Genomic DNA, 144179 nt, shown 5'->3' with positions numbered 1-144179 from the left:
AATTTTGAATTCTGCATTCAGGTATTCTGTTTCTTCTCAACGTTCCCTTCCTGATTAGCATCTTGTCTGTAGCAATGAGCTTGGTGTTCTGCATTTTTTATTGGGAGGCCTTGTGAGGAAGACTTCCTCTCTCCTTACTTTGTTGTTTGTTTTTGAGATAGAGTCTCACATAGCCCTGGCTGGAACTTGCTTTACTTCCAAGTAACAAAAGTCTGCCCTCCTCTTATCTCCTAAATAACGGGATTAAAGTCATGTCACTAGCTGACTTGGCTATTATCGAAGTTTCTTAAAATATAATCAGTTTATATCAGTGTGAACTTCTGACCCCACTGCTTTGTTTTGAGACAGGGCCTTATTTATTATGTAGTCAGCCCAGGCTGGCCTTGAATTCCTTATCTTTCTGCCTCCACTTTCCAAGTGCTGAGATAATAGGCATCATCACCATGCCTGGCTTGCTTCAATTTTTGTTAAATTTAATTTACTATTACTGTGTGTGTGTCTGTGTGTCTCTGTCTGTGTGTATGTGTACAATGTACTAAAGTGGGCATAGAGTCAGTGTGTGTGTGTGTGTACACTAATGTCGGCATGGAGTCAGTTCTTTCCACTTTAATGTGGATTTTGGGGGTAGAACTCAGGTTGCTGGTGAGGTAAGTGCTTTTACCTCTCTGCCCCTGCTTAAGTATATAATTTTTGCCTTTCACTAATTTTCTGATACTGCAAAACACTTGTATTTTCTCTGTCTAGCATGGCATCTGCCACTTCTTCACAGAGCCCTGATTCTTTTATTGGAGATTGGTATTTAGAAAGCAAGTTGTGGACATTCTAGGCATCATCACTATAATCATTATCTCAGTCTAGGTTTACTTATCTGTATCTAAGTGAGTGTATGCAGACATGTATGTGTGTTTATGTATGTTTATACGTACATACAGAGTCCAGAAGAACAGTGATCCCTTAGAGCTGGAGTGTAACAGATTCTTGGCCTCTTATGTAGGTGCTAGAATCAGAACTTCAGTCCTTGTAATTACAAGTTCTTGTAACCACGGAGGCATTTCTACAGTCCCATATAGTCTTACTGCTTAATTGCTACATCAATTTCAATATTATTTTTAAAATTCTATCATGTAACTAAAGCAGACAGCTCTACCTCCTTCAGATTCTGTTTCTATATATGCTTTTCTTTAATCTATGTTTGTTCTCCACCAATACCACACTGGCTTGATTTCTGAAGCTATCTCTATGGCCATCAGTCTTGAAAATCAAGTAAGATGGCTAAATGTGTAAAGGCACCTGAGCTTGGTCCTTGAAACCCAGAGAATGACTCCTGTAAGTTGACCCCTGACCCCTCAGCATGCATGCTGTGATACATAGCACCCAGACACACAAAATAAAAAATTAACAAATTCAGGTATATCTATTTCTTCCTCTTTAGTGATCAAAGTAATTTTTAGCTAATCCCTTTTGCCTTTTAATATAAATTGTAGTATCATCTTTACATTGCTCTTCTCCTGCCAAGCATCTTTTCTCCTTTTCCCTGCAGTTCTGGGATTATCTCCAGGGACTTGAATGTGTTAGGTAATTGTTCTACCACTAAATTGCATTCCCAGCTTCCCTCCCATCCTCCTGAGATTCTGATAGGAAATAAACTAAACATCAACTTGATAAAAATTGATAGCTTTTCATACTATATCTCCCAATATGTGACTGTAGTATGGTGCGTCTGTCTGCATATTTAGATGCTCTTTGACCTTTTTTATCAGCCACTTGTGTTTTTTTTTTAATTTATTTTTTTATTAGGTATTTTCCTCGTTTACATTTTCAATGCTACCTCAAAAGTCCCCCATACCCACCCCCCCAATCCCCTACCCACCCACTCCCCCTTTTTGGCCTTGGAGTTCCCCTGTACTGGGGCATATAAAGTTTGCAAGTCCAATGGGCCTCTCTTTTGATACATATGCAGCTAGAGACAAGAGCTCCGGGGTACTGGTTAGTTCATATTGTTGTTCCACCTATAGGGTTGCAGTTCCCTTTAGCTCCTTAGGTACTTTCTCTAGCTCCTCCATTGGGGGCCGTGTGGTCCATCCAATAGCTGACTGTGAGCATCCACTTCTGTGTTTGCTAGGCCCCGCCACTTGTGTTTTCTAGCCCTATGAATGTCTTAACTATATTTCCACCCTAGGTCTCAGTCCGCAGGTGCTCATGCACATGTGTCTTCTCACACATCCTCGAGAACCTCGAGAACCTACCTCCATCATGTGTGTGAACATCATTTTCTTGTCTCTTCTAGGACTGAGCTCAATCGTGTGTGCAGATACCATTTTCTTGTCTCTTCTTTTCTGAACATCAGTGTTGGTTGTTCATTCTTTTACCAGTGACTTCTGATGACCTAGCAAATAATGCCACACACTGCAATACTGTGAAGATACTCACAAGGATACAGCAGTGATTTAGTGAAAGCAACAGATTTCTTTTGTGTTCATCTGGGTGACCCTGGATAGGAGTGATGCCTCCAGGCAGGTGGCATGCTGCCCGCTCAGCTCAGGTATCAAGGGAACAAGGCTGCCTTCGTATGGTAAAAGAAGAGGAGGAGGATGGCTATATTTCAGTGCAGACTGCCAGGCCACAGACACTTAACCGCCCTGGCCAGGAGCTATTCCGTCAGCTCTTTAGACAGCTTCGCTATCATGAATCTTCTGGGCCCCTAGAAACTCTGAGCCGGCTCCAGGAGCTCTGCCGCTGGTGGATGAGGCCTGATGTTCTTTCGAAAGCACAGATGTTAGAGTTGTTGGTGTTGGAGCAATTCCTGAGCATCTTGCCTGGAGAGCTCCGGACATGGGTCCAACTCCATTGCCCTGAGAGTGGCGCAGAGGTTGTGGCCCTGCTGGAAGAGCTGCAGAGGGATCTTGATGGAACCCCATTGAAGGTAGGTGGTACACAGTAAGTTCTGCCTGCCTTTTTGTAAATGAGATGGTTTTCTGAACTGTGAGCTTGGGAAATGTAGGGGAGCTTCCCCTTGTTAATTCTCTTGATACCTGAGTATCTGAGAACTAGACTGTGATCATGGACCCTTTAGCAAAGTGTTCCTTCCATTTTACAGATGAAGACCACCTTAAAGTAGGATCAGCAGGTATTGATACATCATAGAATTACTTTTTGGATATGTGTTTATGTCATAGAAGGTCCATCTCCACATAAGATCTGCAGGGAACTGAAGGGAGTCAGGAATCGTGATATCTGAGTGGAAGAATACAAAAGAACAGTCTGCATGAACTATGTTTCCTTTTCTTAAGGTTTTTGAGGATATAGGAGTGGGAGTGGGCACAAGGGTTTGGGGCATCTCTGGGCTGAAAGTTGGAAGGCCTCAACTTTTAGCTTTGTCCAACAGTCTTACTGTTCTTAGACATATTATTGTGGGGCTCCCACCAGTAAAGACCACTCAGATAGAGTCTGTGAGCCAATTGAAAATCTTTATTTTAGCTGGCTGGTGACTACATATGGGTATTTGGAGCACTAAGTGTACTCCTAGCCTTTCTTGGGTTTAGATTTAAGCAAGACAACCAAATCCTGGCTGGAAAGATCCCACGGTTTCCTTTTTGCAGCTGTAAACTAAGTAGATAGTTATGAAAGCCAAATTACCCAATTAGCAAAATTGAGGAAGTTAGGCTAATTTTTGCAAAGATCCTGTATTGTTGCTATTCTAGTGCTGTGAAGAAACGCCAATGACCATGCAGCTTGTGGCCATGGCGGCTTTTATAAAGAAAAGTATTTAACTGGAGCTTGGTTATACTTTCAGAGGTTTAGTCCATTATCATTTATGGTGGGTATCTTAGAGTTTTACTGCTATGAACAGACACCATGACCAAGGTAACTCTTATAAAAAGCAACATTTAATTGAGGCTGACTTACAGGTTCATAGGTTCAGTCCATTATCATCAAGGTGGTGAAAGACCTCCGAAGAGGAGAGATCCTCACTTAAGTTTCGGGATGACGCAACCCCCCAAGAACTCACAAGAGACTGTCCTTGCTGCAATCACACGAGGTTTATTGACAGGAACCAGCGTGCTGGGGCCGAGACTCGTATTCCACACGGGGTAGAGGAGTTCGACCCTGAGTAGCTGAGAGAAGGGAGTATTTTGGAGCACTAATACTCCAAAAGCTGTATTTAAAGGAAGAAACCACAACCCAAGGGGTAGGGAGGGCGCCATTGGAAAAATACCAAAAATACCAGTGAAAAATCACAAGGGGAAACTCCCTGTGAAAGACAAGAAAAAATTCAGACCCCTTAGCACTAAGAATGTAGGTTAGCCGATTCAGTGACCCTGTTCCAGGAACTGGCCGGCCACAAAAGTTAGATTAAAATCTTGAGAACAATCTTGAGGAGCAGGGAGTTTCTCCTTGTGATTTTTAGTACCCCCTTGTGATTTTTCACTGGTATTTTTGTCATTTTCCAATAACACCCTTCCTACTCCCTTGGGTTGTGTTTTTTTCCTTTAAATACCCCCTTTCCCAGCTTCATGGGGGTCCACGGTCCCCTGCGTGGTGTACGACTGTGGGCCCCAGAGCGAGCCTGGATTAAAAAGTCCTCTTGTGGTTTGCATTAAGGTCGTTTCTTGTGAGTGATTTGGGGTGTCGCCTCTCCTGAGTCAGAACGTGGGGGAGTCCTCACTTTGTGGGTCTTTCACTTGTTTCTCAAGAATGTTCTCGCTTTACTCCATTTCTCATCTTTAGACCTGGAGTCAAGTAGCACCTAGTGGAGAAGTTTCATTGTGGCATGTGAGGATTGCTATTATTGACTTGACCAGTGCGTCCTTCGGTTACCTGGTGCAGGGAGGCCGAGGGGTGAAGTTTCTCTATCACCTTTTTCTCTGGGTCCCTTCTGCCAAGAAGTGATTAAAGGGCCTGGTGGCCTAAACCTTTACAGATTGGCCCATGGGAGTGTTCTCTGAATTTGCTTTCTAATTCCTACAAGAATGTTCTCATAACATTTTCTTCTTGCCAGGATCCATGTCTTACTCAGAATCCAGATGTGCATTGGATAGGCACTGGTGCTCTGCAGCCCGCACAGATATGGTCCCCTGCGTCACATCTCAGGAACAGTTCTGCTCTAGAGGACCACTTGGAGACTCCACATGGAATAGGAATTTGTGACTTCCTGGCTGAACAAACTGGTACTTACTGCCTAGACCCTAACTTTATGTCATATCTCTTGTGTTTCCTATACTGTTGTCTTGTTATCATCTGCTCTCTCACAAGAATCTTTTGGTACCTAGCTCTGGGTTCTCTTGAAAGCTTCTGTGATTCATGTCTGGTTGGCTTCTTCCATTCCACTGTCCCTTTTCTGGTCCCTAGCAGACACTGAGGATGTCTGTGCATCTTGAATAGCAGTCTGCTTGCTTGTAGGTCCAAGGATCCTCTAGGAGTGAGGAGAGTGGGTTTCTGGGGTGTCCAGAGCTGGACCACTCTCTTATGGCTCTTTTTTCCTTCAGATTCTCCTGCTGTCTCGGTGCCTGACTATTTCCAGTTAGAAGAGGGCATAGAATACCAGGTAACAGCCAGCAAGCCTTTGGTAATCAAGCTGCAGGTGAGCCTCAAGACTTTGGGTCTTTTCTGGTGTCACATGCGTGGCTGCCCGATGGGTAGTGCAACTCTCTTCATCCTGTGTTGTCATTTAACTTTATAATCAAGAGCCCAGAGCTTTCTACTGGGTGATGACCTTTCACCTTTGCTAGATTTCTCCAGTGTTAACACTATGTCAAGCCCATAACCCTCTCACAGCTGAGAGCTGTGAATCAGCTCTAAGTCATAGTTCTTTATTTTTTCAGGAAGCTTTGACTTTCCAGGATGTGGAGGTGACCTTCTCTCAGGAAGAGTGGGGATGTTTGAACTCAGCTCAGCGCAATCTTTATCGGGATGTTATCCTGGAGAATTATGGGAATGTAGTTTCTGTGGGTAAGTCTTCAGTATCCCCAGCTACCTTCACTTTTGGTTTTTCTCCTTTTTTTTTTTTTAAAGATTTATTTATTTTTTATTTATATGAGTACACTGCAGCTGTCTTCAGACACAGACTAGAAGAATGCATTGGATCCCATTACAGATGGTTGTGAGCCACCATGTGGTTGCTGGGAATTGAACTCAAGACCTCTGGCAGAGCAGTCAGTGCTCTTACCGCTGAGATATCTCTCCAGCCTGGTTTTTCTCCTTTTTTTATCTTAAAAATAAAAATTCATTTATGTGCATGAATATGTATGCATGCAGGTGCTTGCATGCCATGGCTCATACTGTCAGAAGATAGCTAGTGAGAGTAGTTTCTGTCCTTTCTACCATGTGGATCCAATGAATCCTATTCCAGCTAAGCTTGGTGGCAGGTGCCTTTACCCTCTGAGCCATTTTCACTGGCCCTTGGTGAAACCCTTGGTTTTCTTTATTACAATGTGTAGAAAGGGGCCTTGTCTTAGATTGTGGTTCTGTAGCCACCAAGCTTATTACTCAGTCTATTACTAAACTGTCCTTGAATAATGGAGATGGTGATATCTGTCATATGAGATTATTGAGAAGACTGAGTCTGTCTTAAGTTCCCAGTCCATTTAGTCCCTCAAATATTGCTAACTGATGTAGCCAATTGAGTAGTTGTATGCTTCTCACCTCTAGAGAATATTATTATCATTGTTGTTAGATATTTTATGTGTATGGGTATTTTGCCTGCATGTGTGTTTGTGCACCACCTGCATATAATGCTCATGGAGGTCAGAAGAAGGCATCAGATCCCTTGGAACTTGAGTTACAGATGGTCGTTAGCCACATGTGGATGTTGGGAATTAAGCTAGATCCTTTGGAGGAGCAGCCAGTACTCTTTATCTGATGAGGCATCTTTCCAGTTCTACTCTGGAGAATTCTTGAAGCTCCTTTGCCTGTAACTTTTCTCAGCCTCTCTTCTCTACCTAGGGCAGCAGTTCTCAACATATGGGTCCAACCCCTCTGGCAAATGTGTATTTCCAAAAATATTTACATTATGATTTGTAACAGTAGTAAAATTAGTTATGAAGTAGTAGTGGAAGTAATTTTGTGGTTAGGGTCAGCACAACATGAGGAACTGTTTTAAAGGGTTTCAGCATTGGGAAGTTATTAGTGGGTTGAGAACCACTGCTTAGGGCTATCACAGATGGCTGGCCAGGCATTCTGTCCTAGCTTTTTGCATTTGTCTTTCTGGCCTTCTCTCCTCTCTGCCAGGACTGTAGGTCCTAGAAAGTAGCTCTGTGTGGCCTGTCTTACCTCACATCCCATTTCTTTTCTGCAGTGGGCTCCTCTCCCAAACCTGCTCTGATCTCCTGGCTAGAAGCAAGGAAGCCATGGGGTGTGAATATCTGCACAGTTCAGCTTAAGAGAGATCCTGATGCTGCTCCCGAAGGTGAGCTCTGTCAAGTGTACTGCATCGAGCCCCTCTTACATGTGCTTTTCTTTCATATGGTTAATTATATCACGAGGGACTTACTCCATTATTTGCTAGGACTTACTAAGGGGTTCTAGAACCCTGGGCCACTTCCTGCTTGACTTATAATCGGCCACTTCTTTTCAGCCTTGACCCTTCCCTAGCATCTCAGTATCAGTTCTTGCTCCTCACAGGGCTTCCCTGTTCTCTTTTCCACTGAGTTCTAATGCTCCTCATTTCTGTGTCTGCACTAACTCTGAATTACCTGTGTTCATCCATCCCATTCTGGCTCTTCCTTGTTTGATTTTTCTTTCTATGATGAGCTTAGATCTAGTTTTTTCAGCAAGGTCCTACGTGAAGCACCAGGTCTTGACTTTTGGGAACTTTTATGTGGTGTTCCTGTGGCATAACTTTTCTCTGTTGTCTTGCTATAATATTCTTTTTTTTAGATCTGTTTAATGCCCTGTTAGATTTGATTTCTGTCTCCCTCCCTCTGTCTGCTGTATCTAGCCCTTCTTCCTCCCTTTCCTGTTATTTGAGATACTTTTTCTTTGTCTTATCTTTGACTGTTTTGTATAAAGATAATGACAGGCAAGATTCTTGCTACTAAGGATCTATTAATAGTTTCTTGCCTTTTCCAGTTCCAAATATTGAAGAAAAATATTTTCTTTTTCTTCCTCCTTCCTTCCCCCCCCGCCAAACTAGGAGGTAAGCTTCAAATTAAGCCAAACAAGTTCATCTTGAAACAGAAACCTTCCGAATACATAGAAACCTGTGTAAAGACATCAATAAGTCCTGAGACAAGTGTTTCTGAGGAGACAGGGCTCAAAGAATCTTTTAAACAGAAGAGTAGGCTACAGACATCCTGTGGAGACTCCATACAAATGAAAGAGATGAAGGAAGGAGCCGACATTAGTCAAAGGACAAGAAGAGTATCTGAAGTATTGAGAAACAATGATATTCTTGAGTTAAAACATATTAAATGTGTGAGTGTTTCTAGAAAAAGGCTATCCTTTAAACATGGCTATGACAGAAACTTCAGAAAAAGTTCACACCATTATAATAAATATGGGGAAGGACTCAGAGGCACAGGTGAGGGGTTTGGTGTGTATCAGAATACTGGACTGAAAGAGAATGGAAAGGACAGATGTGGGGAGACCTCAAGGAAGAGCTGGCATGCCCATCCTGAGCATCATCAGCTATGCTACAGTGAAGGGGGCCTGTTTCAATGCAGGGTGTGTGGGAAAGCGTTCAAGTGGCGTTCAAACTGTATACGGCATGAGAAAATTCACACTGGAGTGAAACCTTACCAATGCAGCTTATGTGAGAAAGCTTTCCAACGTTTGTCAGCCTACCGTCTGCACCAAAAAACCCATAGTAAACAGAAACGTGGATCCAGTAAGTACAAAAATGGCCTCACCTGCAGCTTGGATGTCAGTCATCATTTGACAGACGGGGATGAGGGAAAACACTTACATTGTAACCAGTGTGGGAAAAACTTCTCCTGTAAGTCTTATGCTATTGAACACCAAAGGATTCACACACAGGAGAAACCTTATAAATGTACCAGATGTAGGAAAACCTTTCGGTGGAAGTCAAACTTTTCTCGTCATATGAAATTACATCACAAAGAGGTGTATAAACAAGAGAAACGTCAAGAAGACTTCAAGCAGAGTTACAGGCAGTCTCAGGTTATCTCTACTGTAGAGAAAACTTTTCCATGTCAGAATTGTGGGAAAACTTTTACTCAAAAGAAATCACTCATTGAGCACCAGAGGATTCATACAGGGGAGAAACCATACCAGTGTAGTGGGTGTGGAGAGACATTTACCTATAGGTCATCTTATATTATTCATATGAAGCGAAAGCAACATGCTATTAAAATAAAGCCTGAACATGGCTGCCTAACTGTTAGTCAGGGTGCAGTGTTTCCCATTCCTCAGGATAGTCATAATACAAAGGGGTCTAATAAGTGTAAATACTGTGGCAAAGCCTTTGATAACCGCTCATTTCTTCTCATTCACGAGAGAGTTCACACTAGAGAGAAGCCCTATCAGTGCAGGGAGTGTGAAAAAGCCTTCCGATGGAGTTCCAATCTCTACCGACATCAGAGAAAACACTTTTTGCACAAGCGGTATAAGTATCGTGAAAGTAAAGAGACTTCAAATCTACAGTCAAAAATTCTCATTGATCAGAAGCCCTTTTGGTGTCAAGAATGTGGGAAAACCTTTACACGTAAAAGAAGCCTTTTAGATCATAAGGGAATACACAGTGGAGAGAGACGCTTTAAGTGCAACTTGTGTGAAAAATCTTTTGATAGAAACTATCGACTTGTTAATCACCAGAGGATCCACACTACAGAGCAACCACAGTGGCGTGATAAAGATTTTGTTGGGATACATGCCCGTTCTGTTGACCAGAGAAAACACAGCAGCATGCTGCAGTCTGAATATGGCCTACATTCAGATAAGCCTGGCTTATCTTACTGTCAGGATGTAAGGTTAAATATTCAGGAACTAAGTGGAAAGCTCCGTAAAGAGTGTGATAACCCTTCTGATGAGAGTTCCAAGTCAATTGCATTCCAGAATATGCCCACCAAGAAGAAAGCCTGCCACAGATGCAGCACTTGCGGGAAAACATTTAAAAAGCATTCACATCTTATTAGCCACAAGAGATGTCACACAAAAGAGAGGCCCTTCAAATGCATAGTGTGTGGGAAGACCTTCAGGTGGTCTTCCAATTTGACTCGGCATATGAAAAACCATGTTAGAAATTAGCCTGGGGTCTTCGATGACGGTGGGGGTGGGGAATAATTCTTGGTCACATTCTAGAGAACTTTAGTGGTAGGCACTGGGGAAAACCTTTGTAAAGGTCCAGTCCTTTTTGGCTTGGATGTTCTTGGTGTGGAATCTTGATGATTTCAAAACTCAGGAACTTCTCAGTCTTCCTTCTGGAAAGAGATGTTGAAAAAGAACAGAATGTTCTCTGGGGTCTTTTAGAGATTCTGGCCCCTAGGTTTAGCCCAGGACTCTGACAGCCAGGTCTCCTTAGATAATTCTTGCTGTTTGTGATTATTGGAAAGCATGTCTGTAGCCTAGTAAGCGTTGTCTGTTGGGAAGGGGCCATTTAGATCCCCAGTTCTTCAGGGTCAGTTTGTGTTGGTGCTGTTCTGTTGACTTTAAAACCAAGAACTTGTATTCTACATCAGATGTCTCCTGGGGGCCCCTGGTTGGGGCTTCAGTTTATAATCGGTTTTTGGTTATTAACTATGGTCCTAAAGTAGTCTCAGTGGCAAGTGAAAAGGACAGGGTGCTAGGCTCCGTTGCTTGGTCTAGACAGGCAGCATTACTCCATCATTTCAGCTGAGATACAAGAGCACTCCTCATGTGCCAGTGACCAGAACAGACAAAAACCCTGCTGTTTGGGGATCTGTAAGTCACTAAATGAGTTAGATCCTATTTTGGATGGTGATATGTGTTGAGGACAAAGTCATCCAGAGATGAATGGCAAGGAATCTGGCTAGGATGTGGATTGTAATTTTAAACAAACTGTCCAGGAAATAGTATTACTGACAGTGAAACTAAGTGGGACCAGGTGTTAGGAGGCATTGACATCTCTAGGAGTTGCAAGACAGACAGACAGGGCTACATAGAGAAACCTTATTTCAAAAAAATAAAAAATAGGATAAATAAACAAGACACCCCTCCCCCCCAAACCTAACAAACAAAATACCTAATTGACTAAAAAGCTAAAGGAAGTTGGAATTGGGGGGGGGGGGGCGTGAGCTATGTTGCTCTATTGGGAAAGAGTATAAGATAGAGAAGGTAGGATCTTATCTGGTGACTTTAGGGTAGTATAGAGTCCCTTGGGTGGAGTAGATGAGGTATTGTTTGCACATTAGTTATAATGTCATCTCTGGTATAGCCCTTTGTTCATAGTCCTGATTATCCTGGAACTTTGTCCTTTAAGCTCTCCTGCTCCTATCTCTTTTGAGGACTATGCCTTAACTGCTAGTGTGACCTGGGTTCCCAGTTATGCTTGTCACTGCAGCCTGACCAAGCAAGCACTTGGGAAAGCTGTGCTAGGGTGCATATGTTGACAGATTGTGCAAAACAAGTGAAAAATGCTGCTTCTCCAATCTGAAAAAAAATGAGTCTGCACAGTGCTTGTGTTACCTTTGCCTGGGTTCAGTTCCTAGCATCTATGTGGCAGCTCACAACCATTGGCAGTCCCAGAGAATCCCGTGCTCTGTCCTGAATTTTGTGTGCTCCAGACATGCACATGGCTCACAGACATGCAAACAAAATACTCATACAAAATACATTTTAAAAATAGCATGGGTATGAAAACAAATCTGTACTTTCAAATTGCCTCTCAGAAAGAATCTAGTTCTGCCAAGTCAGGAGTAGAACTGTATTTTAAATGGGTCTTGATCAGATAGGTTGGGGGGTACTTTATAAAACAGGCCTTGAGTCTAGTATTGAATGGAAGTTGTACTCAAAAGTACACAGCTGCTAGGTACGAGCCCAATTACTGACGGGTTTGAGTAGTAGAGTGCCAGTTGACAGATTCTGATTGTCTTGGCAACCATGTCTAATCTTGAACTTGGCCTGGAAAGCACAGGCTTCTTTGAGCATGGCCTTTCCACTGCCTGAGGAACTGAAGTTGGGGGTGGGGGTAGGCATATGGGCTGAGACCATTATGGAGTAATGGGTATTGGATGGCCTCTTAACTCACCTGGTTAGTGTGGTCAGTTACATCCTTACTGAAGGATATCAAACCACAGTGTGCAGAGAAGAAACCATGTAGGCTTTTTTAGTAATCTCTTAGAGAAGTTAGTTTTTGAAAGCTCAAGTATAAAATGGGTGGAATAACGGGAGTTCAGATCCCCTTGTAAGTAGATTGCCAGGGGACTTGGAAAGGCTTATAGAAAATGTGTGTTCTATCTGTGTGTCCCTTCCTGGACCAATGTGAAGAATGATGAACACGAGTTCATCACTACAACAGTGTTTAGATGGTGGGACCTACAGAACCCTGTTTGCTGTTAGCAGAACACACCGTGCAGAAGATGTTTGGTACTTCAGAAAGAATATAAAGCTCAGTGTGGAGGAACACACTCTAATCCTAATGTGGGATGCCAAAGCAAGAGGACCAAAAGTCTAAAGCCACTTGGGGATAACGAATAATAAGATCCTGTTCAAGCAACTACCATCACAACAAAAACAGACAATTATAGCGAATGTGGAAGACATATCCTCAAGCTTAGGATGCTACATGAAGAGTTGCAGAAGCTGTATATAATATACCATTTATATGAATTTTAAGCACATTCAAAGTGCTCACATCACTTCCACTGGGATGGAGTTCTAACCTTATAGGGTGGTGGTGGGGACAGTAATGATATGCATGTGTGACGTTAAGACTAGTGTCTGTCATATAACCATTCCTGATGTATAGTAAATATTTTGTTCAATTTTCTGTGGATTCAAAAGGCGTGACATAAGAGTGTAAACTTAATGTATGCTATACCGCTCTATATTCTCTCAGTATGAGATGCTAGTGAAATCACAATGGAAACGTTCTTCACTTGTTTTTCTAATTATTGATGCAGATACAACCTAAGATTGCTACAATTTAACAGGATAATATAGTGACTTCTTTCAACTGTTAAAAGTAAATAAAAATAAACAAAAATTAATCATGGCCTCTGACATCTATATAATTATACAGAAGTTCCAGCTCTGCCACTCACAATGCTGCTACCTCCTCTTCCCTCATCCCCTCTGTGTTAGAAATCGCTCTGTAGGCCAGGCTGGCTTCAAAAACCATAGTGATCCTCCTGTCTTCCTACAGAGTGCTGGGATTAAAGGTGTGCACTACCACACCTGGCCTATTTTATCTCTTAAATTCTGAGCATTATCCTGCTAAATATGGAGTAACACAAAATGGCTGTCGGTGAAGAGACTGTTAAACAGCTGCAATATGACAATGAAATGTGTCTGTTTGAAGAAAGCAGTTTTCTGTGTCTCCTCACTCTCTCCAGGTTATGAGACTATAAGCTATTTTCAATACCTCTTGCCTATCCCCCTTTTAAAAAGTGAAACTAGAAAAGAGATGATTCCAATGATGGCATAGAATTTGGGACAGTGATGCATGTTAGCTATCCCACTTTCCTGGCAAATGGGAAAAACATGAGTATTTTATATGCCAAGTACCACATCTTTTAAGTTAATATTTATGGTGCTGTAAATGGCAAAATTGTGGCAGCTGGTACCTATTGAAAAGCCAAAAACCATATCAGTTATTTAAACAGCTTGTAACTATTGACTGTATATGTTGAAGAAAAGACAGAAAAAGAATGCCAGGGTATATTAGGGTAGAAACTGCTCTAGCAGTCTCTATCCAGGACCAGGAGAGCTGTGGTAGTGTCTGTCCCCATATTAGAGGTGAGGATGCTGACCAAGACCTTTTCTCACATCTGGGCAAGCTGATGGAGGAGGGAAGTTCAACCTGTCTAAACCCTAATTTTTGTTAATGCACCTAGGCCTTCATTCATTCTATAACCACCATAGACTGCCAGAGAGGTCCTGTAGGGCTTTCAGACCTATGATTTTGTGGAAGGGTGCCAGTACGAAGCAGGTATCTTGGGGAAGGAGATAACAATTCACAGTGAGACTGAACTTCCAATTGTTGGTCAGTCCCCTTTTGCCTGAAAAACATGTAATACATACAAGTATGTATTTTCAGTCTACCCCCACTGTTCTCTTCCACTTTTTTTTCATAGTTTATATCTTTTATTGATGAAATAACATTTTGGTTTCTAGATGATTGTGAACATTTGATATGATTAGTCTGTTAAAATATAACCATTCTGAAAGGTATGCAGTGGTGTATGTTCATGTGAATAATTCCTTTTTTTAAAAAATTGAATATTTTCTTTATATACATTTCAAATTTCAAATTCTATCCCGAAAGTTCCCTGTACCCTCTCCCCGCCCTGCTCTCCTACCCACCCACTCCCGCTTCTTGGCCCTGGCAATGCACTAAATAAAGATAGAATATTAAAAGCAGTAAGGAAAAAAGGTCTCTTCCACTTTTAAACCAGCATCCAGAGAACCAGAGAGTGCTTGCTTGCAGAGAACCTGAGTTAGGATCCTGGTACCCAAGTCAAGGTGATTCATATGACCTGCAACTAACTCCAGAATATTAATGCCCTATTCTGGCCTCTGTGGGTATCTGTGCTCAATGGTTTGTACATAATTCAGATACATACATTAAAACAATCTTAAATGAACACCAAATTCCTATCTTAATAGGTTACAAAGTGTGGCTGAACAGGTACAATATATTCCTGTAACAGCATCATCTTGTCAATTTTTACTGACAAATCCAGGGAACATTTAGGAGTGCACCTTAAGGCTATGGCTGAAGGGAGATTGGAGGGACTCAACTTTTGTCAGCACTGGGCAGGATTTAGGCACTGCTGCACATTGAGAACAGTTCAGTGCTGACATGAATATTTGTGTTAAGCTTTTAAATCTTTATTATAGGTTATCCTAGACTCCCTCCCCCCTCCATGTGAATAAGTGAAATTGCCAGAAACCAACAGTTCAGCTTTTCAATAGCAGTGAATAGACTTTTCCATCAAGTCTGGCAGCCTAAAGCTAAGAGCTGTCAGCCAGCCAAGCATCTCCTCAACCAGCTGGACTGTGCTCAACAACTCTAAGAACATTCTAGCTGCAAGGAGCAGAAGTATCTGGAAAGCCACAATGGTCTTAGGAGGCCTTGTCTCAGGCAACCACTGTTGCGCCCACCTTGTCCATCAAGGAAAACGCAACACGGTTGGATTCTTCTCAACAGCTTTATTGCAGGAACACCTCGATGCTACTGGAACCCCGGGAACCCAGGGAGGAATCCTTATATACACCCCAGCACAGGGAAAAGCTTTGTGTCCTCCTGGGATTGGTCAGTCTGCCGGCACCTTAATTTGCATGCACCTGCTCGGGAGGGGTTGGCACCAGATTCGGGCTAATGCCTGCGCAGTGGTGTTGTTTACAGCCACAGTGTACTGGAAACCGGCGCCATCTTTTAAGCATCGGCTGCCTACATCTCCCCCTTTTTTGTTTAATAATATGATGCTGGACTAGGTCTGGGCAAGTCTGTCCATCGGCCACGGCTCCTTTCTTAGGTCGATCCTTTCATGTCACAGCCTTACCCGTCATAGGGTTACCCTATCGCCTCTAGGCCCCGTTTCTTAGGTTGGTCTGTGAATAAGGAAAGTTGCCTGTCACTGGATACCGTGGATCTATGTGACTACAACTGCCAGACGACCTAGGGCGAATTCTTAATTTTTTAAAGAGGCCAGCTAAACATTGGGAGATACGCCATCTTTAATCGCCATCAATGCTTGGTACACCACTGCCTTATACTGAGCGTGCTCTCATTTGAGTCGACACAATAGCAAGATACAAAAGACACAACCCAGGAGGACCACTGCCCCCCAGGCCAACATTCCCGCCCATTCCTTAAAGAATGAGAAGGCATTGGTGATCCAGGAGGTGAAGTCCTCCAAGGTGACGGGGTCCAGTCGAGTGCTGTTGAGTTTGGCAATCTGGAGGAGCAGCTTTCTGGACAACTGCTCCGCTTTAGCTGACCAATTTCCTTTAAGGTACTCAGATAAGAGACGACTCTGTTCAAGAGACTGAGAGAAATTAGCTTGTACAACTTTATACAATTCTTCAACCTGTTCTTGAACTAAGTCTATTAAATAAGAGAGAGTCCCATCTGCTTTGATATGACTGAGGAGGCATACATGACAAAATGTGGCCTCAGCTTTTGCCACAAGTGTCTTCATCAGAGTTTGGAGGACAATAATAGATGTCCCAAGTGTAATTATGTTGTGGACAATATTGACCATCTCTATCCTAATTTCTTGGTGAATGAACTCATTCTCAAACAGAAGCAAAGATTTGAGGAAAAGAGGTTCAAATTGGACCACTCAGTGAGTAGCACCAATGGGCATAGGTGGCAAATATTTCAAAATCTACTATAGGCACAAAGGTGGGAACTTTCACAACCACAGCAGTATACCCTGCCAACATTCTGCTAAAAAACATGTCCTTCCAGAGCTATTACAATCTATATCTCTGTCGGGGGAAGCAATTTTCGCGTCAGACTCTCTGGTACCCAAATCTCTCTGGTACCCAAATCGGGTGTTCTTGACCCTGTGGAAAAACACAAACAGCTCCCCTGGATCTCAAAATAACGGGATCTGGGCCATACCATTTTCCAGTTAAGACATCTTCCCATTTGACATCCTGTTTAAGGATAGGCGAGGTCATGGCATGCCTATTTGCAGCCGAACGACCGTGTTCGTCCAAAATTTAAAAATTTAAAGTAAAGAGGGCTAAAGATAATTGTTCTTTGGGTGGCCGGCCATCAGCGATTCCCCCTTTTTGTTTTTGTAAGAGTTCTTTTAAGGTTCAATGTGTTCTTTCCACAATGCCTTGGCCCTGTGGATTGTAGGGAAGGCCAGCAGAGTGACTAACCTGCATTATTTTGCAAAAGGTTTGGAATGATTTTGATGTATATGCGGGGCCATTATCAGTTTTTAAACTATCTGGCTTTCCCCAAGCTGCCCAGGCTTCTAGGCAATGGCCAATCATGTGGGATTTCTCACTGGACATGGGGGAGGCAAAAATGGCACCTGAACAGGTGTCAATTGAAACATGAACATATTTTAATCTTCCAAATGCTGAGACATGAGTTACATCCATTTGCCACAGTTTTAAAGGGATCAACACAATTTTACATTCAGTAAGTTGTGGGGTGCCAGGATTGTATTGAAAAAGAACGGGTTTTTGAGAATTAACTACATAGGCACCAACACCTGTTTTAGAACCATCTGTATAAATATCCAATGCACCGGATATGGGTTTAGATGCTGTGACTTTGGGGGAAATCACTGGATGTTCACTAAAAAATTGTAGCAAAGGATCTTTGGGATAATGATTATCTAATTCCCCATCAAAACTACAGCGCAATAGGGCCCAATCATCTATCAAAGAACTTAGGATCTGTATTTGATTAGCATTATAAGGTGTAATGATTTTCTGAGGGGGTGCTCCAAAATGTTGAATACACGATTTAATGCCCAAAATCACTAATTGAGCTACAGCAATGGGATAATATTCAAGGGTTTTATTGGGAGACACATGAGGATAAATCCACGATAGAAGACCTGACTGCCACAACACTCCTGTTGGTTGATGGAATGTCTTCAAAACGCATAGGAGGATGTCCTCTCCTTCTTTCCATCTATACAGCTTGGCCTTTTCTAAACACCTTTCTACCTTTTCTAATGCTACTCGGGCCTCAGGAGTGAGAGCACGAGGTGACGAAAGCTGTGGATCACCCTTCAATATATCAAAAAGAGGGATTAATTCAAAATTTGATAGCCTCATATATGGACGAATCCAATTTATATCTCCCAACAACTTCTGGAAATCATTCAATGTTTTCAAATGATCTTTACGTAATTCTATCTTTTGAGGTGTAATAAAATGTGGAGTTATTCGAGCACCCAAGAACTCTCCTAAATTTCCCATTTGAACTTTATCAGGAGCTATAAATAATTGTTTCATTTCTAATTCTTTTACTAGCTTAATATAGGCTTCATCTAAACTTTCTTTATTCTTTGAGGCAAGAAGGACATCATCTATATAATGTACTATCCTTAATTTTTGGAATGCATTACAGACAGGTTGTAGGGCTTCTCCTACAAAAAGTTGACACATAGTAGGACTGTTTGTCATCCCTTGAGGTAAAACTATCCACTGATAGCGTTTATCAGGCTCTTCACTATTCACAGAAGGAAGAGTAAAGGCAAAGCACTCGCTATCACACAAAAGGGGAATAGAGAAAAAACAATCCTTAATATAAATGATTATAATAGGCCACTCTTTGGGCAAACTAGAAAGTAGGGGCAGACCCCTCTGTATGGGGCCCGTAATCTGCATTTGATTATTAATGGCTCGAAGATCATGCAGGAGCCTCCATTTGCCTGGTTTTTTCTTAATCACAAATATGGGTGTATTCCAAGGTGACTGGGAAGGTTTAATATGTCCTAATTTCAATTGTTCCTCTACTAATTCTCTGGCAGCTACTAATTTTTCAGAGGAAAGAGGCCATTGAGGAACCATACAGGCTCCTCTGTTTTCCAAGTAATGGGTATACCACCCTCAACGGCCCCTAGGAAAAACCCAATCCCTTTTTATCTTGTTTGAACTTTGCAGGCACTCACATAGTCATGCCTTGTAATGACTTTCCTAACCTTTTTTCCTGGAGTGTAGCCCATACTAGACATAATTTCTCAGGCTTGTGGGGAATACTCTTTAGTTAGTCTAAGATCCATTTTGGTTAAGACATCCCTACCCCATAGGGTCACGGGAATATCCACGATATAAGGAAAAAATTTCCTTGACTTACCTTTCTCATTTTTCCAACTCAATTCCTTAGCACTTATAAGGGGAGCAGTCTCATAACCTAGACCACGGAGGCTTTGAGATGATGTTTGCGAAGGCCATTTTGGCGGCCAATCATGAGTGGAGATGCTGCGATCTGCACCTGTGTCTAACAACCCCAGAAAGGATCGTCCTTCAACCTCCAAAGTTAACATGGGGCGATCTCCTAATTCCATTGATAAGAAAGTGAACCGAGAACCTGTAGAACCTAGTCCACTCTCTCCTCTTATTTTATTATTATTTTTTTAATATTTATTTATTACATGTAAGTACACTGTAGCTGTCTTCACACACTCCAGAAGAGGGAGTCAGATCTCCTTACAGATGGTTGTGAGCCACCATGTGGTTGCTGGGATTTGAACTCCAGACCTTTGGAAGAGCAGTCGGGTGCTCTTACCCACTGAGCCATCTCACCAGCCCCTCTTATTTTATTATTTGCTGGAAAATATTTATGTAAACTTGGCAACGGTAATAATTGAGCAATTCTATCTCCTGAGGAGATAGCTGAAATGCCACTGGGGGAGGCCACTAAGATTTTCACAACCCCCGTATAATCTGGATCAATCACTCCAGGGTTAATTTGTAATCCTTTTAAAGCAGAAGATGTGCGGCCAAGCAATAGTTCTACAGTATCTTTAGGAAGGGGGCCTTTAAAATCTGTATCTATGGGCTGTACCCCCATCTGTGGGGTTAATACGAGTCTGGTGGTGGAGTGGAGGCCCAATCCTGTGGAGCCAGTAGTGGCTCTCCGTGGTCTCTCGAATGACGGAGAGAAGGCCAAGGTTTCTACTTGTCTTTCTGAACAGCCCCATATATTTGAGGGCCCTGGGGACGTGGGCCCTGTTGTCCGTTTTTTGGCCTGGTGCCACCATATCCTGCTTGTAACGGTTGGCCTTCTATATCCTTTGTAGATCTGCATTCATTAGCCCAATGTTTTCCCTTCCTACACTTATGGCATAAGCCTGGCTGTCTAGGTTTATCTAATGCGCGTTTTTCATTTTCAGGGCAGTTTCTTCTAAAATGTCCTCTTTGGCCACACTTATAACAAGCATCATTGCTAAACTTGCTCAACTGTACTACCGCTGCCGCTAGGCCTGCATTGGTTAACGGGCCCCCTAGTTCTCTGCAAACCTTCATCCATACTTCTAAACCTTTATGTTTATAGGGTGTAATGGCTGCTCTGCATTCTTTAGTACATTGCTCATATACTAGCTGCTTCACCAAAGACATAGCTGTATCTGGGTCTCCAAAAATTCTAGCGGCTGCTTCAACAAGATGTGCTACAAAATCTGAAAATGGTTCTGTGGGACCCTGCAAGATTTTTGTAAGATTGCCTGAGACTGCACCTTTGTTCGGCAATGCCTTCCAGGCTTTGGTAGCTACCTCATTTATTTGGGCATAGACTGCTTCAGGATAATTTGTTTGATCTAAAGCAAAATGTCCTAAACCCAGAAGCATGTTTGCATCCCAATGTCTCTGAGGATCTTGTCCTGTGGCTAAATTTGCTGCTGCCTGACTGTTTGCATATTCATAGGACAAGGACTTCCAGTCTAAATACTGTCTGGACGACAAACAAGCCCGAGTAATATTATTCCAGATCCCTCGGGGTGAGGCAATATCTATCTAGCAAGCGCCTTGACCTGTGCAACTACAAAAGCTGCACTCACCCCTAGGTACGGACTGACTCAGCCAGTTGCTTAATAGTTTTAAAATCTATTGGCTCATGATACTGTCGTCCCTGGCCATCTAAGAAGACAGGGAAAGTCAGTTCAACTTCCTTCCAAACCTCTGGGCAAAATGAGGTACCTTGTTTATCAGCTTTTGTGGATTCCTTTTTTCCTGTATACTCAGGGTTAAAAGGTGGAGCGGTCGGCACTTTCGATTTTACTCTTTTGCCAGCTGACCCCCCCTTTTTTTTAAAGGATTGGTTTTGTATGACCAATCTGGATCATACCTATCCCTCTCATACCGAGCTGCCTCTTCTTCTAGGTCAACTTCCTCATCTTTATCAAGCTCTGAGTCACTGGAGTCAGAATTTGCTGAACTTATTGTTAAGTCTTTTAATGAGGGATATATTTTTGCTATTTCCTTTTCTTTCTCATTATTTCCTTTTCCTTTTGAATTTGCCTTTTCTCCCTTCTCCTTTTCTCTCTCTTTTTCACCCCTTTTCTTTCTTTTGCTTATGAGTTTCCTATCTTCCTCTGACATACTTTCTTGTTGTTCCATGAGAATTTTCTGACCTGCCTTAACTGCTTCTATCAAACAAAAGCAGAGGCCAGAAATTACAAAAAACAAAACAACAAGGATAAGAGCTACCCACACTGGGTCCACGGGTGAGAAAAACATATCCCCCCTTTTAACCGGGGATCAATTTGGGAGACTTACCGGTACTGCCGTTCCTGTGGTTGTTTACAGCCACAGTGTACTGGAAACCGGCACCATCTTTTAGGCATTGGCTGCCTACAAACCACTCTAAATAAAGGCAGCATCTCAGACTTGAAATTTAGATGGTCTTGAAGCTATTCTCAAAATGGATGGGGGTGGGGAGGGACCTCCTTTAGCTTAGCAAGAGCTGTGATGTAATTGGTACATGTACAGCCCTTCATTTTCAGTCCACTCTCAAATTCCCTCCTTGTATATAATCAATACTATTCAGCCAGGAGATAATCCCCTGTACTGCTCCATGGTGCTGTTGCATTAGGTCCAATTAAAGGCTGTTGTGACTTACGATGAAAATGTCTCTTACATTCTAAGAGGCTGGAACTTCTGCTGGACCTCATGGCCAAACAGATAATATACTCTAAGGTCACTTAAGACAGTTTTCCTACTGTGTGCCAAGTCTGTTTAACCTTCCTCTTCAGTGCTGTGATTAAAGGCATGGGCTACCACCATCCAACTATGTTTAACCTGCCCTTTAAGTTTAGATAACAATCTAACAACCAACTTTATTTGTCTTGGCAATCATCTTTTATAACCTTGAAAGATCCTGACAGAATGTAAAAGGTCAAAGAAGCCCTGAAATTGGCAAAATAGATTTCACTGTTAGTAGAAGTAGCTTCACTGATTTAGAAAAATAGAGGTGCACAATGCTCTGTCCGCTCCTTGAACCCGTGTGTCTGCCAATGTTCTGAGCATTCCTTGAACCCATGTGTGTGCCCACTGCTGCACCTCACTGCCAGGTGTTTGTGATATTAGTTGCTAAGTTAGAGTCAGAAAATCTCTCCAGCAACCACAGCCGGGACCAATCCGGAGTTACTACACCTGCATTAGACTCTTTCCTTGTTTCCCTCCCATACCCATTTCTTGAGAAATCAATCATTTTACATTGTTTAGATCTGGAAATCCCCTATTCCCCACTTCTGCTTTCCCTCCTGAGGGCCTATAAAAACTAGGACCCGGGCTGGTGAGATGGCTCAGCGGTTAAGAGCACTGATTGCTCTTCCAGAGGTCCTGAGTTCAAATCCCAGCAACCACATGGTGGCTCATAACCACCCATAATGAGATCTGAAGACAGCTACAGGGTACTTACATATAATAAATAAATAAAATCTTAAAAAAAACAAAACAAAAACAAAAAACTAGGACCCCTTTCCCCTTGGGGTCAACTCCTCTACCCCTGCATGGGATATGAGTCATCCCCAGAGCTCTGGCTTTCCCTGAATAAAGCCTCGTGTGGTTTGCATCAAGCTTGGTCTCTCATGAGTTCTTGGGGGTCTGCTATTATCCCTAGGCCTGAGGGAGGGGCTCCTCTCAGAGTATTTCAATTTAAGCTAACATATAGCTTTAATTTTAAATTATGTATTTGTCCTCTGACCCAGAGACTAATGCATATGCATATTTGTATGTGTGTTATGGTACTAAATGCTAATAGGTTGAAAGCAACCATGTACAATAAATGCCTGCCATAAATGCTAGAAACAGCATAGTTATTGTTAAGTGAATGTTTGCTTTTCTTAGTGTTTCTGGGTCAGATGAAGTCAGTAATGTTTAATCCTGTGTAAAACTGTAAAATCTCTCTCATTTTTTTTCTCCATGTGGTGTTGTATATGCTGCCCCATAAAAGAGAGAGCAAAGCCCTTAGAAACATACATGAAAGACAGACAGATTCACAAGACAGCATTCAAGCAGACTTTACAACAACAGACAGGAGGGAGATGGAAGACATAGGGAGAAGTAAAGAATTCTCACTCTTGGTTATACTTCTCCAAGGCTTTGATATTTTTTTTTTTCTTAATGTGACACTGATGCATTTGGGGTATTCAGAGGTTATTACTAATGTGTTTAAATTGACAAAAAATTTCTTTGAAATTCTCTTTTTGTTTTCTCCTAAGTAGAGCAGGTTGAGCATGTTTTCTGAAGAGGATTGGCAGTCTATACTGGACTCTCTATATGTGTCTGCCCCTGGTTATGCTGTCCCTTTTATCTACAATAAACTTTCTCCACCATATTTAAGAGCAGTCATGTTCTTTTCCCCTTTTTATTTTTATTTAAAAATTTTTTTCATTCAGCACCACTTGCCACATGACAGACATGAATGAGGCTTGAAGAGTTTGGGCTACCCCAGGTCAGAAGCAGCTTGCGTTGCACCTAGGCTCAAGTAGAGTCTAGACAGATGCTCGTAGGCAGGGTCTTGTTTTGATGACGACAAGGACACGAAGAGGTGTGCGGTAAGTGGTGACTGGGTCTGCGTTAAATATATACTAACCTGCCATGTTCCTGCCTGGTTACATGGTTATGTTCTGGAAGAGAAGCCATGTAGTAGACTGTCATAAAGCAGAAGCTATGGGAAGCAAAGGCAGTGCCAGGCTGACCTCCAGGTTGCAACCATCCTGCATAGAAACAAAGAGGCCCAGAGAAGTGGAGTGTGGTTCCCAGGAGGAATCAGGCCTGGCCAGATGGAATGCCTCTCATAACAAAGACCAGGTTGCTAGGACACCAGGACACCCAGCTTCTAACACAAGCTGTCCCTACAGACTCGCCACCCAAGAACCTCCCAGTATTCCTACAGGTCAGCCCCGTGGGCCTGAGAGGCTGGAGTGGAGTGTATGGCAAGAAGGAGGCTCCTTGGCCTGTGCAAACAGAGGCTCAGAGAATGCAGTCAAAATCTTGCTGGTTGGCCTGGGTGATACAAGTAGAGTACCTTGAAGCTACTCAAGGCAATAGCTGCTGTTTCCACTCTGAAGAAAGCAAAGCCATTGCCAAGCTCTCGGGAAAGTTTATAGCCCTTCTTGCACCTGCTCCAGGGCAGCATTCACATACTTCCTGAACCTCCTGTTGCTGTGAGAACAATTGCTGACTTATTTATTGTTATTATAAGTCTTGAACTCCTGATCCTCCTGCCTCCACCTCAAAGTGCTGAGACACAACTGTGCCATGTCTGGCTCTCCCTCACTTTTATTGATAGCTGTTTTTGTTGTAATGTTGGAGTCTCAGAGACAGCAATGTTGCAAGGCAAAAAAGCTCTATTACAGCCAGGCCAACTTGCTCTTCATGGGAGTAAGAGAAGAAAGTGGCCCTCAGCTGCAGCAGAGGGAATCTTTTATAGGGTTTTCATGACTTTTGTAAGCAAGCAAGGCCTAATACAAAAGTGGAACTTTGGTGGTTGGCATTTAACACAAACACATTGTCAAAAAATTGTGGTTTACCAGTTTCAAAAAGCTCTGCTTCTCAAATCACATTGACCTAGTTCTCAGAAGGTCTTTGTGGTCTGTTGATTTGAAAAACAGTTTGAGCAATAGAAACACAAATCTCATTTTACTTAAAAAATACAAATATCAAGATCATGGAAGCAAGACAAAAGGAAAAAGGAAGGCCCTCTTATTTTTAGTAGATGAAGTAAATTATTCAACTCATTATGAAAAACTCATACTGATGGCAGAAATGGAAGCTTTTAACACTTTCCTTCTCATGGCTTCTACTTAGCTCCTTACATGTTTAAGTTCGTAACAGTAAGTTAATCCTTCTCTTGTTTAGACGATTATGGGGAGCCAACAAGAGAAGACCACTCAGCCGTACTTTATAACCAAATGAATGTCTTGATTCCAGTTGCTGGGACGATACTCAGGTATTTGGGACCCAAATGTAGCCTGAGTGTTTAGAGCAAGGGGTTTTTAAAGGCGAAACTACATCTTGTAATCTTGTTTGGCAGCTTTTGCACAAGCAGGTAGTTTAATAGAAGCTAAGATAAATTAGCCTGGGCATCTTGAACTCAGATTCCTAGAATAGAGTTGGGTAATTTTCCAGAGAACTTTCCATCACAGATACAAAATTTTATTTAAACCTAAAATGACCTTACCAAGAACACAAGATGGAGGGAGGAACCTTTGCACTGCCTTCCCATCACACCTGCGTCTCCATCTCTGAATCAGAGCAAAATGGCACTTGTAGGGCTCAAGTGCTGAGACTGAGCCACCTAGAGAGTGCATGGAGAAAAGGCTCTGTAAGGTCCACAACACAATTATGCTTGGAACCTGTCTTAGGGTTTTACTACTGTGAAGAGACACCATGACCAAGGCAACTCTTATAAGGACAACATTTCATTGGGGCTGGCTTACACATTCAGAGGTTCAGTCCATTATCATCAAGGCAGGAAGCATGACAGCATCCAGGCAAGCATGGTGTAGGAGGAACTGAGAGTTCTATATCTTTATCTGAAGGCTGCTAGTAGAAGACTGACTTCCAGGCAGCTAGGATAAGGGTCTTAAAGCTCAAGCCCACAGTGACACACCTACTCCAACAAGGTCACACCTCCAAATAGTGCCACTTCCTGGGCCAAGAATGTTTAAATCATGACATTCTACTCCTTGGCCCCATAGGCTTGTTCAAACACATGAGTCTATGGGGACCATATCTAGCCATAGAATAATTGAAAAAGTACATTTAGTCCAACTTCCAAAGACCCCTTAGACTATAGCAGCATCAACAGTGTTAAAAAAGTCCAAAGTTCGAAGTTTCTTCTGAGATCCATCCAATCACTTAACTGTAATCCCTGAATCAAGACAGGAGACCAGCTGGGAAAACTCCAGACTTTGTATCTCCATGTCTGATGTCAAAGCAGTTTTCAGATCTTTGTTGACTGCAACAAACTTCTTTTCCTGGGCTGGTTCCACTCCCTGTTCATAGCTTTTCATAACCCACAGCTTTGGAATCTCAAACATCTTGGGCTCTCCAAGGCAACTTCAATTTCACAGCTTCTTGTTGCAATGTCTAGGATCCACACATGATCTTTTGGGTTTCTTCAAAGGGTTTTCATCACATCTCCAGCTCTGCTCTCAGTAGTACTCTAAGCTCAGGTTGATCTACTCCTCTGCTGCTGCTGTTCTTGGTGATCATCCCATGGTACTAGCATCTCCAATATGTGTGTGTGTGGGGGGGGGGGGTTGCTGTAACTAGGCTTCACCAATAACCTCTCATAGGCTCTCTTCATGGTGCCAAGCCTCAACTCTTTTGCATGACCCTTCAGTCCTAGGCTGTCAACTACAACTGAGTCTTCATCTTCCATGGCCTCTCACAGTGCCAGACCTCAGCTGCTCTTCATGACCTCTTTAGGCCTTCAAAACCAGTACCACCTGGGTTCTTGGCAGAACCAAGAACAGCTGTAGCACGAGGTACAACCTTGGCTATCTCTGGAACACAGCTTCTTTGTGCTCTCAGAAGATTTCACCTCAGTGATGCTCTGAGAATGCACTGAGATGCTCAGTGATGATCTCTTCTTAAACACCTCTAATTTCTTAGCTCTAGCTAACCAGCATCAGTTGTCCCAGTAGTATCTTCTATTCTGGTCCCTAAAGCCAGAGCCACATGGCCGAAGCTGATGACTTCTGCTGCTTGCAGGAGCTGGAGCATGGTCCCCTTGTTCTATTACATTGTCACTAGCTTTCTGTTTTCCAATTCCTTAACTGCCTAAGCTTGACTGTCCTAGATCTTCCTCTGTAGATTGACCTTGAATTTAGAGATCTGGATGCCTGTCTCCTGGGATTAAAGGTGCGTACCACCATGCCAGAATCTAAATTTAGATGGGTAGGATCTTGCCCTGAAGTCCCACTCCCTTAATCTGCTCTCTCCTAGAACACAGGATTCAGCTCCATTTCACTTCCTGGTGCCCCTTTGATACTCGAGCCATATATATTATATTTTTCCTTTCCAACCTTGCTATGCTTGTACAAAATGCTCTTCATGAGACTTAATCAGAGAACAAAGTCTGCTGGGCTTCTTTGAGACTTCCTTTGTCAATGTAATTAGCATAAATCCCTTTACCTTAGCCTCAGGTAGACTCTTCAGACAAGGGCAAAAAGCAGCCAAATTCTTCACCAAAATACCACAAAAACACTCTCTAGGCTGCATACTGAAATTCTTCTCCTCTGAAACCCCTTGGGCTAGGTCTGCAAGGTTCAAATTACTCATAGCAACAAAGTCTTCCATTTTCCTACTAGGTTAGCTCATTAAGCCACATTTAAAGCATTCCACTGCTTTCCAAATCCACATTGTTCCAAACAAAAGCATGGTCAGGCCTATCACAACAATATCCCAGTCTCTGGTACCAACATCTGTCTTAGTGTTTTACTGCTGTGAAAAAAACCATGACCAAGACAACTCTTATAAGGACAACTTAATTGGGGCTGGCTTACAGGTTCAGAGGTTCTGTCTATTATCATCAAGGCAGGAAAATGGCAGTATCCAAGCAGGTATGGGCAGGAGGAGCTGAGAGTTCTACATCTTCATCTGAAGGCTGCTAGTGGAAGACTGACTTCCAGGCAGCTAGGATAAGGGTCTTAAAGCTCACACCCACAATGACACACCTACTCCAACAAGGCCACACCTCCAAATAGTGCTACTCCCTAGGCAAAGCATATTCAAACTATGACAGAACCCCTTTTGCCATGTAAGGAACTTAGTTACAGGTTCCAAATGCATGGCCTTTTTTTTTTTTTTTTTATGTGCCACTTTGCTGATTATACATGAGCATGTCTTATAAAATTTAGCAAAAGCAATGTGGAGAGGGGTGTGATGGAAGGGTTTTCCTTGAACTCACTATGTAGTCCAGGCTGTTCTCAACTCCAAACTCAGCCCTTTGAATCCTGGGATTGTGGGCATGTCCATGACACGCTGTTTCTGTCTTCGCTCTGTGCCCTATTTTTCATGTTTTAAGCTACAGTCATTTAATCATTGTTGCTTTCCTTCTAAAAGGAACTTAAGGAATGGTGAACAACCTGTTCAAAGAATATAACAGTTTATTGTGTAAAAAATATTAGAAATTTAATCATTTACCTTCCATTTAAATTCCTAGCATACATACATAGATAACTGAATTGGGTCAGAAAAATAGGTAAAATATGCTTAGTATACAGTCTTCCTTCATTCTTGGGATCGGCACCAGAAAGTGCAGTGAACACTGAGTATATGCTTGGAGTCCTAGTATAAAATAGGATGGTATTTACATCCAGTGTGTTCTCATCTTCTTGAATACTTAAAGTCATCTCTAAAGCACAGTGTAATGTACAGTGTAAAGCACAGTGTAATGCTGTGGAGCCCAGGAAGTAACAAGAAAATGTCTGTATATTTTCAGTACATCCATACATCTTATTTAGGTTTCTATTGCTGTGATAAAACACAATAACCAAAAGTAACTTGGAAAGGAAAGGATTTATTTCAGCTTACAACTTTCAGGTCACACCCCATCACTAAGGGAAGTCAGTGCAGAAACTGAAAGACCCCCATTTCCAGGGAGACCCTCGCTCAAGTCCCGGGATGAGCCGATGCCCCAGTAACTCGAGAGAAAGTGTTCTTGATGCAATATCGCATGAGGTTTATTTGGGAATCAGCACGCTGAGGCCGAGCTCATAACTGCACAGGGACAGAGGAGATGGACCCCCAGCAGTTGCAGTTGAGGGTTTTAAAAGAATAAACTGCAAAGTGAGGGGAGGATAAGACCACAAAGAATGGGGAAGCTGAGTAAACATCATAAGAATGGGGATGACGAATTACAGCTCATCTCTCACGGAAAGGTTACAGGCTATCTTTGGCAAACATTCTTGGTCCCTTACACAATGAGTCAGGCGCCTGGGTGGGTCACCCAGTGGTCATCATTCTTTCAGGCTGAAGGCGAAAGAACAAAGAACTCCATGCTGGGCTTTGTTTCTAGGGGTCTAAGAAACACATTGAGTTGGGGGTCTTACAAAACTCAAGGCAGGAACCTCGAAGTAGAGGTCATGGAGGAATGTCAGTACCCCAGAACCCTTCTATATCATTAATTAAGGAAAAGAATCTGGGCATGGTGGCTCACACCTTTAATTCCAGCCCTTGGGAGGAAGAGGCACGTGGATCTGAGAGTTGGAGGCTAGTCTGATCTACACAGTGAGCTCCAGGACAGCCAGGGATAACACAGAGAGACCATGTCTCAGAAAAAAAAAATATCAGAAAAGACTATTCAAAAGTTAAGAGCAGCTTTCACCTGGGTCACATGATCCCGTTTTCTCCGTTTTAGATATGTCTAGGAGTCAGCTTGAACAGGAGAAGAAATCTCTAGATTCTTTTGTCTGGGTAAACGAGATCACTGGAGAAATCACCTTTCCTCCAGGGGAGGAGACCACACCTGCAACCTCTGGAGAGAAGCGTTGGGCAAGGTCGGGGTCTCTGCGAGTGAGCATGCCCTGCGCTGCAGCTGTTCACAGACCTGCTTCTCCAGTGAACCCCGAGGCTGCAGGCAGAGGCCCGGGGACAGGAAGCTTGCTTCTACCCAACCTGTCCCTGCCCCAAGCCCTGTCCCCATCAGGGGGCTCTCTGTCGACACAGCACCACTTGGGAGCGTCCCCTCCTCTGGCAGCCAGCCCTTCTCTGCCCTGGGCCCTGTCCTGCAAGCTAAGGAACATGCTGACAAGAAATAACCGGTTTTCCTTTTGAGCTAGGAAGTGCCAAGGGAGCGGTCGCCCGCCTACACCTGCAGAGTTCTATGAAGGTCCCAACAGCTCCACCCTCAGAAGCACAAGTTTACAGGAATCCGAAAAAAATCTGCTTTCAGATCCAATACAAACTTTTCTGAGATTTTTTTCAGATTGCCTTCTACGGCTTTCTTTACCTCCTCAGCTGTCTTGACACTTTGAGGGTGAATACCGCAGTTTTGGTGCTGGAGTCAAATCATCTGTGGGACAGAAGCAGGCCTTGGGTGGGATGAGAACAGGCCAGGGTGAGTGGGACCCACTCGCTGGACACTGGGCACACTTGGGAGTGGAAAGGGGCTGAAACCTGTTTTTCGGGTTAGCACTCCACAAGCTTCAGGCCTGTGCTTATATTGTCCCTACTTTCTTCCAGTTCAAGCCTAGGACAAGCCCTCCTGCTGTCAGAGTTCCTTGAAAGGTGGTCACCTCAGTCTTTCACGAACATTCTCACTATGTAGACCAGGCCACCTGACTCTGCCTCCCAGTGCCGGGATTTCCAGCTTTTAGTAATGTTTTAATTTAATGTGCATGCATGTTTTGACTGGATGTCTATCTGGATGCCATTGCTCTTAACCACTGAGCCATCTCTCCAGCCCGACCATGCGTTTTTTTGACCACACCTTCCTGTGCCTCTTGTGATGAAGACTCTGGACAAGGGAGCATTGTGGAGGCTGGCATCTGGCTTGGTTCGTTATTACCTGCTGCTTGCAGATGTCAGCTGTCATTGTTTGCTGCTAGAAATGGAGAGAGGCTGCCAGTGATCAGCACTGGAAGACCTCCTCCTACCAGAGCAGAAGGATCCCAGTCAACTATTGGCAGCATGCCCAGCCATCTGCCAATACCATCTGCCAACACCATAGCGCCCATTCCCACTCCCAGGGTGGCTTCAATTGGCCGCAAATACAACCTGTATAAAATTAGGAAAACTTCTGGGGAGGGTACCCAGCTAGGAAGAGCTTTAGGTTTTCTAACAAGCACACGAGACACATGCTCGGATCTGTGTATGGGTCTGTAGAGACATTAAAGGCTTTGGGGAGATATCAGACCCGTTACATTGCTTCTTGACTGGATGCTGCTGTGTTTTACAAGGTGTCCACACAGACTGAAAACTCTCCTCCAAAGGAAATAGGTAATTACATAGAGACAAAGGGCCAACAATGAAAGGAGGGTTCTTACCCTGTAACAATTGGGCTGCAACCACTTGGAGCTCCTAGTGACCCACAAAACTTTACATAAAAGGCCAGTCTCGAGGCAAACAATACTGTAATGTAACACTCTGGGCTAGAGACTGAGGCAGGTCTGCCTTTGATGCCTGTGATCAAGTGACTGCACACCAACCACAGTGTCAGGCTCCTTTGGAGGCCATTTGTACCAGAGACTTCACCTGCACCCTCTGTGGTGGAGACAGGACATACATCTGCAATGAAGTCCAAAGGATCACGTCTAATAACGTCCTACCACTACAGTCATGAAACTCAACGGCTGGAAATCCTGGAAAGCAGCTGTGTGGTGGCCAAGGCTTACTTTATTATGTAACAATTAGTTCTGAGACAAATCCAATACAACACACATTACAGCAGATTCCATGTTAGCTGATATTAGACACGGTACAATCCAAGCAATTTTCTAATAAATGTCATGTTTGACAGCCCCCACCCCCCAGACAGGGTTACTCTGTGTTTAACATCCCCGGTTGTCCTGAAACTCACTTTATAGACCAGGCTGGCCTTAAACCCACAGAGATCCACCTGCCTCTGCTTCCCAAGAGCTGGGATTAAAGATGTGTGCCACCAAATCTACTTAGGGACTGTTTCTTATAGAGTATTTACAGCAAGATTTGTCACATTAGCATGGGTCAAAAGCCACAATGGCACGTACAATCCTTTTATAAGCCATTTCTTATTTTGAACATACATTTGAACTGTTTAAATTGATGTTTCATAAAAATCCAAAACATGAAAAACTGATTTTAGCATCTCCTTTGTTCTAATGTACTGTGGGTCTACTCTGAACAGAGAGCAGGCCTCTCTGTGCAGGAGACAGCTGAGCACACAGGAGGCCATGCTTCACCTGAGAACGAGACATAGCACAGGGCTCTGCCTGGGCCAGAGCTGAAGAAGTGAAGAAAGCTTTTTAAGGAGCTTCAGGCTAAGTTATAATCCTACATCTTACTCATCGTGAGGATGCCTGTGTCCACCAAGTATATGCTCCACTGATACTTTAATTGGTAGAAGAAATCATGTATTTAAGTTCTCTGTTACTGATGCTTTAGTTAACTAGTATCAGACAATGTTAATAGTATATATTCAAGAGGGTTTTTAAAAAATTTTTTTCTCTTAAGCAAAATTTGGTTATTTAACTTTTAATTTGGTTATTTAACTTTTGCTACTTGCCAGTCATCTGTCTTGAATAACTGTCTATTACTGGCTACAAAGTGTGTGTGTCTATACCATGTAACTATGAAGGTGCACATTCAACTGTGTTGCGTGTAAAAATGGAGTCCCAGTCCTAAAGAGCTATACTGAGCAAGACCAACTTACATACACTCACGTTTATTCTATAAAAATATATGACTCTTACAGATCCTTCTATTGCATATCTTTAAAATAGTCTTTTTTTCTTCTAGTATCTTTTGCCTAGCCATCAGCGTCATAAGTCTAGGGGATAAAACCTTTTAAAAGCAAGTTTCTTAGCATAAAATCACTAAAAAGAAAACCCTCCCCACTTTTATAGCAGCAGTTAGACACTTTGTTCTAACATGTAAATACTAATGTTATATCAAACTGAATTTAAATAAATTCAACAGTTTTTCATTTCTTCAGAAAATAAAACAGATATCTGTGTTACTTCATGGCTTCTCCTTTCTTCCAGTTCCACGGGATGCACAGGTCTCCATCTTGCATAACCGAATAGAAATGTGAGACGCAGAGGTGCATCCCATGCAGATATGGCAGCGATTGTTCAAGAAGTCTCTTACAGCAATCCACCATCTGTCTGCTGGAAATGCTGGGCTCTTTATACAACTTCTCCAGAGAAAACTGCTTTGTTGAAGCCTGTATCAATTCATTTTCCATAACTTTTAACCTATTAAATAAAAAAGCTACCATAAGTTATTACTAAATAGAAGACAGAATATAAACACATTCTTAAGTGTTGGGGTGGGTGATGGTACACTCTATAAGACGGTCATGTGAAAAAGACATGTCAAGAGTTCCCCTGAGCCCAGTGCTGGATGGTTTATTTTTACTCTTCAAGTATTTAGTCAGTCTTTTTAGCAGCACAGAGGTAAAAATAATACACAACTTTTTCCTAATTTTCAAAAATTCATTATTTTTAATGTTTTGGGTGTTTTATCTACATGCATGTCTGTGGACCACCTATGTGCTTGGTACCCTCAGACAACAGAAGAAAGTAATGACATCCTGGAATGAGAGTTACAGACGGTTGTGAACCACCATTTGTGCACTAGAAATCAAAGGTGAGTCCTCTGGAAGAGCAGTCAGTGAGCACTAAGCCATCGTTCCAAACAAACAATATATAGCTTAAAAAGCTTTTATATACCTCCCTCAGCCACTGCTAGAGCCTAAATGAAAGAACTGACTGTCTGTCTATCCTTCCATCCCTCCATCCATCCCTCCCTCTATGCATCCCTCCATGCATCCATCCTCCCTCCCCTCCCTCCCTCCCTGGGATGCTGAAATCAGGCTGTGCTGCCCTAAGCTGCTCATCGCCTCTCACTCATTTGTCTGAACCTGCTGTCCATCTGTCTGCCCATTCTGTCATATGGACTCACTCCTACCCTTTCTCCTCTACACTGGACACAACTCTACAGCTTCAAACCTGTGAGAAGGAAACCACTGGCTGTCAAGTGGTTCAAAGTACAAACAACATGGAAACAGGACTACTTGTGAACTATAACCACTTAAACAGCACTAGAGAGATGGCTCAGTCCTTTTGAGCACTTGTGGCTCTTCCAGAGATGCTAGTTCAAACCCCAGCACCCACATGGTGGCTCACGACTGCCTGTAACTGCAGCTTCGGGGGTCCATTTGCCCTCTTTGGTCCCCACCGATACCAATAGACATGACACCTACACGTGAATAAAATAGCTAAAATGCAGGCAATGCTCTCTGTTGGCCTCGTGCATCAAGTGGGTCCTGAGCCTCCTGGAGGCGGGCAGCACTTACTTCTCCCTTCTTGTCATGTTTTCTCTTGCCTGCTGGGCTTTGGTTCTCATGAAGGACTGCAGGCTTGCTGGATCCGAGAGGGCTGGGATATCAAAATGCCCGAGTTCATGCAAGCTTGGTGCATACCTGTCACTGAAATGGAGCATGTATTAATGTATTAAGGGAAATAAAATATCACCACCTCCAAAGACAATACTTTTTTTTTTTTTTTTTGGTTTTTTGAGACAGGGTTTCTCTGTGTAGCCCTGGCTGTCCTGGAACTCACTTTGTAGACCAGGCTGTCCTGGAACTCAGAAATCCACCTGCCTCTACCTCTGAGTGCTGGGATTAAAGGCGTACACCACCACTGCCCAGCTTAATACTTTTTTAAAATTGCAAGTGACTGAAAAGTAATCATCAAAATACACCTTAAGCCGGGCGTGGTGGCTCACGCCTTTAACCCCAGCACTTGGGAGGCAGAGGCAGGTGGATCTCTTGAGTTTGAGACCAGCCTGATCTACAAAGCTAGGATCAGGTTCCAGGAAAGTCAGGGCTACACAGAGAACTCATGTCTCAGAAAAAACGAAAACAAAACAAGAGAGAGAGAGAGAGAGAAAGAGAGAGAGAGAGAGAGAGAGAGAGAGCGAGCACAATACTGATGATGAGGACCCAGAACACAGGCACACTGTTCTCTGTGACAAACAGCAGCATGCAGGTAAAGAGCACAAGAGTGCCGGGCGTGGTGGCGCACGCCTTTAATCCCAGCACTCGGGAGGCAGAGGCAGGCGGATTTCTGAGTTCGCGGCCAGCCTGGTCTACAAAGTGAGTGCCAGGACAGCCAGGGCTACACAGAGAAACCCTGTCTCGAAAAACCAAAAAAAAAAAAAAAGAGCACATGAGTGCGCGCGCTCGCTCGCTAACATCTCATGTTTCTATATGACTGACTTCACTGATGAGGGGGCATATCTTCAAAGAATGTTCTAGAGAGCCACTCTTCAGTCTGCTAGTTTGGTTTTTGATATATGCAGAACAGCACTATGAACACAATTCTTTTCACAAGTAGGTGACACACATTTGTTTTGTTTTTGAGATGCAGTTATATTGTTTAGCTCAGGCTGGCCTTGAATTTACAAGGTGATCCTCCTGCTTCTGCCTCTTGAGTACTGGGATTAAAGTTGTGCACTACATGCCAGGCCTCCATTTAAAAAAAGCCATATAAAATTATACATATTATATACAATACATATATAATATGTATAATTTCATATAAAGCCATACATAAAATTTGTTATATGTTAATATATAAATAGTATGTAACACATTATATAGTTTTATATACTTATATAAATAGCCAATATATATTATAAAATGATTGTATTTAAATAAATATTATATATTTATGTATAATTATAATATATAGCCATATTACATATAATTGTGTAAAATTATATAAAATCATATATAATCATATTTTATATGGCAGATATATAATTATATAAGGTTATATATTATTTATAGTCATATAACTAAATAATAACTATATAATATTACTAACTAAATAATATAGTATGTTATATATAAGTATACAAATTATCTAACATATATAATATATAATTTATATACTATATAAAAGTATACTCATAAAAATATACATTCTACATATAATAACGTATTATTATATGTTTGATATATAATATATATGTGTGTGTGTGTGTGTGTGTGTGTGTGTGTGTGTGTGTTTCAGTCTTTATATGCGAGTGTAGTGCCTGAGGGGGTCAAAGGCAGTGGATGTCTGGAGCTGGCATTATAGGTGGTTGTGAGCTGCCTGTTATCAGCGCTGGAAAACTGAACTTGAATCCCCTACAAAAGGAGTATCTACTCTTAACGACTCATTTATTTTATTTGATTAATTTACAAGAATCACACAATGAAACAAAAAACACCTCAAAGTACTGAACCGCACACATCCCATCCAGTTCAGATACTCACCTGCTAAGGACCATCTGCAAGCCCCTCAGACTCTGGGGGTGGGGGTGGGGCTGGGGCGGCACCCTGCTTCTCAGCAGCTGGTTGTAGAAGGTGTGGAGGAGGGAGTAGTACTGATCAAGTGTGAGCGCTGGCTGCAGCTCTTCCATATAAACCACTTGGACTCCCCCTAGAAGATTGCTTATTTGGGCTTCTAAGGCTGACATTCTCCTCTGAAGGTCAAAATAACTTGGCAAGCTTTCAAAAAGCTATAGTATTGAAAGAGAGGGGGGGGGGAAATATTCAGCTTTATATCACTATAACTTTAAGAGTCCAATAAATGAGAATTAAAAAAAAATTTATGTTAATGTTTTTCTTTTTTTGACAAGATTTCATTGTGTAGTCCTGTCCTCAAATTTGGAGGATCTCCTGCCTCTGCCTCCTGAGTGCTGTGATTAAAGGGACGTGCTACCACTGCCTGACTAAATGAGACAGTTTTAAAAATTATTTTTGTAGATGGAATGTTCAAGTAAAATACAGTAAAAAAAGACAATATAATCCTGGAAATACTGATATTGAAAACCAACTATCAGTCTGGGTGGTCTTGGACAGGAAGTGAGAGGAGGCTTCAGAGAAAGAGAAAGCCCAAGGAAAAGTCAGCCCTAGGCACTGGCAGCCATAGGCTTAGGTGTATCCACATCCTACGCATTCCGTAAACATTAAACTCATGTCAAATTCAACTGGCAAGCACAACAAGCATTACTGGGCACCTACTATGTGGTGCCAGACTGGGCACCCACTGTGTGGTGCCAGCCACAATCTGCACATGCAGGGTGTAAGAGCCTGTCCGTATTTGCTGAAGCTCACTCTAGAGTCAAGAAAACAAAGCAAGACTGCGTGCTCCAGTGCTGCCCAAGGTTGCCCAGTCAAAGCCAGGCTTACACAATGGCTGCCAAGACTTCACCAAAGTAGACTAGGATTTAGAGACATAGATGTAAGATGATTTGGGGCAGGGGGGAGAGGGGGAGAGATCATGTCCAAAAGCAACAAGTATGGCATGCTTCTCGGCGAGAGGAAAGGCTGAGGGGAGGGAGGAAGTCGGGTCAGAGGACCTTGTCCTGGGTTACTTATGCATATGTAGTAAGTACATCCAGGGGCTTTGAGAACTGTAGATTCAAACAGTGTGCACTGCATTTCTGTAACAGGAAGACAGTGCATGTCTCTGAATGTGAGTGCAGACACACTAGTGAGGCTATAAGCACTCTGTCAACTCTTGTGTGCTTTGTTTACACTGTCTTTTCACAAGTGCAGATCACCATTCGGCACTGAGCAGTGTTCCACCACAGCATCTGCCACATGACCTGTTAGTGGCCAGATAACATAAGGGGGCCTTGTCCTCATTTCTGAGCAGGCCTTACACTCGAGTACATGAGGACTTCCTCTGCTCTTGGACACTACGAATATTTATGGGTCAGTTTCTACATGACAGTTTTTCATTTTCCAGCATAAACGCCCAACAGTTGGGTCACATGCCAAGTTCATTTAAGTTCATTCAGTTCTTTTAGATGCTGTGTTTCTTGCAGAGTATCTGCCACTTGATTCATGTCAGCAGTGTAGGACAGCCTTCCTCGGCATCCTCATCATCACTGTGTGCTGCCATTTCCACTCAGCAGTTCTGGTCAGCATGGGGTTGGGTAACACTAACTTTTATTCGCCTGTAGAAACTGTTGTCTTGGAGGTGTACTGCTTCAGTCTCTAACCTAGGCTGAGGCCTGGAAACTTCTCACCTCTGTACAATCTAATCTAGGCCTAGAATGTCTTTAGCTTCTGAGACTTTCTCATCCTTTCTTCTATTTGAACTCTATCTGGCTGGCTCAACTCAGCTATTCTGGTTTAAATTCATCTCTGAGCAGACTAATTCAATTTGGCTTCTCTTGAATTGCTGTGCTTGGCCTCAAACTAACTCTTAACAATCTGTTCTAATCTTATGGCTGCTTCTTATTCTCTGGTTCTTTCTGTCTTCACTTGTGTCTAGCTTGTTCTCTCTTCAATCTGTCTCTGTAAAACTCCCTTCCTCTCCTCTCCCTCCTTCTCTCTCTCTCTATCTGCACTGCCCCTTAAATAGCTTTTCTTTCCTCTCTCTTATCATGAGAGTTGGGCTGATCCTATTCTATCAAATCTTTCTCTGATTCATCACTCTTTCTGCCACTCAATTAGACATCACTTTCAAACATGGGAGGTTCCTTCTATAAACTAACTTTACCTTCACAGTTTGGGATTAAAAGTGTATACTAAGAGCAAGTCTGTATTTCAGCCAGAGGGATTGATGGGGTGTGCAAAGGCTGAGCTACATCATAACTAGAAACAGCTTTTTTTTCAGTAAATACCACAGTCTCAGGGTTCCAGTGTGACTGACTATCCTGCAACAGCCCTCACGCATGCTGCAAGCACCCCAGCTCAGGCCACACCCCCGCTCTGCATGAGTTTGTCAGCTGCACACTCTCTTAGGTAACATGTCTTTGGCACATTTTCTTTCTTTCTTTTTTTTTTTTTTTAAACTCCTAGTGTTAAGAGTTCTTATACACTAATATTTTGGAAGGAGTTACAGAGACAAAGTTTAGACCTGAGATGAAAGGATGGACCATCTAGAGACTGCTGTATCCAGGGATCCACCCCATAATCAGCTTCCAAACGCTGACACCATTGCATTCACTAGCAAGATTTTGCTGAAAGGACCCAGATATAGCTGTCTCTTGTGAGACTATGCCGGGGCCTGGCAAACACAGAAGTGGATGCTCACAGTCAGCTAGTGGATGGATCACAGGGCCCCCAATGGAGGAAGCTGGAGAAAGTACCCAAGGAGCTGAAGGGATCCGAAACCCTATGGGTGGAACAACATTATGAACTAACCAGTACCCCGGAGCTCTTGACTCTAGCTGCATATGTATCAAAAGATGGCCTAGTCGGCCATCACTGGAAAGAGAGGCCCATTGGACATGCAAACTTTATATGCCCCAGTACAGGGGAACGCCAGGGACAAAATAATGGGAATGGGTGGGTAGGGAAGTGGGGGGGAGGGTATGGGGGACTTTTGGGATAGCAAAATGTAATTGAGGAAAAGATCTAATAAAAAATATTAAAAAAAAAGAGTTCTTAATACATTCTAGATACAAAATACCTATTTAATATGTGGTTTGAAATACAAAGGAAAAATTATTATCATTTGGTTTTTCAAGACAGGGTTTTTCTGTGTAGCCCTGGTTGTCCTAGAACTCCTCTTTTTAGACCAGGCTGGCCTTGAACTCAAGAGAGATCTGACTGCTTCTGTCTCCAGAGTGCTGGAATTCAAGGCATGTGTCACTAAGCTTGGTTAAAAATGTATTTTATTTTATTTTATGTTTATGAGTGTTTTGTTTGCATGTGTATCTCTATAACCCATTAGTGCCTAGTACCCTTGAGTCCCCTGGGACTAGAGTTACAGATGGTTGTAAACTGACATGTGGGTGCTGAGAATCAAACTTGGGTCCTCTGGAAGAGCACCCAGTGTTTTTAACTACTGAGCTATCTCTCCAGTTCCTTTACCAAGTATTTTATTTGAATAGATCACCAAAGATGACAGATATGGGCTGGTAAAATAGCTCAGTGGGTAAGAGCACTGACTGCTCTTCCAAAGGTCCTGAGTTCAAATCCCAGAAACCACATGGTGGCTTACATCCATCTGTAATGAGATATGACACCCTCTTCTGGTGCATCTGAAGACAGCTACAGTGTACTTATAAATAATAATAAATAAATTTTAAAAATATAAAAAGATTACAGATATGAAGATAGAAAATAAAAACAAAGATATTTGCCAGTGGTGGCACATGAATCTCCTAGCGCTCGGGAGGTGGGGGCAGGGGCAGGGGCAGGGGCAGGGGCAGAGGATTTCTGTATATTCAAGGTCAGTGTGGTCTACAGAGTGAGTTCCAAGGCAACCAGGACTACACAGAGAAATTCTGTCTTGCAAAACAAAAACAAAAACCAAAACAAACAAAAAAACCACTATAAAAACACTATCACCAACATTTTTCATTTAATGCAAATTAAACTTCACTCGTGACATCATCATACACCTATTAGGGTGTCATAATTAAGGCCCTTGGTCTTGCGAAGATTATATGCCCCAGTATAGGGGAATGCCAGGGCCAGGAAGCGGGAGTGGGTGGGTTGGGGAGCAGGGGGAGGGGGGAGGGTATAGGGGATTTTCTAAGAGGAAACTAGGAAAGGGGGTAGCATTTGAAATGTAAATGAAGAAATATCTAGTAAAAAATGAATAAATAAATATCCTTACAAAGAAAAATTTTTTTCATCAAAATTGAAAATATGACTATCTTTGAAATGATCAAATGATATGGTCCAACAATATTACTCCAGGAATTTATCCATGAGATGAAAACTGTATTTCCCATGTTTGTATATAGCAGGCATAGTGGCTTATACCTGTAATTCCAAGACATTGGAGGCTGAGGCAGGAGGATTGCCACAAATTTCAGTTGAGTTTAATTTATATAGTCCAGCCAGGGCTATATAATGAGACTCTTTCTAAACAAAACAGAACAACAAAAAACAAAAAAAGAAAACCAAACTAAACAAAAATGTTCACATCAGGGACCAGAGAGGCAGCACTTGTTCTTGTAGAGGAGGTGGGTTCGATTCCCAGCACACATAGTGGTTCACAACTGTCTGTAACACCAGCGTCAGAGGATCGATCCCACACCTTATTCTGTCCTCCTCATGCACGAGGCACATTCATGGTGCATAGACATACATACACATAAAATAAATCTAAATATAAAATTTAACAATGAAAAAAAAAATGTTCACATCAGCTTTATTTGAGGGCCTGTGAGGTGATCTAAGCAAAAGCACAGACTCAAGTGTGAGGATCTGAGCCCAATCCCAGGGGCCCAGGGCAGGGAAGAGAACAACTACTTCAGCCTGTCCTCTGACTGCTGTGTGTACACGTGTAGACATACACATGAGTTAAAAAATGGAAAAGAAAGCTTTCTTCACCTTCAAGTACTAGTTACATATTACTAGACTGGAAAACTGGAGCTATGCTTTCAAATGCTGCAGTCTGCTGACAACAGTGCTGTTTCGCATGAAAGTACACAAAGGCAAGTCACAAAGGTCTGCTTGCTTTTGGCTCTTCCTCACCCTTGTCCAGTGGTGGTGGACATCCATGGTTCCCAGCATCACGTGGCCCAGTGCACTCATACCGGAGCGGTCTGTGAATACAACCGTGCATCCTGATGATAAAACACAAACCCTTGGTTATAGCCAAGAGTATTCGACCTTATAACACTGTGCAAATAATTACTTAAACTTAGTGTAAACACTCAGGACTAAATCCAGTAGATCCTAGAGGCTTCTATTATGTTTCTGCTTCTTTAAAGGAACAGATTTGAGCTGGAGAGATGGCTCAGTGGTTAAAAGCACTGACTACTCTTCCAGAGGTCCTGAGTTCAATTCCCAGCAACCACATGGTAGCTCACAATGGGATCTGATGCCCTCTTCTGGTGAAGACTGTGACAGTATACACATATACAATCAATCAATCAATCTTAAAGGAACAGATTTAAACATTAAAATTTTTTTTTTCAAGACAGGGTTTTTCTGTGTAGCCCTGGTTGTTCATGAACGCAGAGATCTGCCTGCCTCTCTCGTCCTCCTGAATGCTGGGATTGAAGGTGTGTGAGTGCTATCCCTTTTAAGAATTTAACTCTGATAAAGTCAGTTAGCCACTACAATGTTACAGAGCATACATATGTGAAAGAGAGTGAACAACGGTTACCTTTCACATTCTGAAGTGGCTCCAGATTCTGCTGTGCTAGGCGGCTGAGACTGTGCAGCTGGCTGCAGCGATGGGCAACTCCCCAGCCTCTCTGCCACCTAAGTCAACAGACACAACTACATTAACAGCAGTGCCTTGGAGGATGAACAGGCTCTCACCCCAACTGCCTACTTCTTGAGAAGGTCAACAGCTGCTTCCTGAAGCAGACACGCATCATGCTTTAACTGATCTTACAGTTCCAAGATGGTCATTATCTCTTACATTTTTAAAAAAAAATCATTCATATTATTCTTATTGCTGTGTGTGTGGTGGTGGGGGCTTATACCACTGCAGTGTCAGAGGACACTGTCAGGAGTTGGTTCTCTCCTTCCACAGTAGGATCTAAGGACAGAACTCAAGTTGTTAAGCTTGCATAGTAAACACTTTTACCCACTAAACCATCTCTCCAGCTCCACCCACACCCTCCTTAAGCCTCCATGATCTCTTTATGTAGCTACCTGACCCTGAGGTGAGGTTCCTGGGTATTACAGATGTGTGCTACTGTACTATCCTTGGTATTAGGTGATTTTTAAACTTTTAAGATTTATTACTGTGTGAGCATGAGGTGTATATGTGTGCACATGTCTATGTTTACAGAGGCCAGAGGACAACTGTGTGGAATCAAGTCTTTCCTTCCCCCTTTATGTGGGACCTGGGAGGTGGAATTCAGGTCATCATGCTTGGTGACAGGTGCCTTCAACCACTGAGCCATCTTGCCAGCCCCAAGAAATACTGGATTTTTAAATAAAGCAACCAAAAAAAAAAAAAAAAAAAAGGAACATGAATTATCAGGTGTTGTGATTTGAATAAGACTGGCCCCACAGGTTCACAGATTTGAATCTCTATCCACCAGGGACTGGCACTATTTGAAAGGATTAGGTGTGGCCTTGTTGGAAGAAGTGGGGCACTGGGCATGGCTTTGAGTTTCAAGCCCATGCCAGGCTCAGTGTCTCTTTCTACGTGCCAATCATGGTGCAGAACTATCAGCTACTGTTTGAGAGTTTTCCTGCATGCTGCCATGCTTCCTTCCATGATAATAATGAACTAAACCTCTGAAACTGTAAGCAAGCCCCCAGTTAAATTCAAGAGTTGCCTTGGTCATGGTGTCTCTTCATAGCAATAGAACAGTGACTAAGACACAGGAGTAAAAGCATTGTTGCCATGTCAATGTACTGCAAAGACTTAAAAAAATATGTTGTTTATATTTTAAAATAAGAGGATGGGGTGTGGAGTAGAGCATGACGCTAGCGCATAGACTTTGAACATGTACCTGAGCTACATTCATTCCTGCATATTTGAATGTGTACACAAGTGTGGAGGTCTGAATGAGACTGGCCTCCACAGGCTCATGTGTTTAAATGGTTGTTCACTAATTGGTGGAACTATATGAGAAGGATTAGGAGATGTGGCCTTGTTGGAAAAAGTGTGTCACTGGGGATGAGCTTCCGGGTTTAAAAAGCCCAAGATCTCTCTCCCTCATGGTTGTTGTCTCAACATCTATGCTCTCAGCTATTGTTTTAATGACATACCTATCTGTCTCTTGACTTACCCTCTGAAACAGCTCCCAGTTAGATGCTTTCTTTTGTAAACTGCCTTGGTCATGGTGTCTCTTCATAGGAATAAGCCAGTGTCTGGGACAGATAGGGCATTTTCTTTAGTACCTGATGTCTGAAAGCTGCAGAAGCTCAGACAGCTCATTCTTCAGGCGATCCAGCTCCTTCCGAAGTGGCAGACTGTTCCTCAGCTTCTTCACAGCACCTTTCCCATTGCTACCTAACCAGGACCTAGACCCAAAACAGAAGACAGACCTTACCTTTCCACCAGTACCACACACACACACACACACACACACACACACACACACACACGGCCTTGGATAGGGATCCGAGGCAGAACACATGCCTACAACAAGTGAGGCCTTAGCTCTCTCCCCTGGACTGCAAACCAAACCAAACCAAACCAAACCAACCACCAGTCCCAAACACACACCTTAAAGTAATCCTCTGTTAAGCTGAATTTTCGGTCTTTTTTTTTTTTTTTGGACACAGGATTTCTCTATGCAACAGAGCCCTGGCTGTCCTAGAATTTGTTCTGTAGACCAGGCTATCCTCGAACTCAGAGATCTGCCTGCCTCTTCCTCTCAAGTGCTGATTAAAGGCGTGTGCCACCATTGCCTGACTCAGAACTTTACTTCTAACAATCCTACTTCAAGAGGCTGCCTACTCTTGTTGAATCATGTTACTGTTATGGCAACTTCTTTAAGTATTGCAAAAAATTAAATTTTAATCAGACCAAATTTATCACTAGGCTTTAGAGATGAAACAACTATGAAGAATGTGAAGATTCTTCACATTCCAGTCCAGTACCCAGCTGAGGTACTGATTCATCTTCATCAAACTCAATAAAATAGGCTCAGTAGAAAAGATGTTCTCTTATTCTTATTTCTTACAATATTTTCTTCAATAACACAAGGAGAAAAATGTTAAAGATTGTTTTAAGGATTAGAAAGGGGTAGCTGTCAGAAGATGTACTGAAGGCATCCAAAGCCCTTCCTTGATGATGTCACTTGCTGTGCTAAGAACAGCTAGACACAGGCACACTTTTTATTGCCTGCAGTCTTTGGAAGTCTAGAGAAAGAAGATACTTGGATGGACTCCTGGGGAGGGGAGCTGAAAAGGCAGTGTATTCATTGTCTGTCTCTGTCTCTGTCTCTCTCTCTCTCTCCCTCCCTCCTTTCCTCCCTCCCTCCCTCTGTGTTTGTTTGTGTGTTCACAGAATGAGAAGGTGGCTGAGCCAAGGGAAGCATCTCAGAGCAGAGTGGGAGGGACCCAAGCATGCCTGTGCAAGAGAAAGCCCCAGCAGCTGAAAGAGCTTAAAGAGTGAACAGAGCACTCACACAGTTCCTCACAGGGGATACCTGAAGAAGCATGGGACAGAGAGCTTAAATGTGCCTAACAAAGCCAGCTCTGACAGAAGAAGGTGCTTCCATCAATCATTTTGGATGTGAGCTAAAGCATTAAGATGCATTCAGTTTAAAACTTGCAAAACAATGAAATCATTATATATTTATCAAATAAATACTTATCCCAGATATCCAATATGTTGGAGTGCTGGGAATATAGGGGTGACAAAGTCTTCATGTAAAAGAAGACTTACTAAAAGGAGAACCAAGTGTCACAAAAAGATAGCAGGGGCTGGTGAGATGGCTCAGTGGGTAAGAGCACCTGACTGTTCTTCTAAAGGTTCTGAGTTCAAATCCCAGCAACCACATGGTGGCTCACAACCATCCGTAAGGAGATCTGACTCCCTCTTCTGGAGTGTCTGAAGACAGCTACAGTGTACTTACATATAGTAAATAAATACATTAAAAAAAAAAAGATAGCGAGGACTCATAAATGAATTTCGGCTGGACGGCTCTGTACAACGGGTAATGTGGACCTGAACCTGTGGTGTGTGGGTAAGAAGGGAGTGTGTGCTGACCACGCAAATTCACCTACAGAAGATCCAGAACATACAGCTCAGGTGGTTCTGCAGAGGGGAGGCCTAGGGTGTGATAAAAGAGAAGAGGGGAGACCATGAGGGCTCTGCAAGGCAGGATGGGGAAGTGAGGCCTTACTGCTAGGGAAATGTGCTCAGTATTGTTTGATTCACTACTTGGCATATCAATTAATCCTGCTCATATCCCCTTTTAAGAATTCTGAGTTCAAACTGAGCATAGTGGTGCACACCTTTAATTCCAGTACATGGGATACAGAAGCAGGCTGATCTCTGTGAGTTCAAGGCCAGCTTGGTCTACATAGTGAGTTTTGGAATTGGCACGCATTTTTAATTTCAATACTCTGCAGGGCAAGGCAGCTGGATCTCTGGAAGTTCAAGGCTGGCCTGGACTACACAATGAGTTTTAGCCTAGCCACTGATAATTAGTGAGACCGTGTCAAAACCAAAACAAAAGTACAGGGACCACAGACTTACTGTCGACTCTGAGGCCCAGTCTATACTGCGGTCCACTTTTAGGACTCTTTCTCTTACAGTACTACCCTCTCTCGTGAGTGGCCTGGACCTTCTGCCATAAAATTACACTTGCTTAAAGCTAAACTCAAACTCTATAAGGCCTTCTACTGGGTTCATGTAAGTCCCTGAGAGATCAGCGTTCAATCATCTAAAGGGCTCCTTGTAATGCTAAGCATCTATCACAATGCTAAGTCATTATTTATTTCATCCTTGAAGGTGGGAAAGATTCTATTTAGCTAATGACAAATTCACCATCATGACATGACAAATATCTACTGATAACTAGACTGATTAATAGTGATCAATTTCCCTGATGTTATTTCCTGAAACAGTAGTTTATAAAGCTGTTCTCCTTAGGGGTACAGGAGTCTGAATGGAAAACAAAGCAGGCGCTGAGGAGAGTGGGGATTCACAGCAAGGTGGCTCACAAGACAAAGGCAAACTCGGAAGTACATGCTAATGAAGCTAACAGGGGGGCTCTAAGGTGAGCAACTGTCACCTGCACCAGGAATCCCACCTGTCACCTGCCCTGCCCCCCACAGGTGTACTTCAACCAATGCTTGCTTTGTTTTCCTAGTGCTCTTGCACTGAGCTACACCTCGCACCTTCATATTTATTTCATAGTTTTAACTTCAGGTCATTTAAGGTATTGAATACTTTCTGTGAACACATGCAGGTTAGCACTCAGTGCTGACAGACACATGCCTTATTTTTGGGAACTCACTATCTAGGACAACGTAATATAATAAAGTCTATCATATTAAAGATGGGGTCTTATTGAATATTTAAATGAAGAATTATAAAAAATCAGCTTATACACGAAACCCTGAAGAATATTGCTGAATTACCTTTTTCTGGTTTCAGTCTGTTTTTATTATTTTGCCAGATAGCTAGCACTTAGTTCTGGGCCCTTGGTACAATCTTTAAATAATGGATGCTCACGAAGCTGAGACCAGAACTGTCCTCTACAAAATACTCCACGGAGCCACAGACGTAATGCTTGTCTGAAACTCTTTAATACTTAACCCTTAAACCCTTAGCTTGAGCAAGATCTAATGTCTTCATTTTTGTTTTTGTTTTTTGTCTTTTTGTCTTTACTTAAGCAATCTCACTTTTTCTATCTCATTTAGGTCAAACGTTCCCAGTACCATGTCCACGTTTACAGAGGTCAAAGAAAGCAAACAGCATCCTCTCAAGGTGTCTGCAGACTGTCTGCAGGCTGCAGCATCTTCTCAAGGTGTCTATGTCTACCTTTCCCTCTGCATTGCTAAGCTAGCACCTGAATGTGACAATTCCCACCCCACATGGCCGCCTGGCATCTGCCCTCACTTCCACCCCATCACTAATCATCTCCCACATCTCCATCCCCTCTAGCATGCTTGCAGAAGGAAATCTAGGTGATGGAATGTATACAAGAGGCGATGTGTTTACGAGTCATGAATATACACAGGGATCACAGCTAGGCTCTTGCCCACATACACTGGTGCCACAGCCACACACTTGTCTCCCCTTCTGCTAGCTTCCTCTTCACCTTGGGGGAATGTGGCCAGATGACAAGGGGTCCTGTGTTAGAGCAGTTAATACATGGGAGGTTCAGTGGCGGTGGACAGCAAAGGATAATGTTCTAAGTTAATAATGTTCTAAGTTATGGGCAGTCACTGGCTTCTTTGGATATAATTGCTGAAACAGAATGGAACTGGCTTTAAGGAGACTACTCTTAAAAAATTGAAAAGAAAAAGAAAAAAAAAAAGCATTAGTCTTGGCTGGGCATGGTTGGTTGGGCCTTGAATCCTAGAAGATAGAGACAGGCAGGCCTCTGTGAGTTCAAAGCCAGGCTGATCTACATAGGGAATTCCAGGTCAGCCAGGGCTATACAAGCTGTTAGCCTATCTCAGAAAACATAAAAATAAAACAAAAAAATTATAGGAGTATGCAAAATTACCAAATTGATAGATTGAAATATGTAATGCTAATATTTTGGTATATCATCTGTCCTTTTACTTTACAAAATATATTCCATAAAAATGGGCTCATATTGGGCATAGTGTTTTACAAACAGCTTTCTATACTTAACATACTGCTATGAAAATCTGTCCTAATCAAAAAATAAGTTCAAAACCACAAAGTTATCAAAACATTAATAGCCGTTTACTAAACAAAGTATGCCAAATATTTCATATGTATTTTTTTGTTGCTGTTTTTTGTTTTGTTTTGTTTGAGGCAGGGTCTCACTATGTAGCCCTGGCTGCCCTGGGAACTCAGTTATGGCCTCAAACCAAGCTGCGCTCAAAGTAACAGATCCTCCTGCCTCTGTATCCCAAATGTATCTAATTTTTATAATTTAAAAATATTCTTTTTCAATTACCTATTCAGGATGGTATTTTATCAAGGTATCTGTTTATCTTGAGACAGGGTTCATTATGTATCTCAGGCTGTCCTGCCTTCATCCCTGTAACTAATTCCTAACTACTCTCCAAAGGCTGGGGTTGCGGCCATGTGCTGCTACACCTGGCGTGTACTTCTGTAAGTGTGGATTATTAAGCTTAATTACCTCTGAACTCTCCACATAGACTGCAAGTGTACAATGTGTAAAGAGCTGATTTTAAAAACTTAAATCTTTTGCACTTATCTGGCATTAAATAATAATAAAAAAGGAAGTGTTTCTTCAACTTTAAGAAACAATGAAATATATTTCCTCAAATATATTACTAAAACTTCTTTTCCTGCAAAACCAGAGCTACATTTAAACAGAAACTACACGAGGCCACTTAAATAAACCCTTTTACTTACGTTAGGGTTGTTTCCACTCTTGAGACGTGTGCGAGGTCTTCATCAGGGTCCTTGAACCCAGTAAAGGAATAATAGGACCTATGCCATTTGATGGGTCTGTCAGGCATCCCTGTAGCTTCCTTGAGAGGCTGGGAATGCACATTAGTGTTCAAGCTTTGGACGTGTTCAACAGGCAAACTGCAGGAGTTGAGAATATACAATACTGTGCTTAGCAGATCGCTGCTGTGCAAAGTAAATCTGACTGCTCGGAATCCTAGAGAATATAATTCCCCCAGACAATTGATACAGATGATTACTTGTTTTAGCTTAGAATCGTTTTTCATGAAACAATTATAAAATTAGAATCTTTAAAAACATTTCATTATCCATTAAAATCTCCCCATTGTAAATCATCAAATGAAAAATCACTTCCTCCTTCAAACTCTACAGCAGGATTTTCATTTTCATGGATTTCTTTCTAGTTTGGCACCAGGAAGTAGGTGCCATCCCAGCCAAGAAGGGGATGGAGACTATTTTCAGTTCTGCCTGTGATGAATCTTGTCACTAAAGGGAGGGGGAGAGTGTCCCCACATTCATCACAAAGATTCTAGCAGAGAGCAGGGAACTGGGGACACCTGCATTGGCAGGGCATGCTAGGGGAGGCCCAGGCTATCTACCTAGTGTTGGTGTGCACAGCTCATCTTTAAAAAAATGTTTTAGATGTAGAGTGTGTGTGTGGGTGTATGTGTATGTGTGTGTGTGTGTGTGTGTGTGTGTGCACCACATATATGCCAGGTGTCCAGAAAGGCCAGAAGAGGGTGTAAGATCCCCTTGGAACTAGAGTTGCATAGGGTTGTGAATTGCCATATGGGTTCTTGGAATTGAACCCAGGTCCTCTGGAAGAACAGCTAGTGTTCTTAACCACTGAACCTTAGTCCAGGCCCAACACTCAACATTTAAAAGAAGCTTGAGAACTACACAAGGGAGCAGGAGATATAGTGCAGTGGCAGAGTTCTTGCCTAGAATGCACGAAGCCTTAGGCTTGATTCATAGCCTTGACAAAAAGTTAAATTCTGTTAAGTATTATTAGTTATAATTTAGACAAGTTCTCACTATATCACCCTGGTTGGCCTCAAACTCACATATATCTGCTGGCCTCTGCCTCCAGAGTGATGGGATTAAACTTTGCTACCATTTTGGGCTACAAAAACTTTATAAGCACACTTTCATTGTAAAGTTTCACACACATACACATGAGTAAAAGTCTGTTAACAGACATATAGTCACATACTTTACTAGATATAACCACTGTTAACTGTTGGTACATAGTCTTCCAAAAACATGTATTAATCATGTAGCTAAGCACACAATGTGGATATGCACAATTAAATTAATTAAAACTAAGCTGAGTATGGCGGTGTAGGCCTGTAGCTCCAGCTCTCGTGCGAGGGGGAGGAAGATAAATGGGATTTCAAGGTTATTCTCGGCTATATGGTGAGTTTGAGGCCAGTTCAGGCTAAGATTTTTTTTCTCAACACAATAACCACCTCTTAAACCCATCATCACCACCACCACAAGAAACATTTAAATAAAACTTAAAATCTATTCCTTGATCACATGAGCAACCTTTCAAGTACTCAGAGTCACAAGGCTCCCATTTATCACAAGGCTAGTACTTGCTATACCTGAAGGTTCATCTGTGGAATACTTACAAGCTCCCTCGTACAAGCTGTCCCTCTTAGATAGTGCTGGTCTAAATCTTTTCTATATTCTTCTTTGAACTGTATTATTGTTGGGAGCTATTAAGACAACTCTATTGACTTGATCTCCGAATTGGGCCTCTCCCCCCCCCCCCGAGAAGAAAAGGGGGTCAAAAGCAGGCCACCAATGCACCGTTCCGAGAACCACAGAATGTTCCAGCCCTAAGTCAGCGCCAGATGTCCTGACCACAAGATGTACCCTGATACCACCAAGTTCCTGCTTCCCCATGTAGTTGCCAAAAGAAAAATATCCGCTGCCCCATCCCTCCTGCTCAGAAGTACTTCCTCCTTTGCTTGTGCATTTCCGCTGCCCCATCCCTCCTGGACCCTTGTCCCGGGGAAATGATCTTGCTGACCAGGCCATTTGGCTTACATGCCTTACTATTAAGCCTGACCCACTGTCACAGGCTCAGACAGCCCATATTTTACATCATCTCAATGCACAGACACTCAGACTACGATTCAACATAACCAGGGAACAAGCCAGACAAATTGTTAAACAGTGTAAAAATTGTCTTACCCTGTTGCCAGAACCACATTTAGGAGTTAACCCACGGGGCCTTGTCCCCGGAGAACTCTGGCAAAAGGATGTAACTCACATCCCATCTTTTGGGAAGCTTAAGTTTGTGCATGCGTCCATCGATACCTCCAGTGGGTTTTTGTGTGCCTCCGCCCACACTGGAGAAGCTACCAAAGATGTTATAAATCATTCATTGTATGCCTTTTCTGTCACGGGACAGCCCAAAATTATCAAAACAGACAACGGCCCTGGATATAGCAGTCTTAAGTTTAAACAGTTTTGTGCACAATTACAGATCAAGCACATTACTGGAATTCCCTATAACCTTCAGGGGCAGGGAATTGTTGAAAGGGCCCATCAGACCTTAAAGAATACCCTGACTAAGCTCGGGGCCCAAGAGACTATCTACACCCTTAAGGGAAACTCAAAACAGCTACTGTCTCATGCACTTTTTGTGCTTAACTTTTTAACTCTAGACATAAGTGGTCGCTCAGCAGCTGACCAACTTTGGCATCCTAAAACCAGTCTAGAATATGCTCAAGCACTATGGAAAGATCCCCTTACAGGGATTTGGAATGGGCCAGACCCCATCATCATCTGGGCAAAAGGCTCAGCCTGCATCTATAATTCCAAGGAAGGGGGAGCCAGATGGCTCCCTGAAAGACTAATTAAGCCATTTAATACCACCCAGGGTGGCACTTGAGAAGATGTTTCATGTTTTCTCTTGTAGGGTTGCCATGGATAGATCTCTCACAATATTGATGATGCTGGTCATGACGGCGACAGCCAGACAAGCCCGGACCTATCAGGTTTTCAACTATACCTGGATTCTTCAAAATCAGGCCGGAGATATAGTTACCTCCAGCTCCAAGATTGGTGCAGAGCCCCATTGGCCCGTGTTAGAAGTAGATATCTGTGTCCTCGCATTGGGTGCAGACGCCGCCTGGGGCACCCCTGATTATTACATGCCTCAATTAACAGCAGTTAACACAGGTGATAAAAAGATTGATCCAGGTTGCAGCAGTGATATACATCATGCTGCCCTGGCCTTACACACTGGAGGTATATATGTCTGTCCAGGAACTCATCGAGATAGATCTCTAAATTATAAATGTGGCTATGAAAATGATTTTTACTGCGCCTCTTGGGGCTGTGAAACCACTGGGGATACCTATTGGACCCCATCCTCCTCTTGGTATTATGTCACAGTTAAACGACTTTACCCCAATTCCAAAGTCACCTCCCCTGGAAAACAACCCTTTAATAGCTATTGTTCCCCCAATCCTTCTAGACAAGGGTGGTACAACCCATTACAAATTGGCTTTACAACAGCCGCAAGGACTGCTGACTGGACCAAGAGAGGATTCTCTTGGGGGTTGCGTATATATAAAGAGGGCACAGATTGGGGATTGACATTAAAGATTAAACTACAAAAGGAAATCCCCAACAAATATAAAGCATCTATAGGGCCTAATCCCCAGTTACACCACCCTATATCCCCAAGCAATCCTCAACTCCCAGGTACCCGCCCCACTGTTCCTGCCCCAGGGTGTGCTAAGACCCTATTTCAGCCCACTCTCCCAGCAGGGGCCTCCCTCTTCCACTGATTTACTGTGGTCTATATTGAATGCTTCTGCTTTAGTCTTGTTGGATAGGACACAAAGAGATAATGTGTCAGAATTTGAAGATTGTTGGATGTGCTTTTCTGCTTCCCCGCCCTTTTATGAGGGCATAGCCTTATTTGGAAATTTCCTGTTTTCAGATGCTAGGCCGCTTCCCTTCGAGTCAGTTCAGCTTACCTTGACAGAACTCTCTGGGGTAGGAAGTTGTGTGTTGGGCTCAGGCATGCTTCCGCCGAGATTTGCAATAACACGTTTAGAGTAAATAAAAATGGGTTTTCTTGTCTTCTTGCCCCAAATGATACCTTTTTGGCATGTTCCACGGGCCTTACATGGTACATTATTATACAAGATTTTATAAATAATAGAGATTATTGTGTCTTGGTTCAGCTTTTTCCAAATTTTAGTATTCATGAGTCAGATGACTTACTGAAGTTTTGGGATCGAGGCGCCTCCTTGCCATCCCGCCACAAAAGAGAGCCTATCTCGGCGGTGACCCATGTGGTCCTTCTTGGCCTGGGTGCTACTGGGACCAGGACCGGAATCGCAGCCCTTGTGTCTCTCAAACAGAATGCACGCAATTACCATCTGCTCAATGAGGCTATTAGCCAAGATATCGAGAATATAAAAAGGGGCCTAGATGATCTTACTGATTCCTTGGTCTCCCTTTCAGAAGTTGCCCTTCAAAATAGAAGGGGATTAGATTTGCTCTTTCTACAACAAGGAGGCTTATGCTCTGCACTTAAGGAAGAATGCTGTGTATATGTTGATAAAACTGGATTAGTTAAAGATAGCATTGCCAAGGTTATTGCCAGTTTAGAAAAAAGAAAAAGAGAGAGAGAACAACAAGAGTCATGGTACCAAAATTGGTTTTCAACCTCCCCCTGGCTTTCGACCTTGTTGCCCTCCCTTTTGGGGCCCCTATTGGGACTCCTACTATTGATTTCCTTCGGTCCTTGGGCATTTCAGAAATTGACCTGATTTGTTAAATCTCAAATTGATTCATCTCTTTCAAGCGCATCTGTTTCAGTTCATTACTATCGGCTGGACGTTGGTGATAACAAGCAGGTTGCTGGAGAAGAGTCAGACGTAGATACCACTTCATCACACTCGTCTTGGGGAGAGAGACTCAATTTCCATAAAATGCTTAAGTAAGATCATTCCCCTCCCCCTAAATTCGGCCATCAGTCTCATGCCACAAATCATTTATAGATTGCCATAGTCTGTGCTTCCGACATGGTAATATACATTCTCGCCACATTGGAAACTAAACAGTCATCCCAGGCTAGACACATCGAAAAATTGGAACTTGAAGCCATCGCCCGTGAGAGTTTTAAGGCTAAGCACTGCACAGAGATTAGTCTGGAAGCTGTTAGACAGTCTCTGAGAGGCATGTCTGATTGCATGACGGTTGAGTGCCCTAGGGTCCTTCCCCCAGGAAAACGGCACGGGAGCAGGTCAGGGTTACTCTGGGTAAAAATCTGTGGGCCTGAGAGTCAATACTGTACATGGCCCCTAACATTGCACACTGGGGATCAGACCTCTACCTCTACCCACAGAACTTGCTTCGTTCCTAAATCCCTTGGCTAACCCAGGTTATACCCAACAGACTGGAACCGTTAATTAAAGCCTCATAGATGACTTGTCCTTGTGTCCTTTGTGGTTTTAGAGAATCACCAAGTGAGCAAACAGACATTTAGGCGGTCGTTAAAAACGTGGCTACAAATTTATTATATAATATGCCTTTATAAAAATATTAAAACGAGGGAGATGTTGGGAGCTATTAAGACAACTCTATTGTCTTGATCTTCGAATTGGGCCTCTCTCCCCGAGAAGAAAAGGGGGTCAAAAGAGGGCCACCGACGCACCGTTCCAAGAACAACCACAGAATGTTCCAGCCCTAAGTCAGTGCCAGATGTCCTGACCACAAGATATACCCTGATACCACCAAGTTCCTGCTTCCCCATGTAGTTGCCAAAAGAAAAATTTCCACTGCCCTATCCCTCCTGCTGAGAAGTACTTCCTCCTTTGCTTGTGCATTTAAGCCTTGAGCCTTGCTGAATACAGAGAGACCTTGATGCTACTCAGACTGCTTCCATGTCGTTCTTGCACTTGGTTTCTGTCTTTCTCTCCCCCCATTTGGTTCTTAGGAGAAGGTCCTCTCGAGACCCTCAAATAACTGGACCTGTTAGACGGGTCATATTATGACATACATGCTAATGTCATCATGTTTATACACATGTATATTTATAAACACACACTCATTTTAAGTTGTTCCTTTTAGTAATGAGGGTATCACTATGGATGTATTATTTTGAACCTTTTGCCACCTAACTTGGTGGACTAGCCTGACTTCTTGTTATAGGGTTAAAATACATTTATTCTCGTTTTCTATAAAACTTAGGTTTGACTATGTCTTGATATATTTTTCCAAATTTGATTTGTTCCACACACCATACACTGACTATACCCTGACCTTCACCCTGATAAGTTGTTCTGCCAAATAATCTTTAGATGTTCAGTCAATTCCCTACATAACCAGAAATCCTCCACCTCTTAGAAAGCCCTAGCCTTGTAGTTTGGGGGCTATAAAAACTCCACTGTCTCCGTTGTTCAATGCTATTTTCTCAAGCCCTGTTTTAGGGAGCTAGCCCTGTCTGACACAAAACAAAGCTTGGGCTGGTGGTTTTACTCTCATTCGGAAGGATCAACACCTTCAACATCTATATGTAGAAATGAGCCTATTCTTTTCAGCAGCTACATGCTAGTCAATTTAACAACACGACACATTTATCATTTCCAGTAGTGAGGGGCTTGAAAGTAGTTTCCAGTGTTCTATGTGAGACTGAAATGTGCTGTGCTTGCCTGCCTTCCTCCCTTCCTTTCTGGTTGTGTGTGCTAGGGTGTGCACCTTCATGTCTGTGTATAGGCATGTTCGTGAAGGGCAAGGCCAACCTCCCTTAGGTGAGGTGGGTTGACTCCTGGGCTCCAGGGATCCCACTGTTACAACCTCCTTCTCCCCCAGTGCTGGGATCACATAGCATGCTGTCACAGTTGGCTTCTTTATGTAGGTGCTGGAATCTGAGGTCAGGTCTTTATTCTAATATGCTAAGTACCCTGCTGACTGAACTATCTCCTCAACTCTCCTGACATGCGTTCACTTAGAGCCAGAGCTTAACTCCTTTTTGCATATATACTCTGCTTGACAAAACAAACATACACAATACAGAACATGTAAAAGTAAGACATTTTTCTTAATGGAATCATTCTGAGGTCTATTGGCAGGAGAAAAGAAAAATTCAAGCTTTTTCCCTTGAAATTCAGGAAGAAGGAGCTCAGACTTAAAATAGCTAATTTAATAGCTTAACAGGAACACAGCCAGCCCCCAGGAGGCAGAAACTGGGGGGCTCTCTGTGACAGAACCATCTTAGTCTACATAAGCTCTGGCTTTAAAAAGCAGAGTTGGGGTAAGAGCTCTGCACTTGCTCTTCCAGAGAATCTGGATTTGATTCCAGCACCCACATGGTGGCTTACAACAATCTGCAGTTTCAGTTCCAGGGGATCTGATGCCCTTCTGACCTTGGGTGCCAAGCATGCCTATGATATACAAGCAGGCAAAATACTCAACTGAAAAATGGTTACATCTAGCTGGGCATAGTGGCACATTCCTTTAATCTCAGCACTCAGGAGGGAGAGGCAGGTGGATTTTTTTGAATTTGAGGCTAGCCTGGTCTACAAAGTGAATTCCAGGAGAGCCAAGGCTGTTACGCACAGAAATCTTGTCTTGAAAAACAAAAACATAAAAGATTAAAACTAATAAAAAATTTAAACTAAGTCAAGGAATAAGCTGTACTTTCCATATTAGTTTATCAATTCACTGATTACTGACTCTATCACATAGACTGCTACCAGTAAGACAGGCCTTTAGTCCCTTAAGATTCCTTTTGAGAAATAGCAGTTTTGCTGTTTGGGGTGAGATTATTACAAGGCATGCTGTAGATGTTTCTGTGGGGCCACTCATGTGTAAAGCACTGGCTAGTTAATGTGAGACCCACTGTTCAATCCCCAGAATTAAAAAGAAAGTCTGAATTTACATAGCCACATCAGAGCATGAAGAAAGTTTTTCCTCTTTCTTTGTGAGACAAGGTCTCACTATGTAGCTCTGATCTGTAGCTCACTCTGTAGCCCAGGCTGGCCTTAAACTCACCAGATCCTTCTGCTGCCTCCGCCACCACGCCTGGCCTGCAGAAGCGCTCTTACCATGTGCAGATAAGAGCAATGTGAAGGGTCACCAGCAGACAGAGCAGCGCTTGATCATTTCGGCTTGCTCTTTTATTGTTATCTGAGTTACAGACCATTTTGTAAGGGAGATATTCTGATCTCCTCTGGTAGATAAAAATACTATCTTTTAAAAAATCATGTTTCCTTTCATTTTTAACTTAATTTCTGCCTTCACCTGTTCTTGCTAATGAATAGTTTTTAGTTAACCATTAGCTGGCAGTGGAGGACTTCTGGACCTTGCTCAGTCAAGGCTGGCTACAGCTATTTGTTTAAGCCTTAATTCAGAGAAATTTTTATTGAATCCTATCTTGTTTTAATGCTTACTCTGATAATAAAGTTCATTTCCACTTGGACCACCAAAAGAACCCAGAACTGGAAAAATGACTTAGGTCTTTAAGAATGCAATGTATTGTCATGAAAACAAACAAACAAAAATATGCCCTAATAAAGCAATAAAGAGAAGATATGAAGGTTGAGAGTGCTTGTCGGGAAAAGGCTGTCTGGAAATGGGAGGGGTAGGAAGGAGTATTAGGGGTTTCCAATGACCACAATATATCATCTATGTATGAAATTGACAAAGAATAGAAACATCAGTCTCTTAGTAATGTCAAACTGATAATGAAAATTCAGTAATGAAAAAGAAAAACTTAATTTTAATTTTATAACTGTTAGGTCCAAAGTGGTCCACAGAAATGGCAGTGCTGGTGACAATGTCCCAAAGAGAAGGACTCTGTCCAGGTAAGCAGAAGTCTAAACTCGCTATTCTCAGGCATCTAGTTCCCAGGTTATCTGCACAGTGTGCGTCCGCTCAGACCCCACCCTGCTGACTGACTGACCTGCTCTTGCTCCTCCTTCACCTGGCTTCAAACAACATCATGGATTGATTGGAACTTACTTAGTGGACGAGGCTGGCCTCAAACTCACAGAGATGTTCCTTCTCTGTCTCCCTAGTGCGGGGCTAAAGGCTTGCACCCCAACCAACACTTGGCTGGAATACTTTGGGAAACAATTGTTTAAACACACAAAAATGACTTGCTTAAACACATCCAGCTAGGAACAGAATCTAATTCTAGAAAACCAATTATGATAGTTATTAATAATCAAGGCTCAAATCCCAAGGTATTCTGGCAATGTCAGAACTAATGAACACATTTCACATGAAGCAGTCAGGGACGCAACAGAAATAAACAACGTACCGGTAGTACTGATAGGCTCCTGGCCTTCAGAGGAATTCTGGGCTGTTTTTTCTCTTATATAAAATGTAAGCTGAGTTGGTTTCAGAGATTTGAAGCCTGGTTTCTGGAGATTTTCTAAATAGACACTTAATCTCTTAAGAGAATTTTCATTGACTTCCTAGAAAAAAAAAAAGAGGGGGTATTTACATGTGAGTAAAGAAAGAAGAAACTATTATGTGGTCTTTATATATATTGAAGATATTAAATACTTTACTGTTAAAAATGCTGAGGGCGCCGGGTGTGGTGGCGCACGCCTTTAATCCCAGCACTCGGGAGGCAGAGGCAGGCAGATTTCTGAGTTCGAGGCCAGCCTGGTCTACAAAGTGAGCTCCAGGACAGCCAGGGCTACACAGAGAAACCCTGTCTCGAAAAAAACCAAAAAAAAAAAAAAAAATGCTGAGGGAACCTAGCCTGGTGGTATAAACCTTTAATCACAGCACTTGGAGGTAGAAACAGGCAGATCTTAGTGAGTTCCAAACCACTGTTTCAAAACAAAACAAAACAAAACATCCTAAAGCCAACCAACCAACCCAAAACAGAGCTATACAGTGAGACACTGCTTTGTTTTGTTTTTTTAAAAGAATTGAGAGCTGGAAAGATGGCTTAATGGTCAGAGCACTAGCTGCTCTTGCATAGAACCTGGGTTCAGTTTCTAATACCCATGTGGCAGCTCATACATAACTACAGCTCCAGGGGATGCAATGCCCTTTTCTACCCTCCATGGTCTCATGTACTCACTCACCCAAACACAGACGCATACATATACACATAACTGAACATAAATACTTAAAGAAATGCTGGGATTTCACAGATTGTTTGGTAAAAGGAAAGGTTAGCTCCACAGCACACAGTGGATAGCTGCTGAAGGGGAGACACAGATCATGTGAGCATCAGGGTCACAGGTGGTTAGAGTCCTTCATCACGTAGGAGTAAAGCCAGCCTAGCTATGATTGCTATCGCAAAGCAATAAATTAGTGATTAAGAATTAGATTTATTGTGTCTAATAATATTTCCATGACAGACCATTGAGACACAATTTTTATAAAAACAGAAGAACTAAGAAAATTCCCACATATATGTGGTAAACAAAGCTATAAGACAAATAACCAGATTAAGAGGAAATCTAGCTTATTTTTTAGTAAAGGTTATAATGTATATAACAACAGCATCTTCTTGATTACTGGAGTACTACACAGTCCCTAAAAGAGAAGATGCATAAAAGAGGGGATAGAGATACACAGACATCAAAGGGTTCCTAGGTCAATCGTTGTTGGTAAAGAATGGCAGGAACAGTAACTGCTTCTTTTATTTTAAATGTGTGTGTGTATGTGCACGCGCACATGGATGTGTGGTATTCATGTCATAGCATGTGTGTAGAGGTCAGAGAAAAGTTTCCTGGAATCTGTTCTTTCCTTCCATCATGTGGGTTCTAGGGACTGAACTCAGGTTGACCACCTTGGCAGTAAATGACCCTCCTGGCTGAGCTAACTTGCTGGCCTTATTTTATTTTTCTAAGTATTTCTATTAAGCTCAGGATGGCCTTGAACATGAATTTAAGGTCTATATGCCTGAGTCTCCAAAGTGCTGTAAAGCTGTATACTTCTAAGCCTAGATTAATAACAACTGTTTTGTTTTGTTTTGCTTTGTCTTTGAGATAAGGTTAGGGCTCTCACTAACCCAGGCTGGCCTTGTCCTCTTGGCCTTGCTGGCAATAACAACTGCTTTTGATCATTTAAATCTCTCTTCCTACACACATGTCTTGAAAGTAGAAGTCATTTTGCATTTTGTTTCTAGAATTTATTATATGACATACTTGGTCAGAAAGCCCTCTAAGCAAGGTAGGTCCTGTCCTGCCACTGTGGTACTAAGTCCTGCTTCATGCAGTAGAAGCATCCTCCTAAAATCTCAGCACTTGGACCCTGAGAATTTGAAGGTTCAGGTACGGAGCACAGCTACTAGGGTATACCAGATGATCCAAAAGTTTATCTGATCACAGAACGTTATCCTTTTTAATGAAGCACTAAGCTCTTGGAGAGATGGATGCACATAGAGTGAGCATGATAGAGAGGACATCTGCCTAGCCATTCAGATCAACTGCCGAGTGACAGATGTCACAGCAAGATTACATCCAACTCCAACTGGATTCACTGCAAATTTGAGGTCAGCTTGAGTCACCTAGTGAGACACCCCCAAAACAAAACAAAACAAAACTGAAGGGCTAGAGCGTAGTCACAAACTCTTTGGGAAGCTATGCAGGAGGAAGAAATGGTCTGAGTTTGAGAGTAATCTGAGGCTTAAAATTACACCCGTCTCAAAATAAAAAATGGAACCCAAACTCTACCCAAAATAAAACTGAAATCTTCAAAGTTACTTTTGATGTTTTTAATTTTGCTAGAAGAAATAGTGGAAGGGTCTTGTGGGAATCAATATATACAATGATCTGTAGCAAATGAACAGGAACGGGGGCAAAGGAAACTAGGACCAGACTGAGATTTTTAAGGGAAGTTTGTATTAATCTGTATATTTTGAAACCTATTAATAGTCCATATTTTAAAATTTGAGTGTTAAAGGGAAAAGAACCACACTAGTGGGTGCCAGTGTGAAATCCTGGACCTGGAGCCTTGAGTGTGTACTCAGCAGAGGGCAAGGCTTTGGTGAGCCAGAGCTTCGTGGGTAGTGGCCAGCAGAGTGAGAAGCCTTTATGGGCTTGCATTTCACTGATGATAGAGGGCAAACAATAGACCTGGCACCTGGGAATGAAAACATTTACAGAGATAATACTGATGGGTAAGAAAGAAGAGGAGCTTCTGGAAAGGAAGGTAGATTAGAAGCTGTCAGTGGCCTGGGAGAGGCTCCCTGAGAAGCAGAGGTAAGCCATCTCTGAGGAGGGCAGTCCAAGTTGAGAGAGCAGTGAGCACAAAGGCTTGGTGAAGGATGAGTGCTCAGATCACAGTGGCTTAGGAAGGGAAGACACATCAACAGCTCAGAGACACTGGATGAGTCAGGTTCAGTGGCCGGCTGGGATTCATACCACTCAGAAAAGCTATTATATTCAGTCAAGTTTTATTACAGTAGAAGGGTGGCTGGCAGTGGACAGAGAGTGAGCTTGTGCTTAGCTGCTCCACAGTGTAGACTACAGCCAGGTCTTCATCCCCAGATCCCCAGTAGTGAAATGCAGCCATGCTCAAGGTGTGCTGCACATCACCAACAGGCAGGAGTGCTCACTCACGCCTGGTGCTGGGGTTTATTATTACAGGTTAAATCAGGGATCAGTGTTAATAAAGAAACAAAGGACTGATGAGATAACCCTATGCACTTAGCTCTATAATATTATCTGATACTAAAAATAGTGATGGTTCTGAGTTTGCCCAGGACCTTTGCCAGTTTGCATCCCCTGAGCACAAAGCAGGCAGCACAAGTTCAGCAGCACAAAGCATGCAGGGAAGTCTCCCGGCACTGACAATCTGCCCAGGGCAGCCTTACAAGAAAGACTCCATCGGCTCAAGAGAGGTGTCTTCCTCTCAAGCCTTATTTTACTCCTTATTTTACTCTAAAAATGACTGCAGAAACATGATTATTATACTCTTCAACTTATGTGGCAACTTTATTGCTTATATAAATAATGACAGCTTTGAATAAACAATGATTTCAACTGCTCTATTACAAATGTTCACTAAATTTACTAATTGGAAACTATTATTTTTCAAGTTAGTACTTACTGCTTCTGTGTCAACCATTATGAGAGAATAATCCAAACTTACAGGACTTTCTGCATTATATTGACTCAAAGGTAAATCAACTAGACATATACACAATAAGTTAAAAAATAAGTGTTTACCCTTTCCCTGGGGTGCTGTCCAAAGAAATCAGGATGAACTGCAAAGTAGAAAGGCCTCAAGGCATTGATGGCTTCTGCCCCTGATAAAGGTCGAGAGTAGTGAAGCCAATGAGGGAGGACCTTCCTCAGGCCGAACCTATCAGAGACACAGGGATTACTCTCTGTGACATCCATCCATCCACCACACATCACCTTGTAGGAGGTGCAGCCAACCTAAACATACCATGCAGGGGGAAACCAGAGAACAAGGTAAGAACTGATTTGCTATAATCTGTCAGGTTTTTCCATAGTGGTTCTAAGTCTTCACTGCAGCATGAGCGGTAGGAGTCGTAGGAGCAGAACTCCCCTCCATGGCTCTCCAGGAGCTGGGTTCACAAGTGACGACACTTTTCTCCATCAAGTCCTGTTTTCTTTTTCTTAATTTACATCAGTGTACTTTTTCCAGGGCAGTGGGGAATGCCCTGAGAACCTCAGCAGCAAGAGGAAGATGTCTGTCCTTCAGTTTCCTCATTACCAGAGTGATAATGGAATTCTCATCAAACAACTTGACAGACCTTCCCATTCTTAAGTCGTGTCTCAAACTGTCTGGAATGTTCTTAAAGTACTGTTTAATTTCTTCAGTGAAAATAATACTACAGTATTTTAGTCCAAAGGAAATGACTTATGATTCTCAGGGAGCAATCCCACAATGCCTATCTTTGAATACTGTAATTTACATCTCCATTCTGGTTATTCTACATAGAAGTCTACAGTGCTAGGCATGCTTTGCAACCTGTGAGGCATGTTTTATACTGTTTCAATGACAGGATTATAGAACTAACTTGAAGATTTCTTGGTTGTTATTTTTCTTTATGTGCATTTGTGTGACTGAATGCCAAAATATGCACAGGTGTCTGGAGACCAGAAGAGTTCCCTGGATGCACATGAGCAATTATGAGTGGCTTGATATGGGTGCTGGGAACTGAACTCAGATTCTCTGCACGAGCAGTATGAGCTTTTAACCTCTGAGCCATCTCTCCAGCCTACAGAAGATTTAACAGTCTGGAATACTATACACCAGTATATTTTCAGGATACTTTCTGTTTTATTTTGCATGTATCTGAGCCTTTTATAAAATAAGTGTACAGATCGTTCAGTAAAGGAGTTTGAATAATAAATAAGGTAGCTAATGGGATTGCTCAGTTGGTAAAGTGCTATGTAAGTATGAAAACCCGAGTCTGATCCCAGCCAGTAATACACAGTGAGAACCTGTCTCAGACAGACAGATGGGACAGCAAGGAAGATAGTTCGGCCCTTACTCATCTCCTCTCCTTAACATATCCCTAGGTGGCTCAAACTTGAGACCTTCCTGATGTGACCTCTAAAGGCACTGGGATCCCCACCTTCACACTGCTATTTTTGATTCTGTGGCATAACATCCCTTGCTGCCAAAGCACAACACCCAGATGAGGTCACACCACTCATACCTGTCCTCAAGTTAGCCTAGCAGCTTCTCTTTATACTATCTCCTGACATCAGTCCTACTTTCTCTGCTACTAGACTGTCATTGCTGACACAGCTTGCATAGCCTCCTCACTAGCCTGCTTGTCTGTCTTTTCCCAAACAATGCTATTTGCTGTTTGTTTGTTTTTTTTCTTTTTAAAACTTATTACTTTAAAAAACAAACAACTTTTGACTGACTCTTTGGGAGTCCCATGTCATGCATCCCAACCCCACTTATCTCCTGTCCCTTCACATCTGCCCTCTGCCCTTGCAACTTGTTCCCCAAAGAAAAGAAGATAGAATTAAAAAAAAAAAAATCTCATTGTGGAAGCTGCAATGGGTCACACACTAAATACCCTTTCGTCAAAATAGCTTTACTTACAAATGTTCACTGCAATGAGTCATCGGTCTGCTTCAAGGCCTCTGGCTTCTGCTAACTATCTATAATGAATCGTCACTAGGATTCTTCTTGGATATCCCATTTTTGCTCTGCGTCTTGGATATCCTGAAGCTTTGGCTCTGCAGGACAGGCTCTTTCACATGCTCTAGCAGATCATGGATCGGGTAGATGTTGGGGTGGACCAACGCAAAGCCATGGATCTGGGTTTGGGAGGTAGCTGAGTTGGTTGCCCCGGAGCTCACCTGCTGCCACACCACCAAGGTAAGCGCTCCATGACTGCTCTGGCTAGCTCACCCAATGCTACATCAGGCAAGGGAGGGCCCTTCTCCACCTTAGCCACCAAGGCCAGCTCTACTGTGTTGCCCAGGTTAGGTACAGGGCCCACTCTCCCACTCTCATGACCTCAGGGCTAGCTCATCCACCTGTTGCAGATAGACAGAGAGAATGGAGAGGCTACCCTAATGCAAATGAATGACAGGACCAGCTGTCCCTTGCTTGCCTGACCTCTCCCCGCCCCCCAAGGTCATCTCTACTGTGCTGCCCAGGTTGGGTACAGAGCCAGGGTGGGGTGGGAGTGGGGCAATTGTATTTCTTATACAAATACTTTTAATATCCTCCACAGTTTCTACAAGGCAAGACCCATTTTTGAGTCTTTAATCAATCCCTTTAACTTGCTCTCAAATACTCCTTATAAAAACTTGGAAGTCCAGTGTGGTGGCAGAAGTCTGTAACTCCAGTGGGGTGGAGAGGGGAGGATCAGGAATTCAAAACTAGCCATGGCTACATAATGAATATGAAGCCAGCCTGGGCTGTATATATGAGACTTTGTCTCATCATCTCTTCTGGAAAAACCTCAGCCAAGCTCCAATGATCTTCGTTAGTCTTCCTGTTTACATGATTTACAAACCCTCAAACTCCCACCTATCCAAGCTGTACTTACTTATATGCGCTGCACATCTACTGTGTACCAGGAGGAGAATTTGCATAATTATTATAGTCATTTTCTTTGAACTCTAAAGCATCAAAGTATGTGCTCTGCAGATTGGGAACATAATACCGTTCTGGGAGCGGCTTAATTTATTCTCCCTCTTCATGTTTCATATAGAACTATTCTGTTGGAACTGTTTTATCCTGCTTTTTTATCTAATGGAGCCTTAGATAGTTTGGGTACTCTTATTAGTTTTCTTTCTTTCTTTTTGCTCCTGCCTAAAACCATAAAATGATACAGTTTTGAGATCTGAAAAACAAGTTGAAATTAGCTCAATACCCAACAGACCCTCCTCTAAACAAACAGAGTGGACCACAGAGCTTACCTCCTCAAAGGCTTCAAGTGGCAAAACATTTCCGAATAAGCACTCCAACTTCCAAGCATCCATTAATTGCCTAATGGACAAAGTGAACAGAAGAGCTGAACAAGTGAAAGGTTAAAAACGTATCACCATCATGTTACCATCCTCAAAGTGAAATGCTTAAGAATTAACCTAATAAAACGTTTAAAAACGTTTTACGTGTAAGGATGTGGTTTAGTTATTTTTCTGTTGCTGTGATAAAAAAAAACAAAACAAAACCCTGCAACATAAGAAGAGTTTATTTTGGCTTAGTTTCAGGAGGTGATACTATCCGTGTGTGTGTGTGTGTGTGTGTGTGTGTGTGTGTGTATGTGTGTGTTGTCCTTCTCCCAACTTCCTAACCTTCTGTAACCTTCTTGAAGAGTGCTACAAGCTACTTATGACTTTCTTTTGTTCTGTGACTAAAAGCCTATGTAACTGCTTTTATGTTGGAATATATTATTCAGGGAAAACTGAATCTATCTTCCCAGGCTATAGTCATTCATATTTGATATGTAATATGAACACTTTCTATAATTACTACCTTTGTGGGAAGAGATTTTTTTTTCTGTTAGCACCCTTAGCTGTATATGAAAGCCTTTTCTTAATAAGTTCTCCTGCAGTGTAAATCAAGATCTCAGCTTCAACTGAGTAAAATCCTTGAAAGAACTCAGTCTGTTTCTTTAATTGCTGCAGTCAGCTACACAGAGAATTAAAGACTCAGAAGATTGGAGACACTGCTTTAGCACACGGGCAGGTTCTGGGGAACGCTAGAGATACCAGACCTAACAGCCTATTGCAGCTATGTCAGCTGCAGGAGTTCTGTCTGCAGACAGATTCTCATGACAGCTACCAGTACTCCACAGCATACATTGCCCTTCCACTTAGAGAAAACCTCAGGTAGGCTACAGATGGACAAGAGACACTCCTAACTCTCTCATCAGACTCAGAAGGCATTCTGAGTCCTTCATTTACCACTTCACCAGTGCTTCCATGTTAGGTCCAGGGTAAAGCAATGAGCATTTGTTGTATTCATTGAACTTAGTCTGAGGAAAGGGTAGAGAAGCAGGACACAGACACAAGCAGATAACTGTAAAACAAAGCAGTAAATGCAATGATTCCGACTTGCAGAGTAACGGGAGACTTCCTGGGGCTACACCTATGGGGCAGGGAGGGCACCTTGGAGAGCCTTATCCTAAAGAAAAGATCTACTGTGTGGACAGAAGGTAGATATGGAAGGATAAAATTCATTTACAAGCCAGTATAAATGACTACCCGAATCTACTTAATAGTGGTATTATTTTCTGTTCCATTCCTTCCTTTCCTCAAGGTCTGCAACTCTCTATGTAGCTCAGGCTGGCCTGGAACTTGCTATGCAGATCTAACAGCCTCTGTCCATTATTTTTGACAAGCACAGAAATTATCAAATAGAGGTCTTCAAGACTGAGCTTTGGCCCCTTGGCACAATCTGTATTTGAAAGTAACTTATTTCAATTAACTTAACTTCACACCACCTTCACTTTAGTCATGGTTTCCCTTTGTAACTATCTTGGAATTTTTCTTTAGAAAAAAATTCTTCTCTCAAGTAATGATAAAACCACACCTACCTACCTTTCTTTTCTTTTATGTTTGTTTGTTTGTTTTTGGAGACGGGATATCACTTTGTAGACTTGGCTGGCATCCAACTCAGAGAGATCAACCTGCTTCTGCCTCTGGAGTACTGGGATTAAAAGCATGCACCCTCTCACCCAGAGACCAGGATTTTAAAAAAAAAAATTGCTTTTAGGCTTTCTACTTAGAGTAGGGAACTAAGTAAATAACAAGAGCAAAACCAGGAGACAGTATTAGACGGATCAATGGATAGATAACAAGTTCCATTTGGTTGTTTTTGGAGACAGGGTTTCTCTGTGTAACACCCCTAGCTGTCCTGGAACTCATTCTGTAGACCATACTGGCCTTGAACTCACAGAGATCCAACTGCCTCTGCCTCCTGTTGCCTCCCGTTGCTGGGATTAATGGCACGCCACCATCGCCTGGCTGAATAACAAATTCTTTAGCTTTCCTTTTGTATCTTGCTGGAGAGTTAAATCATAACTACAAACTCTACAGTTTCAAGGAGGATTCAGGCACTTCTGGCCCAGCCTGACCTAATATATACAGGCCCTGGTGCTACTCCAAGGTCCAATTAAACCCACTGAACCCTAAGATCTGGCACAAGAGAAAAAATTATGACAAAATTATTCAAACCTGCTGTTGCTCCTCAAACCATTTTCATCTTCTAGGTTAGTGTAGGGCATGTCTTCTGGGCCTTCCCATTATGAGGGATCAGGTTTTTCAGAGAGTAGCCACTCTAGCACTGCAATTTCCCTGAATTTAAAACTCCTTCATCAACACTAAACCAAGGGATGGCAGGCATCTCCAGTTCCTTTTCAGTAGGCCATCTTTAGACAAATCTAACCAACCAACCAGCCAACCAAACTTTGACACCTTTTTAAAACCATATGAGCTCCACATTAAATCTGGAATCTCCACTCGGTAGTCTCAAACTGATAAAACTCAGCCTGATCCTGTTACCATTATCCTACAATCTTAAACCCATTCGCACACACATTCCACAGATGTCTTGAATGAATTAGCACACTCACTCCTTAAGCTCTTTAGTGGTGAAGTGCACCACTTTAGGGACTATACTTGAGTAATCTACGCCTCAGACTCCCCTCTGAGAGTCTACTTAGCCATAAGTTTGATTACAGGTCTAGAGGTGAACATCGGGCCCGCAACTTGGGGTGCAGCTCCTCCCTGGGCCCCGCCAGTCTCAAGGCTCTCCCAGCAGTAGCCTAAACCCAGCTCCCATCTGACAGCCTCGCCTACGCCTCAGCACGCACAGGCCAAGGCCTGTGTGGCAAGTGTGGAGTCCCTGGGCAACTTTCGCTCTGCAGGGAGCTCCTGACAGGTCTCGCCCACTGTCTCAGAGGCCTGGGTTCATGCTTGGACGCCCCGACACTTGGAGCCGGCAGGCCGCACGAACCATGCTCATTGGCTAAGGCGGACCGACCTTCCTCCTAGAACGCCTGCGCAAGGCCAGCAAGCGGCTCCCAGCCAGGACGTCGGCTCTCAGCGGCCTCCCACCCCGCTTCAAAGCCGCACTTGTCCGTGTCCTTACCCCGCTATCTGCGGGTTTCCGAAGGCAGCTTCGGGAGACACAAGCCGGTTCTTCCGGCCGACTAGGTCTGAGGGAAAAAGATGATTGGCAGGCAGGTGGGAGGACGATAAGCAAAGGTAAAGGAGTAGCCGGAGGCAGGGGCGGGGCCAATGCGCGCACGCGCAGCCCCTGGTTGGGGGAGGGGCGGTGCTAAGCGAGGCGCTCTGGTGACGCAGTCCCTGCTGAGCAGCCGTTGGTAGTCTTGGTAGGCTTCCCAGATGCCGCTGAGTGTGAAAGATCCCGTTCCTCTGGTTTACATTTCCCACTTGACTTTTCCGCAATCTAATCTATTTGAGATAGTTTAATTATTTGGGACAGTGGCTCACACTGTAACCCACGCTGGCCTTGAACTTGCGGCAATTCTCCTACTTCAGCCTCCTCTAAGTGCTGTGATTACAGGCGTGACACATCACGACTCGCTACTAGGATGTTTTTAAATGTTCAGTGTACTCAGCATGGGCTTTTTACTGCTTTATTGGACGTCTGTAACTGATCTCCAGACCTGCAAATGATGGAATATAAACTGCTTTTCGCTTTGCTACCTCTTGGCTTGGTCAACCAGCAAGAAGCCACCTCACCCCTTCTCTCAGATCTTCATTCTCCTGAAGATGACCTTGCGGCCCACATCGTGTCCTTTGTCTGCAGGAGCATAGTTTACAGTTGCCCACGCGAATTTCACCTGTCTCTGAGGCAGTGTGTGCGCCACATGTCACGCAAGCTTAAGAGTGCTGGGACTCAATTTTCCTGCCCTTGTGAGACTGTAGATTTAAGGACACTGCCTCTACCCATTTTGAGAACTCCTTTAAATACTCGTCCCATTTATTACCCTATTTAGGGCTTTTCCCCTCTAGACGACTTGAATTTGTGGCTTACAGTACTATTTAGAGTGAGGACAATGTTAAAGAGAATAGGCTACAGATACTGAAGGTGGTTTCTGAAGGAGTTTTTGTTTTGTTTTTGTTTTGAGACAGGATTTCTCTGTGTAGTCCTGTAGACAAGGCTGGCCTTGAAGAGAGATCTGCTGGCCTCTGCCTCCTGAGTGCTGGGATCAAAGGCATGGGCCACCACCACCTGACATCTTCTTAAGTTTTAACTTCTTAGTGTTTTGGGACAATCCTTGTTAGATATTTATATTTTGGCATATTTGTTTAAAATATTTTCATTAGCAATGTCCTTAGTCACATATTATCATAAAGCATACAGTACTGTGCTGCCAGGTTGACCAACAGATGAAAGTGTTTGCTATTGGACCCTCCAGCCTGACCATCGTGGTTTCATTACCGTAACTAGATGGAGGTGGAAGGAAAGAACAGATTCCAAAAACTCTGTCCTGCAAAATTCCACATGGATGTGTGCTCCTCCCACACCGTACACGTAATAATCATATGAGACACACTGAAAGGGAGTTGTTAGGAGGGTAACTTAGATGTTTGGTGGGGCGCCCTGGATTTTTGTGTTTTCAGTCTGTGTTGCTGCTTGATGTTAACTTCACACATGCTCGAGTCCTCAGAGAAGAGGGAGCCTCGATGGAGAAAATACCTCTTGAGATCACGCTGCAGGAAAACATTTTCTTAGTGACTGATGTAAGAGGTCCCAGCCCACTGTGAGTGGTGCCATCCATGGGCTGGTGGTCCTGGGTTCTATAAAACAACCCTGAGATTCTACCTCACAACAGTCTGAATGGCTAAGATCAAAAATTCAGGTGACAGCAGATGCTGGGGAGGATGTGGAGAAAGAGGAACACTCCTCCACTGCTGGTGGGATTGCAAGCCGGTAGAACCACTCTAGAAATCAGTTTGGCTGTTCCTCAGAAAACTGGATATAATACTACTTACTGGAGGACCTAGCTATACCACTCCTGGGCAGATGCCTAGAAGATGCTCCAGCATGTAATAAGGACACATGCTCCACTATGTTCATAGCAGCCTTATTTATAATAGCCAGAAGCTGGAAAGAACCTAGATGTCCCTCAACAGAGGAATGGATACATGTGGTACATTTACACAATGGAATACTACTCAGCTATCAAAAACAATTAATTCATAAAATTCTTAGGCAAATTGATGGAACTAGAAAATATCCTGAGTGAGGTAACCCAATCACAAAAGAACACACATGATATACACACTGATGAGCTCAGAAACTTAGAATACCAAGATACAATTTGTAAAACACATGAAACTCAAGAAGGAAGACCAAAGTATGGATACTTCTGTCCTTCTTAGAAGGGGGAACAAAATACCTGTGGGAGGAGATACAGAGATAAGAGTGTGGAGCAGAGACTAAAGGAATGACCATCCAAAGACTGCCCCACCTGGGGATCCATCCCACATACAACCACCAAACCCAGACAATATTGTGGATGCCAACAAATGCTTGCTGACAGGAGCCTGATATAGCTGTCTCCTGAGAGGCTCTGACAATGCCTACCAAATACAGAGGCGGATTCTCTCAGCCAACCATTGGATTGAGCACAAGGTCCCCAATGGAAGAGCGAGAGAAAGGACCTAAGGAGCTGAAAGAGTTTGTAAGCCCCATAGGAGGAATAACAATATGAACCAGTCAGTACCCCCAGAGCTTCCAGAGACTAAACTACCAACCAGAGAGTATACATGGAGGGACTCATGGCTCTAGCTGCATATGTAGCAGAGGATGGCCTAGTTGGTCATCAATGGTAGGAGAGGCCCTTGGTCCTGAGAAGGCTCAATGCCCTAGTGTAGGGGAATGCCAGGACAGGGAAGCAGGAGTGGGTGGGTTGGTGAGCAGGGGGAGGGGGAGTGTTATAAGGATTTTTCAGAGGTGGAGCCAGGAAAGGGGATAACATCTGAAATGTAAATAAAATATCTATTTTAAAAAAAAAAGGAAGGCCAGGCGTAGTGGCGCACGCCTTTAATCTCAGCACTTGGGAGGCAGAGGCAGGCAGATTTCTGAGTTCGAGGCCAGCCTTGTCTACAAAGTGAGTTCCAGGACAGCCAGGGCTATACAGAGAAACCCTGTCTCAAAAAAAACAACAAAAAAAAAGCAGGTTGAGGAAGTCATGAGTAAGTCACTAGCAGCCTCTTCCATGGCCTCTGCATCAGCTCTTGCCTCCAGGTTCCTATCCTGCTTGGGTTCATGCCCTGACTTCAGTGATGGACTATGATATGGAAGCACAAGCCAAATAAACCATTTATCCCTGAGTTGCTTTTTGTCATTTTTACTCCTGCAGTAGTACCGCTGACTAGGTCAAATTCAGTCACGGCATGTGGTGACTCTTTAGTTTACTGCACTGTGCACTGTGGGCACTGATGTTTAAATGCACCCAGTGTTGCTTTTGACTCTGAATAAATTATCAAAGAGGAATTTTCCAAACTTAGGTCCTTCTAAATTTAAGTAAAAAAGCAATTTAAAAAATCACTTTTTGTTAATAAAACCATTGCACGTAAATGAAAATTTTTTGCTTGAAAACTATTTGATAATTTCTAGTGTCAATAAGATACAAATGCTGAATACGATGAGTTATTTTTATTCTTTTATTTTCAACAATGATTATTTGAACTTAAAAAGAAAATGCAACAACAACCCTTTACTAATGGTTAGTGAAAAGCCAAACCTTTCCAGCCCACTTCATATTCTCTTTCAGCCATTTCAAAGCAGAACAGTGCTCCAGACTGTACACCTGCTCCTTGTTAATATTGACAGTCATGTGCTTAATGAAAAGCTTGGGGTCCGATATTCGAGCAGCCATGACCAATCTTTCTACTGCAGCTTGATATTCATCCTTGCTTCGAGATTTGCTTTCTTCACATCTATAAAGTGAACCCAAAGGCAGAAATTCTCAGAAGCAGCCATGTCATTTCTGTAGGAAATTCATCTGCATTTATTGTTTCTAAACGATCATGGCATTTTTAAGCAGTGATTCTTAAGCTTTTGAACCATGGCTTACAGTATGAGAGGCATTTTATATTAGGACCCAGTAGCAATTGTTAGTTTGAGAAACACTGATCTAGAACACAGCTAGTTCCCCTATGTGTTTGTATCTTCAAAGCTAGTAAGTATAAATATTAAGGTGTATGTTAGTATTAAGTGCAATACAGCTTGAATGATTACAATCACAGTAGAGTTCTCTTGGTATTAGTTGTTTCTAGTTTCAAGCAAGTACTTAATATGCAGCTAGCATGTAGTGACAAGCCATAGAGCTATATGGTTTTCTTTGGCCCCGATGGGTACTTTATTAAGTATTATTTTTTTTTGAGCTCCATCTGCATCAACTGTGATTGTGTTTACTGGCATGAAACTCTTATTTATGGTAGCTTTTCTTGTGAAGAAAGGAAATAGTTAAAATTATCTAAAGTATGAGTCTAATTCTTGCTCTTGGTACCTTGCATGTCAGTGAACCTCAAGTTCTGAGAATGGTTCTACCCAAATTAACACTAGTGCAAGCCACTTGGTGACCTAAAGGAGGCTCATGCTTCAAAAGAGGAATGAGTATCCAAGCACCTTCTAGGGCCTCCTAAATTAGATAAGGCACTTTAGAGCCTGATATATTGGAAACCTGCATAGGTGGCATATTCCCAAAGTCTAAGAATGGATAACCTATAGAGATTAGTAACCTAAGGCAGGGCTCAGCAAGACAAAACATATTGGCCTTCAATTTATAAAATTAAAGATCTAGAGATGTCACTAGTTATGGACTAGGGTTATGACTACCCTCACTCAACAATGAATAGAGGCTGCAACTGTGGGAAATAGGGTGCAAGAAGAAAATCAAATTCTTCTAAGAATAAAACCTAGACACCTCATGCCACACAGTGCATGGTGTCAAATAAAGGAAGTCCATCCTTTAATGAAGTAGAGCTGTAGAACAAAGGCTAGTTTCAATGGGTTTTCCAAAAAAAGGTGCAAGGAAAAGGATGTCCTCTTGTAAACAGAGGCTGTACCACATTGACTCGGAAACAAACTGAAGAAAGCAGTATTTCTGAGTATGGGATGTCAGCAAACAATCACTCAGGAGCCAACTGGATTGGGGGAACTTTTGTTAGGGACACTGACTACTCCTTTTTCCAAATTTCAAGCATCTTTAAATAGTGAAAAAACTTGGAAGACAAAGGTGGTTTCTCCTGGAGCAAAAGACAGACTTCTGACAGCCTTGGGCAGTAGAGAAAATGGAAAGCAGGCTTTGGGTTCTTGAGGCCTGGGCCTGCCTTTGGGCCAGGGAACCTGCCACATGCTCAAGTATCCCTGTGGGCTATCAGTAGGACTTTGGGATGATAAGCTGACCATCTGGCTGCTTGCTGTTCCTCAGCAAGAATGTACCCTGTCTCCATCATAGGAATCTTGTGTCTCCTGGGTCTGTGGCACACCAGTTTACAAACGGGTAAAATCTCAGACCTTCACACTCTTTCTTGAGAGAAGTCACAAAAGGTACCTGAGTTTTCCTAGTCTTTTCTCTCTTGGATCATTCATTCTGGGAGAATATGGCACTCAAGTACCCTTTTTATTTTTAAAATGTGTTTTATATTAAATTTTATATTTAAAAATTAAGATTCTACAGATGAAAAACTGAGGACTTTCCCAGAGATAAGGGTTGTGGGTTGTGTAAGTGTCCACACTGGCATAGTATTTATGTCAGATTGTGTGGATCTATAAGAAATAAAAAAAAGATTCATAGCTACTTTTTTAAGATAAAGCCCCTCTAAGGAACCATACTCTTTAACACAAGAAAGGTTGATACTTAAAGAAAATCCGTATTTAAGACAACTATTAACATTTTGAAACCAGTAACGTGTTTACTGGGTGGTGTTAACCTGTTTGGTGAACACACTCTACCCCTGAAGTTCACCCCTAGCTCCTTCATTTGTTTGGTTTTAAGCCTGCAGTAGGTCTTGTTCTTCCTCAGTTTAAATTTTAGCCAAGTTTATACTACATATACAGAGTATAAATGAATATAACATGCACACATTGCACTATAGGGCAGGCATAGAGCTGCATCTATGTTCAGAATACGGCTGGCGTGCCACCAACCCACCTTTTCAGGACAATCTGCAGCACCTGTGTGGGCGCTCCCGGTCCCGCACTCTGAATGCCACTAGCATTGGACACCAGAAATATTTCCATAGCTAAAAGCATTTCAATCTCAGATAGATACGAAGGAACCAGGAGAAGTTTCCGGTGTAAGTTTCCCTCTAATGGTGGGTAGCAACCCAGTGAAAGAGCACCTGAAAATCAAACCACAGGTCACACTTCACCAAACTTCAATGGGTAAGACTTATGGCTTGTAATTGTCCGCATCTGACAGCCACTTACAGGTCAGGGTAGCTATTTACATTCGCAGATTTATTACAGCTTTTATGACTGTAAGAATCTTGATACATTTGACACTGCTCTTTATGAAAACTCTGAAAAAATGGCCTTTGAGTTTTATTGCAGCAAGTGCCCATGTTTTTCAAGTTCATAGTAACATATATGTCATAATTTCAGAATTAATAAGGTACCCAGGTGTAGTGACACATGCCTGTAATCTCAGAACCTAGGCTAAAGCAAAAGGACTAAGTTGGAGGGATGAATTGTGCTACATATAGTGAGATTAGCTCAAAACAAGAAGAAAAACTTCCTAAATGGAACATCACCAGAACAGCTATTTAGGTTTTAATGGGATTTGGTCTATGAACAACTTTATGCTTTTATGTTCACTGTCTACACTGAATTACAAATACAAAAATAAGAATTTAATGAGAGAGTGCCACTTCTGTTAAATACTTACTGCGGTGGTCTGAGTTTACTTAGAGGTGCCATCAAATCATGTGGCTATTGCTGTTCCTACTCTGCCTGACAAGTGCTGGACACAAGAACAAACCCTAGCTCTATCCTGGATGTGGCTGCCACATTCACTGGCTCAAGTCTAAAAACCTTCATCTTTTGAGAGAACAATTTTGATTTAGCTTCAAACTGTTTGGCTGATTATTAGAAATGATAGTTAATACTCCTAGGATTAACTATCCAATTGAACATGGACAATATTATATATAGTTTATCAAGATCAAATTAAATCTGAACATAGATTTTGTTTAAAATGTTTGGGGTTATTTTTCCCTTCAAGTAATTACCCCAGTGTAGGTAATGATGTTAATCTCTAAGAATTCTATCTGAACATAATCTAAAGATGTTCCAGTAACATTTTCATATTTAAACTTATATTTATGTGTGTGTGAGAAACATGAGACTGTGTTAAAAAAATCAAAACCTAAAGAACCCTCCAAAAAATAAAAAGTGTATTAAACACTTAAACTTACTACCTATAATGCAACCTAATTATTTTCCCATTTCATTGGGGAGAAAAGTTATCACTTGCTAAAAGTGATCATAGCTGGGAGTTTGAGAAAACACTTCTAGTTCAGGATGTCTGATACCCAAATATTTAAATTTCACTCCATCCAACACTTTTACAAAGTGTTTTAAGATATGTCAAACTATTTTATTTTAAAATTTGTCCTTTGTTTCCTTTGCTTGCCTTTTACTGGAATTGATAACATGCCAAGAAAAAAATGACACTTTTAAACAAAAGACAAACACACACACACAAAGCACAGATCTGTTCGACCACTGCCTGCCTCTGAATATGTACCAACCATTATTTTTCATGTGTAGAAATTTAGTTTTAAATATTATAGATGGATTCTGGATTAGAGAATAATCAAAACCAACACATTAACTGAAACATTTCAATGGAACGTACTTTTGTAGTGGGCTCTAGCTTTGAGCCACAAACAGCTCCTTCCTAAGGAAGTGATCAGTCTCCTAAGAAAGGAAAAGTCAATAGGGATGCTCTTGGCAACCATGAACTCTGCGACAGAAGACGATATGCCAAGACTGTTGCTTTCTATACAGGCATCCAGAAGTTCATTAAAAAGAAGGCTGGACTGGGAAACCCCCATTGTTTCTGAAATGAGGAAAACAATGATACAATAAAGTGAGAAGTGATCAATGACATAAAGACCAATAATCTCCAACTTTCTCCCTCATCTTGATAGCCCCAGCCCCTTCTCTCCATTGCAGAAGTCAGACTCACCGAGGTACAACCATCTTTCATACTCTTCAAGTAAGAAACAAAAATCTTTTAGACAAAAGCAAAACTGTGTGCTCCTTTGTAATGGTGAATGTAAAAAGCTTGACAAAGGCTTAGAAGTTGCACTAGCTTCTCTGCATTTAGTCCCTACATAGCATTGGATTTTCAGTCTTGGAACTTTCTTCATGGTCTGTTTGTACAGCTCAAACCTCAGTCTTCAGTTTTCATGACTCAAATATATTTGCTTCTAATGCTGACTCAAAAAAAAATCCTTGAATGGGTATCACATTAATTTGTAGGGGAATTCTTTTACTCAGTTGGGTTTATGATCTATACTCTAGATCCACATCACTGTAGGATCTTTAAGTGGTCCAGATCCTTACAGAAAATTAATCTCTTTACCTTTTATATCTTCTTAAATACTTTCCTAAAACTCCAAACTTATTACATCACCCCTCACCCTGTTGTACATATAAAGAAGGAAACTCCTTTAGTTTGTCATGGATGGACTTCTAATGTGCAGCACAACTGTCTGTGCATGTCTATACCTGCTTTGCCTCATTATCAACACCACTGTCTATTAAGGGCATGATGGATGACAGACATTGTGCTATGGATACTGAGGTAAAGGAAGCATCATTTGTAGGAAGTCACTTCCTCCATCAGTCAATGGAAGATGAAGTTGAGAGGACACAGTGAGACCTGGGGAAGGTCCTAAATCATTGTCTGCATCCTTTGTATCATCCTCTGAACTCGTCACCAAAGTGTCTGCTCATAGATTTCATCCTCTTAAGCTTGAATTTTAACCTTTGAGAGAACTCATTAATTCTAAGATTACCAAGACATAGAGTAAGTTAAGATATGAAGCATGCCCATAATGTACAGAGGCAAGAACAGGGAACAAGTGTATGCTGATAGGACTGCTGATAACGAACAACCCAGAGAAGCATCTTTAAAGCATACATTTAGTTTATGTAGAGCATATTTTATAGAAAATTGTTTCATTAAAAAATACTGAACATAACACCTAACCAGAACAGATGGAGAAATGTCTTATTGACTGGCAAGAGATGAAGGCTGTGCTGGAGAGATGGCTCAGCAGTTAAGTAAGAGTAGTTGCTGTTCCTATAGAGGACCGGGGCTCAGCTCCTAGCAACTACATCAAGATGCTCACAAATTGACTGTGACTTAACTTCCAGAGGGATTGTATTCCCTCTTACAGCCACTGTAGCCACCAGGCATGTGTGTGATACACATACATGTATGTAGCACTCACCCACACATATAAAATAAAAATAAATCTTTTTTTAAGATAATGAAGGTAGACTTTTAAAAATGTACCTTGAGAATTCTGAAAGCTTGGTAGATTCCGTAAGACCTCAAATGTTTGTTTGTAAAGATTCTTGCCCAAGATTTCATGTGCAATGGTACAGAGCAAATTATGCCGATTAAGCACATCCATTCTATCACAAGGCCAAAGTGGTGTGTTGATTATCCATTCCGATTCTCCCAAAAGAAAAAACAAGCATACCATGACAATGACACTTCTCAGGGTAATCACAGGTGGGTATAAGTATCTTGTTTGAAGGCACTTTTGCCTACACACAGTAACATAGGGGCCATGAAGTCGTGACCAAGAGCTCCCACAGTAGCTGAACCTGCCTTCTAAAGCTGGATTACCTGAATTTAATTTGGCATGTTATATTTCGACTTATTAACACATCTAATTACTGTTTTCCTCCGAGATAGGGTTTTCCTGTGTAGGCCTGGCTGTCCTGGAGCTCTCTCTGTAGACCAGGCTAGCCTTGAATTCATAGATCCACCTGCTTCTGTCTCCCAAGTGCTGGGATTTACTGCCCAGCTTCTAATAACATTTTAAAAATCTATAGAATAGAAGAACTGTAATAGTTTCAGACTCAATATTTCTGTGTCAACTAGGCCTTATTATGAACAAACTTCTGTCAACCAAGGCTAAGATGAAGCCACTTTCTGAATCAGTTTATACCATAGTGACTTTTCATATATATTCACTGATGTTCAAACCAAGCTATCCCCTTCAGTTCAGTGTCCACTAAGGCAATTATACAGACAGGGCTACAAGAAGAGTAACAGGTTACTGTACATGTAAATGTCAGAACTTACCCCTTAGGACCCAAATGGCACCATCTAGGCTCCCACTTTTGATAAAAATCTCTGCTGCAACATTTACAATTTGACATCTTGGTGCTTCTTTTTCAGGTCCTGTAAGCCCTTTTAAACTCGTGAAATGTATTTTTAGCTCATATAATATATCTAAGACCTTCCTTCCCTGGAATAAAAATAAAAAGACACTATCATTCATTTACAGTATTAGAGACACAAAATCAGTGCTAATATGCAGGAGACAGTTACCAGCCTCAATTATTATGTTAGACTGACAGTTGTAAAATACAACAAGACTTTGCTCAAGCATTTCCTGTTTACCTCATATTAACCAACATACAGCCCTCTCCATCAGCATTTCTTTCTTTCTTTTTTTTTAGGTTTAAGTGTCTTCCCTTAAGATTGTCTGTGGAGTGGGGCATGTGGCTCATGCCTGTAGACTCAGCACTTAGGAAGTAGAGGCAAGAAGACTATTGATAGTTTAAGGGTAGGTTGGTCTTACAGAAAGGCTTCGTTTCAACAAAACTTAAGCAAAAACAAAACGAAAAGATTTCACTGCCTGGGAAAAGGCTTCCATGTGTTAATATAGAAAGCTATTTGTGCTTTTATTCCTTTTATAGTTTACCATTCTGAGATCCAAGAGAGTTGGTGAAATGAAGATAATTTGTCACCAAATTTGGATGACATGCTAGTACAGTAGAGCCAAAATTGTTAGCTGAAAAGTTATTTTTTTATCTTAGTAAATGAATTATTTGACAAATTCTACATGAAGATTGTCTTTGGTTTGTTTGGACGTAAGAATTTGGGCGTGCATTATTATTTTAAGCTAGGGGCCAGCCTATTACTATCCCTGTTAGTAGTTTAATAATTAATATCTTAATTTTAATTAGACCAGGCTGGCCTTGCAGAAATCTGCCTGCCTATGCCTCCCAAGTGCTGAGATTAAAGGCATGCACCACCATGCCCAGCCAATAAATACTTTTAGAAAGAGATTTCTTTCATTTAAAGTCATTGCTATGTGTACAGGGATGTAGGTCTATCTACATCCAGGAGGAATCCAGGATGGGGTGTTAGATCCCCTATAGCTAGAGTTACAGGAGGTTGTGAGCGACCTGATTTGGATGCTGGGAACTGAACTTGGCTCTTCTGTGAGAGCAGTACTTATTCTTAACCACTGAACTAGCTCTTCAATACCACTACAGTTAAGTACTTTAATCTCTGACAGCAATATTTGGTGGCTGAAATTCTATTGTTTTTAACAAATAACTCTTTAAAAATATAAAAAGGGGCTGGCGAGATGGCTCAGTGGTTAAGAGCACTGACTGTTCTTCTGAAAGTCCCGAGTTCAAATCCCACAACCACATGGTGGCTCACAACCATCCGTAACGAAATCTGATGCCCTCTTCTGGAGTGTCTGAAGACAGCTACAGTGTACTTACATATAATAAATAAATAAATCTTTAAAAAAATAAAAAAAGAAAAATATAAAAAGAAAAAAAGCAGCGGAGAGGTGGCTTAGTGGGTAAGAGCACTGGCTGCTCTTAGAAAAGAGCAGAGCCCAATGCCCACATGGTGGCTCCTAACCACCTGTATTTCTAGTTCCACAGGATCTGATGCCCTCTTTTGGACTCCATAGCATCAGGCATTCACATGGTATACATACACACACTCAGGCAAAATAATGATACACATTTTTTTAAATTGAAAAAAAAGGGTATAACTTAATGGTAAAGTGTTTGCCTTGCATGTGTGAAGCCCTGAGTTTGTTCCCTAGCACTGTATCTACATAAAGCAAGGCTGGGAAGATGGCTTAGTTGGAAAAGTGCTTGCCATGCCAATGTGAGGCCATGAGTTTGGATCCCCAGCATCATGTAAACACTGGGCAGTATAGCACATGTTTATAGAGCCCCAGTGCTGAGGAGGCAGGCACAGGAGCTTCCCTGAAGTTTGCTGGCCAGTCAGTCTAGCTGAAACAGAGAGTTCTAGCTTCATTGAGAAACCCTGTCTCAAAATATAAGGTGGAACAATGGCAGAAGAAAACAACCCATGTCTCTACATGTGTCAGCATGGGCAAGCACATATACATGCATACACATGTATAAATACACAATAAATAAATGTTTAAAATTAAGGATATGTTAAAAACATTCTGAGCTTGTGGGCTATACAAAAACAGGCTGTAGGCATAATGTGGACCATGGGTCTTAGTTTATAGACCTTTAATATTCTATACTCTTTTCAACCAGATTTTTATTATGATGTGAAATACCTTTATTTTGAATAAATAAATGTATCTTCAGGTGATAATTTTTAGATTAATTTCAAGAATTTTACCTTATATTAAAAAAGGAATGGGTTTGAATTGGGTCTGGTGTACATACCTATAATCAGAGCTTCCAGGAGGCTGAGGCAGAGACCTTTGTGAGCTCAAGGCCAGCATGATTTATATAATTTTAGGACAATCAGGGATAGATTCCCGTCTCTCCCCCCTCCAAAACAAAACAAAACAAAACAAAAAAACAAAGCTAAAACAAATCAGAAAACACACACGCATACACACACAACAAACCACCTCCAAGTAAGATGACATTTGAGATCAACTCTCTGAGCACAATAGTTAATTTTTTTAAGATAGAAAAATTCACCAATGTCTTAATGATCTAAGAAATAACCAAATAAATCAGAATAGTCTAAAGTTTTAGCCAAATGTGTACACTGTCACAAAGGCTTCTGTCCAGCAGTCTCCAGCGTGCAGGCAGGCATGTCCATGAAATGAACGCTATGACTGCCTCCCTTAGACCCTGAGCACACTGACCATAGTGAGCATTGAATCTGAAAACCTACAGACTTTCTGTTTAGCCACTCTCGGTGCAAAAATTCTTTTTAATCCATGTATGTTGCATATATACAAGTGAACCTATGCTTAAATGTTACCACACAGCCATCCAATTCTGAACTAACCAGAGTTAACAGAACCTAAGCTTTAACATTTAATTTCACAGTGATCATACTTAATCTCACATTCTGTTGATTCCATCCTCAGCTCTTCCCTTCACATTGGATTTTCATGCCCTCTATTTGGACTTTGTAGAGTCTACAATTCAATCATTTCAGGGAAATCTAAAGGGTGCAATAAATACAGTGTAGCTTTGAAGGCTGATGAAATGGCTCTGAGGGTAGAGGCTCTGATAGCAAGCCTCATGACCTGACTTAGATCCCTAAGACTACATTAATGGCAGGAGAGAACCAATTTTTGTAAATTATCTTCTGACTACCACAAGCATGCCATCATATACATATATGTACACATGTATGTACACATGTGCACATATACAACTAAATGAGTCACCAGACCACCTGCATGCATAATGGGCTCTATCAAGAGTCAGACATAGACATGTGGCACGTGGTGTCTTGGAGTAGTCAAGGTAGTGACTTGTAAACAGTCTTGATGATGATTGTGAACACCTTGGGTCTTAGGGAAGGTATTTTGAGACTGAGCATGGTTTGTGCATGCCTCTTAACCTAGTACTCAGGAGGCAGAAGCAGGAATATGTCTGAGTTCAAGACCAGCTTGATCTACATAGTGAATTACAGGACAGCCAGGACTATAGAGAAAGACCCTGTCTAAATAAATAAATAAATAAATAAATAAATAAATAAATAAATAAACAGACAGACAAACAAACAAATAAATAGAAAAGAAAAATACTTTGTGCTCTTCTCAAGATTATAATGACAACTCAGGAGTTGTCAAATAAATGATAAATTCAAGACTTTCAAATAAAAGTACTTTAGTATGGCCTCCAGAATTCGATAGAGCAGTTGGTGTCTTGTCACCTCCTGTGCACACCTGTGCCTCACCACCCCCTTTCCACATCTATTTGGTGTGGAACAAATGTGAAAACTAAAGAACTCCCTAGGTAGCCAGGGTTCGTGTCTGTGCTGGCTGAAGTGATTATTAGAAAGTCTCTGATTTGAAGGATGACTCCATGTCCTGTTCCTAATTTTAAAAGTAAGATTTTCTGTAGCAAATCAAACTAACATATAACAAAATACCTTGGCCCACAGCAACAGTCTGTGATAGAAGTACACAGCACTTATTCCGATCCTTCCCAACAAAGTCTTATCCACCTCACTGTACTGTGGATCTTTGCTAACTGAAACATAAAGCAGACATGGAAAGAAATGGAGACAGTCACCTAAGATGACTCAGAATTACGGACATCACTTCACAGACCCAGTGTTGACAACCTTTCCCACCAATAAATCCATCCCAAAAGTTAATAGTGCCTTCTTGTTGTTGTTGTTGTTTTGTGTTTTTAGGTAGGGTCTTTCTACATAGCCCTGGCTATCCTGGAACTCACTTTGTATACCAGGCTGGCCTTGAACTCACAGATATGGACCTGCCTCTGCCTTCCAAGCATTGAGATTAGAGGCGTGTGCCACAACACCCAGCCCAACAGTGGATTTATTCTTAAAGAATTGTTTAAAAACTGAATGGAGAGTTACTCTCTGACTGTTTACAGAAAGTTTGTTATTCCCTGAGAGAGGCCATAGTAGTGACAGTTCAGAACAACATTTGAAACCCCATATAGTCTATAATCCTAGAGCTTGGGGAGGCAGGGGTAGAAAGATTACAAATGTAAGGCCAAGTCAGGTTGCACAGTAAGAATGTCAAGAGAATGTCTTTTTAAGGCTACACAATATTTTTTGGTTTGTAGATAGTAGAAACATCACTGGTATAAAAAACTTGGGTGTCCCCATATCATAATAATTAACCTAAATAAAAAGAAAATGCATTCATGTTCTACAAAAACTTTGATACTAAAAACTAGTTTCTGCCGGGCGTGGTGGCGTATGCCTTTAATCCCAGCACTTGGGAGGCAGAGGCAGGCGGATTTTTGAGTTTGAGGACAGCCTGGTCTACAAAGTGAGTTCCAGGACAGCCAGGGCTATACAGAGAAACCCTGTCTTGAAAAACCAAGGGAAAAAAAAACTAGTTTCTGTCCTTATAACTATAACCTAACATAAGTACATGGAAAAGTTCACAGATTTCAGCCTATTTGAGACTTGCAACAGGGGCTAAACTTGTGCATGAGGAGAGATTCACCCTCCAGCTAAGAACCATACAATCCTCAAAACAAAACAGTAACATTTTACCTGTTTCAGCAAATTCACAAAAAGGAACACCTGGCCTCTCTTCTTTGTAATCTTCTGTGAGTGTCTCAGCAACACAAGCACAGAATCTCTGGAGATCTGCAAATTCTTCACAACTCATTTTTATGCTAATGTACAGGTTTCCCAATTTGGTCCAGTCACTTTTTTCTTTACAAGTCTATTAAAATTATTAAAAATGAAGAGAAAAGAAAAGAAGGAAGAAGAGGAATAGGGTAAAAAGTAAAAATTCTGTCTCTGCAAGCACACGCTAGCACACAGGCACATGGAGGCACCTGGAATCTGTTAGAATAAGTGGGAACTGAAAACCTGACAAGCAACACACAGCACCACCACTGAACTTGACCTTTTCTCACCACAGCAATCTGTAAACATGGAACTATTTGGTACTCAGATGCTCCAGGATTTAATGGTCCAGAACTTCATGAGAACCACCATCACCAGGGTGCATGAGCATCTCTGTGGCAACATATTATTATTGTACTGCTTTGGGTGGGAGCATGCTTTTACCATTATTTAGCCATTTATGACTTGGGGCCCACAAAGAAACTTCAGTAAGCTGACTATCTCTTACTTTCAATTACAAACTAAGCAAAGCTTTCTGTGGCAATGCACAGGTTGTGTCAAGGATTTACCATCTGAGCAAGGCTGAGCCTTCGATGAGAGGGAGCACAACAGACATGAAGAGTAGAGCCATCAATTTTAGCTACATGTGTATGTCTATGTTTGGGCATGCACACATATGTATGTGCTGGTGCCTTTGGAGGTAATTGGAGGGGGGCATTTATGTTACAGCTTAAGTTACAGGTAGTTGTAAGCTACCTGACATGGTGATAGGAGCTCTTGGTCACTGAGCCATCTCTCTAGCCACCCCCTTTCTTATTCTAAGTGCCAGGAGAGTGCACTACGGTCTCAGCTCAGACCCACAGCCATGTACAGACAGTCAGCCACGTTTCTGCCCAGCACTGAATTATAGATCAAGCTTTAAACTGACTTTACTATGACACAAGTTAACTCTGACATAGAAGTAACTTTTAGGATTATTTAAAATAGCAATCCTAGATGTTGGGGAGCAGATAGTCGAATTAGAACCCAGGGCTGTGTACACACTAGGAAACAGATCTCCTACAAAGCTTCATCTTTATTCCACAGCTCTAGAAATTCTGATGTTTACCTTTCAAAGTATTAATCTTTAAAATATAACTACAAGACTTCTTTCCCTTAGCATTTTCTCTAGCAGCGATGTTTCTAAAGCTATTCCTAAAGTGGATTGTTCAAACGTCTGTCACTGGTTTTCAGAGGCTAGCAGTCTCTTTGAAGATAAATGTCATACCTCTACTTCACTCAAGGCTGAGTCTAAGTCACACTTCCAGTTCTTTTTCAGCTGCCTCACTCGCAACCTTCAAATGACAGAGGAGAGTTGGTTATGCTTACTTCATCCCTATGTCACCAGTGTCCTGACAAAGACAGACGCACAGAAGACACCTTCAAAGTTCTTTACAGCCGAATTCTCTAAAAACCACATTTGTTGATTTAGTACGCTTATGTATGTGGGTGTGTGTTGTATGTGGGCATGTCCATGCCACAGCATTCGTGTGCTAGTCAGTTTTCTCCTTCTCCATGTGTTCTGGATATTGACCTCAGCTCATCAGGCTTGGCGGCAAGTGCCTTATCTGCTGGCCCCAGTTTCTGATTTTCTAGCTTCAGCCTTCTATGTACTAGTATTACAGACTTGTGCTACTATGTGAAGCTAAATGAATTGTTTTGCTATCTATAAAAAAATAGCCTGGAATTGAATTAAACTAATAAATGAATGTAGGGAGAATTGACATCTTTATTTTGTCTCTCCATAAACAGTATGTTTAATTTCTTTCAACATTTCGTGGCTTCCAGCATACAATTTGAGTACGTTCTGTAAGAGCTATTATAATAGTGCTGTTTTAGATGTTGGTTCCTAGGCTCATTGCTGCTGTAGAGGAACATGGCTGATCTGTGAGCTGGTGTTCATTCTGCAACCTTGCTGTACTCATTCATTAGGGCTCTCTGTCACATAGGTCTACAAATCATGTCACCTACAAGTACATGATATTATTTTACTTCCAATTTATACATCTTTTATTTTCATTTCTTATCACGTGGGTCAGAAGGTATGGGCAAATGATTTTAATGGAAGTGTGGGTAGTATCTTGCCTTGTTCTCAGTCTTGAAGAGAAACTTCCTGTTATTTAAGTATGTCTGTTAGGGTTTTTTTTTTTTTTTTTTTTTTGGTCTTTTATTTATTTACACTCTAGATCTTATCCCCCTCCTCCCCTTTCCAGTCCACCCTCTGACTGTTCTACATTCCATACCTCCTCCCCACTCCTCTCTCCCCACTCCTCTGTCTTTATGAGGATGTCCCCACCCCCTACACTCTACCCAAGCAGACCTCTAAACTCCTGGGGCCTCCAGTTTCTTGAGGGTTAGGTGCATCTTCTCTGACTCAACTCAGACCCGACATTCCTCTGCTGTATATGTGTTGGTGGCCTCATATTGGCTGGTGTATGCTACCTGGTTGGTGGTCCAGTGTTTGAGAGATCTCAGAGGTCCAGGTTAATTGAAACTGCTGGTCCTCCTACAGGGTCGCCCTCCTCCTCAGTTTCTTTCAGCCTTTCCCCAATTCAACCACAGGGGTCAGCAGTTTCTGTCCATTGGTTGGGTGCAAATATCAGCATTTGACTCTTTCAGGTGCTTGTTGGGTCCTACAGAGCTCGGTCATGCTAGGCCCCTTTTTGTAAGTGCTCGGTAGCCTCAGTGATAGTGTCAGGCCTTGGGACCTCCCCTTGAGCCGGATCTCACTTTGGGCCTTTCTTTACCAAGTTAAAAAAATTATTTTTCATTCCTAATCTGTCAAGAATTTTCACATTTAAACTCATAAAAGATACTGGTTTATAGATCTTTAAAAAATCATCTAAAAGTGTGTGTGTATGTGTTGCCTGCATGTATGTGCACAGTATGATGGCACCAGGCACATGTCTGGTACCATCAGAGGCCAGCAGACAGGGTGAGATCCCCTAGGACTGGAGCTGCAAATGGTTGTGAGGCACCACATGGGTGCTGAGAGCCAACCCTGGGTCCTTTGTTAGAGCAACAGTGCTCTTCACTCCAGCTCCATAGCATGAAGACTGAGTACCATGTAACCCAGGCTGGCCTGGGCTAGATTTGAGTTCCTGATCCTCCTGCCTCTGTCTCTCAAGTGCTAGATTACAGGTATTGAGTTGTCACACCTGGAATCTCTTAGTTTTTTGTACCCACTTTGGCTTTTAATTTAATTTTTCTGAAACACAGTTTCACTATGTAGCCTTAGCTGTCCTGGAACTCATTCTACAGACCAGTCTTCAAACTCACAGACATCCATCTGCCTCTGCCTCTGCCTTCTGAGTGATAGGATAAAAGGTCTGTGCCACCATGATGGGCCCACTTTGTTTTTTGTATATGGGTAATACCTGCCTCAAAAATGCCGATAAACTAATCATGGTGGTACATCCTACCAAGTGGGAGATAGAGATAGGAGGACTAGGAAGCCAAGTGTAGCACTGACTATATAGTGAGACCCTTTGGGTGCAAACAAAAACAAATCAACAGCAGACAGAAAGAAATATAGGCCAATAGAAATTTGTCTCTCCAATTTTCTGGAATTATGTGTAAATTCACTTGGACTTGTTAAAAAATGAGTAGACTTCTCAAGAGAAACTATCTGGTCATTGGGATAGCATTTTTAAAGGTTTAAATTGTGGATTAAATTTCTTCTATACTTTATACAAGCATTAAGACCTAGAAATCCTTCCATTTCATCTTTGTTGCTGAGCTCACACACAGTTAACATTCACCACAATCGTTTCGGAGCAGGAGGGCAGGACTAACCCTTCGCTCCTGATGACTTGTGTCTGTGTCTTTTTCTTTGAAAGAGGTAACTCTGTGTCTGTGGGCACGTGCGCTCAGGGTCAGCCTCACGGGTCATTCCCCAGACTCACGGAAGGATGGCAAAAGTGACTCAAGGGTGACTCACAGGGAAGTGGTAATACCTTCTTTTCTGGTCCATATGTTGGTAGTATGTACAGAAAATGTCTACCATAGCTTTCTCCACCTGGATGTTTATACCCGAAGACTGCTCCTACTAAGATTAGCAGCCTGCTTCCTTGAGCCAAGATCCTTCTGTCTGTATCTGTTTGTCTTTTCTTCATTCTCTCACCACCCCAATAAGGCTCAAGTCTCTGAGGCCAAGCAAGGGCTTACCACCATCTACCTTGTTTTTGAGACTAGGTTTCTCACTAAACCCAGAACTCACTATGTAAGCAAGGCTGGGTGGCCAGCTGACCCCAGGGACCCTCCTGTCTGTCTCCTTGGTACCAGGGTCACAAGTATCTATGACTAGTCAGTCCTCACACTCATGTGATAGGCACTTTACTGACTCTCTCTCCAACCCAACAAGATGTGCTTTCCCTTTTCTCTACACGGGTCTATTGCAGCACTACTTGTTTACTTTTAACATCACTAGGGATGGAACCTAGAACCCTGTACATTCTAGGCAAGTGCTCTTCCCAAGGAAGACAGCCAGTTTTATGGCAGTATGGTAAATCAGAGATTAAATCATTGGTTGGGGCTTCATAAGCTGAGCAGACATAGTGAACAAGGGGGAAGTGAGAGCACCAAGCTAGCAAGTGTGAGCCAGGGAGAAAACAAAAGCTACCATGATTTGCATACGCATTGGCGCACATTGAGTACAATTAAGTAATCAGTCAAACATACAGGGAAGAGAAGCTTCCTTGCCCTTAGTGTACACTACAGCTAAGTGAGGGACCCAGCAGAGTCAGATTCAGGTCAGGTGTGCTTAGAGACAGGAAGAGGCTTATAATGGGTGACAAACTTGCCCCTGAGACAGTTTGGATTTCACCTCTCTTGGTCTCCACCAAGATACAGACCTGGCAGTCTCCCATCTTACCTGGATTTGGCTTGCAGAACTGCAGATATTTCTTGTTGGGATGCCTGTGCTTGATGTAAAAGCTTAACAATATAGTTCAAGTGCTCTGGGTCAGGTACCATCCCAGCTTCAATGAACTGCAGAAGAAGAAGAGGGAGAAGGCGAAGGGGAAGGGGGAGGGGAGGAGGAGTCATTCTTGTAAAAATGTGAAAGAACTGAGTGGCCAATGTGTGAGAAATAACTAAGACATTGGCAGCAGGAGTCAGACATGGACACAGGGGAATCGAAATATCAAAACTTATTAGCAAAGTTTGAAACATAGTGTTATCAAGTGTTTGAGAACCACAGAAAGATGTCTTCAGAATTTTAAGCAAACATGGGAACAATATTTTTGAATATCAAAATTGAACTTTCTTTCCATTCTTGGATTGTCTCAACTACTTTGTCGTGTAATTCCTATCTGGCACTGTCTGTCCCACTGTAGCTCAGGTCTGGCATTGATGCCCCATCCCTGATGGTGAATGGGGAGAGGCTCATCCTGAGCTTTACCCCAGCCCTTGCTAGGGAAGAACTGGTCTTTACTTAATAAATTAACAACCTGCACAGCTGACGGCCTGAGTGCAGTCATCTACTTAATTCTGAGACATTCCCCCTCAATTCTCATAGGCCCTGCTTCTTGTCATTTTCATGTACCTCAACTTGGATGGAGAATGCTGACTAAAGTACCTGGATGCCTGTGGTCTGAGACTGGATGGACAGGAGGCAGATACCCCAAAGTTATCCTAAGGCGTTAGGAAGGCTTGAAGCTATGATGATTTCTGCTAGAGGTCATGTGACTAGACCACAGCGTGCTACCCCATGACTGGAAGACTGACTCAGCTGAAGGTGTATGGACAATACTTCTTCAGAGTCTACTATGGTTATATTCTCCTATTGAGAAATTACTTGAACACACTAAGATCTTTATATTTTACTATTTACTTACTTTGAGGTGTGTGTGTGTATGTATATATACATACATATGCAGACAGACAGATATGTATGTATGTATGTATGTATGTATGTATGATTTGGGGAGCACACTTGCCATGGCTGTGTGTGGTCAGAAAACAACTTTTAACAGTAAATTCATCTTCTACCTTGTTTAAGACAGGGTATCTTTCGCTATCTGTGTACCCTAGACTAGCTGTCCCCATTGGTTTCTGGGCTATTCTCCTGTCTCTGGTCCCCATCTCAATAGTGACAGGCTTACATAATCAGCACTACACCCAGCTCTTTACGGTCTGTTCTGGGTCTGAAACTCAGGCCCTCATGCTTTCATGGCGAGTACTTTTAACCACTGAGCCCTGTCGTAAGTCCCCTTAAAATGTTTTTAATATTTGAGAGAAAGTATGACTTGCTCCTTCATCTAGATTTGAAGGGAGTAGCAGGGAGTAGCAGTTGGGGTGGTGTCCTGGTTATATTTATGTGTTCGTTTTGTCAAGTTGAGTTATCTGAGAAGAGGGAACTATGATTGAGAAAATACTTCCATAAGACTGGTCTACAGGAAAACTTGTGGGGCACCTCCTTTAACAGTGGTTAATATTGTCAGGTCCAGTCCATGTGGCTAGTGCCGCGCCTGGACAGATGGTCCTGGGCTGTATGAAAAAGTGGGCCGAGTAAGTCATGAGGAGCAAGTCAGCCAGCCCCTTCTTCATGGCTTATGATCCTATTCCAGACTCCACTTTCCTGCCCTGGTAGCCTTTCATGAAGGCCTATTTTTAAGGCATGTAAACTGAAACACACACTCTGTTGCCCAGGTTGGTTTTGGTTATAGTGTTTTATCACTGCAACAGATACCCCACCTAAGGCAGATGGGATAACAAAGCAGCAGGAGGGTGGAGAAGTTGTTGTTGTTTTTTTTTTTTCATTGAGGTGCCATTTGGTCATTAAGAACTTAAAGCTGAAGCCAGACAAAGTTTCTTTCACTAAAGGGACTAGCAGAAACTCACCAACTCACTCCTCTTTTTGATTTGTAGGGAAACTGCCTTAAACTCAGTATGACTTCTGAGCAGGTCCTGGAAACTCTTTCCTAAGCCAGCCGATTAAACAAACCGCAAACTGTTTTGGGGAAAAACTATTTCCTACCTAATACAAACTTGAGTCTTTGAACTATGTCTTTTAGCTTGTCTGGATGTAAAGCATGGCCAATTTTATTTTTAAAAAGGAAAACAGCTTCCCTCCTAAAGCTATGAAACTTTATGACATAATACATACAGAAAGCACCCCGAGGTCACTGTTCTAGTCTGTAATATCTCAAATCATGCTTGCTGGTCTCTGCACTCCCTACCATGATGCAATGTTTGATCAAATGGACAGAGCCAACTATAAAACCTGTGGAAGAACAAATTAGCTACCTGGTAATTGGTTCCATTCAAAGCTACCCTGTAGCTGGGTGTGGTGACTCACATCTTTAATCCTAGCACTTGAAAGGGAGGCAGTTCTCCATGAGTTTGAGAACCCTAGTTGAGTCCCAGGCAGTCAGAACTATATGATGAGACCCTATCGCAAAAAACAAAACCACACCCCCAAAAAACAATAAAAACTATCTTTTAAAATTGCTCAAAAACTAGGATAAGCATAAATATGTCTTAATATGCTAGGTTAGGTTAACAGCCTATTTATGAACATAAAATAAACTCTGAATTTCTGTTTTCTCTGGGTCTGTAGTTTATTGGATAGGGTATATTATACTGCTAGAATCAGGAGCAAAAACATTCAAGGAAATATTATATTGCCATTGCTGGACTCTGAAAGCCTCCAGATGCTGAAACTACATTAAACAACTTCTAGGAATAATGGTTCCATACTAACCGTGGAACCAACAACCTCGGTAAAACACCCCCTGGCCCCAAGACAAACCAAATCATTGTTAGACATTCTCTGGTTCCCTTTAACTGCTGTGCTTGACATACATTTTTTTTTTTTTTTAAAGGCAGGAGCTCATGTTGCCTAGCCTGGCCTCAAACTCGCTACTTTTGATTCCCCTGCCTTCACCTTTGGAGGACTAGACGTACAGACATTTGCCACCGCACCTGTTTTCATCTAGCACTTGTTGGTGCTTATCAGGTATTTTGAAGCATTCAACAAAAGTTAAACTTGGCAGTTGAAGATGTAACTCAGCTGGTAAAATGCTTGCTACACAAGCGGGAGGTCCTAAATTTGGCTCTTCAGCACCCCTGTAATAAGTGAGGCACAGAAACATAGGCCTGCAATCCCAGTGCTAGTGAGGTAGAGACAGGAGTGGGCAGTGTGGCTTAAGCAAGCTGGAAAGTGATGCTGACCTCTAGTTTCCATATATGCACATACATATGTACACATTTATTTTTTAATGTGTTTTTAGGTAGCATTAAAATTTTATTTCTCATTTTGCTTAATGCCAAATTTTAAACCAATTCCTAACTACTTTATTTTAGTTATAACTTTCTATTTATATACTGATTTATTTTGTTGTGACTTTAAGTATTTCAGAGAAAGAATTCTTTTAGCTATATTTAAGAAATAGAGATGAAGATAATTTATAATAAGAAAGGAGTCATTTGAATACTTAGAAGGATTTGTTTAAGGGAAACTTAAAACAGCTGAGAGTGCTTCTGAACTATTTCAGGAGACTAAAGATCACTTATGAATTCTTCAGCTAGTAGAACATTAATAAAAGACATAATGGATTATGTGTAAAGAGTCTTCTTTTGTTATTCCCTCTTAGAGATAAGAGAGATTAAAATCATACCTTGCAAAAAATCTCAATTAAAGCAGGTACAGCATTCCTCAACTTCATAGCTGCCACATACTCAAATATTTTTAGTAATATTTTCAGAGCAGGCTGAAGGAAAGAAAGAAACAAACAAACAGAAAAATCACACTCAATTTCATGTCTCTCAGTGTGTGTTAAATTTTACAAATTCATGAATACTGAAAAATATGTTGTCTGTGGAGTCTACGGCAGGCAGAAAGGAAGTGCTAACTTTTTTTTCCCCAATTTTTATTAGATATTTAGGCCTTGGTGTTTCCCCTGTACTGGGGCATATAAAGTTTGCAATACCAAGGGACCTCTCTTCCCAATGATGGCCGACTAGGCCATCTTCTGATACATATGCAGCTAGAGACATGAGCTCTGGGAGTACTGGTTAGTTCATATTGTTGTTCCACCTATAGGGTTGCAGACCGCTTCAACTCCTTGGGTACTTTCTCTAGCTCCTCCATTGGGGGCCCTGTGTTCCATCCAATAACTGACTGTGAGCATCCACTTCTGTGTTTGCCAGGCACTGGCATAGCTTTAAACAAGCACACAATGAGGGCAGAGAGGGTGATCATGGACCAGGTTACTCACCAGCATTTTAGCCATTATGCTGAGCTGCACTACCTGGAAGACTTCTTTCAATAAACAATGCTTGAGTAAAGAAATCAAAAGGTCATTTAGCACTTGCAAACTGAAGTGTATCCCTGGGGGAAACTTTCTGTAGTACTCCAGAAATATGTATGCTGAAAGTGAAAAAAAAAAAAAGTCATTTGCTGCTCTTAAGACAGCCATACTGCTGAAAGTAGACGAATCTTCTGTAAAGATATTATATAAATTCATTTCTTGAAGGGAACCAGAAATGTCAGAAGTATTTGATGAAAATGAAAGCACAAAGTCAAAATGGTGAATGACAGTGACATGAGAAGTCTAGTATGTTCAGCATCAGTGTGCAGTGTGAAGTGAGCTGCACAGTGTGATCAGTGTGCACAGTGTGAAGTGAGCTGCATAATGTGATCAGTGTGCACAGTGTGATGTGAGCTGCAGTGTGATCACTGTGCAGTGTGAAGTGACCTGCAGTGTGATCAGTGTGCACAGTGTGAAGTGAGCTGCACAGTGTGATCAGTGTGCACAGTGTGAAGTGAGCTGCAGTGTGATCACTGTGCAGTGTGAAGTGACCTGCAGTGTGATCAGTGTGCACAGTGTGAAGTGAGCTGCATAATGTGATCAGTGTGCACAGTGTGATGTGAGATGCAGTGTGATCACTGTGCAGTGTGAAGTGACCTGCAGTGTGATCAGTGTGCACAGTGTGAAGTGAGCTGCACAGTGTGATCAGTGTGCACAGTGTGAAGTGAGCTACAGTGTGATCACTGTGCAGTGTGAAGTGAGCTGCAGTGTGATCACTGTGCAGTGTGAAGTGACCTGCAGTGTGATCAGTGTGCACAGTGTGAAGTGAGCTGCAGTGTGATCAGTGTGCACAGTGTGATCAGTGTGCACAGTGTGAAGTGAGCTGCAGTGTGATCAGTGTGCACAGTGTGACTCTCACAGTGTGAAGTGAGCTGCACAGTGAACCATCATGGCCACAACTCCCAAAGGCTCCGAGGCTTGTACAGGGAGATGCACAGCAATGCGGTGAGGGGTGAAGACTACTTTGACACTTCTTACTCATTGCTTTCACTCTGCCAACATATTGACCTGGAGTTTTTTTTTTTAATTTCAGTTCATTGTTAGGGACTAAGAAATTATCCATTTCCTTTAAGAAAGTAGTTTATTCCTATCTAATTCTTTAATCTATTTTCTGTACAATACTTAACCATTTTTAGTTTTTTCCACATTAATTTTACTAAAATTGACTGAGTTCACTTTATCATTGTTCATTCCCATTCCAAAATTTTCGCCCAAATATGCACATTTTAGCTACAACTGCCTTAGCCAAACTACTTTTAATTTTATGTTGTTTCCACCACAAATATTTCTACACAAATGACTATCTGAATTACTCAATATTGCATGGAAAAGTCACTAGCTAATGAAAATGTTCAGCAAAATTGAAAAGTTAAATAGGTTTGAAAATGTCATGTAACAGCTGGGTGGTGCTGGCACACACACCTTTAATTCCAGCACTTGAAAGGCAAAGGCAGGCTGACCTCTGAGTTTGAGGACAGCCTGGTCTACAGAGCTAGTTCTAGGACAGCCTGAGCTACAGAGAAACCCTGTCTCACAAAACCAAAAACCAAACCACATAACCAAAAATTAAATAAATAAATAAAAATTTAAAAACCAAACCCAAAACCAACCAACACAAATCAAAAAACCCCAAACCTAAACCTAAAACTATCATGTTAACAATGGTCAGTTTTGTTATAAAGCTATGCTATATATTACATGTGTTTTCCCTGAGAACATACAGCTAAGTTTGGTTTTGTTTGTACAGGCGTGTGGCCATGTGTGCCAGAGCACGTGCATGGGGAGGTCAGAGCACAACTTTTGGGAGTCAGTGTTCTCCTTCTACCATGTGGGCTATGAGGAGTGAACCAATGCTATGCTGTCAGCAAGTGCCACAAGATGCTCAACAATCTCTAGCCCCTCTGTGTTCTGTGGAGAGCTGTGCAGCCCAGGTGGGGCTGGAACTCTGAGTGATCCTCCTGCTTCAGCTCCTCCGTGTTAAGGTTATAGGTATGCACCATCAAACCCAGCCACAGATACATTCTTATAGTCATTCCGTTTTGTATTAACACAGTTGCCTGTATAAAAGCAAATGAACTGCTAATATGAAATATCTGTTACTATATAATTCATGACTACAACGAGGAGTGTTGATTTTTAAAAAGAGTGGTTATAAAGCTGGTTAGTGTATGTGCATTGTTTACCAACATGCACCCCTCGTTCTTGTTTTAATATATTTTAAATTTTTAAATGTAAATATTTTTCTTTTAAAACGCTCCTCCTGGGCAAGTAAGCTGGTTCAGCGAGTGTTTGCTGCTAAGCCTGGAGACCTAAGTTTGATCCCTGGGACTCACATGATGAAAAAAAAAAAAAAAAAAGAGAACTGACTTCTGAAAATTGTTGTCTGGCCTTCGCATGTGCACTGTGGCTCATATATATGTGGAGACACACACCCTTGCACTTGCACGCATACACTGTAATACAAGTTTTTTTTTTTTTTTAAAGATCCTCCCTGTCTGGTTGGAAAGGTTTAAACATTTAGCAGCTGCCACCACGAAAAGTTGTTGGTGCTTCCTGCCTGAGAGCTGGGCATGCTTGGGTGTTAACTTCCCCACTCCTTCCTTTTTAAATTAGGAGCACATGTTTTAAAAATAACTGGCTTTTCCTTTCCAGGTGTTGTCAACTCTCACAGTAAGAAATAATATCATGTGTTTGTAAATAGCTGGCTGAACTCCTGTCAGACTTACATTATAAAGCAGAATGAACCATGCTGCTAATCACACAGCATTGTGGATATACTTAGTGCTCTTAAGTGCTTCAGAACTGTATATTGTGTGTATATTACTAGACCGGAGTTTTCCAGAGGCTACAGACAGAACTAGAATATCCGACCCTGGACTGGATTCTAGATCAGAGGAAAACAGCAAAGGTGAGTTTAGTCAAAAGTGATGTATAATTTACTGAAGTGGAGGATGCAGCACACTTACACAAAAGGATGCTGTATCTTCAGAAACTATGCACTGAAATTCACAGGCATAGAGGAACAAGCTACAAGCAAAATTTTGGGTAAGAATTTAATTTTTAAAATTTATTTCTAAAGCTTTATTTTCACTTTGTATAAATAAGTGTTTGCCTATAAGTATCTATGTGCACCATGTGGGTGCTTGGTGCCTTAAAGAGACTAGGAGAGTGTATCACATCTCCTAGAACTGGAGTTACAGGTGGTTGTGAGACATCTGATGTGGATGCTGGGAACCAAACCTGGGTTCTCTGGAAAAGCAGACAGTGCTCTCGAACACTGGCCAACTCTCCTCCTCATTCTATTTATTATTATTATTTCCAAGACGGGTTGTCTGTATAACTTTGGCTATCCTGGAACTTTCTCTGTAGACCAGGCTGGCCTCAAACTCACAGAGATCTGCCTGCCTCTGTCTCCTGGGTCCTGGAATTAAAGGCATATGCCACTATTGCCTGTCCCATTTCATTTTTACTTTATGTGTACATGAACATTTGGGTGTGGGCTCAGGCACATGAGTGAAGTGCTTGAGGAGGCACTAGATGGCCAGAAGTTCATCATGAGTGCTATGAACCAAACTCAGGTCCTTTACAAGGGCAGTGCATGCTCTGAACTACTGAAGCATCTCTTCAGGCCCCTTGGAACTTACCTTGAAATGATACACTGCAACATACACACTACACACACACACACACACACACACACATGCAAACATGCATACGTGCAGTTGTACAGATACATATATATGTGCACACATGTGCACATACAGGCACACATACACAATTCAGATGCTTTTCTTGTGGCCACTTATCCTTACAGTTTTATATCTTGGCAGTTTCCCATGGTGCCCATTCATGTCATTCGCTTTTCTGAAACTTGACAACTTACCTACATTTAATCTTGTCTAATTTGTCCTTGGCCATCATTGTCCCTAGATCACAAGTCAATTCTCATATTCTCATATAGGGTCCTATTGCTTCTAGCTTACCAACTCCATATTAGACATGGATGTTTTCAGAGAATAAGACTGATACTGACACAGAGCTGTTACTACCATACTGCATGTCTTTAGGATCTGTGTCAGGGAACAAATGCATATAAATTTTGGTTTTTATCCTCTTGGGGCTTATAATCTAGCATGGTGAGGAGATGGAGGCAAGGGACAGGGTGAAGCTGTGGACTCAGGCAAAGGCTAACAGAGGAAGCAATCTTCTCAGTAGGACTGAGCCTTGAAGGCTGACCAGCTATCTGCCACAGGGAGGAAGACAATGCAAGAGGCAGGGCAACACAGTGCCACGGCACTGAGCCACGGCACAGGGCTGCTGACGGAGTTGTGTGGACTTGACAGGATGCTGCCCTGGCAGTGAGGGGAAATGTGGAAAAAAAAGGATGACGAGGGGAGATCAGGATTGAAAGTAGACTTGCATAGAGAGCAAGATGCTTTCTCCTTTATATATGCAAATGAAATTTCTAAGTCAAGAAATAAGAGTACATTAGGGAGTTACAGTGTTAGGTAAACATAGTTTTTAAACTAACGAAAACAAAATATTTTAAAAAATCATTTCTAAGGCCAATGGACACAATCTTAGGCAAGGCATTCAGTTTTTATACTTAAGTTTAAGAATAAATTTTAACTCTTCGTTTGTTTATTGTATTTTGAGACAGGGTTCTCTGTGTAGCCCTGGCTGGCCTGGCATTCATTCTGTAGACCAAGCTGGTCTTCAACTTGAAGATCCATTTGCCTCTGCATCCAAAAGCTGGGTTTAAAGCATGTGTCACAAACACCTGGCTAACAGTTTTTTAATTAAAAATTATTGTGTATATGTATGTGATGCATGTGTATGATGCATGTGTATGATGCATGTAATGGAGTATGAGTATGGAAGACAAAAGACAGCTTTGGAGATGTGGCCCTGCCCTTCCATAGGTAGGTGAGATGCCGGGACACTCAGGCTGCCAGGCTTTCACAGTTCGCTTACTTTCCTGGACTAACTGTGACACTCAATGACAAAACAGCACATGTGTGAGGCCACTCACAGGAATGTATAATTATCATTTAGTTATTCCATACCTGCTCGATGCAGCAAACGCTGCTCATTGACACTTATGTATTTCCTAAACACATCCATGCAGATCTACAAAAGTCATAAAACATTAAATTATTTACATATGCTTTACAAACAAACAAACAAACAAACAAAAAGTTATGAGTCTAGAGCATTTGAGTAAGAGTTGATGTTTAAGTTAATTCACAGGCTTAAAATGTATACTAGACTGGTCCTTCTGCCTCCACCTCCCATGTCCTGGAATTTCAGGTCTGTAACACCATGGCCAGCTGAATGGCCACTATGGTTCTGATGATGCCAAGAGCTGGCAAGGCTGAAATGCAGCCAGAACTTCCAGACATTGCTGTGCGTATGTTCACCAGGAGACATGAAAGGAGCACCAAGAGTATCACTGCTTATTATCCAAATCGGGAACAATGCAAATGCCAATCAACCTTAATGCTTGCTGATAGTTACTTATAGACTAGAATAGTAACTTTTACACGGTAAGGAGAAAGATACATCTAATTAATAATTAGATGTCAAAGATACCAAGCCAAAATTGGCAAGCCAGTCGCTATGGTATGCATCTGTAGTCTGGGCTACTTGGGAGGCTGAAGCAGCAGGAATTTGAGGTCAGCCTGATAAACACAGAAGACTCTCTATGGACCTACACACGCAGTTTATATAAAGCATAAACCCAGGTGAAGATTATTATGCTATCAGAACATTGGGGCAGTCAGGTAACACGCACGAGGTGAGACTGTCTCCACCCCAGACAGGGCTTTACCTTCTCATCCCCCTGCTCAGGCACATGGACAAACTTGCACTGTGCTCGCTCACAGCCACGCAATGTGTTAAAATGAAGTTTGCAGTATCTGTGGGGTATCAACAACCCTAAGGGCTTCTGGAACACCTAGAAGATTAAAAAACTTTTTCCACGTCAATCATAAGACTTAGTCAAGTGAGGGTGCATGTGAGTCCCCAAAGCTTTAACATAAAAACTAGTTCAGCATGATTTATTTGTGACTTTATCAACTTCTCATACAAAAGATTCTGTCAGGATTATGACTGTTCTGTTTCATAATTTTTTTCTTTTTCCTTGAGACAGTCTCTCACTATGTAGACCAGGCTGGCCCTGAACTCAGAGATCTACCTGCCTCTGCCTCCCACTGGGATTAAAGGTGTGCACACTACCACCTGGCTCCACCCATCTGCCTTTAAATGCTTATGCAGGGCTCCTCTCTCATGCCTCCTCCTTCACAGAAAGCTCATAACCATAGAACACACTGCATTTCAGATGCATGTATTAGAAGCAAACTCTCTTTAGTTTTCTGACTGACAAAAGAGAATTGATGAAGTTGGACTTAACCTAGAGTCTCCCACAGTTTATGGATCTTCCTTCTCCTCCCAGCTTCCAGTTTCAGAGGCTCCTTCTGTTTCAAACTGTCAGTGGTGCTTACTCCTACCTAATGCCCACACTAAATCTGGGTGTCTGCAACTGTTTAAAAAGGAGCTGGACCCTTCTGCTTGTATTTCCCTAAGTATGGGGGATGAGGACTTACCCCCATGTTTTTTTCTCTTTTAAATATTTCACAAGTTTCAGGGTTCTGCAGTTGTAGGACAGAATGTCTTCCTGGAAATCTGACATCTAGACATAAAAGAGCATTACAAACAAGCATATGAACATTGACTGACTTCTCAACAATGACAGTCACTCCTGTCTTAGTTTTAACTCTGTCATGCTCTTTACTTGAAAATGTTATTTTTATGTATATAGGTATTTTTACATAAGTCTGTTCCCCACATGTAATGTCTGCTGCTCTAAGAGTCCAAAGAGGGTGGCTGTGGTGGTTTGAATAAGAATGCCCGCCTCAGACTCTGCTTTTATATTTGAAACCTTAGTCACTCTTTGAAAAGGACTAGGAGGTGTGGCGTTATTGGAGGAAGCATGTCGCTGAGGGTGGGCTTTAGGTTTCAAAAGCTCACACCAGGCCGTTTTCTTTCTGTTGCCTATAAACTGGGATGCAGAACGCTCATCTACTTCTCCAGCACCAAGCCTGCCTGCACACTACACTAGGCTCATGATGATAATGGACTAAACCTGTGAAACCGGAAAGCAAGTCTCCAATTAAAATGCTTTCTTTGATAAGAGTTGCTTTGGTCTTGGTGTCTGTTCACAGCAAAAGAACACTAAGTCTTTAGTCAGTAGCCTGAGTCCTATTCTAGTTAAACACATCACCCAAACCCATACTAGGTACTTCACTGGATCTTTGAGAGGTTCACAGCCTAAACCCCTAGTCCTCAATCAGGCTAGGGAACATATAAGCATAGACACACGTTCAGAGAAAGAGGGTGGCCTTTTGAGACATAAACAGGATCCTCAGAAATCCAACCTGCCAGTCTTGATCCTGAATTCTGCCACAATCAGAATTAAATATCTATTTAGACCCCTAGCCCATTGTACTTTGTCACAGTACTCTATGCTGATTAGTACAGCAGTCATCATACTCTTTACAGTGTTCTCTTTAATAGTGTCTTTTTAAAAAATTAGTTTTATTATTTCCAATTGTGTGTAATGTGTGTGTTTGCATGTGGGTATGCACCCAAGTGCAGTGCCTACAGAGGCCAGAGGTGTTGGATACTATGGAGTTATAGTTATGACAGTTGTGAGCTTTCTGTCATGGGTGCTGGGAACCGAACAGGTTTTCAGAAAGAACAGCAAGTGATCCTAGACGCTGAACAATTTCTCTAGGCCTAATGGTGTCTTTTAAAACAAGAACTAGGGGGCTGGAGAGATGGCTCAGCGGTTGAGAACACTGACTGCTCTTCCAAAGGTCCTGAGTTCAAATCCCAGCAACCACATGGTGGCTCACAACCATCGTAACGAGATCTTATGCCCTCTTCTGGAGTGTCTGAAGACAGCTACAGTGTACTTACATATAATAAATAAATCTTAAAAAAAAAAAACAATAACTAGGACATTTAAAAACATTCTTTTCTAAAGACAATTTCTACATTGTGTATGTGTGTGCCAGTGTGCTTGCCTAACTCTGAGGTGGCAGAGTTAACACCAGGTGTCTTATTTTCTCAGTCTCTACCATAGTTTTCTTTGCTGCTGATTTTAAACCACCATTTTACTGTGTATCCCTTGTTGGCTTGGAGCTCATTATGTGAACCAGACTGGCCTTTCCCTCTGGAGTACAGAAATTACCATGCCCAGCTTCCTACCTTATGTTTTTGTTTTTCCCTTTGTGTATATGAATGTTTTGGCTGAATGTCTGTGTGTAAACCAACTTTGTGTCTGATGTTCAAGAAAGTAAAAAACTGTATATACATACACATGGTTGTGAACCACCATGTGGGTGTTGGGAATTGAACCCTGGTCTTCTGCAAGAGCAACATGTACTCTTAACGACTGAGCCAACTGTCTATTCCCTCAGTTCATGTACTTCAGACATGGTCTCTCACTGAACCTGAAGCTAATTGTTGCAGAAAGACTGGATGACCAGTGAGCCCCTGGGGTTCACCCCACTCCTCTCCTGGAATAGTAGTTTGACTGCTGTATACCATCACACTAAAGTTTTACATGAATGCTACAAATTTTCTTTTCTTTCTTGCTTCCTTTTTTGTTTCCTTCCTTCCTTCCTTCCTCCCTCCTCCTCCCCTCCCCTTCCTTGAGACTGAGTCTCTCTTCTACATAGCTCTGGCTATTCTGTAACTTGCTTTGTAGACCAGGCTGGATCAGGCTGGACCAGGATCACAGAGATCCACCTACCTCTGCCTCCTACATGCTGGAGCAGTGTGCCACCGTATGTGCTATCAGGTCCTTATATTTCTGAGGCAAGCACTTACCCACTGAACCATCTCCTCAGCACAAGTATTTTTATTTCAATTATTTATATTTTACCTCTGTAGCATCTGGATATAATCTGGAATAGGCTGAAGGTATGCTGCATATAACTTTACAGCAATTTAAATTATGAAAGTTAGAAGAGTTTGAATAAAACACACAACCACTGTGGGCTTGCTGCACATGCCTGTAATACTAGGTAACATGAAGTGAGTATTGGGAAGGTTCACAAAGAATGAGATGTGTGCCGTATAACGAAACTTCTAAACCCATTCTAAACAGAGCTCATTCTGTTTAGGGAATTAGAGAATTGTGCATTGTGAAAAATAACATCAATCCTAAACATATACAAATGTAATTAGTTTAAATATGAATATTTTAGGTATTTCACATAATACCACTGTCATATAGATACAGATGTTTTTATTTTAGTAGCAATGTCTTCTGTGAAAGTCCTTCAAGTTGACAAGAACTTAATAAGAAAACAGGCATTACCATTTATCCAGGGTGTTGACACTACATCTTGATGACTGCTTAGATTCACAGGAAGTGCTGATGAGCACAGAGGGTTGGGGCCCAGTGTTGCTGACTGACACTCAGTAGCTGACTCCACATTTCTAGAATCTTTGCTATATGAACAGAAAAACCAAATCAGAATGTCAGTGAGACTCAAGTAATCAGAAATATAACCTACTGCTATGTATGTACTGTGTACTATTCTATACATGGTATATCATGATTCAGCAATATTTCTAATGGAGTGCTCCTGTCTTCTTCAAATTTTAGTTTACTTAGTAATTTATGGAAGGGGTGTGCATACCATAGTGAGCTCATGGAATGAGGATAACTTTCTGAAGCTGGGTCACTCCTTCCATTTTATGTGGGTTCTGGATCCTCAACTGAGGTTGTCAGGCTTGTAAAGTAAACACTTTTACCTGCTGAGCCATCTTGCTAGCCCAAGGTCCTGTCTTCTTAACATAAGACCAACATTGGCTGAATGGTTGAGGTAGGGATAGGAATAGTATTTTATGGGTTGATGTATAGTGCTCTCCATGGGGCTCATGTGTTTGGATACTTGGTCCACAGCTGATGAAGCTATGAAACCTTTAGGAGGTAGGGGATAGAAGTCAGTGGCTATGAGACAGGCCTTGAGGGCCTGAGCTTTCTGCTTCCTGATCTACTGAGACACCATGAATCCCTGCCAGCATTCATTTGCCATGAACTGTGCCATATTTCCCCTACCATAGTACATCATTTCAAACCATGACCTAGAGCTACCCCTCTTTCCCTCAAGCTGCTTCTGACACACTTTTTGTCACAGTAACAAATCAATGAATACAGAGTAGTGCACTACACCACAGCAACTCCAGTGTAGGACAAAGGGAGGAAGCAGCAAGATCATGAGTTTGAGATCAGTGTGAGCTACAAGCAAGGTCTTGTCTCAATAGTAAAACCAAAGATCCAACACCCCAACACACACACACACACACATATGAGAGAGAGAGAAGAAACACTATAGCAACCACACAAACCTCCACAACTACCACACCACCACAACTACCACACCACCACAACTACCACACCACCACAACTACCACACCTCCACAACTACCACACCTCCACAACTACCACACCTCCACAACTACCACACCTCCACAACTACCATACCACCACAACTACCACACCTCCACAACTACCACACCTCCACAACTACCACACCACCACAACTACCACACCTCCACAACTACCACACCTCCACAACTACCACACCTCCACATAAACTTCTGACTGCAGCAAAACTACCACAGTTTGTAAGGAAAATGTTTCCCTAAAGAAAACTTTGTTTTCAGTGTTTGTTCTTTTTTTTTTTTTTAAGATTTTATTTATTATGAGTACACTGTAGCTGTCTTCAGACACACCAGAAGAGGGTGTCAGATCCCATTACAGATGGTTGTGAGCCACCATGTGATTGCTGGAAATTGAACTCAGCACCTCTGGAAGAGCAGTCAGTGCTTTTAACCACTGAGCCATCTCTCCAACCCCTCAGTGTTTGTTCTTGTTGAAGATATGCAATGGCTATTATGTTGGTCTGAATAAAAGTGGCCCCATAGGCTTATAGGAAGTGCCACTACTAGGAGGTATGGCCTTGGGGGAGTAGGTGTGGCCTTGGGGGAGTAGGTGTGGCCTTGGGGGAGTAGGTGTGGTCTTGTTGGAGGAAGTGTGTCACCAGGAATGAGCTTTGAGGTTTCAGAAACTCAAGCCAGGTCCAGTGGCTCACTCACTCTTCTTGCTGCCTGTGGATTCAGATGTAGAACTCTCAGCTCCTTCACCAGCACCATGTCTGCCCGCACACTGCTATGTTTCCTGCCATGTTGATAACGGACTAAACCTCTGAACTGTAAGACAGCTCCAATTAAATATTTTCCTTTATAAGAACCTTCTCTTCAAAACAACAGAAACCTAACTAAGACAGCTATGAGGCACACTTGGTTTCCACAGGATCTCTCACTTGCTTTGCTCCTCAACCTTAGTTCTTACCTCTGAGCTCCCATCAGGGTGACTTCTTACTGAACAGACCGATGGTGGGCCTTATCTTCAGAGTTTCCGCTTCAGCGGGTCTGAGTAGGACCTACAACTGCATTTCTGACAAGTTCTCATGTGCTATTGCTGCTCTGAGGATATACACATGAAAATCTTAACCTGACTTAAACTGGACTTAAATCTTAAACTGGACTAGAGCACATTTACTTTCTGACTTGGATGTGCCTTGTCACAGCAGCTAAATGAGGGTGGAAGATGGTTTAGATGACAAATAAATGGGGCAGTTTCCTATGTTACAGTAAGTGTATTCTCTTAGTACTAACCATTTCAGATATTATGACCCTCATGGAGTCATACATCTTTTTCTATTGAATTTATCATGATTTTAAAACATTTTAATTTTAAGTGTGTGTGTGTGTGTGTGTGTGTGTGTGTGTGTGTGTGTGTGTGAAGATGCTCTCAAAAGCCAGGAGAGGGCATCAGATCCCTTACAGTTGGAGTTACAGATGGTTGTGATCCACCCAGTGTGAGTATTGTAACCTGAACAGCAGCACCTATCACTACTTCTAATGACTCAACAGGTTACTGCCAGAGGCTGAATAGACTGTTCAGCAGGTAAAGCGCCTGCTGTGCAAGCATGAGGATTGGAGCACACAGTGCTGGGATAAATGTGTAAGAACAGGTTGGGGAGTGGGGCAGGGAATCAGCAGAGCAACCTGCTTAACCAGAAAAATCTTGTTGGAGATCCTTGAGCTCAAGTGAAAGACCCCATCCCTCTCTCAGGTATAGAAGTGTTGAGACAGATATCTAACATCGACTTCTGGGTCAGACATGCATGCAAACCCACACATGTGCAACTACACAATAAACATGCAAACATACACACACACACATGCAAAGAATAAAAGTAAAAATGACCCCATTTTACTACCAGCTTTAAAGTAACTTAAATTACCTTTACATTTAAAAATTATATCACAGACCTTTTGAAAACTTCATGAGTACTCTCTTGTTCTTCCATAACGGCTGCCTTGTCTGAACTTATGCACTGTAAAGAGATTATGGGTAAGGAAGTAGAAGTGAATACTTCTATGAAACATTTAAACCATGAGGCCTCCCAGATTTACTAGAAACACGTGGTATATAAAATAACAATTAGATGACCTGAAGACAGTTTTACTCTACATAGTTTAAAATGCTCAACATTGACTTAAAATGTTCTCCTGCTGCTGGGCACGCTGGCACATACCTACAATCTCAGAAGTGGAGGCAAGTGGATCACTAGCTGTGGTGCAGGGCCATCCTTAATGATTTACTGAGTTTGAGGGCAGCTTAGGTTAGATGAGACCTTGTCTCAGACAGACAGAAGAACAACACTGAATACATATAACATTTACAAGTAGAAACTACTACACTGTGGCTCAGTGTTAAACCACATGTGCAGCAAACATGAGTCCCTCTGTTCAGTTTCACAAAACAAAACAAAGCATCAGGTGGAAAGATGTGTCATGTTCCCAGATAAAAATGTTGATAATAAAATGTTAATTCTCCAGAAAGTTTTACACACTGAAAGCTATTTTCAGGTTGAATTTGAAGCATCTTAGAATATATGAAAGGGAATCACAAATGCTTTAAGTTTATAACACATCTTAGTATGTTTTAGAGCAAGTTTTCCTACTGCTTATGTTTTCCCAATGATTGACAGCATGCTAAAGAAGCATGCACCAAGTATCAATGGGAAAGAAAGAGTTTAGTTTTACACATAATATTTAAGATGTTAATGACAGGGCTGCAGTTAAATGCACTAACTGTTCTTCCAGAGACCTAGTCAGTTCCCAGTATCCACATGCCAGCTCACAACCTTCTGTAACTCCAGTTCTATCGAATCCAACACTCATTTCTATCCACAGGAACCAGGCATGTACATGGTTTACAGATATATATGCAGGTGAAAGACTCATACACACATGAAAAAGCATTTTTGTTGTTGCTGTTATGCTTGTTGTGTTGAGACAGGGTTTCTCTGTGTAGTCCTGGCTGTCCTGGAACTCATTCTGTAGGCCTCAAACTCATAGATCCAACTGCGTCTGCCTACTGAGTGCTGGGATTAAAGGCGTAAACCATCACCACTTAGCTGAATTTTTTTTAAACAATATGTTAAAGATAGCATTTGAAATTTCTGAGGAAATGCTTCAATAAATAGTAGAACCAGCTAGTTAAGTGTACGGAAAATAAGAATGATGTCAACTTATTGTAAAGCCAAATGTTTTTCCTGATTCCTCTAAGACTAATAGATATAAAAAACAAATTCTGACAGTAGCTCTAAGATCAGGAACTTGAAAGTACCAGAAAAAAAAAAAAACAGAAAATATTTCAAGGTATAGTAGAAGATAAGGACTTTGTCTATAGGACTCCAGCATACACCAGCTGAAATCCCAGAGAAACAGGCCAAGAACATAAATAGCAAAGGACAATGTTTTTCTAAAATGCTGAAAAATGCTTAACTAGACTCAAAAGAAATGCAAATTTAAACTAAAAAAAAACTTGTAAAAATAAGCAGATGGACAAGTTTAAGCACTTAATTAGTTGATGCATATGGGAAGAAAAAAGTACTCTCAGTAATACTGTGGGAAGGACAGATCACAGTAATCTATCTCTATATTGACAACCTGACAATCTAACTCTAGGAATTAGTTAAAAATGCTTTTACATAAGTAGGACACTGTATGCTCAAGGATGCATAGTGCAATTAATATTAACACTGCAAAAGAGACTAAATGTCTATCAATATTGCTACTTGTTCAAGCACAGCCATAGTAGTCACACAACTGTAAGAACATGGCATCTCTATGTACACTGAAAGAGAATATTCTCCACTATGCAATTGCCTTACTGACACAAACAAGCAGAAGACAGAGTTCAGGGCAAAGTCAGAGACTGGAAAGTAAAGCTGAGAGCCCTGGAAAGAGGCACTCTAAGACGTGAGGTCGTCAGACCTGGTAAACTTAGCTCTAACGTGGCCTGCCTTTAAACCACACTGCAGCAGCTCAGTTGCTGATGGCTTCCTTCTCTGCTCATGCTTTCAGTGAATTCTTTCACAGGCTAGAAGCATACCTGGGAGGAGTCCTGCTCCAAGCGCCCTCTGCACTCTTTGCCTCATTTTGGATCATCTCTTTCTCTTTAAAATGGCTTCTAACGTTGCATTTCTCACCCTACCTCCTCCAGCTGTGCTTTTGTACTTCTTTTTACCCTGGCCTCTCTCTCACTGTAGATCTTCATAAGAACGACCACTAATAGCCGCATGACAGGGTCAATACTTGGCTGGTGTAAATCTCCTCTGCTAATGCCATTAATTTACAACTCATCAACTCTGGAAAACTTTTAGGACAAGGGCCAAAAGCAGGCACAAGCTTTGCCAAAATACCACAAGAATTGTTGCTAGGCCATTTACTAGGATTCTTCCTTTCTAAAGCCTCTTGATCTGGGCCCTCACAGCTCACACTGTCCTCTGCACCACTGTCATCCATGTTCCAACGAGGATGGGCCAGTGAGCTCCACTTCACATCAACTGCTTTCCTAGTCCAAAGTCCCAGAGTCTTTCCTATTTCTCCAAACATGGAGAGGCAGGTCAAGCCTTTTACATCATACTCCACTCCTGGAATCAACTTTTGTCTTAGTCACTGTTCTATTGCTAGGAAAAGACACCATGACAAAAGCAACTTTTATAAAAAGAAAGCATTTAACTGGGGGCTTGCTTACAATTTCAGAAGGTTAGTTCATTATCATCATGGCAGGAATGGTGGCATGTTGGTGTGGGGCTGAGAGCTTATATTATCCTGATCCACAGGCAGGCAGGCAGGAAGACCGGGGGGGCGGGGGGGAGAGGGAGGAGGAGAGAGAGACAGAGAGAGACAGAGACAGAGAGAGAGAGAGAGAGAGAGAGAGAGAGAGAGAGAGACTGGGCCTCATATACGCTTTTGAAACCTCAAAACCCACGCCTAGCAACACATCTTCTCCAAACAAGTCCACACCTATACCAACAAGGCCATACCTCCTAATCCTTCCCAACAGTTCACTATCTGGGGCTTAAGCATCTATGTATATGGGTCTATGAACCATTTCATTCAAACCACAACACATACCTATGAGACGGAGACTCCCAATAGCCTAGCTAAGACTAAAAGTTCTAAACATAGGTTTCAACTGTCTCTTATTGCAGGGAGATAAGGTGGTAGCTACTACACAGCTCAGTAAACACAACCCACATATCTGAAAGAAATGAAGAGTTAGGTCCACGTAAAAGCAGGGATGTCTGCAGCCAGCAGCTTTGTTTGTAACATCTCAGACGGAAAGCCATCCAGATGCCCACCAGCAAACGAACAGTTCACCAACTGTGGAGCACCCATACTGTGGTACACTACTAAGGGGTACAATACCAAATTACTGGCATATCAAGCAAGTTGAATAACCCTCAATTTGAGGTGATTACAAATTATATGATTTCATCTGTGTAACATCCTTGAAATGATAAAATTGTAGAAATGGAAACAGTGTTTAAAGGTTAGAGAGGGCTGGGGGCAGGAAAGAAATAGGATTAGCTATATATAAGGGGTTAATATGAAGGATAGTTTATATATAAGGGGTTAATATGAAGGACAGTTTATATATAAGGGTTAATATGAAGGGCAGTTTATATATAAGGGTTAATATGAAGGGCAGTATATATATAAGGAGTTAATATATAAGGGGTTAATATGAAGGACAGTTTATATATAAGGGGTTAATATGAAGGACAGTTTATATATAAGGGTTAATATGAAGGGCAGTTTATATATAAGGAGTTAATATATAAGGGGTTAATATGGAGGACAGTTTATATATAAGGGGTTAATATGAAGGACAGTTTATATATAAGGGTTAATATGAAGGGCAGTTTATATATAAAGAGTTAATATATAAGGGGCTAATATGAAGGACAGTTTATATCTAAGAGGTTAATATGAAGGGCAGTTTATATATAAGGGTTAATATGAAGAACAATTAGTTTATATATATAAGGGTTAATATGAAGGGCAGTTTATATGTAAGGGGTTAATATGAAGGCAGTTTATATATAAGGGTTAATATGAAGGACAGTTAGTTTATATATAAGGGGTTAATATGAAGGGCAGTTTATATATAAGGGTTAATATGAAGGACAGTTAGTTTATATATAAGGGGTTAATATGAAGGACAGTATATATATAAGGGTTAATATGAAGGACAGTTTATATATAAGGGGTTAATATGAAGGGCAGTTTATATATAAGGGGTTAATATGAAGGCCAGTTAGTTTATATATAAGGGGTTAATATGAAGGGCAGTTTTGGTGAGAAAGATGTTCTGTAGCTCAACTGTATTACTGCAAATGGACAAAGGCAAGGGCTTCCTGAATAGGACTCCAAGTTGCCGTACCATGCTACAGCTCTGCAGCATGACCACAGGGAGAAATAAAGGGCACATTCTATGTATTTTCTTAACACTGCTTGTAGGTCCACAATTAATTTGTTTTAAAGGTGGGATGTGTGAATTGGTAGTGCTAAGTACATTAATCACTAAATTAAATCAGTGGCCTCAGCTATAACTTTAAGAAACTATAAAAGAGGCCAGTCCATAGTATAAGAGGGCAAGGTCAGAAACAGGTCTGTTAGGGGGCTACTGCAATCATTTGCATAGTATACAATATAGATTATTGTCTACATATAGTATATAATATAGACCAGTGTGTTATTGATGGGGTGGTAAAGAACAGACCATTTCTAGATCTCATGTGAAGGTAAAACCTTATAGTCTATATATGGGGTGAGGATAAAACGTTAAGAAAGCTAAAATTTTGAGACTGAATAACTGAGAAAAAATGGTGGTGTCATGAACACAGATGAGGGCTGTGATGGAAGCTGGTTTGTACTGGCAGGGGAATGTGTAACTAAGGGTTTTTTGTTTTTAGCTGTGTTGAATTGTAAATGCCTAATTGAACACCCAAGTGAGCAAGCAGGTGATGAGACAAAGGTCTGAAGTTTGGAGGAGTCTGAGCTACGAATAGAAATGTGAGGGAGTTAGCACATATATTTATGGAATACACTGGGATGTGACAATGCAAAAGAGCACATCTAGGCAGGGAGACTAGAAAAAGAAAACTTTACAAACCCCAAATCTGGGAAGTGGCAGACAAAGGCAGAGTAAATCACATGAAAAAAAGTTGCAAAGAAAGTGGGAGATGAAAATGAAGATGAAGACACAGTGAGGGTGTCACTGGAGAGGTGATGCCCTGAACCCGAAGAGAAGTTGGGGTTCTAGGAGGTTTAGGTAGGTGGTCTAATGTACTGGTGGGAACTTACAATGTTCTTTTCCACTTACTTCAGTTCCTCGGTGAAGTAGCAAACAAGGTTGCTAGCTGTGCAAATGAGTGAAGAGCAATTCAAGGGGAAAGAGTTTGAAATAGTTGCTTAGGAATCAATTATATTGTTAAAAAAAAGGGGGGGTCAGAGAATTACCAACATTATCAGGCAGAACGTTTCTCTGTTTTGTAGGGCTGGGAATGAACTCAGGGCCTTGCAAAGGCTAGGCTAACACTTTGCCATAGAGCTTCATGTCCAGCCCTGGGCAGAAAACTTAAACAAAGAGTCTGATATCAAAGATTTTTCCCTTATTAGGTATAAGCAGTGTGTTCCAACATCAAGTTAAGCTTACCTATAATTCCTATTGCTTCTACATCTGTGGACACATAACTGATGCTCACAGTCAAGGACTATAGCTGCTACCATATTCAACACTTTCAGGGAAGATCATGCAAGCTTATGGTAACTTTAGGATATGAAAAAGTTCATATAATTACACAGCACATTCTACTTCTCAGGCATCCCTATTTATATTGTGTTTACGTAGACCACCAAGACACCTGTCAGCGGGCCAATGACTTGGTACTTCTTCTCAGTAAGACTTTACCTGTCTCCTCACAGCACTGCTGCAATGGGGGCATCTGCATTACTACTACCTAAGACCAAGATGTGGGCACACAAAAGCTTCTGTTGTACCTTCGCGTCTGAGTCTGAAGCCCACGCTTGTTCACTGAGGCCTTCGAGGCTTCCACTTACAACAGTCTCCTCAGTGGCTTCTAAGGAGATGGCTGCCCCTTTAGGATCATGCTGAGGCTCCTTTGCTGAAGAGAAACAACATTCAACCACATAAACTTTAAACAAAACAACCAAAGACTGTTCCATAAATTCCCAGAATTCAGAAGTATTCAAGTCCTAACATGACAAATACCAAGTTAGAACTTCAGCAAATTATGTAATTTGCTGGTTACTACAAAAATAATTTCACGGGCTGGTGAGATGGCTCAGTGGGTAAGAGCACCCGACTGCTCTTCCGAAGGTCCAGAGTTCAAATCCCAGCAACCACATGGTGGCTCACAACCATCCGTAACGAGATCTGGCGCCCTCTTCTGGAGTGTCTGAAGACAGCTACAGTGTACTTACATATAATAAATAAATAAATCTTTAAAAAAAAAATAATTTCACTATATGGTATAAAAAGACTTGGCAATGTGATATGTAAGAACCTCTCTCATATTCCAGCCATTTAAAAATATTTTTGTTGGTGCATGCCTTTAATATTAGCAGAGGCAAAAGCTCTGTGAATTCCAGGCCAGTCAGGATTACATAGTGGGGCCTCATCTCAAGCTTGCTCACTTGCTCGCTCACTCAACCCTGACATACATACATACATACATACATACATACATACATACATACATTTATTTATTTATTTATGTATGTATGTATTTATTTATTTATTTATTTATTTATTTAATTGATGAAACCGAGTTTCACTATGTAACTCTGCTCTGGCTGGCCTGGAACTCACTCTGTAGACCAGGCTGGCCTTAAACCCACAGAGACCCACCTGCCTCTGACTCCTGAGTGCTGAGAGTAAAGGCATGCACACCACACCTGGCACACATGTATGTTTTATTTTGTGTGCTTGCAGTCAAGGTGCAGCTGTGGAAATCAGATGGCAACTTGTAAGGCCAGGCAAGTATGTATCTTCACCTACTAATCCATCTTGCTGCTTCTAAAAATAGTTTTAAAACTTGAAAGTCAAAGTAAAAAGTTAAGTTCAACATTGTTGCTTGGGCATCTAAAATTATGATTAGCTGTTAGTTATGACTTTTAATGACTGTTTAAGAATGATAAAGTTAAATATATTAATTCAATTTCAAAGTAAGCCTGGAAGATTCCAGAGGTCAACTAGCTATCTTGTAGAGAATGCATAGCAAAGTTATACATTGAATAACTAAAATAGGACATATCTCAAAATATGATTTGCCAACTTATCAGTTAAAATGGAAGAAAACTGACAAATTCTTTGACATTTGTTTAGCAGATGCTAAGCAAAAAGCTTCCCATTCCAATGAATTCAGTGAGTGGGCCTGAATACAGATATACAGATATTTCAATACTGAATATTCTTCAAGTATCAAATTTTACCTGCTGACAAGGAAGGACAGATCTCCAGTTTCAGCAATCCAGGCTCCAGCAAGGCAACTTCTTTACTATAAAGCAAACAGAACTCAAACACTGCACCAGATACCAGCACAACTACTCAATCATAAAGCAGTGGGTGTGTAACATTTGCTTCTGAGGTTGGCTAAGCTACCAGGTTCTCCAGGGCAAAAGAATGACTGCATAGGGGTTGAGAGTCCAGCACTCACTGAGTTCTCACTGGGCTGTTTACTCAACAGTGTGCTGCCATGGCTAGAGTGCTATCCTGACTGTGCTACTCGGGAAGGACCTAACAAGTGGACTAGGCATTTGGGAAACTGAAAAGGGGGGTGGGGGTGGACAGGGGCAGCCCCCAATACCAGGGGCTACGGAGCAACACCCTCGGCCCCAGGGATATGGGAGAGAGGGCAGAGGGAGAGAGGTTCCCACACAGGCGAGAGTCCTAAGTCTGGTCTGTCGCTGGAGCACAGGAAGTCCTTCCATCGAGAGGTTAGAAACGGCTCATTAGGAGAAAGCCTATCCCACCGTCCAAGCACAGTGGGCCTTGATGAACAGAGACAATCTATGGTTTTAGGGCTTTATTGTAGAAAGGCAGGGAGAAAGGAGAGAAGGTGGAAAGAGAGAGAGACCGGCCATGGCCAAGAGGAGGGAAGGGGGAAAAGGAGAGAGAGAAGAAAGGCTAGAGTAAGAGGGAGCAAGCAAGAAGGAGAGAGAGAAAGAGAGTGAGAGGAGAGAATGAGGAGAGCATGAGGAGAAAGTGAGGTGGGGCCAAACAGCCCCTCTTGTGGTGGGCTGTTATCTTACTGTTGCTAGGTAACTGGGGAGGAGTGTAGCCTGAAGGTCAGAAGCTTGGGACATTTATCTACGTGACTACTAGCCACATACTTCTCTTGTGGGGGCTGTGGGGGTGGTAACTTTGACAGGAGCCAGGGTTCCAGGAGACATGAGGGAACGCCTACTGTCTCATGTAGGTGGGAATTACCTCCACCTGGTACCAGGGTTCCACACATCAGCTCAACTGGAGACCAGACTGTCTGTGAATAGCCCATTGCTATAATAGTCCCACAGGACTGCACCAATGCAAGAGTGCTTAGCATCTGTGCTCAGGCATGTGCATGCACAGCTTGTTCCTAGTGTAAAACATGACAGCTTGCCAAGTGATTTAATCCCAGCACTTGGGAGGCAAAGGCAGGCGAATCTTTGCAAATCTGAGGCCAGCCTGGTCTACACAATGAGTTCCAAGACAGTCAGAGCTACACAGAAAAACCCTGTTTAAAAAAAAAAAAAAAAAAAAAAACTAAACCAAACAACCAACAACAAAACCCCAAGAAAGTTGTTTTGTTTTGTTTTGCCTGCTTGTTACTGCTCCTGAGTAAAGCTTGTAACCTGGAGGTCAGAGTTGGACTGCTCTGGGCTCCTGTTTGTTCTAAACTTTTTTCATCCAATCACACTAAATATAAGAGTAACACTTGTTTATGAGGCTACTGTGAGGCTTAAATGACATATTCTTCCATCCAACAGGCTTAATGAATTAAAAAAACACATGTGGTAGACACTCAAAGATATATAGACAAACACTTCCATTTTTAAAATTCAGATAAGCTTACTTCATGAAAGCATATAAAATAAGCCCCTTTTACCATCTAATACCTCAGTTGTGAAAAAAGGAGACTACAGACCTATCAAGTGCCTTAAAAGTGACTATCTTCTGGAGACTGAAAGTTAGTGAGGTACACTGAACGGTCAATGGCAGGATTGATTTCTAGTTCAGAATATATTAAATGAGAGTATTAACTGGGCTCTTACCACAACAATCCAGAAGACAGTTGACTAGTAAGAGTGAGAATGAAGATAAAGAGTCACAAGATAGTGAGGAAACAGAATGAGGGAGATTACACAATTCAATAAAGAACTAAGTGATGTTTCTACTTACCCATTTATGGTGAAAAAGTATAACATAAAAACAAACAAACAAAAAAACTAGGCCTTTAGGCCCAGGCTTGAGAATATGACCTTTGTGACTCAATGCTCCAAGGCATGCTAATCATAAAACAGATAGTGGCATTCCATCACAAACCCACTTCCTGGGTTCAGGGACTGTTTGTTCAAAGGAAGTTCACCCTGACCATTCATGGAACCCGCTATGCAAATGTGCTATTGTTAGAGGCTCATAGAAACTGTCTTGAGAAATAACCCACACAATTACCAGGTATTCCTTGTGTCTCTTGTGACTTCTACTCCCTCGTGACTCTTAACTGGTATTTTTGGTATTTTCTAACAACGCCCTCCCCACCCCCTTGAGTTGTGGTTTCTTCTTTTAAATACCCCTTACTCAGCTACTCGGGGCTCCATGGTCCTCTAACCCTGCATGGCATACAACTGTGGGCCCCAGAGCACGCCAGGAATAAAAGTCCTCTTGTGGTTTGCATCAAGACCGTTTCTCGTGAGTGATTTGGGGTATTGCCTCTCCTGAGTCAGAATGTGAGGGAGTTCTCACAGTGTGGGTCTTTCAATGGAAGGTACAGCAAGTATACAGTGTAGTAAGAATTTTGGAATTTTGTTTTCTTTAAAAAACACAGAAATATTATAAGCATGTGCTTTTGTTTTAATCCCAGGTATGGGGACGTGGAGCTGCTTCAAATTGTTAGCAGCAGCTTGCTATACTTTGCCTCGTGCTTTAGCAGGGGCAGGAGATGTGCTTTTCTTTTCTTTAAAACTTATTTTTATTTATGTTTGTGCATATGTCTGCATTGTGTGGCCAGGTACCTGCAGAAGCTAGACAAGGACATCTGATACCTTGATCTAGAGCTACAGATGGTTGTGAGCTGGTGTGTGGGGGAGTGTTCTGGGAACCAATGTGTGTGTGGCCAAAGATTGTGCATGATAGGTATGTACCTTGGCACTTTGTTTTCTGCTTTGTTTTGTTTTAATGTGGCTGCAAGTGATTCAAACTCAGGTCTTCGTGCTTATATGACAAGCACTTTACCCACTGAGCTGTCTCCTCGGTTCCCTTGAGGTTGGTATCATGTCCTGCACTACTCTCTCTGCTTCCTGGCTATCAAAAGGTAGGCTATGTTCTCTTCAGGCTCTAAACTACAAACTGAAATCTCTGAAACTTTTTTTTTAAAAAACTGTTTCTCTCAGGCATTTGTCACAACAGTGAGAATGTCAACACAAGGCCTTGCTTCTTATCCATGCTATGCTAAAATACTTCCCATTTGTTCTCTGATTCAGGCCTCACAGTTCTGATGGAAATTCTTTTTCTTTTCACGGATAATATTAAATTTGTGTAAAAACTACACAGCCCTTCATTGGTAAAATAAATTATGAAATGTAAGACAAGATATAAAGGTAAAGATCTTAAACATTAGTTTTAGAATTTAGATAAGACTGGGCTCAGGTCCAGTCTCCTTTACTAGCAGTGTGACCTTGCGCAAATGACAGTTTATTATCATTATTCTCATCTCTAAAATGGGTATATTTTAGAGTCAACTCTTTATATAGTAAAGTAGTGAACATTCAATTTGCTGAGAAGTTGCAAGTTCCCAAAGCACTAAGAATATTGGAAGAGTACAGTATCCAAAATGCAGTTATAAATACTAGAGATTTAAGCTATGTGTCACTGAATCTTTGAGGAAAGTGTGGTCATATTTACTTTTTCATCTATTCATGAAACATTCCAGTGTTTAAACAAAGCATGCAAATACAAACCAGAGCTTTAAGAATTATATAAATGTAGTCAAATGTGCTATTACACAGATTCTGTACCAACCAGAACAGGTTGCTCCTGAGCACAAAGGTCATTACTAGTCACAACAAAGTTGCTTCAAGGAAATGAGTGCTATCAGGACAGTGATGATTTAATGTGATTGATTATCTTAGAAATCAAGTGGAAACACACTATTGTCTTCTGATAATTAATTTAACTTTTGAATCTACTTGCAAGTCTTATTTCAAATAAATTTCAAGGCTTCTCTGTTCCCTGAAAGACGATTTAAAAAAAAATCTAACAAGAAATCCACAGAAAATAGGCTAATTCATCCGTAAAACTGACTAAAATGAGCTCATATACATATTTCTAATGAAAATAAACTCAACTGATGAAGAAGTCACTTTATAAATTACTTTGATTTTAAAAGCTAATCTGCTTTATATGTTTCAAGAAATATTTATTTTTATCTTTAGCATAACATTTCTAGGAATTAGCAGTAATTTGCTGTATTTAATAAATAACTATTAAAAATGGTGTGTCAACACCAAAGAGTGCTGTAAAACCCAACAATCATCTGAACCAAAGGCATTCTTGAACATGCATACCTCAAATCGCCTGGTTCTTTTTTCCCTGGAAGGTGGATGTGCTTAAAATCTGATGGTTGGTCTTCAGATACTCTGGGCTCCTGTTTTATCTTGGAGACTTCTGAAGCAAAGGAGAGATCCCCCTCACTGGAGATTCCAAAGAGCTCTGGATCATCTTGAATTACATCAATCAAGAGGACATCATCTTCATATGCTTTAAGAATATCTGGAAACCCCAATTTGAGTTCTGAAATGCTTTTAGTCATTTTTCTACCACTAATTTCAGAGGAAATTGGCACAAATGCTTCTTGTTTCTTAGAGCAGAAGGAACTTTGATCAATATACCCAAGATCACAAGAAAAGGTATTATTTTCAATTTTCATAGAAATAGACTCCTTATTTGAAATAATATTTCCTGGTTCAGAGATGTGATTACATGCTTTATTATCATAACCTTTCTTGGTAAAGCTCGGAGAAGTACAGGAATTCTTATTGTAGAATGAATGAGAACTAGCTTGCCCTGGAGTTATACAACTATGTATATTCAAAGACTGTGGTCCTGAAGTTGTACAGATATTTTCCTTATTCCTATTTTGTTTTGCCTCTACTCCAGATAAACTGTCAAGTAGCTCTAGGGGGCTATAAGCTTCTCTCTCAGATGACCTGGCACTTACTGCTCCTCTTTTTCCTGTTTTGTTCTTTAGTAAAGGGATTTTAAAATTAGTCAGCCGTCCCGTGTTTAATATTTTAACCAAGTCTGGAGCCACAAGTGTTTGCTTAGTAATACAAGCTTTTCGATGAACAGTTTTATTTGCACAGTTATTTGTTTCCTGGCTCTCTTGGGATGCAACTGTTAAATTAAGTTTTGATAAATTCCCTTTCCTTTTCTTATTTCCTGTTAAGCTTTGAGTTATATTACTTAACTGGGTGTCTTCAGTTGCATTAGAAACTACCTCTGCCCCATTTCTGCTGGGTTCCTCTAACTTTGTCTTTTTATCATGGGACATAGCTTCCTTTATATCCATCACAGTAGATTCTACTGAAGAAACTGAAGACAAACAACTTAAATCAGAATCATACATTTCTTTTCTTGAGGACTCAGTGGTTCTTTCTATTAAGGATGGTTGGAACAGTTTAGAGTCAGGTAAGTGAGTCTGGTTCATTTGGTGTATTATAGAATCATGTTGCCTAACATTTTCCAGTGGCCCCAGAAGTGAGTAATTTAAATCTGACAAGGAAGTCTTTTTCCAACACTGGGCAGATATTCTAGCACAAGAATAAAAAGGCCAAACTCTTTTACCAGTCATTGGTATTGTTCTGCAACAGCTAACCTTTGACTCTTCAGTTTCACTTCTCAGATCTCCCCGTGGAGATCTCTTTTCCATATGATGGCCATCACTAGGTGATTTCACTGCAGAGCTTATCATCGATTTATTATATTCTTCTGGCTCTATACTTTTGCATCCTAAGGACTCTGAAGTATTTTTTATATCCTCTTTCAAACTTGATTCAAGGGTTTTCTGAAGCATAGCATTTATGTGATGCCTAGAACTTGTTTTCCCCACTGTTTTGGGGAGACACAAATGGTCCACCGAAGGGAGTGTATTATGGTTTATTTTTCTTAAAGCTTTTAGAAAACTTTTTTTAGGTTCTAAGGTCTCTGCTTCTTTCCCTTCCATACCCATTTGGTTTTCTTGTAACACCAACACAGAATTGTTACATACATTAGACAAAGTAAGATTAATAATTTTTTCTTCTTTTTCAGACAACTTCATTTTTTTCCTGTGTTTTCTCCCAGTGTTGTTCTCCTCTACCAAATATTTGTTTTTTTCATTTTGAAGGTAAGAAGTCAAGCCATTGTTTTTATTTTGGTATAAATGACTTTCTTCAAGGAGTAACTTACTGGCTATTACACTTTTTTCAGTTTTTAAGAGCTTAGTAGTAGTTCTTGTGTCATCTTTCTCTGTAAGATTCCTAAGGTTTTCTTTCTTTAACTTCAAAGAGTTCTCTTCAGTGTGTAGACATACATCATGAGGTTCATCCTCAAAGTTGTTTTCATTATTACAACCTTCAGAATGGAGAAAACTGTTATCATGCGATTCAAAGCTGCAATTTTTTTCTACTCCAGGTGATAAGCTGTTACAAGAATGTTTTGGTGTATTCTTGAACAGTTCATCTTGGAATTCAACTTTAATATTTTGTGTTGCCTCATTTTTAGTTATTTCAAGAGGTGGATTTTCTAAATTTTTACATTTTTTAATTCGAATTCTTCTTTTAATACCTTCTCCCAATTCTTCCTTATCCAAAGACTGTAAGAAAGCCATATTTTGAAATTCACTGCACTCCACTGTTTGCAAAGACTCCGAACTGATTATTGATGTCTTTCTTACCAGGTCAGTCCCTGGCTGTGGATCATCACTTGGGGCCTCAGTAATTTTTCCATTCTCTTTGGCTGATCAAAACAAGAAAACACACCAGAAGACATTTTTACACTGGGCAAAAAGAAGCAATATCAGTTAACAGAAAAATCTGTGAAGCCATCCATTTGTATTTCCCTGAAGGGCTGTTTAGACATACAAACAGATTTTCATATTAAGTATTAAAATTTTTTAAACAGGGTCCATTGCATAACACAGGCTGACCTCGAACTTGAGATTCTCCTGCTTCAGCCTCCCACCTGGCAGATTATGGGTGTGAATCGCCTTGGCCAGCTTTAAGATCTAATTAAGAACTAGAAATAAACCTCTATAAATTCTAAAACAGCAGAAAACCCTTTATAGATGGCATCATTTACTCTAGTTAAAACAAACCACTAGTATTACTAATTCCCTTGACAGTAATTATAATGATTGAGCTCCTAAATGGGCATACACTTATTTATTTAATTTTAAAAATCCTTCCCATCTCACCTCTCCTCACCAAGTGCACTGGTAAATACCACAGAAATACAACTAAAGGTTAGTAGTAGAGCAAAGACAGAAGCAGCTGAGGAAAAAAAGGCTTGGGGGTCGGGGTGACCACCAGCTTCTTTACTGCGTCTTCTGGGATGAGAGAGGTTTCTGCCTCCTTCACTGCTCTAGGCGACAAGGGCCCCCTGTTCCCGACCCTCCTCTGCTTGCTACCTTCCAGGACGCGGATGTCTCACCCAACTTGTCACCTTCTGTCTCTTCTCTCCCAGAAGCCTGGGTCACCATCCTCCGCTTCTGCCTGCTCTCCTCCTCGCGCCCCCTGGCCTCCAGGCTGCAGCCTCCCCCCTCGCCTGACTCTGGCGTCAGCGGAAGGCCTCGCTTCCTCAGGCCTCGGGTGGTGCCTTTGCGCTCTGACTCCGTGGTGGGGTCTGGGGGCGTCGCTGGCGGCCGCATCCGCCCACAGATGCCCACTTAGCCTGTCTGGAAAGCTTTGTCGGCCCAGAGCCGCTGATCCCCCTGCAGGACACAGGTTACTGCCCACCCTGGCCCGGCCTGGCCTGGCTTCCGACCCTGTACCCGACACAACAGGAAGCGGAAGTGGGTGGGCTGGGCTCGGCTGGGGGCAACTGGCTGAGGGCCACGTGGTCCGCCCGTCCACATGCTCCCTTGAAGAGCCCTGGCTGCACCCGGAGGTAACAGGGTCTCACCTCGGCCAGAGCCTCACCGCACAGGTTTGTGATGGTGCCTCCTTGGGCTCCTCACCCTTCTCCAGACCTGGACTTCTGGAGGTGCCTGTTTCAGCACTGTGACAATGGTTGTCTACCAGTGGCTTCTAACTGCCTCCAACACCCCTGGGAGCCCACTGTCGCTTACTTCTCAATATGGCTGTCTCATTACCCAGATAGCTCAGAGATAACCCAGCTGCTGACATGCAAAATACCATTTATTTCTGTAAAAGGTTGCTTCTCCGTGTTGGTGGACAGAGGCGTCTAGGTGTTCTTCTGGACTCCTTGCATGCTGATTTACCAAATCTGCTTGGTTCTATTTTCAGCGTTTGTTACTTCTCCCCCTTTCCCGTTACTGCGGCTCTGGCTCTCAGACTTTGACCTACAACACCATGCTTCTAATTTTATTGATGTCTCCATCCTTGTATTAGTCCAGTCAAGTTTGACCAGCTTGCCAGGCCATGCCTCTCCATTGAAAGAGGATCCTGGTATATGCCCCATCTTGACCCTTCACAAACCTCCTTTGCTTAAATATTGGAATGGAGTTTATCCTCCTTGTGTGTTATTTTGGATCCTGTCTACTGTGTCCATTTGTGAATATTTAATCAGTACTGACCTTGTAAAAGGAAAGTGTTCTTTTGTGGAAAAGGTTGTGGATCTGGTGGTCATTCAGAGATTCACCAGTCTGATTCAGGTTTTAGTTTTAGTAAATTAGAGGGTTTTTATTAAAAAGAGACTGGCCAGGACCAGAGTTCCCTAGGCAAGGCCCCAGTTATTGTTAATCTAAGGGTTATAAAGGCAAAAACCATAAACTAGTAGTTTTGGGAACTAAATTAACTCATATCCTATCTGGGTTCAGGCAAAGCTTGCTTTTCTAACAAGCATCTCGCAGGTGTCTCAGATATCCAAACAAGCAAGCATTTGATACAAAACTGGGCCTTAGCAGTTTAGCCTGTTCAATCTTGTGACCCATTACCTTGTAGAATAGCTGAGAAAGTATTTTGCAACAATCAGCAATTTTTTTCTTTTAAGAATAGCCCAACTGTACCAGGAAGTAGTCCATTTTCAGGTCAGCTCACAGGGTACATTTAAGGTAGGAGCAACTTCCTCATTGCTTATTCAAGTTAAAAACAATTTGGTTTTACAAGCCTAGCACAGTAAATATTTCCTCTAAACAATGTTCACCATTACAGAACAATGTTACCATTACAGGTAACTTCTAATCATTGCTAATTTTGCTTTGTTGTTGTTTTGAGACGGCCCTGGAACTTACTGTGTAGCTTAGGCTGGCTTTGAACTTGGACGATTCTCCTGCCTGCCTTCCAAGTGATGGGACTGCAGGCCTAAGCCACCACAGGGAGCTAATGGGAGCTTTTACTTTCTTTTTTTGTTTTCTCTTCCAAACAGCTATAGAAGTGATAAGCAACAGGAACTCAAAATAACACATGCAAGTTCTTTCTAATAGTTTAATCGATTTCCCATCCTATTGCAAAAAAATTAATTTTCATTTACACTTAAGTTGTTTCATAACCTTTCAATACTCCTGACCCATGACTTTATTTGTTCTTCTTACTGAACTTGTAGTTAAAAAGTGTACCTGATAAGAGAAATAGACTTCTTAACACATATCCACATCTATAGCCTATGGACTAGTTCTTAAAATGATTCCTGTTTGTGTGCCTGGCAAACTACAAGTCACCCCTCTTTGACAATCAACCTTGTAGAAAAGCTTTCTGTTACCCTGGTCATTACATTTGGAGGGGTAAGAAGTTCCTTTTGGCCATCAACACACCATTTATTATTATCATTATTATTATTATTATTATTATTTTAAGTGTACTGATGTTTTTGTCTGTCTGTCTTTTTCGGTACCACGTAGTGGTTTGAATAAGAATGGCCTTCATAGGTTCATATATTTGAATGCTTAGTTATCAGAGAGTAGCACCACTTGAGAAGGATTAGGGTGTGGTGTTGTTGAAGTAGGTGTGGCCTTGTTGGAGGAAGTATGTCACTGAGGATGGGCTTTGAGGTTTCAAAAGACCATACCAAGCCCAGAGTCTTTCTTTTTTTCTACTGTCTGCAGACTTAGATGTAGAACTCTTAGCTCTTTCTCCAGAACCTTTTCTGCCTGGATGCTGCCATGATAACAACAGATTAAATCTCTGAAACTGTAAACCAACTCCAATTAAATGCTTTACATTATAAGAGTTGCCGTGGTTATGGTGTCTCTTCACAGCAACAGAACACTGACTAAAACACATGTGTGTTCCTGGTGCCCACAGAAGCCAGACAAATCTGTGACCCAACAGACTAGTATCACCCAACAGGTGATAGGTTTGCTATGTCCCTTTTCGTTAGGTGTAGGGGCACTGGTTCACATCTGGTTACTTCCTGGTAGCATGGGACCACGTGGGAAGGGGGAGTCAGGAGTTGATAGGCTGGGGTTCAAAGGGAGGTATCAGTGTATGAGCCTTTGGTTAACTGCTATCCTAGAGACTTCGAGAATCCATTCATGGAGGAAAAGGAGAAGGCAAGGGGCTAGAAGAAAAAAAAAAATGACAACAGTCTGTCCCATAATAGGGGCAAGACAGGCAAAGGAAGAGACTGCCATCAGAGTAAGAGAGAAGTGGGTTGTTTATGCCACTTGGGGATCTTTGCTTCATCTTGACTTTTAGTATCACTGCAAACCATGAAAAGGGGGCTTCTTTCCTCTATCCAGAAGAATGCATGTATATAAATTTAGTACAATGAGAAGTAATTTTAAGCCCGTACTTAAAAGATAACCAAAGGAAATTTAAAATCTTGAGCTTGTAACTATGATAATATGAGCAGTACTATACCAGAGCTATATTAAATAGTTTATCAGAACTCTATGGATTAATGTTAAAACTTTGAATTTTTGAAATCTTAATACAACAGCATATAGGAGGTGGAGTAGCATATAGGAAGTGGAGTAGCATATAGGAAGTGGAGTAGCATAGTGAGGAGAAGAAATGTGAAGCATTTTTCACTTTTTAAAATATACCTTAAATAATTTTTTATCACCATTTAAGCTTTTATGTCTTCTAACCTTTATAACTTGTGCTTACTAACCTTACAGCTCCTTTTTAGACCCTAAAACACTTTCTTAGATCCTGACAACTTAAGCTTCTGTATCCTTAGAACTTCCATAAACTTTATATCTTTTCCTATCTAACTTTTCACCATGAGACCCGGGTGGTTGATTATCAGGAGCAGTCTCAGTAAAGCGAGGTCCTTTAGATAAAGGAACAGTAAAGAGTTACTTTGAAACTGGCTTCCTGAGTCTGCTAATAAGAGAGACTGTGTCTAGACCTAGTAGAGGCAGCTCTAGAAAAGTGAGGTTTGAAGCCTGAGTTTTACACATAAAGAGAACCGAGGAGTCTGCTGAAACCTTGGTTTCTGCTGTTAAACTGATAAATCCTTCATTAATCTAGTTTCAAACCGAACAGAAATCCTGAGGAGGATAAATTTCAACCTGAGTAAGCAGGAAGTGCTGACCAAGCAGCTTGCAAGTCTGTTAAAACCGGCCGATGCTTACAGCTACCTGGACAGTCAGTCAGCCAAGGGCTTTCTATGGTCGATGGGGGCATCTATCCATCTTCACTCTCCAGGCCCAGAAGATTTGACAGACTTTCCTGTGGAATAGGAGCTTAGGGGGACTGCCCCACCTTTTCTCTCCAAAGTGGGACAATCAACTCTCCAGTGTCCTGCTTGCCCAAGGTCTTCAGAGTGTGCAGTCAGTAGTTGAGGTAAAAGAGCAGTTTATAGTCTGGTATCCAGTTTTGTTACATTTAAAGCAAGTGTCAGGTGGAAATTCTCCTGTGACCATCACCTCCTCTGGAGGATATTAGTGGTGCTACCAAGAGCTGATATATGTCTGTTATGAAAAGCTTTTTTATTAAACATTTTAAATGTCATATTCTGCAGATCCATGAAGTATTCAAGGACCATTCTATCTATCTAAAGTATATCTACATAGACAAACTTTGCTTGTTTTTAATTATCCATCCTAGACTTTTTGTGGTAGACATTATTTGGGGGTTTCTACCCCACCTTAGATCATTTAGTTCCCAAATAAAAGACATAAAGTCCCTGTATTTATAATAAGTCTTAGAGCACTAGAGCTGGGCAGATATCAACCCTCTGTACTATATTGTCTACTTCCCTGTCAATAACCCCGAGATATCACTTGCCATGTTCTGCCTGGGCCGCTCTTACTCCAACAGGCTGGCACTCATGGCTATGAGCTCATAATCCCTCTACCCCATGATGGCTAACCAATTAAGAGAGAAAAAGGAAGGAAAAATAAATTCATGTAGATAGTAACCTTCAAAGATGAGAGAAGAGAGGACACAGGGGAAGAAGGGAGCTATCATAGGGTAGACACCTCCAAGTAATATTTACCACAACATTTTGGCAAACCAACATGAGGCAAGAACTTACTTATAACCCAAATTATAAGTAAGACTTCAGATTCCCAGATAAAAGGCTTGTTGTCCCTTTAAGCTAGAAGCCACGACGGTGTCTAGGAAAGTGGGCTGGGAGGGGTGGTTCCTTAGCAACGCTGCTCTCCCCCACCCCCAACCCTGCATGGTTCAGGACAAGGGTCAGAACACATGCTAGTTTGGCAAATATGATTCTGAAAGATCCTGACAGAATGTAAAAGGTCACAGAAGCCCTGAAATTGGCAAAATAGATTTCATTGTTAGTAGAAGTAGTTTCGCTGATTTAGAAAAATAGAGGTGCACAATGCTCTGTCCACTCCTTGAACCCGTGTGTCTGCCAATGTTCTGACCGTTCCTTGAACCCATGTGTGTGCCCACTGATGAAGTCCACTGCCAGGTGTTGGTGATATTGGCTGCTGGGGAAGAGTTAGAAAATCTCCCCAGCAACCACAGCCGGGGCCAATCCGGAGTTGCTGCACCTGCACCAGACTGCACCTTGTACCCCTCCCATACCCATTTCTTGAGAATAGATATTGTTTAGATCTGAAAATCCCCCACTCCCCACTTCTCCCTCCCCGCCTGAGGGCCTATAAAAACTGGGACACCTGCGTGGGATACGAGTCGTCCCCAGAGCTCTGGCTTCCCCAACCCCCACACCACCGAATAAAGCCTCGTGTGGTTTGCATCAAGTTTGGTCTCTCGTGAGTTCTTGGGGGTCCGCTATTATCCTGAGACTTGAGTGAGGGTCTCCCTTCAGAGGTCTTTCAATTCCAAGGAAGAGTATGAGCTAAGGTACAGCTGCACCTCTGGCACCAACCATGCACCTAGCCCTGATGCATCTCTGCCCAGAGCTGGGACATTCTGCTCCAGAGCCAAGCACACACAAAGACCCACAGGGTCTCTGGCAGTGTTACAGAGGCTGCCACTCGGGAAACAGGCTGCATGCCTCCAGCAGCAAAGAGTTATAGAGAGCAAGCATAAAGTAGGGTATCATGGGACTTTGAGCAGTCAGCAGAGTCTCTGTAAGACATGGGGCTGCCCCGGGAAGACTAATGGCAGCTCAGGAAAGCTAGCATGAAATAGGGTGTCCTGCTGCTCTGAGCAGCCAGTCTCCTTAGACGTGGGGCTCTTGTGGGTGAACTGATAATGGCTCTCCCTAGCACATTATACATAACCCCGGATTAAACCTCTGAGCAGATACACTATGCTTGAGAGTACACTTGAGCACTAAGAGAGAAAGGAGTTTAAATAAAGTTAAATACAGAGAAGGATATTAAATTAAGAGAGAAGAAAGGGGACAGAAGAGGAGGCCGCCATGAAAGGAGAAGGACCGTGAGCGCGTGGCAAGGGGAAACAGCGAGTAACAACGGACATGTGGCTGGGATGTGAGTTAGAATAGATCTATTCAGCCCCATCTAGGATTACTGCTTGTAAATGAAATACCTGGATTGTGTGTCTTTTAGATGGGCTAGCTAGAATGCTTAATTCCTTTTACATAGGCTTAAGTTTGAAAACCTACACAGGAGGCTAACTAAGGCTTATTTTTGTAATTAATTACATTAGTATTTAGTGTGGTACAAATATAGTTCTGAACACATTAAAGAATATGATCATTTATAAAGTAACTGTTAACTTGCATGTCTTAATAATCCCTAATGATTAATTAATAGTTTATATTAAGATTCTACAAGTTTTATTACTGTATAGTTTGACCCTTAAAAATAATGATCTTTGAACTGAAGTTCTTTTACTGTCAAAATAAAACTTTGAATCATAGATATGGTCCTTAAGGGGACTGGCAACTTTACTGATCTTGAAAATAAGTACAGTTAAGAAATAAAAATAGCCGGGCGTGGTGGCGCACGCCTTTAATCCCAGCACTGCGGAGGCAGAGGCAGGCAGATTTCTGAGTACGAGGCCAGCCTGGTCTACAATAGCCTTTCTGCGGGTGAAAGGGTATTTATCCAAGCAGCCAAACAGCTAAACCTTAAAAGACTAAGAAGCTAGACAGATATTAATGTGAACATGAGTAAACCTTAGGAGCTTATAAATTTTTATTATTAAATATACTATACCTATCAAGCATACTGTTACTTATCTGCGTTTTTAGCAGTTCAGTGTTGAACAATTAGTGAAGACATAGTGTCAGACGCCAGACGTGGAGAAATAAAGGGGGTGGGAGAGATGACCCTCATTCCACCAGAGCTCCGGGGCTCTGGGCAGGCGGACATGGGGGACTGCCACATCGTGCTCTCCATGTTGCCTGGGTGGCCATCTGGCTATGGGAAGCCACGGAACCCCAGTCTGTGGGGGTGGAGAGGGAGCAGTCTGGGGTCCCTGGACCTCACAGAAGCCAGGGATGACAGGTTCTAGCTCTTGGGACACAGAGGAAGAGCTGAGAACGAGTTGGGGAACCAGTGCCCCAGAGCTGAAGGGAAAAGGGGCATGGAGAGAGGTGCTGGGTGGTTTCTGGGTTGTCCAGTGTCCCGACCAGCAGGACCTAGTCATTCGTGAGTACAAGGGGAACTGCAAACCTGCAAGAGAAACGGGCGGGGAAAAAAGAGAGAGACCAAGGAGGGTTCCTGTCAAGGTCTAAGTTTATTAGGTTGAAAAAGTGAGGTTATAAGCACACAGTGAGGAGAAATAGGGAGGGGCTGAGGGGGAATTAACAAAGAACAAAGAAGTAGGCATCTGGGGACATGAAGGCTGAATTCTGACTGCAGGCAAGAGGCACCCTGAGTCTTATTTCAGGAATGTAGATTCCTCCTTAACAGCCAGGGGTGTCAAGCTGGGCTCAGCACATAACTCAGGTCCTTGGAAGTCTTGGGAGTCAGGAAGAGATAAGGAAGAGGGGACTATAATTCAAATTTTTAGGGTCTGGGTGCCAGGAAGGGATAGGGAGGAGGAGGTGACCGGCTCCTAACACAAGGCCATTTGGCTTATTAGGGTGGGAGACTGTGAAAGGCTTACTTTCTCACGGTATGGTCTCCAACAGTCCAGAGTCTGGCTAGCTCAGTCGGCTAGCTCAGCAGGTGGCTTGGTTTGGCTGGTGCCCATGGCTAGAGCGCAGGAAGGCCTCCCAGGTGGAGATTAGATGCACAGCTCCTTAGAGGGAAACCTGCTCCATTGCTCCAGCCAGGTGGATCCTGATGAGAAGAAAACAGAGGAAAGGAGAGAAGAGGAGGGAGGGGAGAGGAAGGGAGGGGAGGGAAGGGGAGAGGAAGTAGAGGTTGGCCATAGTCACGTGGCAGGAGGGGAGAAGGAAGGGAGAGAGAGGGAGCAAGAGGGCTAGAGAGAAAGCAAGAGAGACAAGAGAAGCAAGAGAAGCAAGAGAGTGAGGAGGGGCCAAGCCGACCCCTTTATAGTGGGCTGGGCTACCTTGCTGTTGCTGGGTAATTGTGGGAGGAGCATACCTGTCTATTTCCTGGCTGTTGGCATCTTTATTTACCAATCACAATTAAATGGGGTCAGGGTTACTCAGTGGCTTAGGTGCAGACTCTCATCTCTGGGGCACCCATCTCGAGGGGCCCAAATTAGCATTAGAATACAAGCAGCATTAGGCCAAGCCACTATAGTTTATAATAAGTGTTGTATGATTAGGTTTAAGCTGAAGGCCAAGTCAGGACAAGAAAGGGTTAACAAGTGGGGAAAATGGCAAAGGACCTTGGCTGAGGGAGCTGCTGTCACAAGGCCATAAATTGCATTGTTGCTTATTTTGGACGGAAATGAGGGGGCATTTTGGAGCCATGTCAGCGAGGAGGAGGTGGGACTCTTGGCATGTTGCAGCTGAACAAGTTTTGGGATCCATGGCAGTGGAGGGTAGGTGAGGCTTTGGGGATTGTTGTAGTAGTAACCCTACATGAACCTAAGGGAAAAATGGTCACTGAGACCTGTACATGCCTCAGGGGTGGTTAAATTAGCAACTTGGTTTGGAGCAGCCATTGCAACTGGAACAACAGGTGAGTATGCTGTGGTGAAGAAAGGGGAGGAGTAGGCGGGGTTCCATTAGGGGAGGGGACTCTGATTTGGAGTTTGAGTCCTTGAAGGTAACGGGGATGTGAGTGTGACCATCCTTACTATTAGGACCTGAGCCGTAGAAGGTTGGTTACAGAGGGAGGGTCAAGAGCTCGGGCCCCAAAAGTCCTGGACAGAAGAGAGTTCAAACCATCGGCCCACAAACAGGCAGAAAAATATTAAGATCATGGAGGATGTTAAAGTCAAGAGTGCCCTCTGGTGGCCATTTAGACTAGTTACTGAAGCCAGGCCACAGAACAAAGGAGAGTCTGGCATTTTGAACACAAGGTTTGAGACAAATTTGGATACATTTCGTAGCAGTCAATCCAGGGGGTGACTGAGGATGGGATTTAGACTTGGCGTTGTCCATCTCTGAGCTTGTTCTGGAAACCAAAGACTATTTTGAGGTGTCCCTCAGAACAGCTTGTGGTCAAACAGTGGGAGGTGGGGTAGCCTTGGAATGAACATTTCCAAAATCCCAAGGCTACCCAGAATAAAGGCTGTCTTTGTTCCAGAATGGATGGATTTGCTCTGGATCGGCTGCTGCTTGGCAGGTGATCCCAGGGGTTCTGGATCTGAAAGAGGCACCCAATACCTCTTAGGCTGGAAAAGGTGATTTACCCTAAGTTGAAAATCTGATGGAGGGAGAGAGAGGGAGAGGAGTGGGCACCACACAACAGGGGCCCAGACTACTGGGCTACGGCTTAAATCCTCCTGATTTTGTCACCAAGATAATAGGCCTTCTTTCTCCCTGGGTGACACAGATACAGGCTAGATAAGACCAGGCTAAAAGCAGATAATGGTAGGTTTATTTGGAGCGAGTTCATCAGTCTGGAAGAACTGAGCTGAGGAAGTCACACAGCCTGGCTAGGGTTTTATAGACCTTAGGTGAGGGGTGATGACATCAGCCCCAAGCTGGATTTGTGCCCACATATGGTCAAGAGCTGAGCACTTAGGCCTGGCTTGGGTGGCTGGCAGCAGGGGCAGGATGTTTCAACAGCTGCCAAGAAGAGAACTGTGAGTTCCTTTGTTCGGAGTTTTTCAGCACAGGTTGGGTCGGGGGAAGGAGGGCAGATGAGGTTTCCCAGCTTGTGCAGCAGTGAGCAGGGGGTTTCAGCCTAACAGTGGGAACCTTAACAGTGGTCCTATACAAGAAACTGGGGTGACCAGGAAACATTCGTGACCTGCTGGAACGGAAGAAGTCTTTTAAACAATAAATGAAACAACCTGCCACTGTGTAGCTTGTGAGGTTCTGGGACACAGGAGCTGATGGGGTCAGTTTGACTGCTGTGGAGGCAGAAAACCAGAGTAATGTAGCATCCATTCTTCCTTAAGGCAAGGGCTGTCTAACCTGAGACAGTCTGAAAGGGGTGTCAGTTCCCGATGGACTGGCTCAGCAGACATTAGAGACACTTTAATCCTCATCTGAGGTTCTCATAAAGATCAGGGGCCAGGGGCCAGGGGCCAGGGCTGAGGGGACTGGGAATTAGAAAAGCTGTGTTTGAATTCCAATTCACTGGGCCAGAAAGAAGTATGTCCATAGAGGAGTTAAAGAAGAGATGGGTTCAATAAGGACTGCAAGGCAGCTTTGCTGAGCTCTTTTTGTGGGGGGCAAGATCTTTATAAAGATCTATGCCAACAGAGGCTTTGGCAGACCTACGTGCCATAGAGCATCACGCAACAAGTGCCCGTAAAGGAAAAGTGCAACCTAGAGGAGAAGAAAGAAAGGCGAAACAGAGGAAGAGGCCTGTATTGCGCAAAGATACGTGTGGCAAGATTAATGTCCAGCTGGGGTTCTTAAAGAGAAAATTGATAGAAATGGAAAGAATTGATTGTGTGCTAAGATGTTGGGGACCCCTGATATCACACTCATACAGCTCTCGAGCTCGGTGCAAAGTGGAGGGCTCCCTTTCTCAGCGGGGGTTTCCGTTTCTGTACCTGACTTTACTTGAAGAGTGTCTCTGAGCACAGATGCCTGACCTTATCTAAAGAAAGGCCTTGTGCATGACTGCATGACTCAGCAGGCAAGTCCCAGTCTGGCTTCCCACCGTATGATAATTAGGTGCTGTGTGATAACCAACCAGCCCTTTCCTCCAGTACCCCCGCCCCTGCCCTTATACACCCTACCTCTGGAACAATAAAGTTGAGCAGCCTCACTGCAGCTGTCTCTCAAGTCCTTCTGTCATACTCACAGACAACCGAAACCTGCTGGAGGCTTCTGCTCCTTCCTCCCTCATGGGCCGGTGGCCATCGGCACCCGAGAAAAGAAACCCAAACTAAGAGGCTTCTGGATGGCTTTAAAGCCAGAGGGGGAGTTCACAGAAGGCATAGAACAGTACAGGTGAAGTTGATCAAGTCTGTCCCAGGGTGGGTAATTATCCCCCAGACTAAGGGGGTTCATTTTCCTCTAGGGAAAGGTTATGCTAGAGGTGGTGATGGTTTACCCAGCTAGAAACTAACCTAACAGTTAGGTATGATAAATGGGAAGCCAGTGTGCCAACCCAGGGTCTCTCTGACCCAGGAAGCCAGCAGATGCAGCAGGGGCGAGCAGGGCCACTTTCTCTCTTAGATCTAGGTGGTAGGGTTCATCACATTAAGCCAAGTTCACTGTGTCAATCAGGGTGGAAGTGTAGGGAGTCTTCCTGGAGGAGCTCCAGATTATGGAAATAAAATATCAGACTGGGGAGCACAGAGAACTAATTAAGTTACTACCCCCATCCACTCTTTGGTACCCAGCCTTGTGTGGAGGAAGCAAATGACACAAGTGGATGGGATCTTTCGTGCTGTGTTAGATGTTGCTTGTGTTCCACTTTCTTATCTTTTAGTTGTGAAACTCTGGGGCCACCTGACACTGCTCAGAACAGATGACTCGGGTTTTCAGAGTGCTTCACCAAGGTTATCTTTGTGATCCCACTATTTGTTATGAGATTGTGATTCAGGTTGGTGGGTTGTCCTGCACATCCTCTGAGAAAAGGTTGTTATATAGACAACATGGTGCTATCCTCAGTGATGGGTAGATTGGTGGACTGGCTGGTTTTGTGTGTCAACTTAACACAAGTCGGAGTTGTCACAGAGAAGGGAGCCACCCTTGAGGAAATGCCCCCATGAGATCCAGCTGTAAGGCATTTTCCCAGTTAGTGTTTAAGGTGGAAGGGCCCATTGTGGGTGATAGTCCTGGGTTCTATAAGAAGGCTTGCTGAGCAAGCTAGGGGAAGCAAGCATTCCTCCATGGCTTCTTCATTCACTCCTGCCTCCAAGTTCCTACCTATGTGAGTTCCTATTCTTACTTCCTTTGGTGATGAACAGCAGTGTGGAAATGTGAGCTGAATAAATCCTTTCCTTCCCAACTTACTTTTGGTCATGATGTTTTTTGTGCAGGAATAGAAACCCTAAGACCACTGGAGAGACATGTGAGGGCACCTTAAGGAGTAAGTCTGAGGCACAAAGTTCACAAAGAGTCAAAAAGCGTATCTTGCAAGGGGAAAAGCAGATGCGACCAAAAGCCATAGAGTTGTTGTTTAAAACTCCCAGTACCTGGTCTTAGTTAGCACTCTAGGGGTTGTTGTAGACGCCCCATGGGTCCCTGAAAGGGGAAGGCCATCGCCACAGTTTGTTGCAGGATTTTCCCTGCTCAACTACATTAGCGCAGAGTAGGTCTGCGATAGGACAGGGAAAAGGGGGCGGAGCTAAGAGTTGGGGAGGTATGGGGGCGAGCTGGGCGGTGGGGGAGCCTCTCGGAGGGTAGAGGCTGTGGTTCTCCTGTGACTTAGTGGCTGGTGACACTCAGTGCTGTGTGCTAAGTTAATGCATAATCTCCATGTTACCTTTTCCTTTAAAACTTAAAAGTAACCTGAGTCCAGTGGGTCAGCACAGTGGTCATGTGACCAGGCGAGCATATAGGTCATGTGACCAGGTGAACTGTCCACCTCTTTTACCAGTTACTCAAACTCAAGACTTTCAAAATTCACCAAGTCGCTTTGCACGATGGGTTGATGCGAATAAGTTACCCTCACAGCCGTAAAAATGAGACTCAGATGTTTTGAAAAATACAGAAACCTTCCGTAAATTGAAGCTGTTGGAATATCGTTGCAAGCACGACCTCTTGACAAGCAAAGCAGCAATTTCTTACCACAATAGGCTTGACCGGACAGGCGTAAGAGGCAGAACACAGGCAAGAAGTTATGGCAGTGAGGTAAAGAAGGTTTGCAAAATTGATTTTCGGTGAAACTACCTGGTGCTGACGTAGTATTTTCATCGTTAACGCACCAACAAGACGAAGCAAACACCAGCATTTTGCTTTTAAACATTGACTGCTGGCTCTCTGGTTCTGCTTTGACCTTCCCAAACAACCGTTGATTTAAAATCCCAGCAGCTCCAGGTGGAGGTTAATAACCTGCTGAAGTTTGAGCTGATGGGTCATGAGGAGGTGACAGCACAGCCCTTTGCTTCAGAGAACTAGGTCTTTATTGAGCTGGAATCACCTACTGCCTTAGTTTGCTTTATCTTGCTTTGATAAGGGACAGAAAAGCAACTTGGGGTGGTGGTGGCGGGGGCCTAGTTAATTTGGCTTCCAGCTTCCAGTTCATCATGAGGTGAAGTCAGGGCAGGAAGCCAAAGGCAGGAATTGAAGCAGAAACCATGGAGGAAGAGTAGCTTGCTTCTTATGGCTGTCACCAGGTACCATCTGCCCAGGGGTAGCTCTGTTCCCCGTGGGCTGGGCTCTCCCACATCAATCTTTAATTAAGAAAATGCCCTACAAATTTGCATTTTGTGTTCGTCTACCAGTCATCCTACAGAGGGTGTTGTTTCAAATGAGATTCTTCTTCCCTGGGGACTCTAGCTGATGTCAAGTTGACAAAAAACTAACCAAGATACCTACCTAACCTATTATGGAACCAGTGAATTCTGGAAACAAAGTGTCTCTTGTAGGCACTAAACATTAATAAGACCCTCTCCCCACCCCTCACTCCCCCACACTTTTTTTTTTCAATTACTACTTAAGTACCCTTTTCTATGCACAAAATTTCTGCATGGAGAATTTGCTTGGAGTGTTCAGCCAGACCTCTTGAGCCAGCTGGCACAAATGTCATCTCTGTGGGCTGCAGCAACCTTGTCTCCATTGCCTTCTGCAAACGCAGAGACGTCAGGTCTCCCTGGCCGAGAAGTATGGTTTCTACCTGCATCTGGTTTTCTGTGGAAGTACTGCTGCCAGCCTTCCCATCTTCTCCTTTACAGTGGGTTAATTACACACTTTTTCTGAGGCTAGTCATAACAGCTGGAACGAGACGGATCCCAGAGCTTAGCGTCTTCTTTCTTCTAGGAATCTGATGGACATGTTTTCTTTAATATTTGCACGTTTGGCTGAAATATCTTCTCAGTTAATACTCAAACAGGTTGGAACCATCCAGAATCTTTTTTTCCCCTTCTTGCATCCTTCTGAAAATAGTGTTTTTCTGAAACAATGTCATCAACATACATGCATTTGCAAATGAATAGTTTACTGCAGTTCTAAAAATGAGATGTTAGTGGACCATTGTCACACATACAAGAGAAACCAATTTTCCATCCATTGCTTTAAACAATTTTTTTTCTTTCTTTAAATATGTGTGTGTATGTATACATCTACATACATACATACATACATACATACACATACACACATGTATGTATATATCCACATGTGAACATGCAGGTACCCACTGCTTGATTATGGGCTGAGGACAGTCTTGGGTGTGAGTCTTCATTTTTTGCTTGAGACAGATTCTCTTTTGTTGTTCTATATAGGTCAGGCTAGCTGGCCTATGAGCTTCTGGGAATTGTCTCTCACACGAGGAGCACACTGAGATGATAAGTACTGTATGTGTCAAGCTTTTGTGTGGGCCTGGGATTTGAACTTAGGTCCTCATGCTTGCACAGCAAGTACTTTTACTCACCGAGCCTTCTCCAAAGACTTATATTTATTTCTGACTTCTTTACCCCATAGGCATACTAAAGTCAAGATTCCTAGAGATTTGTCTAACAAGGAGTGGGCTTAAAATCTTTAGTTATTTGTTATCTTGCTCATTTCTCTTTTGTTTGGTTTGAGAGTGTCCCTATGTGTGTAGCTCAGCTGGCTGCTGCATCTTGCTATATCGCCCAAGCTGGCCGTCTTCACCCTCCCAAGTGTTGGGATCAGAGGTGTGAATGGCATGCCTTGCTTTATAACCCCCGATCAACCTCTCAAGTGCTGTGATCAGAAGCATGAATGGCCACACTTGACGTCTTATTTTACAGCTTAATAATTACAACCTTTATTAACTTTTAGAGTCATAGCCTCTCCTGTTTAGTATCTTGGCTCTTTCTTTCTGACCTTATTGAGGATGTAGTTAATGCTGTTGGTTGCCTGCTTCTACATTTTAATACCTTGATTGTTCCCAAATTGTAGCTTTTAATACTGCAGCCATTTCCTCCCTTCTAAGTGGTAGTAAGGATCATAAACCCAAGGGAAGCCTCCCAAAGGACCTCATAAAGTAAACAGCAGGGAAGAGAGCGAGGAGACCCCTGAAACACAGATCCATCTCCAAACAATGCATAACTGCAATACACAAACACAAGAAATCTGAAAATGCAGGCAGTGTGACTCATCCAAAAGCACATGGCTTCTCCGTGAGATGCCGAAATCCTAAAAAAGTGTTACTTTAATTCAAATAAATAAGCAGATGAGAAAAAGTCGGCATGAAACCTGAATAAGAAAGCCAGAAATGTGGCTTAGAAATTCAGCAGAGTAATCGAGACTAGGAGTGAAAACTCAGTAATGAAATGAAAACTCAATAAAGCACACTTCAATGCACGCACACATGTGCATCTACACACAATCGTTGGCTCTGGTTATGTTGATCCACCAACTGGGGAGCAAGCATTCAAACATATGAGCCTATGGGAGCCATGCTCACGTGTCTGATGTTTCTCTCTAGTCTCTGTGCACACATACACACAACAGACCATACTACATGCATAGATAAATAAATACTCAACAGAAGTGAGCTGGAGTCCATTTTCTCTACAATGCTGGCCCAGAGGCCCTCAGTTTCCCCAGTGTGCGGAGACACATTTCTTTAAATGAGATATGCATCACAGTAGACACACTTGTATCCAGTCTCCTGCCTTGGGTCCTCGGCTGTAGATTGTGGACAGATGCCAAGGGTCTCATTTTTTTTTCTTGATTAAAACACAGTTTGTAACATCCTTTAGGAAATTTGTTTCTTCTGAACTTGTCCTGGAGCCTTTCTTTCAACAGATGTGCCCTACTATCTGCAGCTGTCTCTAGGAGCAAGGAACTCAAAACACAGTGGGGAGGCTCTGTCTGCAGCAATCTATAGGAGCTCGGCACTGTCACAGGAAGAGACTCTGTGGACACGTAGGCCATCTGAGTGTGGGGTAGCTGGGAGGATGCAAGGGGGAAGCTTGAGGGTTCGGCTTCATTCTCTTCCCAACATTGCCTTGGGAAAGACTGCTGTTCCCTGGTGGCATGAAGAACATTCATGCTCTTTAGAAGCCCAGGTAACTCAGGGATACAGACAGACCAAAGGAACCCTGCTGGCATTAGGTGTTGAAGAAAGACGGGCATTTTGCCCCTCCTGCTCTGTACAAGGAGCAGGAACAGTATACTTCTCCAGGTTGTGACCAGGAATGTAAGGAGGGTCCTGTGGTGGAGACAGAAGGCAGTTATGGTGGAGGCTGCAGTGGAGACATAGAAGGCAGATACCTGCTGCTCACTCTCCTCAGGCCCAACATCTAGACGTGGAGAGTGCCTTTTCATGAGACCGGAAATGAGACAGCACAAGTCCCCTGAATGAGTTAACAGAGAGGGCTCAGAATCCTCAAGCCTTCCTTCTGTGTTGTGTTTTCCTTTGTAGCCACTAGATGGCAGTGTGCCAAAGGCTATTCCTTATGCCAAAGGCTGTTAACAGTCATGGACTGCTCCTAAATTTTACCTTGTTCTAAGATTTAAAATTATGCCCAGGATTTCTATGTATGATCTGGGAACCTGCCCCATACGCTCTCAACATGCACACGAGTTGCCCCAGCACAACCAGAAGCCGAATGCTTCTAGATCTGGTTAAATGGTACTTCTCGTCCTACTTGGCTTTGCTCCCTTCGGCCGTTTTACAATTGTAGAGCATCAGGCAGCAGGGTGACTGTGTCCTTGGCTTGGTTTACAGCCTTGGTCAAGAGTTTCATACTAAAGTTCCCAATGCCCACAGATTCCCCAGCATCTAAATCATGAGGAACTCTGCTGTGAAGTTCACAAGTGTGTGCCGAGTGTGTTGAGGGGCTAAGAATTTAGGCCCCTTCACATCAGGGCCATCTCTCTGTTGTCTTACAGAGATCCTGCTTGGGTACTCCTCACTGTCAGGAGTAGTGTTCAGACACCTCCTAAGATGTAGCTAAATGATAAAAACACAGTTTGCTTCACCAGGAGCTGGCCTGTTTGATGCCCTATATGAACAGAGCCCATGCTTAGCTACAGTTACCTTTCTGTTTCTGTTACCATGGCAAACCCTCAAGTAGGAAACTCTAGAAATGAACAATTCACAAATTTTAAATAACTCTGATTGCAGACTGTGGTAATTATCACGTTTTATAACTAATAGTTATGGTTAATCTCTTACCATGAGTAATTTGGAAATTAAGCTGTATCATAGGTGTGTAGGTGTGGGGGAAACCCAGCGTATTCAGGATATGGTACTATTGAGGCTTTCAGATATCTGCCAGGCATATTGGAAGACCCCCCCCCCCACCACACACACACATTAATAATGCTGGCTGTTGTTCTACGATGAGACCAGAAGCAATTTCATAAGTTTCTCTTTAATCATTGGCACAGTGCTGATGGCTGTCACCATTATCAGCACGGATGTAGATTTGTTTTGTGACATCCTTTCTAGTGGTTAGACACCAACTTGAAGCTCTCAGAAAACCTCATATAAAGTCATACATAATTCACACACTAAATGGTGGATCTGGAACCCTGCCTCTTGTCTTCCTGGCTGGAATTTAAAACATAAAAGGATCATTTAGTGCTTGGACCCTCTTCCTTCTGGAATGTGCTTGACAGAATTCCGGTAAGTGTGAACCATTCCACTAAATCTTTGTTCAAGACTCAAAGACTCACTTTCAGACCAGTGGCAAAGAGCTTTTGACTGGGAAATATCTCAATTCTAACTAATATGTCAAATTCTGATTTTTAAGGTGCCCAGTAGATTGAACTCAAATAATCAGATTCCTGTTTGCGATGAACTTTTCTCTGAAACACATCAACAGGCATCATTACAACTTACGTTCTAAAGAATAAACAGGCCGAGAAAGAAATTAGGGAAACAACACCCTTCTCAATAGTCACAAATAATATAAAATATCTTGGCATGACTCTAACTAAGGAAGTGAAAGATCTGTATAATAAAAACTTCAAGTCTCTGAAGAAAGAAATTATAGAAGATCTCAGAAGATGGAAAGATCTCCCATGCTCATGGATTGGCAGGATCAACATTGTAAAAATGGCTATCTTGCCAAAAGCAATCTACAGATTCAATGCAATCCCCATCAAAATTCCAACTCAATTCTTCAACGAATTAGAAAGTGCAATCTGCAAATTCATCTGGAATAACAAAAAACCTAGGATAGCAAAAACTCTTCTCAAGGATAAAAGAACCTCTGGTGGAATCACCATGCCGGACCTAAAGCTTTACTACAGAGCAATTGTGATAAAAACTGCGTGGTACTGGTATAGTGACAGACAAATAGACCAATGGAATAGAATTGAAGACCCAGAAATGAACCCACACACCTACGGTCACTTGATCTTCGACAAGGGAGCTAAAAACATCCAGTGGAAGAAAGACAGCATTTTCAACAAATGGTGCTGGCACAACTGGTTGTTAACATGTAGAAGAATGCGAATCGATCCATTCCTATCTCCTTGTACTAAGGTCAAGTCTAAGTGGATCAAGGAACTTCACATAAAACCAGAGACACTGAAACTTATAGAGGAGAAAGTGGGGAAAAGCCTTGAAGATATGGGCACAGGGGAAAAATTCTTGAATAGAACAGCAATGGCTTGTGCTGTAAGATCGAGAATTGACAAGTGGGACCTCATGAAACTGCAAAGCTTCTGCAAGGCAAAAGACACCATCAATAAGACAAAAAAACCACCAACAGATTGGGAAAGGATCTTTACCTATCCTAAATCAGATAAGGGACTAATATCCAATATATATAAAGAACTCAAGAAGGTGGACTCCAGAAAGTCAAATAACCCCATTAAAAAATGGGGCTCAGAACTGAACAAAGAATTCTCACCTGAAGAATACCGAATGGCAGAGAAGCACCTGAAAAAATGTTCAACATCCTTAATCATCAGGGAAATGCAAATCAAAACAACCCTGAGATTCCACCTCACACCAGTCAGAATGGCTAAGATCAAAAATTCAGGTGACAGCAGATGCTGGCGAGGATGTGGAGAAAGAGGAACACTCCTCCATTGTTGGTGGGATTGCAAGCTTGTACAACCACTCTGGAAATCAGTCTGGCAGTTCTTCAGAAAATTGGACATAGTACTACCGGAGGATCCCGCAATACCTCTCCTGGGCATATATCCAGAAGATGTCCCAACCGGTAAGAAGGACACATGCTCCACTATGTTCATAGCAGCCCTATTTATAATAGCCAGAAGCTGGAAAGAACCCAGATGTCCCTCAACAGAGGAATGGATACAGAAATTATGGTACATTTACACAATGGAGTACTACTCAGCTATTAAAAAGAATGAATTTATGAAATTCCTAGCCAAATGGATGGACCTGGAGGGCATCATCTTGAGTGAGGTAACTCAATCACAAAGGAACTCACACAATATGTATTCACTGATAAGTGGATATTAGCCCAAAACTTAGGATACCCAAGATATAAGATACAATTTGCTAAACGCATGAAACTCAAGAAGAATGAAGACCAAAATGTGGACACTGTGCCCCTTCTTAGAATTGGGAACAAAACACCCATGGAAGGAGTTACAGAGACAAAGTTTGGAGCTGTGATGAAAGGATGGACCATCTAGAGACTGCCGTATCCAGGGATCCATCCCATAATCAGCTTCTAAACGCGGACACCATTGCATACACTAGCAAGATTTTGCTGAAAGGACCCAAATATAGCTGTCTCTTGTGAGACTATGCAGGGGCCTAGCAAACACAGGAGTGGATGCTCACAGTCAGCTAATGGATGTATCACAGGGCTCCCAATGGAGAAGCTAGAGAAAGTACCCAAGGAGCTAAAGGGATCTGCAACCCTATAGTTGGAACAACATGATGAACTAACCAGTACCCCCGAGCTCTTGTCTCTAGCTGCATATGTATCGAAAGATGGCCTAGTCGGCCATCAATGGAAAGAGAGGCCCATTGGACTTGCAAACTTTATATGCCCCAATATAGGGGAATGCCAGGGCCAAAAGAGTGGGAATGGGTGGGTAGGGAAGTGGGGGGAGCTATGGGGGACTTTTGGGATAGCATTGGAAATGTAATTGAGGAAAATATGTAATAAAAAAATATTAAAAATTAAAAAAAAAAACAACTTACGTTCTGCACCTACCAGAAGATGCCATCCCGTCTGGAAAGGGCATAAATGGCAAAGAGCTTTCCAGAACTGTATGCACTCTGTCCTCCTTCTCTTCTTTCTGTCTCTCCTCTGAGTTTCCTCCTTCTCCCTCTCCTCCCACAGCTGACCGAATGCAGGGCTTCATACATGCCAGGCCTGGTACTATTGAGCCCTGCCCCTTCTTCCCTCTCCTCCCACAGCTGACCAAATGCAGGGCTTCATACACGCCAGGCCTGGTACTATTGAGCTCTGCCTCAGCCCCTCTCGACAATATACACTTGTCATTTTTAAACATTTTTTTAATTTAATTAATTACTATTTTTAGTTCCCCGAGACAGAGTTTCTGTGGAGAGCCATGCCGCGAGCAATTGCGAGCCGCGCGAGCAATCGCCATTATAAGATGGCACTGGCCTCCGCTGTGCCTAACTAGTAAACAACTTCCTTGTGCGCAAGTGCGAGAGTGAACTCACTCTTAGTCACTGCCCATCTCGGGACGTAGTAATGGGGTGATGGGCGAGCAACGAATCAGGAGCTGACACGCCACATCAGGTGCTAAAACGCCATGGCTGAGGGCTATATAAGCGACCCCATTTTCCGGGGTCTGGGTCTTCCCTCTTGAAGAAGCAATAAAGCTTTTTGCTGCAGAAGATTCCGGTTGTCCCGAGTGTGTTCTTGCCGGCAAGAACCTTGGCTTGGGATAAGTTTCTCTGTATAACCCTGGCTGTCCTGAGACTACTAACTCTGTAGACCAGGCTGGCCTTGAACCCAGAGATCTGCCTGCCTCTGCCTCCTGAGTGCAAGCAGGTGGGCCATCCTTGCCCAGCTACACTTTTTTTTTAAAGAAGGGTCTCATGTAGCCCAGGATGGACTTTCACTCACTATGTAGCCCAGGATGACCCTGACCTCCTGATGCTCCTGCTCCACTCCCGAGTGCTGGGGTTGCAGGTGTGTATCACCACTCCAAGTGTATGTGGTGCTCAGGATGCAACCAGGGCTTCTTCACACATGCTAGGCAAGCACCGAGCTCTGTCCTTGGCATCTACTTGTACACATGTTTATTTGGGATTTCGGTGAAGCAAGCTGCACCACTGGGCCTTCCACTAAGCAAGGTCTAGCCTTTGACACTGCGCCTGTGTCTGCCTGCACCTCAACACTGTCCTCTCCCAGCAGTCAGCCCAGAGTCTCCTTATAGGCACTGAGCCATGCCTCACTCTGCCTCCCCAACTCCCATCCCTAAGACCCAGTCCTTGTCCACTCCAGCTGTTTTACAGCATTTGCAATGGCCTTAGGTGTGAGTTCTTCATTGGGCCTTGGGTTGGGCTCCCGTTTAATGGATGGCTCCTCCACTGTAACTTCATTCTTTCCCCTCCATTCAGAGCTTCTTAAAAAGTCACCTATAACTGTGGGCACGGCTGTTCCTGGCACTTCCTTCTGAAGGGCACACTGTTCAGAATAACACAATTGTTTCTCTCTAGTGCTGGCATTAGGGACATGCTGGCCTCATAAACAAGTTGGCTTCATGAAACGTTAATAAATCATTTACTTTCTGGAAGAGTTTATGTAAAACTAATATATGTTTTTTGTTGTTAAAAGTTTAATAAAATACATTAGCAAAGCTATCTGGGACTTGAATTTACTTGGAAGGAGCACCTTGGAAAGTCTCTTTAAGGTTTGACTATTCTAGTTCAGGGATTACATTCTCTTGCATAAGCGTTAATAAGCTGTAGTTCTCATGAAATTGTTCACTTCACCTGTAATGAATGATTTATTGCCATGAATAAAGTCCTTCTAATCTTCTTTTATCACTTCACAGCCCTCCGTTCCTAATATTGGTCATTTGCATTACCTTTTATTAGCCTAGCTAGTTTTTTTAAAAAATGATTTTTGTTGGTCTGCTGCTAGAATTAAGAAGGAATTTGACTTTCTTTAGACCTTAATTTTTTCTTTTTGTATTTTCTCTATTTTTTAAAGAGTTTTTTTAATATATTACTTGTGTGAATGTTTTGTCTGCATGTATGTAATAGACCCTGTATGTTCCTGGTGTCCACAGAGACCAGAAGAAGGAAGGCATTGGATCCCAGGAACTGGAATTATAGATTATCGTGAGCTGCTGTGTAGGTGCTGGGAATTGAATCCTGGTTTTCTACAAGAACAGTAAGTGTTCTTAACCACTAAGCCACCTCTCCAACTGCCCCTCCTGCCCCATTTTCTCTATTTTCAAACCATCTTTTAATTTATTCTATTTCATGAACTTACTCTCTTTGGGTTTACTTTGTTTTGTTTCTAGCTAATAAACAAAACCTCAGATAATTGATTTAAGGTCACCGCCCTCCCCGCTTCTGCCTCTTCTAACTGTTGGCATCATCAGGGCCAGGGTAGAGTAGTTCCCTGCATAAGAAAGAGGCTTGAGGTTCAGTCCCTGGTGCCTCAGAATCAGTGTATCAGAGTAGACGTTAATAAAAACAAGTCGAGAGCCATTCCCAGCACCCTTGTTGAATGGGCTCACAACTGCCTGTAACTCCAGTTCCCAATGCCCTTTTGAGGCCTTCCCAGGTATTCACACTCATGTGCACATATCCATACTCATTCGTGCACACGCGCATACAAAAAAATTAAAGATACGATTAGAGAAAAGAAGCTTGAGTTGATGAAAAAAACTGACTGAACTTTGAACTCTTTCCTCCATTCATTATTCATCCTGGCACCTGGTCAGTGAAGGATGCTGTGGCAGAAACATGAATGGAGATTTCCCCTCCCCTTGCTCATTGCTGCTTTGCCTGCTGGCAGGTGCTAAGGACATTGGCCAGGGGAAGGTGGGAAATGGACTTAGATCTATTTGGAAATAACTTTGTGTAGGTCTGCCTACTGTTAAAGGCTAATCATTCAAAGAACAGCTTTAGATTACCATTGAAATGGTAACTTCTCACGCGCGAAGTCATGAGAAATTAGTCACTTACAAGATGCCTCCTTTGACAGACGATAGTGTGAGGAGAGACTTATGTCCCAGAAGAAAGGCTATAGGAATTTTCTCCAGAGCGGACCCCC

General features: G+C 42.3%; 4 protein-coding genes across 15 annotated transcripts in view; 2 read left to right on the top strand and 2 right to left on the bottom strand.

Moving 5' to 3' along the window:
- The window catches only part of Znf445 (zinc finger protein 445), a 14723-nt gene extending 2035 nt beyond the window's left edge, over window positions 1-12688 (top strand). For 3 of the 6 annotated variants that reach the window (XM_021172162.3, XM_021172161.3, XM_029481134.2), the window contains exons 2-7: window positions 2288-2923; window positions 5000-5168; window positions 5487-5581; window positions 5823-5949; window positions 7295-7405; window positions 8132-12688. In XM_021172162.3, the coding sequence (XP_021027821.1) occupies window positions 2504-2923; window positions 5000-5168; window positions 5487-5581; window positions 5823-5949; window positions 7295-7405; window positions 8132-10203 (2994 nt within the window). In that variant the 5' untranslated portion in view covers window positions 2288-2503 and the 3' untranslated portion in view covers window positions 10204-12688. The remainder of the gene's footprint in view (window positions 1-2287; window positions 2924-4999; window positions 5169-5486; window positions 5582-5822; window positions 5950-7294; window positions 7406-8131) is intronic. The other 3 variants (XM_085828217.1, XM_029481135.2, XM_021172163.3) reach the window with 2 other exon arrangements.
- An 11216-nt stretch (window positions 12689-23904) lies between these two features.
- C9H3orf86 (chromosome 9 C3orf86 homolog) lies at window positions 23905-30303 on the top strand. Its single transcript, XM_085828216.1, has 3 exons — window positions 23905-23956; window positions 24922-25012; window positions 29432-30303. The coding sequence occupies exon 3, from the start codon at window positions 29434-29436 to the stop codon at window positions 29845-29847; it is 414 nt and encodes a 137-aa protein (XP_085684342.1). The 5' UTR covers window positions 23905-23956; window positions 24922-25012; window positions 29432-29433; the 3' UTR covers window positions 29848-30303.
- Window positions 30304-31387: 1084 nt separating this feature from the next.
- Window positions 31388-68431, bottom strand: Tcaim (T cell activation inhibitor, mitochondrial). Of its 7 annotated transcripts, none has more exons than XM_021172945.3 (11): window positions 68187-68431; window positions 65117-65186; window positions 61922-62057; window positions 58045-58201; window positions 48690-48942; window positions 43550-43672; window positions 41850-41947; window positions 41213-41304; window positions 36038-36282; window positions 34070-34201; window positions 31388-32966 (listed from the first exon to the last, which is right to left on the bottom strand). In XM_021172945.3, exons 2-11 carry the CDS (start codon window positions 65173-65175, stop codon window positions 32726-32728), a joined length of 1536 nt encoding a protein of 511 aa, XP_021028604.1. In that variant the 5' UTR covers window positions 65176-65186; window positions 68187-68431; the 3' UTR covers window positions 31388-32725. The 7 variants fall into 7 exon arrangements, with proteins under 7 accessions (XP_021028604.1, XP_021028603.1, XP_085684339.1 ...); XM_021172944.3 differs by having other exon boundaries at window positions 68295-68426; XM_085828213.1 differs by lacking the exon at window positions 68187-68431 and adding an exon at window positions 67379-68154.
- A 3470-nt stretch (window positions 68432-71901) lies between these two features.
- Topaz1 (testis and ovary specific TOPAZ 1) lies at window positions 71902-120797 on the bottom strand. The gene is made up of 20 exons (XM_021172427.3): window positions 120535-120797; window positions 117411-119841; window positions 113079-113143; window positions 111624-111748; window positions 105534-105598; window positions 102505-102638; window positions 99722-99807; window positions 98947-99072; window positions 98183-98246; window positions 93024-93175; window positions 92424-92516; window positions 88676-88791; window positions 85031-85097; window positions 83683-83857; window positions 82579-82679; window positions 78520-78685; window positions 77719-77883; window positions 76048-76251; window positions 74341-74530; window positions 71902-72121 (listed from the first exon to the last, which is right to left on the bottom strand). Exons 1-20 carry the CDS (start codon window positions 120749-120751, stop codon window positions 71902-71904), a joined length of 4962 nt encoding a protein of 1653 aa, XP_021028086.1. The 5' UTR covers window positions 120752-120797.
- Window positions 120798-144179: the final 23382 nt, after the last annotated feature.

Source organism: Mus caroli, unplaced genomic scaffold (genome assembly GCF_978045245.1).
Source record: "Mus caroli unplaced genomic scaffold, Mus_caroli_1 scaffold_11, whole genome shotgun sequence".
NCBI lineage: Eukaryota > Metazoa > Chordata > Mammalia > Rodentia > Muridae > Mus > Mus caroli.
This window is presented reverse-complemented; position numbering and strand designations above follow the sequence as displayed.

What these genes read in the sequence shown, in the direction of transcription:
- C9H3orf86 (XM_085828216.1), top strand. Translation starts at nt 29,434, where the DNA reads ATGTCTAGGAGTCAGCTTGAACAGGAGAAGAAATCTCTAGATTCTTTT.
- Topaz1 (XM_021172427.3), bottom strand. Translation starts at nt 120,751, where the DNA reads ATGCGGCCGCCAGCGACGCCCCCAGACCCCACCACGGAGTCAGAGCGC. An exon ending in CTGTCCTTCCTTGTCAGCAG is followed by an intron (nt 111,749 to 113,078) that starts GTAAAATTTGAT and finishes GTTTCTCTTCAG; the next exon opens with CAAAGGAGCCTCAGCATGAT. An exon ending in CTTCAGACTCAGACGCGAAG is followed by an intron (nt 105,599 to 111,623) that starts GTACAACAGAAG and finishes ATCTCTTTACAG; the next exon opens with TGCATAAGTTCAGACAAGGC.
- Tcaim (XM_085828215.1), bottom strand. Translation starts at nt 66,867, where the DNA reads ATGCTTTTAATCCCAGTACTCCAGAGGCAGAAGCAGGTTGATCTCTCT. An exon ending in GGAGCCTATCAGTACTACCG is followed by an intron (nt 48,943 to 58,044) that starts GTACGTTGTTTA and finishes TATATTCTCTAG; the next exon opens with GATTCCGAGCAGTCAGATTT. An exon ending in TTGCAGATGGTCCTTAGCAG is followed by an intron (nt 34,202 to 36,037) that starts GTGAGTATCTGA and finishes GCTCCATTTCAG; the next exon opens with TGACAGGTATGCACCAAGCT.